The sequence below is a fragment of the Phoxinus phoxinus genome (genome assembly GCF_949152265.1).
Source record: "Phoxinus phoxinus genome assembly, chromosome: 9".
In the NCBI taxonomy this organism is placed as follows: Eukaryota; Metazoa; Chordata; class Actinopteri; order Cypriniformes; family Leuciscidae; genus Phoxinus; species Phoxinus phoxinus.
This window is the reverse complement of record NC_136884.1, coordinates 19,999,668-20,143,846: the sequence shown is the minus strand read 5'-3', so window position 1 is coordinate 20,143,846 and position 144,179 is coordinate 19,999,668. Positions and strand designations below refer to the sequence as shown.

General features: G+C 42.5%; 2 protein-coding genes and 1 long non-coding RNA gene across 3 annotated transcripts; 1 reads left to right on the top strand and 2 right to left on the bottom strand.

Annotated features, from left to right (window-relative positions):
* Positions 1-72,026: 72,026 nt before the first annotated feature.
* On the bottom strand, positions 72,027-74,983 carry LOC307004581 (uncharacterized protein). The gene is made up of 9 exons (XM_079623897.1): positions 74,898-74,983; positions 74,641-74,731; positions 74,300-74,416; positions 74,111-74,186; positions 73,784-74,035; positions 73,310-73,481; positions 73,019-73,167; positions 72,847-72,914; positions 72,027-72,697 (listed from the first exon to the last, which is right to left on the bottom strand). Exons 1-9 carry the CDS (start codon positions 74,930-74,932, stop codon positions 72,680-72,682), a joined length of 978 nt encoding a protein of 325 aa, XP_079480023.1. The 5' UTR covers positions 74,933-74,983; the 3' UTR covers positions 72,027-72,679.
* A 12,461-nt stretch (positions 74,984-87,444) lies between these two features.
* On the bottom strand, positions 87,445-103,564 carry LOC307004184. Its single transcript, XR_013798936.1, has 3 exons — positions 103,437-103,564; positions 100,885-101,001; positions 87,445-88,109 (listed from the first exon to the last, which is right to left on the bottom strand). It is a non-coding gene; the product is annotated as an uncharacterized lncRNA (long non-coding RNA).
* On the top strand, positions 91,124-143,731 carry ptprb (protein tyrosine phosphatase receptor type b). Its single transcript, XM_079623269.1, has 30 exons — positions 91,124-91,605; positions 91,715-92,003; positions 99,028-99,291; positions 100,768-101,031; positions 104,996-105,265; positions 107,109-107,381; positions 107,701-107,967; positions 109,389-109,649; positions 111,577-111,840; positions 112,921-113,184; positions 113,859-114,122; positions 114,270-114,539; positions 116,363-116,626; positions 122,810-123,058; positions 123,463-123,732; positions 124,189-124,467; positions 128,597-128,746; positions 128,866-129,127; positions 130,508-130,614; positions 130,828-130,933; positions 131,023-131,103; positions 131,192-131,273; positions 132,921-133,011; positions 133,842-133,918; positions 137,661-137,795; positions 139,588-139,710; positions 140,222-140,385; positions 140,486-140,621; positions 142,771-142,880; positions 143,211-143,731. Exons 1-29 carry the CDS (start codon positions 91,552-91,554, stop codon positions 142,876-142,878), a joined length of 5,688 nt encoding a protein of 1,895 aa, XP_079479395.1. The 5' UTR covers positions 91,124-91,551; the 3' UTR covers positions 142,879-142,880; positions 143,211-143,731.
* Positions 143,732-144,179: the final 448 nt, after the last annotated feature.

Below are 144,179 nucleotides of genomic sequence, written 5' to 3'. Positions count from 1 at the left end.
CATGAACTGAAATGCAGTGCTTTGTCAACATTACTGCATTTCTGGGTAAACTTGCCAGAGGGTTAAAGACTCTAGCTTGAGGCCGCAGACAAAGGTTCGGTTTGTCAGAAGTGGGATTCGAACCCACGCCTCCAGGGGAGACTGCGACCTGAACGCAGCGCCTTAGACCGCTCGGCCATCCTGACGTGATGGCTGAGGGTGAGCAGTCATTTTGGAGCTACGCCGAATGGCAGGTGACTTGGAAGCTAGTGCTTCACCGCTCACCCTAGCCACAGCACATTCCTCGTTGGCGCAGTTAGGCAGCGCGTCAGTCTCATAATCTGAAGGTCGTGAGTTCGAGCCTCACACGGGGCAGAGTGGTGCTTTTTGATACACGGGAGCGTGTAAATAAGAGAGCTGCTTTCTGTGTTCCCTTTTGTGCGTTGGTCCGTTTCTTCATATGCAATGTAGTTGAAATCCAGTGTTTTTGTAGGACTAATGATGAAAACAAATGCAGTGGCAGTATTTCTCTCAATTTCATGAAATGCCATGACTTGAAATTCCAAGAAAATTGCACGAAAATGCCATAGAATCCCATGCGTTGCACTAAAGTGTTACTTTAAAGTTCATGTCATGCAGGTCAGTGTTACTGTAATGTGTGGTTACTTCTAGCATGAACTGAAATGCAGTGCTTTGTCAACATTACTGCATTTCTGGGTAAACTTGCCAGAGGGTTAAAGACTCTAGCTTGAGGCCGCAGCCAAAGGTTCGGTTTGTCAGAAGTGGGATTCGAACCCACGCCTCCAGGGGAGACTGCGACCTGAACGCAGCGCCTTAGACCGCTCGGCCATCCTGACGTGATGGCTGAGGGTGAGCAGTCATTTTGGAGCTACGCCGAATGGCAGATGACTTGGAAGCTAGTGCTTCACCGCTCACCCTAGCCACAGCACATGCCTCGTTGGCGCAGATAGGCAGCGCGTCAGTCTCATAATCTGAAGGTCGTGAGTTCGAGCCTCACAGGGGGCAGAGTGGTGCTTTTTGATACACGGGAGCGTGTAAATAAGAGAGCTGCTTTCTGTGTTCCCTTTTGTGCGTTGGTCCATTTCTTCATATGCAATGTAGTTGAAATCCAGTGTTTTTGTAGGACTAATGATGAAAACATATGCAGTGGCAGTATTTCTCTCAATTTCATAAAGTGCCATGACTTGAAATTCCAAAAAAATTGCACGAAAATGCCATAGAATCCCATGCGTTGCACTAAAGTGTTACTTTAAAGTTCATGTCATGCAGGTCAGTGTTACTGTAATGTGTGGTTACTTCTAGCATGAACTGAAATGCAGTGCTTTGTCAACATTACTGCATTTCTGGGTAAACTTGCCAGAGGGGTTAAAGACTCTAGCTTGAGGCCGCAGCCAAATGTTCGTTTTGTCAGAAGTGGGATTCGAACCCACGCCTCCAGGGGAGACTGCGACCTGAACGCAGCGCCTTAGACCGCACGGCCATCCTGACGTGATGGCTGAGGGTGAGCAGTCATTTTTGAGCTACGCCGAATGGCAGATGACCTGGAAGCTAGTGCTTCACCGCTCACTCTAGGCACAGCACATGCCTCGTTGGCGCAGTTAGGCAGCGCGTCAGTCTCATAATCTGAAGGTCGTGAGTTCGAGCCTCACACCGGGCAGAGTGGTGCTTTTTGATACACGGGAGCGTTTAAATAAGAGAGCTGCTTTCTGTGTTCCCTTTTGTGCGTTGGTCCGTTTCTTCATATGCAATGTAGTTGAAATCCAGTGTTTTTGTAGGACTAATGATGAAAACAAATGCAGTGGCAGTATTTCTCTCAATTTCATGAAATGCCATGACTTGAAATTCCAAGAAAATTGCACGAAAATGCCATAGAATCCCATGCGTTGCGCTAAAGTGTTACTTTAAAGTTCATGTCATGCAGGTCAGTGTTACTGTAATGTGTGGTTACTTCTAGCATGAACTGAAATGCAGTGCTTTGTCAACATTACTGCATTTCTGGGTAAACTTGCCAGAGGGTTAAAGACTCTAGCTTGAGGCCGCAGCCAAAGGTTCGGTTTGTCAGAAGTGGGATTCGAACCCACGCCTCCAGGGGAGACTGCGACCTGAACGCAGCGCCTTAGACCGCTCGGCCATCCTGACGTGATGGCTGAGGGTGAGCAGTCATTTTGGACCTACGCCGAATGGCAGATGACCTGGAAGCTAGTGCTTCACCGCTCACCCTAGGCACAGCACATGCCTCGTTGGCGCAGTTAGGCAGCGCGTCAGTCTCATAATCTGAAGGTCATGAGTTCGAGCCTCACACGGGGCAGAGTGGTGCTTTTTGATACACGGGAGCGTGTAAATAAGAGAGCTGCTTTCTGTGTTCCCTTTTGTGCGTTGGTCCGTTTCTTCAAATGCAATGTAGTTGAAATCCAGTGGCAGTGGCAATATTTCTCTCAATTTCATGAAATGCCATGACTTGAAATTCCAAGAAAATTGCACGAAAATGCCATAGAATCCCATGCGTTGCACTAAAGTGTTACTTTAAAGTTCATGTCATGCAGGTCAGTGTTACTGTAATGTGTGGTTACTTCTAGCATGAACTGAAATGCAGTGCTTTGTCAACATTACTGCATTTCTGGGTAAACTTGCCAGAGGGTTAAAGACTCTAGCTTGAGGCCGCAGCCAAAGGTTCGGTTTGTCAGAAGTGGGATTCGAACCCACGCCTCCAGGGGAGACTGCGACCTGAACGCAGCGCCTTAGACCGCTCGGCCATCCTGACGTGATGGCTGAGGGTGAGCAGTCATTTTGGAGCTACACCGAATGGCAGATGACCTGGAAGCTAGTGCTTCACCGCTCACCCTAGGCACTGCACATGCCTCGTTGGCGCAGTTAGGCACCGCGTCAGTCTCATATTCTGAAGGTCGTGAGTTCGAGCCTCACACGGGGCAGAGTGGTGCTTTTTGATACACAGGAGCGTGTAAATAAGAGAGCTGCTTTCTGTGTTCCCTTTTGTGCGTTGGTCCGTTTCTTCACATGCAATGTAGTTGAAATCCAGTGTTTTTGTAGGACTAATGATGAAAACAAATGCAGTGGCAGTATTTCTCTCAATTTCATGAAATGCCATGACTTGAAATTCCAAGAAAATTGCACGAAAATGCCATAGAATCCCATGCGTTGCACTAAAGTGTTACTTTAAAGTTCATGTCATGCAGGTCAGTGTTACTGTAATGTGTGGTTACTTCTAGCATGAACTGAAATGCAGTCCTTTGTCAACATTACTGCATTTCTGGGTAAACTTGCCAGAGGGTTAAAGACTCTAGCTTGAGGCCGCAGCCAAAGGTTCGGTTTGTCAGAAGTGGGATTCGAACCCACGCCTCCAGGGGAGACTGCGACCTGAACGCAGCGCCTTAGACCGCTCGGCCATCCTGACGTGATGGCTGAGGGTGAGCAGTCATTTTGGACCTACGCCGAATGGCAGATGACCTGGAAGCTAGTGCTTCACCGCTCACCCTAGGCACAGCACATGCCTCGTTGGCGCAGTTAGGCAGCGCGTCAGTCTCATAATCTGAAGGTCATGAGTTCGAGCCTCACACGGGGCAGAGTGGTGCTTTTTGATACACGGGAGCGTGTAAATAAGAGAGCTGCTTTCTGTGTTCCCTTTTGTGCGTTGGTCCGTTTCTTCAAATGCAATGTAGTTGAAATCCAGTGGCAGTGGCAATATTTCTCTCAATTTCATGAAATGCCATGACTTGAAATTCCAAGAAAATTGCACGAAAATGCCATAGAATCCCATGCGTTGCACTAAAGTGTTACTTTAAAGTTCATGTCATGCAGGTCAGTGTTACTGTAATGTGTGGTTACTTCTAGCATGAACTGAAATGCAGTGCTTTGTCAACATTACTGCATTTCTGGGTAAACTTGCCAGAGGGTTAAAGACTCTAGCTTGAGGCCGCAGCCAAAGGTTCGGTTTGTCAGAAGTGGGATTCGAACCCACGCCTCCAGGGGAGACTGCGACCTGAACGCAGCGCCTTAGACCGCTCGGCCATCCTGACGTGATGGCTGAGGGTGAGCAGTCATTTTGGAGCTACACCGAATGGCAGATGACCTGGAAGCTAGTGCTTCACCGCTCACCCTAGGCACAGCACATGCCTCGTTGGCGCAGTTAGGCACCGCGTCAGTCTCATAATCTGAAGGTCGTGAGTTCGAGCCTCACACGGGGCAGAGTGGTGCTTTTTGATACACAGGAGCGTGTAAATAAGAGAGCTGCTTTCTGTGTTCCCTTTTGTGCGTTGGTCCGTTTCTTCACATGCAATGTAGTTGAAATCCAGTGTTTTTGTAGGACTAATGATGAAAACAAATGCAGTGGCAGTATTTCTCTCAATTTCATGAAATGCCATGACTTGAAATTCCAAGAAAATTGCACGAAAATGCCATAGAATCCCATGCGTTGCACTAAAGTGTTACTTTAAAGTTCATGTCATGCAGGTCAGTGTTACTGTAATGTGTGGTTACTTCTAGCATGAACTGAAATGCAGTCCTTTGTCAACATTACTGCATTTCTGGGTAAACTTGCCAGAGGGTTAAAGACTCTAGCTTGAGGCCGCAGCCAAAGGTTCGGTTTGTCAGAAGTGGGATTCGAACCCACGCCTCCAGGGGAGACTGCGACCTGAACGCAGCGCCTTAGACCGCTCGGCCATCCTGACGTGATGGCTGAGGGTGAGCAGTCATTTTGGAGCTACGCCGAATGGCAGATGACCTGGAAGCTAGTGCTTCACCGCTCACCCTAGGCACAGCACATGCCTCGTTGGCGCAGTTAGGCAGCGCGTCAGTCTCATAATATGAAGGTCGTGAGTTCGAGCCTCACACGGGGCAGAGTGGTGCTTTTTGATACACAGGAGCGTGTAAATAAGAGAGCTGCTTTCTGTGTTCCCTTTTGTGCGTTGGTCCGTTTCTTCACATGCAATGTAGTTGAAATCCAGTGTTTTTGTAGGACTAATGATGAAAACAAATGCAGTGGCAGTATTTCTCTCAATTTCATGAAATGCCATGACTTGAAATTCCAAGAAAATTGCACGAAAATGCCATAGAATCCCATGCGTTGCACTAAAGTGTTACTTTAAAGTTCATGTCATGCATGTCAGTGTTACTGTAATGTGTGGTTACTTCTAGCATGAACTGAAATGCAGTGCTTTGTCAACATTACTGCATTTCTGGGTAAACTTGCCAGAGGGTTAAAGACTCTAGCTTGAGGCCGCAGCCAAAGGTTCGGTTTGTCAGAAGTGGGATTCGAACCCACGCCTCCAGGGGAGACTGCGACCTGAACGCAGCGCCTTAGACCGCTCGGCCATCCTGACGTGATGGCTGAGGGTGAGCAGTCATTTTGGAGCTACGCCGAATGGCAGATGACCTGGAAGCTAGTGCTTCACCGCTCACCCTAGGCACAGCACATGCCTCGTTGGCGCAGTTAGGCAGCGCGTCAGTCTCATAATCTGAAGGTCGTGAGTTCGAGCCTCACACGGGGCAGAGTGGTGCTTTTTGATAAACAGGAGCGTGTAAATAAGAGAGCTGCTTTCTGTGTTCCCTTTTGTGCGTTGGTCCGTTTCTTCACATGCAATGTAGTTGAAATCCAGTGTTTTTGTAGGACTAATGATGAAAACAAATGCAGTGGCAGTATTTCTCTCAATTTCATGAAATGCCATGACTTGAAATTCCAAGAAAATTGCACGAAAATGCCATAGAATCCCATGCGTTGCACTAAAGTGTTACTTTAAAGTTCATGTCATCCAGGTCAGTGTTACTGTAATGTGTGGTTACTTCTAGCATGAACTGAAATGCAGTATTTTGTCAACATTACTGCATTTCTGGGTAAACTTGCCAGAGGGTTAAAGACTCTAGCTTGAGGCCGCAGCCAAAGGTTCGGTTTGTCAGAAGTGGGATTCGAACCCACGCCTCCAGGGGAGACTGCGACCTGAACGCAGCGCCTTAGACCGCTCGGCCATCCTGACGTGATGGCTGAGGGTGAGCAGTCATTTTGGAGCTACGCCGAATGGCAGATGACCTGGAAACTAGTGCTTCACCGCTCACCCTAGGCACAGCACATGCCTCGTTGGTGCAGTTAGGCAGCGCGTCAGTCTCATAATCTGAAGGTCGTGAGTTCGAGCCTCACACGGGGCAGAGTGGTGCTTTTTGATACACGGGAGCGTGTAAATAAGAGAGCTGCTTTCTGTGTTCCCTTTTGTGCGTTGGTCCGTTTCTTCATATGCAATGTAGTTGAAATCCAGTGTTTTTGTAGGACTAATGATGAAAACAAATGCAGTGGCAGTATTTCTCTCAATTTCATGAAATGCCATGACTTGAAATTCCAAGAAAATTGCACGAAAATGCCATAGAATCCCATGCGTTGCACTAAAGTGTTACTTTAAAGTTCATGTCATGCAGGTCAGTGTTACTGTAATGTGTGGTTACTTCTAACATGAACTGAAATGCAGTCCTTTGTCAACATTACTGCATTTCTGGGTAAACTTGCCAGAGGTTTAAAGACTCTAGCTTGAGGCCGCAGCCAAAGTTTCGGTTTGTCAGAAGTGGGATTCGAACCCACGCCTCCAGGGGAGACTGCGACCTGAACGCAACGCCTTAGACCGCTCGGCCATCCTGACGTGATGGCTGAGGGTGAGCAGTCATTTTGGAGCTACGCCGAATGGCAGATGACCTGGAAGCTAGTGCTTCACCGCTCACCCTAGGCACAGCACATGCCTCGTTGGCGCAGTTAGGCAGCGCGTCAGTCTCATAATCTGAAGGTTGTGAGTTCGAGCCTCACACGGGGCAGAGTGGTGCTTTTTGATACACAGGAGCGTGTAAATAAGAGAGCTGCTTTCTGTGTTCCCTTTTGTGCGTTGGTCCGTTTCTTCACATGCAATGTAGTTGAAATCCAGTGTTTTTAGAGGACTAATGATGAAAACAAATGCAGTGGCAGTATTTCTCTCAATTTCATGAAATGCCATGACTTGAAATTCCAAGAAAATTGCACGAAAATGCCATAGAATCCCATGCGTTGCACTAAAGTGTTACTTTAAAGTTCATGTCATGCATGTCAGTGTTACTGTAATGTGTGGTTACTTCTAGCATGAACTGAAATGCAGTGCTTTGTCAACATTACTGCATTTCTGGGTAAACTTGTCAGAGGGTTAAAGACTCTAGCTTGAGGCCGCAGCCAAAGGTTCGGTTTGTCAGAAGTGGGATTCGAACCCACGCCTCCAGGGGAGACTGCGACCTGAACACAGCGCCTTAGACCGCTCGGCCATCCTGACGTGATGGCTGAGGGTGAGCAGTCATTTTGGAGCTACGCCGAATGGCAGATGACCTGGAAGCTAGTGCTTCACCGCTCACCCTAGGCACAGCACATGCCTCGTTGGCGCAGTTAGGCAGCGCGTCAGTCTCATAATCTGAAGGTCGTGAGTTCGAGCCTCACACGGGGCAGAGTGGTGCTTTTTGATACACGGGAGCGTGTAAATAAGAGAGCTGCTTTCTGTGTTCCCTTTTGTGCGTTGGTCCGTTTCTTCACATGCAATGTAGTTGAAATCCAGTGTTTTTGTAGGACTAATGATGAAAACAAATGCAGTGGCAGTATTTCTCTCAATTTCATGAAATGCCATGACTTGAAATTCCAAGAAAATTGCACGAAAATGCCATAGAATCCCATGCGTTGCACTAAAGTGTTACTTTAAAGTTCATGTCATCCAGGTCAGTGTTACTGTAATGTGTGGTTACTTCTAGCATGAACTGAAATGCAGTGCTTTGTCAACATTACTGCATTTCTGGGTAAACTTGCCAGAGGGTTAAAGACTCTAGCTTGAGGCCGCAGCCAAAGGTTCGGTTTGTCAGAAGTGGGATTCGAACCCACGCCTCCAGGGGAGACTGCGACCTGAACGCAGCGCCTTAGACCGCTCGGCCATCCTGACGTGATGGCTGAGGGTGAGCAGTCATTTTGGAGCTACGCCGAATGGCAGATGACCTGGAAGCTAGTGCTTCACCGCTCACCCTAGGCACAGCACATGCCTCGTTGGCGCAGTTAGGCAGCGCGTCAGTCTCATAATCTGAAGGTCGTGAGTTCGAGCCTCACACGGGGCAGAGTGGTGCTTTTTGATAAACAGGAGCGTGTAAATAAGAGAGCTGCTTTCTGTGTTCCCTTTTGTGCGTTGGTCCGTTTCTTCACATGCAATGTAGTTGAAATCCAGTGTTTTTGTAGGACTAATGATGAAAACAAATGCAGTGGCAGTATTTCTCTCAATTTCATGAAATGCCATGACTTGAAATTCCAAGAAAATTGCACGAAAATGCCATAGAATCCCATGCGTTGCACTAAAGTGTTACTTTAAAGTTCATGTCATCCAGGTCAGTGTTACTGTAATGTGTGGTTACTTCTAGCATGAACTGAAATGCAGTATTTTGTCAACATTACTGCATTTCTGGGTAAACTTGCCAGAGGGTTAAAGACTCTAGCTTGAGGCCGCAGCCAAAGGTTCGGTTTGTCAGAAGTGGGATTCGAACCCACGCCTCCAGGGGAGACTGCGACCTGAACGCAGCGCCTTAGACCGCTCGGCCATCCTGACGTGATGGCTGAGGGTGAGCAGTCATTTTGGAGCTACGCCGAATGGCAGATGACCTGGAAGCTAGTGCTTCACCGCTCACCCTAGGCACAGCACATGCCTCGTTGGCGCAGTTAGGCAGCGCGTCAGTCTCATAATCTGAAGGTCGTGAGTTCGAGCCTCACACGGGGCAGAGTGGTGCTTTTTGATACACAGGAGCGTGTAAATAAGAGAGCTGCTTTCTGTGTTCCCTTTTGTGCGTTGGTCCGTTTCTTCACATGCAATGTAGTTGAAATCCAGTGTTTTTGTAGGACTAATGATGAAAACAAATGCAGTGGCAGTATTTCTCTCAATTTCATGAAATGCCATGACTTGAAATTCCAAGAAAATTGCACGAAAATGCCATAGAATCCCATGCGTTGCACTAAAGTGTTACTTTAAAGTTCATGTCATGCAGGTCAGTGTTACTGTAATGTGTGGTTACTTCTAGCATGAACTGAAATGCAGTCCTTTGTCAACATTACTGCATTTCTGGGTAAACTTGCCAGAGGGTTAAAGACTCTAGCTTGAGGCCGCAGCAAAAGGTTCGGTTTGTCAGAAGTGGGATTCGAACCCACGCCTCCAGGGGAGACTGCGACCTGAACGCAGCGCCTTAGACCGCTCGGCCATCCTGACGTGATGGCTGAGGGTGAGCAGTCATTTTGGAGCTACGCCGAATGGCAGATGACCTGGAAGCTAGTGCTTCACCGCTCACCCTAGGCACAGCACATGCCTCGTTGGCGCAGTTAGGCAGCGCGTCAGTCTCATAATCTGAAGGTCGTGAGTTCGAGCCTCACACGGGGCAGAGTGGTGCTTTTTGATACACAGGAGCGTGTAAATAAGAGAGCTGCTTTCTGTGTTCCCTTTTGTGCGTTGGTCCGTTTCTTCACATGCAATGTAGTTGAAATCCAGTGTTTTTGTAGGACTAATGATGAAAACAAATGCAGTGGCAGTATTTCTCTCAATTTCATGAAATGCCATGACTTGAAATTCCAAGAAAATTGCACGAAAATGCCATAGAATCCCATGCGTTGCACTAAAGTGTTACTTTAAAGTTCATGTCATGCATGTCAGTGTTACTGTAATGTGTGGTTACTTCTAGCATGAACTGAAATGCAGTGCTTTGTCAACATTACTGCATTTCTGGGTAAACTTGCCAGAGGGTTAAAGACTCTAGCTTGAGGCCGCAGCCAAAGGTTCGGTTTGTCAGAAGTGGGATTCGAACCCACGCCTCCAGGGGAGACTGCGACCTGAACGCAGCGCCTTAGACCGCTCGGCCATCCTGACGTGATGGCTGAGGGTGAGCAGTCATTTTGGACCTACGCCGAATGGCAGATGACCTGGAAGCTAGTGCTTCACCGCTCACCCTAGGCACAGCACATGCCTCGTTGGCGCAGTTAGGCAGCGCGTCAGTCTCATAATCTGAAGGTCATGAGTTCGAGCCTCACACGGGGCAGAGTGGTGCTTTTTGATACACGGGAGCGTGTAAATAAGAGAGCTGCTTTCTGTGTTCCCTTTTGTGCGTTGGTCCGTTTCTTCAAATGCAATGTAGTTGAAATCCAGTGGCAGTGGCAATATTTCTCTCAATTTCATGAAATGCCATGACTTGAAATTCCAAGAAAATTGCACGAAAATGCCATAGAATCCCATGCGTTGCACTAAAGTGTTACTTTAAAGTTCATGTCATGCAGGTCAGTGTTACTGTAATGTGTGGTTACTTCTAGCATGAACTGAAATGCAGTGCTTTGTCAACATTACTGCATTTCTGGGTAAACTTGCCAGAGGGTTAAAGACTCTAGCTTGAGGCCGCAGCCAAAGGTTCGGTTTGTCAGAAGTGGGATTCGAACCCACGCCTCCAGGGGAGACTGCGACCTGAACGCAGCGCCTTAGACCGCTCGGCCATCCTGACGTGATGGCTGAGGGTGAGCAGTCATTTTGGAGCTACACCGAATGGCAGATGACCTGGAAGCTAGTGCTTCACCGCTCACCCTAGGCACAGCACATGCCTCGTTGGCGCAGTTAGGCAGCGCGTCAGTCTCATAATCTGAAGGTCGTGAGTTCGAGCCTCACACGGGGCAGAGTGGTGCTTTTTGATACACAGGAGCGTGTAAATAAGAGAGCTGCTTTCTGTGTTCCCTTTTGTGCGTTGGTCCGTTTCTTCACATGCAATGTAGTTGAAATCCAGTGTTTTTGTAGGACTAATGATGAAAACAAATGCAGTGGCAGTATTTCTCTCAATTTCATGAAATGCCATGACTTGAAATTCCAAGAAAATTGCACGAAAATGCCATAGAATCCCATGCGTTGCACTAAAGTGTTACTTTAAAGTTCATGTCATGCAGGTCAGTGTTACTGTAATGTGTGGTTACTTCTAGCATGAACTGAAATGCAGTCCTTTGTCAACATTACTGCATTTCTGGGTAAACTTGCCAGAGGGTTAAAGACTCTAGCTTGAGGCCGCAGCCAAAGGTTCGGTTTGTCAGAAGTGGGATTCGAACCCACGCCTCCAGGGGAGACTGCGACCTGAACGCAGCGCCTTAGACCGCTCGGCCATCCTGACGTGATGGCTGAGGGTGAGCAGTCATTTTGGACCTACGCCGAATGGCAGATGACCTGGAAGCTAGTGCTTCACCGCTCACCCTAGGCACAGCACATGCCTCGTTGGCGCAGTTAGGCAGCGCGTCAGTCTCATAATCTGAAGGTCATGAGTTCGAGCCTCACACGGGGCAGAGTGGTGCTTTTTGATACACGGGAGCGTGTAAATAAGAGAGCTGCTTTCTGTGTTCCCTTTTGTGCGTTGGTCCGTTTCTTCAAATGCAATGTAGTTGAAATCCAGTGGCAGTGGCAATATTTCTCTCAATTTCATGAAATGCCATGACTTGAAATTCCAAGAAAATTGCACGAAAATGCCATAGAATCCCATGCGTTGCACTAAAGTGTTACTTTAAAGTTCATGTCATGCAGGTCAGTGTTACTGTAATGTGTGGTTACTTCTAGCATGAACTGAAATGCAGTGCTTTGTCAACATTACTGCATTTCTGGGTAAACTTGCCAGAGGGTTAAAGACTCTAGCTTGAGGCCGCAGCCAAAGGTTCGGTTTGTCAGAAGTGGGATTCGAACCCACGCCTCCAAGGGAGACTGCGACCTGAACGCAGCGCCTTAGACCGCTCGGCCATCCTGACGTGATGGCTGAGGGTGAGCAGTCATTTTGGAGCTACACCGAATGGCAGATGACCTGGAAGCTAGTGCTTCACCGCTCACCCTAGGCACAGCACATGCCTCGTTGGCGCAGTTAGGCACCGCGTCAGTCTCATAATCTGAAGGTCGTGAGTTCGAGCCTCACACGGGGCAGAGTGGTGCTTTTTGATACACAGGAGCGTGTAAATAAGAGAGCTGCTTTCTGTGTTCCCTTTTGTGCGTTGGTCCGTTTCTTCACATGCAATGTAGTTGAAATCCAGTGTTTTTGTAGGACTAATGATGAAAACAAATGCAGTGGCAGTATTTCTCTCAATTTCATGAAATGCCATGACTTGAAATTCCAAGAAAATTGCACGAAAATGCCATAGAATCCCATGCGTTGCACTAAAGTGTTACTTTAAAGTTCATGTCATGCAGGTCAGTGTTACTGTAATGTGTGGTTACTTCTAGCATGAACTGAAATGCAGTCCTTTGTCAACATTACTGCATTTCTGGGTAAACTTGCCAGAGGGTTAAAGACTCTAGCTTGAGGCCGCAGCCAAAGGTTCGGTTTGTCAGAAGTGGGATTCGAACCCACGCCTCCAGGGGAGACTGCGACCTGAACGCAGCGCCTTAGACCGCTCGGCCATCCTGACGTGATGGCTGAGGGTGAGCAGTCATTTTGGAGCTACGCCGAATGGCAGATGACCTGGAAGCTAGTGCTTCACCGCTCACCCTAGGCACAGCACATGCCTCGTTGGCGCAGTTAGGCAGCGCGTCAGTCTCATAATCTGAAGGTCGTGAGTTCGAGCCTCACACGGGGCAGAGTGGTGCTTTTTGATACACAGGAGCGTGTAAATAAGAGAGCTACTTTCTGTGTTCCCTTTTGTGCGTTGGTCCGTTTCTTCACATGCAATGTAGTTGAAATCCAGTGTTTTTGTAGGACTAATGATGAAAACAAATGCAGTGGCAGTATTTCTCTCAATTTCATGAAATGCCATGACTTGAAATTCCAAGAAAATTGCACGAAAATGCCATAGAATCCCATGCGTTGCACTAAAGTGTTACTTTAAAGTTCATGTCATGCAGGTCAGTGTTACTGTAATGTGTGGTTACTTCTAGCATGAACTGAAATGCAGTCCTTTGTCAACATTACTGCATTTCTGGGTAAACTTGCCAGAGGGTTAAAGACTCTAGCTTGAGGCCGCAGCCAAAGGTTCGGTTTGTCAGAAGTGGGATTCGAACCCACGCCTCCAGGGGAGACTGCGACCTGAACGCAGCGCCTTAGACCGCTCGGCCATCCTGACGTGATGGCTGAGGGTGAGCAGTCATTTTGGAGCTACGCCGAATGGCAGATGACCTGGAAGCTAGTGCTTCACCGCTCACCCTAGGCACAGCACATGCCTCGTTGGCGCAGTTAGGCAGCGCGTCAGTCTCATAATCTGAAGGTCGTGAGTTCGAGCCTCACACGGGGCAGAGTGGTGCTTTTTGATACACAGGAGCGTGTAAATAAGAGAGCTGCTTTCTGTGTTCCCTTTTGTGCGTTGGTCCGTTTCTTCACATGCAATGTAGTTGAAATCCAGTGTTTTTGTAGGACTAATGATGAAAACAAATGCAGTGGCAGTATTTCTCTCAATTTCATGAAATGCCATGACTTGAAATTCCAAGAAAATTGCACGAAAATGCCATAGAATCCCATGCGTTGCACTAAAGTGTTACTTTAAAGTTCATGTCATGCATGTCAGTGTTACTGTAATGTGTGGTTACTTCTAGCATGAACTGAAATGCAGTGCTTTGTCAACATTACTGCATTTCTGGGTAAACTTGCCAGAGGGTTAAAGACTCTAGCTTGAGGCCGCAGCCAAAGGTTCGGTTTGTCAGAAGTGGGATTCGAACCCACGCCTCCAGGGGAGACTGCGACCTGAACGCAGCGCCTTAGACCGCTCGGCCATCCTGACGTGATGGCTGAGGGTGAGCAGTCATTTTGGAGCTACGCCGAATGGCAGATGACCTGGAAGCTAGTGCTTCACCGCTCACCCTAGGCACAGCACATGCCTCGTTGGCGCAGTTAGGCAGCGCGTCAGTCTCATAATCTGAAGGTCGTGAGTTCGAGCCTCACACGGGGCAGAGTGGTGCTTTTTGATAAACAGGAGCGTGTAAATAAGAGAGCTGCTTTCTGTGTTCCCTTTTGTGCGTTGGTCCGTTTCTTCACATGCAATGTAGTTGAAATCCAGTGTTTTTGTAGGACTAATGATGAAAACAAATGCAGTGGCAGTATTTCTCTCAATTTCATGAAATGCCATGACTTGAAATTCCAAGAAAATTGCACGAAAATGCCATAGAATCCCATGCGTTGCACTAAAGTGTTACTTTAAAGTTCATGTCATCCAGGTCAGTGTTACTGTAATGTGTGGTTACTTCTAGCATGAACTGAAATGCAGTATTTTGTCAACATTACTGCATTTCTGGGTAAACTTGCCAGAGGGTTAAAGACTCTAGCTTGAGGCCGCAGCCAAAGGTTCGGTTTGTCAGAAGTGGGATTCGAACCCACGCCTCCAGGGGAGACTGCGACCTGAACGCAGCGCCTTAGACCGCTCGGCCATCCTGACGTGATGGCTGAGGGTGAGCAGTCATTTTGGAGCTACGCCGAATGGCAGATGACCTGGAAACTAGTGCTTCACCGCTCACCCTAGGCACAGCACATGCCTCGTTGGTGCAGTTAGGCAGCGCGTCAGTCTCATAATCTGAAGGTCGTGAGTTCGAGCCTCACACGGGGCAGAGTGGTGCTTTTTGATACACGGGAGCGTGTAAATAAGAGAGCTGCTTTCTGTGTTCCCTTTTGTGCGTTGGTCCGTTTCTTCATATGCAATGTAGTTGAAATCCAGTGTTTTTGTAGGACTAATGATGAAAACAAATGCAGTGGCAGTATTTCTCTCAATTTCATGAAATGCCATGACTTGAAATTCCAAGAAAATTGCACGAAAATGCCATAGAATCCCATGCGTTGCACTAAAGTGTTACTTTAAAGTTCATGTCATGCAGGTCAGTGTTACTGTAATGTGTGGTTACTTCTAGCATGAACTGAAATGCAGTGCTTTGTCAACATTACTGCATTTCTGGGTAAACTTGCCAGAGGGTTAAAGACTCTAGCTTGAGGCCGCAGCCAAAGGTTCGGTTTGTCAGAAGTGGGATTCGAACCCACGCCTCCAGGGGAGACTGCGACCTGAACGCAGCGCCTTAGACCGCTCGGCCATCCTGACGTGATGGCTGAGGGTGAGCAGTCATTTTGGAGCTACACCGAATGGCAGATGACCTGGAAGCTAGTGCTTCACCGCTCACCCTAGGCACAGCACATGCCTCGTTGGCGCAGTTAGGCACCGCGTCAGTCTCATAATCTGAAGGTCGTGAGTTCGAGCCTCACACGGGGCAGAGTGGTGCTTTTTGATACACAGGAGCGTGTAAATAAGAGAGCTGCATTCTGTGTTCCCTTTTGTGCGTTGGTCCGTTTCTTCACATGCAATGTAGTTGAAATCCAGTGTTTTTGTAGGACTAATGATGAAAACAAATGCAGTGGCAGTATTTCTCTCAATTTCATGAAATGCCATGACTTGAAATTCCAAGAAAATTGCACGAAAATGCCATAGAATCCCATGCGTTGCACTAAAGTGTTACTTTAAAGTTCATGTCATCCAGGTCAGTGTTACTGTAATGTGTGGTTACTTCTAGCATGAACTGAAATGCAGTGCTTTGTCAACATTACTGCATTTCTGGGTAAACTTGCCAGAGGGTTAAAGACTCTAGCTTGAGGCCGCAGCCAAAGGTTCGGTTTGTCAGAAGTGGGATTCGAACCCACGCCTCCAGGGGAGACTGCGACCTGAACGCAGCGCCTTAGACCGCTCGGCCATCCTGACGTGATGGCTGAGGGTGAGCAGTCATTTTGGAGCTACGCCGAATGGCAGATGACCTGGAAGCTAGTGCTTCACCGCTCACCCTAGGCACAGCACATGCCTCGTTGGCGCAGTTAGGCAGCGCGTCAGTCTCATAATCTGAAGGTCGTGAGTTCGAGCCTCACACGGGGCAGAGTGGTGCTTTTTGATACACAGGAGCGTGTAAATAAGAGAGCTGCTTTCTGTGTTCCCTTTTGTGCGTTGGTCCGTTTCTTCACATGCAATGTAGTTGAAATCCAGTGTTTTTGTAGGACTAATGATGAAAACAAATGCAGTGGCAGTATTTCTCTTAATTTCATGAAATGCCATGACTTGAAATTCCAAGAAAATTGCACGAAAATGCCATAGAATCCCATGCGTTGCACTAAAGTGTTACTTTAAAGTTCATGTCATGCATGTCAGTGTTACTGTAATGTGTGGTTACTTCTAGCATGAACTGAAATGCAGTGCTTTGTCAACATTACTGCATTTCTGGGTAAACTTGCCAGAGGGTTAAAGACTCTAGCTTGAGGCCGCAGCCAAAGGTTCGGTTTGTCAGAAGTGGGATTCGAACCCACGCCTCCAGGGGAGACTGCGACCTGAACGCAGCGCCTTAGACCGCTCGGCCATCCTGACGTGATGGCTGAGGGTGAGCAGTCATTTTGGAGCTACGCCGAATGGCAGATGACCTGGAAGCTAGTGCTTCACCGCTCACCCTAGGCACAGCACATGCCTCGTTGGCGCAGTTAGGCAGCGCGTCAGTCTCATAATCTGAAGGTCGTGAGTTCGAGCCTCACACGGGGCAGAGTGGTGCTTTTTGATACACGGGAGCGTGTAAATAAGAGAGCTGCTTTCTGTGTTCCCTTTTGTGCGTTGGTCCGTTTCTTCAAATGCAATGTAGTTGAAATCCAGTGGCAGTGGCAATATTTCTCTCAATTTCATGAAATGCCATGACTTGAAATTCCAAGAAAATTGCATGAAAATGCCATAGAATCCCATGCGTTGAACTAAAGTGTTACTTTAAAGTTCATGTCATGCAGGTCAGTGTTACTGTAATGTGTGGTTACTTCTAGCATGAACTGAAATGCAGTGCTTTGTCAACATTACTGCATTTCTGGGTAAACTTGCCAGAGGGTTAAAGACTCTAGCTTGAGGCCGCAGCCAAAGGTTCGGTTTGTCAGAAGTGGGATTCGAACCCACGCCTCCAGGGGAGACTGCGACCTGAACGCAGCGCCTTAGACCGCTCGGCCATCCTGACGTGATGGCTGAGGGTGAGCAGTCATTTTGGAGCTACGCCGAATGGCAGATGACCTGGAAACTAGTGCTTCACCGCTCACCCTAGGCACAGCACATGCCTCGTTGGTGCAGTTAGGCAGCGTGTCAGTCTCATAATCTGAAGGTCGTGAGTTCGAGCCTCACACGGGGCAGAGTGGTGCTTTTTGATACACGGGAGCGTGTAAATAAGAGAGCTGCTTTCTGTGTTCCCTTTTGTGCGTTGGTCCGTTTCTTCATATGCAATGTAGTTGAAATCCAGTGTTTTTGTAGGACTAATGATGAAAACAAATGCAGTGGCAGTATTTCTCTCAATTTCATGAAATGCCATGACTTGAAATTCCAAGAAAATTGCACGAAAATGCCATAGAATCCCATGCGTTGCACTAAAGTGTTACTTTAAAGTTCATGTCATGCAGGTCAGTGTTACTGTAATGTGTGGTTACTTCTAACATGAACTGAAATGCAGTCCTTTGTCAACATTACTGCATTTCTGGGTAAACTTGCCAGAGGGTTAAAGACTCTAGCTTGAGGCCGCAGCCAAAGGTTCGGTTTGTCAGAAGTGGGATTCGAACCCACGCCTCCAGGGGGGACTGCGACCTGAACGCAGCGCCTTAGACCGCTCGGCCATCCTGACGTGATGGCTGAGGGTAAGCAGTCATTTTGGAGCTACGCCGAATGGCAGATGACCTGGAAGCTAGTGCTTCACCGCTCACCCTAGGCACAGCACATGCCTCGTTGGCGCAGTTAGGCAGCGCGTCAGTCTCATAATCTGAAGGTCGTGAGTTCGAGCCTCACACGGGGCAGAGTGGTGCTTTTTGATACACAGGAGCGTGTAAATAAGAGAGCTGCTTTCTGTGTTCCCTTTTGTGCGTTGGTCCGTTTCTTCACATGCAATGTAGTTGAAATCCAGTGTTTTTGTAGGACTAATGATGAAAACAAATGCAGTGGCAGTATTTCTCTCAATTTCATGAAATGCCATGACTTGAAATTCCAAGAAAATTGCACGAAAATGCCATAGAATCCCATGCGTTGCACTAAAGTGTTACTTTAAAGTTCATGTCATGCAGGTCAGTGTTACTGTAATGTGTGGTTACTTCTAGCATGAACTGAAATGCAGTCCTTTGTCAACATTACTGCATTTCTGGGTAAACTTGCCAGAGGGTTAAAGACTCTAGCTTGAGGCCGCAGCCAAAGGTTCGGTTTGTCAGAAATGGGATTCGAACCCACGCCTCCAGGGGAGACTGCGACCTGAACGCAGCGCCTTAGACCGCTCGGCCATCCTGACGTGATGGCTGAGGGTGAGCAGTCATTTTGGAGCTACGCCGAATGGCAGATGACCTGGAAGCTAGTGCTTCACCGCTCACCCTAGGCACAGCACATGCCTCGTTGGCGCAGTTAGGCAGCGCGTCAGTCTCATAATCTGAAGGTCGTGAGTTCGAGCCTCACACGGGGCAGAGTGGTGCTTTTTGATACACAGGAGCGTGTAAATAAGAGAGCTGCTTTCTGTGTTCCCTTTTGTGCGTTGGTCCGTTTCTTCACATGCAATGTAGTTGAAATCCAGTGTTTTTGTAGGACTAATGATGAAAACAAATGCAGTGGCAGTATTTCTCTCAATTTCATGAAATGCCATGACTTGAAATTCCAAGAAAATTGCACGAAAATGCCATAGAATCCCATGCGTTGCACTAAAGTGTTACTTTAAAGTTCATGTCATGCATGTCAGTGTTACTGTAATGTGTGGTTACTTCTAGCATGAACTGAAATGCAGTGCTTTGTCAACATTACTGCATTTCTGGGTAAACTTGCCAGAGGGTTAAAGACTCTAGCTTGAGGCCGCAGCCAAAGGTTCGGTTTGTCAGAAGTGGGATTCGAACCCACGCCTCCAGGGGAGACTGCGACCTGAACGCAGCGCCTTAGACCGCTCGGCCATCCTGACTTGATGGCTGAGGGTGAGCAGTCATTTTGGACCTACGCCGAATGGCAGATGACCTGGAAGCTAGTGCTTCACCGCTCACCCTAGGCACAGCACATGCCTCGTTGGCGCAGTTAGGCAGCGCGTCAGTCTCATAATCTGAAGGTCATGAGTTTGAGCCTCACACGGGGCAGAGTGGTGCTTTTTGATACACAGGAGCGTGTAAATAAGAGAGCTGCTTTCTGTGTTCCCTTTTGTGCGTTGGTCCGTTTCTTCAAATGCAATGTAGTTGAAATCCAGTGGCAGTGGCAATATTTCTCTCAATTTCATGAAATGCCATGACTTGAAATTCCAAGAAAATTGCACGAAAATGCCATAGAATCCCATGCGTTGCACTAAAGTGTTACTTTAAAGTTCATGTCATGCAGGTCAGTGTTACTGTAATGTGTGGTTACTTCTAGCATGAACTGAAATGCAGTGCTTTGTCAACATTACTGCATTTCTGGGTAAACTTGCCAGAGGGTTAAAGACTCTAGCTTGAGGCCGCAGCCAGAGGTTCGGTTTGTCAGAAGTGGGATTCGAACCCACGCCTCCAGGGGAGACTGCGACCTGAACGCAGCGCCTTAGACCGCTCGGCCATCCTGACGTGATGGCTGAGGGTGAGCAGTCATTTTGGAGCTACACCGAATGGCAGATGACCTGGAAGCTAGTGCTTCACCGCTCACCCTAGGCACAGCACATGCCTCGTTGGCGCAGTTAGGCACCGCGTCAGTCTCATAATCTGAAGGTCGTGAGTTCGAGCCTCACACGGGGCAGAGTGGTGCTTTTTGATACACAGGAGCGTGTAAATAAGAGAGCTGCTTTCTGTGTTCCCTTTTGTGCGTTGGTCCGTTTCTTCACATGCAATGTAGTTGAAATCCAGTGTTTTTGTAGGACTAATGATGAAAACAAATGCAGTGGCAGTATTTCTCTCAATTTCATGAAATGCCATGACTTGAAATTCCAAGAAAATTGCACGAAAATGCCATAGAATCCCATGCGTTGCACTAAAGTGTTACTTTAAAGTTCATGTCATGCATGTCAGTGTTACTGTAATGTGTGGTTACTTCTAGCATGAACTGAAATGCAGTGCTTTGTCAACATTACTGCATTTCTGGGTAAACTTGCCAGAGGGTTAAAGACTCTAGCTTGAGGCCGCAGCCAAAGGTTCGGTTTGTCAGAAGTGGGATTCGAACCCACGCCTCCAGGGGAGACTGCGACCTGAACGCAGCGCCTTAGACCGCTCGGCCATCCTGACGTGATGGCTGAGGGTGAGCAGTCATTTTGGACCTACGCCGAATGGCAGATGACCTGGAAGCTAGTGCTTCACCGCTCACCCTAGGCACAGCACATGCCTCGTTGGCGCAGTTAGGCAGCGCGTCAGTCTCATAATCTGAAGGTCGTGAGTTCGAGCCTCACACGGGGCAGAGTGGTGCTTTTTGATACACGGGAGCGTGTAAATAAGAGAGCTGCTTTCTGTGTTCCCTTTTGTGCGTTGGTCCGTTTCTTCAAATGCAATGTAGTTGAAATCCAGTGGCAGTGGCAATATTTCTCTCAATTTCATGAAATGCCATGACTTGAAATTCCAAGAAAATTGCACGAAAATGCCATAGAATCCCATGCGTTGCACTAAAGTGTTACTTTAAAGTTCATGTCATGCATGTCAGTGTTACTGTAATGTGTGGTTACTTCTAGCATGAACTGAAATGCAGTGCTTTGTCAACATTACTGCATTTCTGGGTAAACTTGCCAGAGGGTTAAAGACTCTAGCTTGAGGCCGCAGCCAAAGGTTCGGTTTGTCAGAAGTGGGATTCGAACCCACGCCTCCAGGGGAGACTGCGACCTGAACGCAGCGCCTTAGACCGCTCGGCCATCCTGACGTGATGGCTGAGGGTGAGCAGTCATTTTGGACCTACGCCGAATGGCAGATGACCTGGAAGCTAGTGCTTCACCGCTCACCCTAGGCACAGCACATGCCTCGTTGGCGCAGTTAGGCAGCGCGTCAGTCTCATAATCTGAAGGTCATGAGTTCGAGCCTCACACGGGGCAGAGTGGTGCTTTTTGATACACGGGAGCGTGTAAATAAGAGAGCTGCTTTCTGTGTTCCCTTTTGTGCGTTGGTCCGTTTCTTCAAATGCAATGTAGTTGAAATCCAGTGGCAGTGGCAATATTTCTCTCAATTTCATGAAATGCCATGACTTGAAATTCCAAGAAAATTGCACGAAAATGCCATAGAATCCCATGCGTTGCACTAAAGTGTTACTTTAAAGTTCATGTCATGCAGGTCAGTGTTACTGTAATGTGTGGTTACTTCTAGCATGAACTGAAATGCAGTGCTTTGTCAACATTACTGCATTTCTGGGTAAACTTGCCAGAGGGTTAAAGACTCTAGCTTGAGGCCGCAGCCAAAGGTTCGGTTTGTCAGAAGTGGGATTCGAACCCACGCCTCCAGGGGAGACTGCGACCTGAACGCAGCGCCTTAGACCGCTCGGCCATCCTGACGTGATGGCTGAGGGTGAGCAGTCATTTTGGAGCTACGCCGAATGGCAGATGACCTGGAAGCTAGTGCTTCACCGCTCACCCTAGGCACAGCACATGCCTCGTTGGCGCAGTTAGGCAGCGCGTCAGTCTCATAATCTGAAGGTCGTGAGTTCGAGCCTCACACGGGGCAGAGTGGTGCTTTTTGATACACAGGAGCGTGTAAATAAGAGAGCTGCTTTCTGTGTTCCCTTTTGTGCGTTGGTCCGTTTCTTCACATGCAATGTAGTTGAAATCCAGTGTTTTTGTAGGACTAATGATGAAAACAAATGCAGTGGCAATATTTCTCTCAATTTCATGAAATGCCATGACTTGAAATTCCAAGAAAATTGCACGAAAATGCCATAGAATCCCATGCGTTGCACTAAAGTGTTACTTTAAAGTTCATGTCATCCAGGTCAGTGTTACTGTAATGTGTGGTTACTTCTAGCATGAACTGAAATGCAGTGCTTTGTCAACATTACTGCATTTCTGGGTAAACTTGCCAGAGGGTTAAAGACTCTAGCTTGAGGCCGCAGCCAAAGGTTCGGTTTGTCAGAAGTGGGATTCGAACCCACGCCTCCAGGGGAGACTGCGACCTGAACGCAGCGCCTTAGACCGCTCGGCCATCCTGACGTGATGGCTGAGGGTGAGCAGTCATTTTGGAGCTACGCCGAATGGCAGATGACCTGGAAGCTAGTGCTTCACCGCTCACCCTAGGCACAGCACATGCCTCGTTGGCGCAGTTAGGCAGCGCGTCAGTCTCATAATCTGAAGGTCGTGAGTTCGAGCCTCACACGGGGCAGAGTGGTGCTTTTTGATACACAGGAGCGTGTAAATAAGAGAGCTGCTTTCTGTGTTCCCTTTTGTGCGTTGGTCCGTTTCTTCACATGCAATGTAGTTGAAATCCAGTGTTTTTGTAGGACTAATGATGAAAACAAATGCAGTGGCAGTATTTCTCTCAATTTCATGAAATGCCATGACTTGAAATTCCAAGAAAATTGCACGAAAATGCCATAGAATCCCATGCGTTGCACTAAAGTGTTACTTTAAAGTTCATGTCATGCATGTCAGTGTTACTGTAATGTGTGGTTACTTCTAGCATGAACTGAAATGCAGTGCTTTGTCAACATTACTGCATTTCTGGGTAAACTTGCCAGAGGGTTAAAGACTCTAGCTTGAGGCCGCAGCCAAAGGTTCGGTTTGTCAGAAGTGGGATTCGAACCCACGCCTCCAGGGGAGACTGCGACCTGAACGCAGCGCCTTAGACCGCTCGGCCATCCTGACGTGATGGCTGAGGGTGAGCAGTCATTTTGGAGCTACGCCGAATGGCAGATGACCTGGAAGCTAGTGCTTCACCGCTCACCCTAGGCACAGCACATGCCTCGTTGGCGCAGTTAGGCAGCGCGTCAGTCTCATAATCTGAAGGTCGTGAGTTCGAGCCTCACACGGGGCAGAGTGGTGCTTTTTGATACACGGGAGCGTGTAAATAAGAGAGCTGCTTTCTGTGTTCCCTTTTGTGCGTTGGTCCGTTTCTTCAAATGCAATGTAGTTGAAATCCAGTGGCAGTGGCAATATTTCTCTCAATTTCATGAAATGCCATGACTTGAAATTCCAAGAAAATTGCATGAAAATGCCATAGAATCCCATGCGTTGAACTAAAGTGTTACTTTAAAGTTCATGTCATGCAGGTCAGTGTTACTGTAATGTGTGGTTACTTCTAGCATGAACTGAAATGCAGTGCTTTGTCAACATTACTGCATTTCTGGGTAAACTTGCCAGAGGGTTAAAGACTCTAGCTTGAGGCCGCAGCCAAAGGTTCGGTTTGTCAGAAGTGGGATTCGAACCCACGCCTCCAGGGGAGACTGCGACCTGAACGCAGCGCCTTAGACCGCTCGGCCATCCTGACGTGATGGCTGAGGGTGAGCAGTCATTTTGGAGCTACGCCGAATGGCAGATGACCTGGAAACTAGTGCTTCACCGCTCACCCTAGGCACAGCACATGCCTCGTTGGTGCAGTTAGGCAGCGTGTCAGTCTCATAATCTGAAGGTCGTGAGTTCGAGCCTCACACGGGGCAGAGTGGTGCTTTTTGATACACGGGAGCGTGTAAATAAGAGAGCTGCTTTCTGTGTTCCCTTTTGTGCGTTGGTCCGTTTCTTCATATGCAATGTAGTTGAAATCCAGTGTTTTTGTAGGACTAATGATGAAAACAAATGCAGTGGCAGTATTTCTCTCAATTTCATGAAATGCCATGACTTGAAATTCCAAGAAAATTGCACGAAAATGCCATAGAATCCCATGCGTTGCACTAAAGTGTTACTTTAAAGTTCATGTCATGCAGGTCAGTGTTACTGTAATGTGTGGTTACTTCTAACATGAACTGAAATGCAGTCCTTTGTCAACATTACTGCATTTCTGGGTAAACTTGCCAGAGGGTTAAAGACTCTAGCTTGAGGCCGCAGCCAAAGGTTCGGTTTGTCAGAAGTGGGATTCGAACCCACGCCTCCAGGGGAGACTGCGACCTGAACGCAGCGCCTTAGACCGCTCGGCCATCCTGACGTGATGGCTGAGGGTAAGCAGTCATTTTGGAGCTACGCCGAATGGCAGATGACCTGGAAGCTAGTGCTTCACCGCTCACCCTAGGCACAGCACATGCCTCGTTGGCGCAGTTAGGCAGCGCGTCAGTCTCATAATCTGAAGGTCGTGAGTTCGAGCCTCACACGGGGCAGAGTGGTGCTTTTTGATACACAGGAGCGTGTAAATAAGAGAGCTGCTTTCTGTGTTCCCTTTTGTGCGTTGGTCCGTTTCTTCACATGCAATGTAGTTGAAATCCAGTGTTTTTGTAGGACTAATGATGAAAACAAATGCAGTGGCAGTATTTCTCTCAATTTCATGAAATGCCATGACTTGAAATTCCAAGAAAATTGCACGAAAATGCCATAGAATCCCATGCGTTGCACTAAAGTGTTACTTTAAAGTTCATGTCATGCAGGTCAGTGTTACTGTAATGTGTGGTTACTTCTAGCATGAACTGAAATGCAGTCCTTTGTCAACATTACTGCATTTCTGGGTAAACTTGCCAGAGGGTTAAAGACTCTAGCTTGAGGCCGCAGCCAAAGGTTCGGTTTGTCAGAAGTGGGATTCGAACCCACGCCTCCAGGGGAGACTGCGACCTGAACGCAGCGCCTTAGACCGCTCGGCCATCCTGACGTGATGGCTGAGGGTGAGCAGTCATTTTGGAGCTACGCCGAATGGCAGATGACCTGGAAACTAGTGCTTCACCGCTCACCCTAGGCACAGCACATGCCTCGTTGGTGCAGTTAGGCAGCGTGTCAGTCTCATAATCTGAAGGTCGTGAGTTCGAGCCTCACACGGGGCAGAGTGGTGCTTTTTGATACACGGGAGCGTGTAAATAAGAGAGCTGCTTTCTGTGTTCCCTTTTGTGCGTTGGTCCGTTTCTTCATATGCAATGTAGTTGAAATCCAGTGTTTTTGTAGGACTAATGATGAAAACAAATGCAGTGGCAGTATTTCTCTCAATTTCATGAAATGCCATGACTTGAAATTCCAAGAAAATTGCACGAAAATGCCATAGAATCCCATGCGTTGCACTAAAGTGTTACTTTAAAGTTCATGTCATGCAGGTCAGTGTTACTGTAATGTGTGGTTACTTCTAACATGAACTGAAATGCAGTCCTTTGTCAACATTACTGCATTTCTGGGTAAACTTGCCAGAGGGTTAAAGACTCTAGCTTGAGGCCGCAGCCAAAGGTTCGGTTTGTCAGAAGTGGGATTCGAACCCACGCCTCCAGGGGAGACTGCGACCTGAACGCAGCGCCTTAGACCGCTCGGCCATCCTGACGTGATGGCTGAGGGTAAGCAGTCATTTTGGAGCTACGCCGAATGGCAGATGACCTGGAAGCTAGTGCTTCACCGCTCACCCTAGGCACAGCACATGCCTCGTTGGCGCAGTTAGGCAGCGCGTCAGTCTCATAATCTGAAGGTCGTGAGTTCGAGCCTCACACGGGGCAGAGTGGTGCTTTTTGATACACAGGAGCGTGTAAATAAGAGAGCTGCTTTCTGTGTTCCCTTTTGTGCGTTGGTCCGTTTCTTCACATGCAATGTAGTTGAAATCCAGTGTTTTTGTAGGACTAATGATGAAAACAAATGCAGTGGCAGTATTTCTCTCAATTTCATGAAATGCCATGACTTGAAATTCCAAGAAAATTGCACGAAAATGCCATAGAATCCCATGCGTTGCACTAAAGTGTTACTTTAAAGTTCATGTCATGCAGGTCAGTGTTACTGTAATGTGTGGTTACTTCTAGCATGAACTGAAATGCAGTCCTTTGTCAACATTACTGCATTTCTGGGTAAACTTGCCAGAGGGTTAAAGACTCTAGCTTGAGGCCGCAGCCAAAGGTTCGGTTTGTCAGAAGTGGGATTCGAACCCACGCCTCCAGGGGAGACTGCGACCTGAACGCAGCGCCTTAGACCGCTCGGCCATCCTGACGTGATGGCTGAGGGTGAGCAGTCATTTTGGAGCTACGCCGAATGGCAGATGACCTGGAAGCTAGTGCTTCACCGCTCACCCTAGGCACAGCACATGCCTCGTTGGCGCAGTTAGGCAGCGCGTCAGTCTCATAATCTGAAGGTCGTGAGTTCGAGCCTCACACGGGGCAGAGTGGTGCTTTTTGATACACAGGAGCGTGTAAATAAGAGAGCTGCTTTCTGTGTTCCCTTTTGTGCGTTGGTCCGTTTCTTCACATGCAATGTAGTTGAAATCCAGTGTTTTTGTAGGACTAATGATGAAAACAAATGCAGTGGCAGTATTTCTCTCAATTTCATGAAATGCCATGACTTGAAATTCCAAGAAAATTGCACGAAAATGCCATAGAATCCCATGCGTTGCACTAAAGTGTTACTTTAAAGTTCATGTCATGCATGTCAGTGTTACTGTAATGTGTGGTTACTTCTAGCATGAACTGAAATGCAGTGCTTTGTCAACATTACTGCATTTCTGGGTAAACTTGCCAGAGGGTTAAAGACTCTAGCTTGAGGCCGCAGCCAAAGGTTCGGTTTGTCAGAAGTGGGATTCGAACCCACGCCTCCAGGGGAGACTGCGACCTGAACGCAGCGCCTTAGACCGCTCGGCCATCCTGACGTGATGGCTGAGGGTGAGCAGTCATTTTGGACCTACGCCGAATGGCAGATGACCTGGAAGCTAGTGCTTCACCGCTCACCCTAGGCACAGCACATGCCTCGTTGGCGCAGTTAGGCAGCGCGTCAGTCTCATAATCTGAAGGTCATGAGTTCGAGCCTCACACGGGGCAGAGTGGTGATTTTTGATACACGGGAGCGTGTAAATAAGAGAGCTGCTTTCTGTGTTCCCTTTTGTGCGTTGGTCCGTTTCTTCAAATGCAATGTAGTTGAAATCCAGTAGCAGTGGCAATATTTCTCTCAATTTCATGAAATGCCATGACTTGAAATTCCAAGAAAATTGCACGAAAATGCCATAGAATCCCATGCGTTGCACTAAAGTGTTACTTTAAAGTTCATGTCATGCAGGTCAGTGTTACTGTAATGTGTGGTTACTTCTAGCATGAACTGAAATGCAGTGCTTTGTCAACATTACTGCATTTCTGGGTAAACTTGCCAGAGGGTTAAAGACTCTAGCTTGAGGCCGCAGCCAAAGGTTCGGTTTGTCAGAAGTGGGATTCGAACCCACGCCTCCAGGGGAGACTGCGACCTGAACGCAGCGCCTTAGACCGCTCGGCCATCCTGACGTGATGGCTGAGGGTGAGCAGTCATTTTGGAGCTACACCGAATGGCAGATGACCTGGAAGCTAGTGCTTCACCGCTCACCCTAGGCACAGCACATGCCTCGTTGGCGCAGTTAGGCACCGCGTCAGTCTCATAATCTGAAGGTCGTGAGTTCGAGCCTCACACGGGGCAGAGTGGTGCTTTTTGATACACAGGAGCGTGTAAATAAGAGAGCTGCTTTCTGTGTTCCCTTTTGTGCGTTGGTCCGTTTCTTCACATGCAATGTAGTTGAAATCCAGTGTTTTTGTAGGACTAATGATGAAAACAAATGCAGTGGCAGTATTTCTCTCAATTTCATGAAATGCCATGACTTGAAATTCCAAGAAAATTGCACGAAAATGCCATAGAATCCCATGCGTTGCACTAAAGTGTTACTTTAAAGTTCATGTCATCCAGGTCAGTGTTACTGTAATGTGTGGTTACTTCTAGCATGAACTGAAATGCAGTGCTTTGTCAACATTACTGCATTTCTGGGTAAACTTGCCAGAGGGTTAAAGACTCTAGCTTGAGGCCGCAGCCAAAGGTTCGGTTTGTCAGAAGTGGGATTCGAACCCACGCCTCCAGGGGAGACTGCGACCTGAACGCAGCGCCTTAGACCGCTCGGCCACCCTGACGTGATGGCTGAGGGTGAGCAGTCATTTTGGAGCTACGCCGAATGGCAGATGACCTGGAAGCTAGTGCTTCACCGCTCACCCTAGGCACAGCACATGCCTCGTTGGCGCAGTTAGGCAGCGCGTCAGTCTCATAATCTGAAGGTCGTGAGTTCGAGCCTCACACGGGGCAGAGTGGTGCTTTTTGATACACAGGAGCGTGTAAATAAGAGAGCTGCTTTCTGTGTTCCCTTTTGTGCGTTGGTCCGTTTCTTCACATGCAATGTAGTTGAAATCCAGTGTTTTTGTAGGACTAATGATGAAAACAAATGCAGTGGCAGTATTTCTCTCAATTTCATGAAATGCCATGACTTGAAATTCCAAGAAAATTGCACGAAAATGCCATAGAATCCCATGCGTTGCACTAAAGTGTTACTTTAAAGTTCATGTCATGCATGTCAGTGTTACTGTAATGTGTGGTTACTTCTAGCATGAACTGAAATGCAGTGCTTTGTCAACATTACTGCATTTCTGGGTAAACTTGCCAGAGGGTTAAAGACTCTAGCTTGAGGCCGCAGCCAAAGGTTCGGTTTGTCAGAAGTGGGATTCGAACCCACGCCTCCAGGGGAGACTGCGACCTGAACGCAGCGCCTTAGACCGCTCGGCCATCCTGACGTGATGGCTGAGGGTGAGCAGTCATTTTGGACCTACGCCGAATGGCAGATGACCTGGAAGCTAGTGCTTCACCGCTCACCCTAGGCACAGCACATGCCTCGTTGGCGCAGTTAGGCAGCGCGTCAGTCTCATAATCTGAAGGTCGTGAGTTCGAGCCTCACACGGGGCAGAGTGGTGCTTTTTGATACACGGGAGCGTGTAAATAAGAGAGCTGCTTTCTGTGTTCCCTTTTGTGCGTTGGTCCGTTTCTTCAAATGCAATGTAGTTGAAATCCAGTGGCAGTGGCAATATTTCTCTCAATTTCATGAAATGCCATGACTTGAAATTCCAAGAAAATTGCATGAAAATGCCATAGAATCCCATTCGTTGAACTAAAGTGTTACTTTAAAGTTCATGTCATGCAGGTCAGTGTTACTGTAATGTGTGGTTACTTCTAGCATGAACTGAAATGCAGTGCTTTGTCAACATTACTGCATTTCTGGGTAAACTTGCCAGAGGGTTAAAGACTCTAGCTTGAGGCCGCAGCCAAAGGTTCGGTTTGTCAGAAGTGGGATTCGAACCCACGCCTCCAGGGGAGACTGCGACCTGAACGCAGCGCCTTAGACTGCTCGGCCATCCTGACGTGATGGCTGAGGGTGAGCAGTCATTTTGGAGCTACACCGAATGGCAGATGACCTGGAAGCTAGTGCTTCACCGCTCACCCTAGGCACAGCACATGCCTCGTTGGCGCAGTTAGGCACCGCGTCAGTCTCATGATCTGAAGGTCGTGAGTTCGAGCCTCACACGGGGCAGAGTGGTGCTTTTTGATACACAGGAGCGTGTAAATAAGAGAGCTGCTTTCTGTGTTCCCTTTTGTGCGTTGGTCCGTTTCTTCACATGCAATGTAGTTGAAATCCAGTGTTTTTGTAGGACTAATGATGAAAACAAATGCAGTGGCAGTATTTCTCTCAATTTCATGAAATGCCATGACTTGAAATTCCAAGAAAATTGCACGAAAATGCCATAGAATCCCATGCGTTGCACTAAAGTGTTACTTTAAAGTTCATGTCATCCAGGTCAGTGTTACTGTAATGTGTGGTTACTTCTAGCATGAACTGAAATGCAGTGCTTTGTCAACATTACTGCATTTCTGGGTAAACTTGCCAGAGGGTTAAAGACTCTAGCTTGAGGCCGCAGCCAAAGTTTCGGTTTGTCAGAAGTGGGATTCGAACCCACGCCTCCAGGGGAGACTGCGACCTGAACGCAGCGCCTTAGACCGCTCGGCCATCCTGACGTGATGGCTGAGGGTGAGCAGTCATTTTGGAGCTACGCCGAATGGCAGATGACCTGGAAGCTAGTGCTTCACCGCTCACCCTAGGCACAGCACATGCCTCGTTGGCGCAGTTAGGCAGCGCGTCAGTCTCATAATCTGAAGGTCGTGAGTTCGAGCCTCACACGGGGCAGAGTGGTGCTTTTTGATACACAGGAGCGTGTAAATAAGAGAGCTGCTTTCTGTGTTCCCTTTTGTGCGTTGGTCCGTTTCTTCACATGCAATGTAGTTGAAATCCAGTGTTTTTGTAGGACTAATGATGAAAACAAATGCAGTGGCAGTATTTCTCTCAATTTCATGAAATGCCATGACTTGAAATTCCAAGAAAATTGCACGAAAATGCCATAGAATCCCATGCGTTGCACTAAAGTGTTACTTTAAAGTTCATGTCATGCATGTCAGTGTTACTGTAATGTGTGGTTACTTCTAGCATGAACTGAAATGCAGTGCTTTGTCAACATTACTGCATTTCTGGGTAAACTTGTCAGAGGGTTAAAGACTCTAGCTTGAGGCCGCAGCCAAAGGTTCGGTTTGTCAGAAGTGGGATTCGAACCCACGCCTCCAGGGGAGACTGCGACCTGAACACAGCGCCTTAGACCGCTCGGCCATCCTGACGTGATGGCTGAGGGTGAGCAGTCATTTTGGAGCTACGCCGAATGGCAGATGACCTGGAAGCTAGTGCTTCACCGCTCACCCTAGGCACAGCACATGCCTCGTTGGCGCAGTTAGGCAGCGCGTCAGTCTCATAATCTGAAGGTCGTGAGTTCGAGCCTCACACGGGGCAGAGTGGTGCTTTTTGATACACGGGAGCGTGTAAATAAGAGAGCTGCTTTCTGTGTTCCCTTTTGTGCGTTGGTCCGTTTCTTCAAATGCAATGTAGTTGAAATCCAGTGGCAGTGGCAATATTTCTCTCAATTTCATGAAATGCCATGACTTGAAATTCCAAGAAAATTGCACGAAAATGCCATAGAATCCCATGCGTTGCACTAAAGTTCATGTCATGCAGGTCAGTGTTACTGTAATGTGTGGTTACTTCTAGCATGAACTGAAATGCAGTGCTTTGTCAACATTACTGCATTTCTGGGTAAACTTGCCAGAGGGTTAAAGACTCTAGCTTGAGGCCGCAGCCAAAGGTTCGGTTTGTTTCAGAAGTGGGATTCGAACCCACGCCTCCAGGGGAGACTGCGACCTGAACGCAGCGCCTTAGACCGCTCGGCCATCCTGACGTGATGGCTGAGGGTGAGCAGTCATTTTGGAGCTACGCCGAATGGCAGATGACCTGGAAGCTAGTGCTTCACCGCTCACCCTAGGCACAGCACATGCCTCGTTGGCGCAGTTAGGCAGCGCGTCAGTCTCATAATCTGAAGGTCGTGAGTTCGAGCCTCACACGGGGCAGAGTGGTGCTTATTGATACACAGGAGCGTGTAAATAAGAGAGCTGCTTTCTGTGTTCCCTTTTGTGCGTTGGTCCGTTTCTTCACATGCAATGTAGTTGAAATCCAGTGTTTTTGTAGGACTAATGATGAAAACAAATGCAGTGGCAGTATTTCTCTCAATTTCATGAAATGCCATGACTTGAAATTCCAAGAAAATTGCACGAAAATGCCATAGAATCCCATGCGTTGCACTAAAGTGTTACTTTAAAGTTCATGTCATCCAGGTCAGTGTTACTGTAATGTGTGGTTACTTCTAGCATGAACTGAAATGCAGTGCTTTGTCAACATTACTGCATTTCTGGGTAAACTTGCCAGAGGGTTAAAGACTCTAGCTTGAGGCCGCAGCCAAAGGTTCGGTTTGTCAGAAGTGGGATTCGAACCCACGCCTCCAGGGGAGACTGCGACCTGAACGCAGCGCCTTAGACCCGCTCGGCCATCCTGACGTGATGGCTGAGGGTGAGCAGTCATTTTGGAGCTACGCCGAATGGCAGATGACCTGGAAGCTAGTGCTTCACCGCTCACCCTAGGCACAGCACATGCCTCGTTGGCGCAGTTAGGCAGCGCGTCAGTCTCATAATCTGAAGGTCGTGAGTTCGAGCCTCACACGGGGCAGAGTGGTGCTTTTTGATACACGGGAGCGTGTAAATAAGAGAGCTGCTTTCTGTGTTCCCTTTTGTGCGTTGGTCCGTTTCTTCAAATGCAATGTAGTTGAAATCCAGTGGCAGTGGCAATATTTCTCTCAATTTCATGAAATGCCATGACTTGAAATTCCAAGAAAATTGCATGAAAATGCCATAGAATCCCATGCGTTGAACTAAAGTGTTACTTTAAAGTTCATGTCATGCAGGTCAGTGTTACTGTAATGTGTGGTTACTTCTAGCATGAACTGAAATGCAGTGCTTTGTCAACATTACTGCATTTCTGGGTAAACTTGCCAGAGGGTTAAAGACTCTAGCTTGAGGCCGCAGCCAAAGGTTCGGTTTGTCAGAAGTGGGATTCGAACCCACGCCTCCAGGGGAGACTGCGACCTGAACGCAGCGCCTTAGACCGCTCGGCCATCCTGACGTGATGGCTGAGGGTGAGCAGTCATTTTGGAGCTACACCGAATGGCAGATGACCTGGAAGCTAGTGCTTCACCGCTCACCCTAGGCACAGCACATGCCTCGTTGGTGCAGTTAGGCACCGCGTCAGTCTCATAATCTGAAGGTCGTGAGTTCGAGCCTCACACGGGGCAGAGTGGTGCTTTTTGATACACAGGAGCGTGTAAATAAGAGAGCTGCTTTCTGTGTTCCCTTTTGTGCGTTGGTCCGTTTCTTCACATGCAATGTAGTTGAAATCCAGTGTTTTTGTAGGACTAATGATGAAAACAAATGCAGTGGCAGTATTTCTCTCAATTTCATGAAATGCCATGACTTGAAATTCCAAGAAAATTGCACGAAAATGCCATAGAATCCCATGCGTTGCACTAAAGTGTTACTTTAAAGTTCATGTCATCCAGGTCAGTGTTACTGTAATGTGTGGTTACTTCTAGCATGAACTGAAATGCAGTGCTTTGTCAACATTACTGCATTTCTGGGTAAACTTGCCAGAGGGTTAAAGACTCTAGCTTGAGGCCGCAGCCAAAGTTTCGGTTTGTCAGAAGTGGGATTCGAACCCACGCCTCCAGGGGAGACTGCGACCTGAACACAGCGCCTTAGACCGCTCGGCCTTCCTGACGTGATGGCTGATGGTGAGCAGTCATTTTGGAGCTACGCCGAATGGCAGATGACCTGGAAGCTAGTGCTTCACCGCTCACCCTAGGCACAGCACATGCCTCGTTGGCGCAGTTAGGCAGCGCGTCAGTCTCATAATCTGAAGGTCGTGAGTTCGAGCCTCACACGGGGCAGAGTGGTGCTTTTTGATACACAGGAGCGTGTAAATAAGAGAGCTGCTTTCTGTGTTCCCTTTTGTGCGTTGGTCCGTTTCTTCACATGCAATGTAGTTGAAATCCAGTGTTTTTGTAGGACTAATGATGAAAACAAATGCAGTGGCAGTATTTCTCTCAATTTCATGAAATGCCATGACTTGAAATTCCAAGAAAATTGCACGAAAATGCCATAGAATCCCATGCGTTGCACTAAAGTGTTACTTTAAAGTTCATGTCATGCACGTCAGTGTTACTGTAATGTGTGGTTACTTCTAGCATGAACTGAAATGCAGTGCTTTGTCAACATTACTGCATTTCTGGGTAAACTTGTCAGAGGGTTAAAGACTCTAGCTTGAGGCCGCAGCCAAAGGTTCGGTTTGTCAGAAGTGGGATTCGAACCCACGCCTCCAGGGGAGACTGCGACCTGAACGCAGCGCCTTAGACCGCTCGGCCATCCTGACGTGATGGCTGAGGGTGAGCAGTCATTTTGGAGCTACACCGAATGGCAGATGACCTGGAAGCTAGTGCTTCACCGCTCACCCTAGGCACAGCACATGCCTCGTTGGCGCAGTTAGGCACCGCGTCAGTCTCATAATCTGAAGGTCGTGAGTTCGAGCCTCACACGGGGCAGAGTGGTGCTTTTTGATACACAGGAGCGTGTAAATAAGAGAGCTGCATTCTGTGTTCCCTTTTGTGCGTTGGTCCGTTTCTTCACATGCAATGTAGTTGAAATCCAGTGTTTTTGTAGGACTAATGATGAAAACAAATGCAGTGGCAGTATTTCTCTCAATTTCATGAAATGCCATGACTTGAAATTCCAAGAAAATTGCACGAAAATGCCATAGAATCCCATGCGTTGCACTAAAGTGTTACTTTAAAGTTCATGTCATCCAGGTCAGTGTTACTGTAATGTGTGGTTACTTCTAGCATGAACTGAAATGCAGTGCTTTGTCAACATTACTGCATTTCTGGGTAAACTTGCCAGAGGGTTAAAGACTCTAGCTTGAGGCCGCAGCCAAAGGTTCGGTTTGTCAGAAGTGGGATTCGAACCCACGCCTCCAGGGGAGACTGCGACCTGAACGCAGCGCCTTAGACCGCTCGGCCATCCTGACGTGATGGCTGAGGGTGAGCAGTCATTTTGGAGCTACGCCGAATGGCAGATGACCTGGAAGCTAGTGCTTCACCGCTCACCCTAGGCACAGCACATGCCTCGTTGGCGCAGTTAGGCAGCGCGTCAGTCTCATAATCTGAAGGTCGTGAGTTCGAGCCTCACACGGGGCAGAGTGGTGCTTTTTGATACACAGGAGCGTGTAAATAAGAGAGCTGCTTTCTGTGTTCCCTTTTGTGCGTTGGTCCGTTTCTTCACATGCAATGTAGTTGAAATCCAGTGTTTTTGTAGGACTAATGATGAAAACAAATGCAGTGGCAGTATTTCTCTTAATTTCATGAAATGCCATGACTTGAAATTCCAAGAAAATTGCACGAAAATGCCATAGAATCCCATGCGTTGCACTAAAGTGTTACTTTAAAGTTCATGTCATGCATGTCAGTGTTACTGTAATGTGTGGTTACTTCTAGCATGAACTGAAATGCAGTGCTTTGTCAACATTACTGCATTTCTGGGTAAACTTGCCAGAGGGTTAAAGACTCTAGCTTGAGGCCGCAGCCAAAGGTTCGGTTTGTCAGAAGTGGGATTCGAACCCACGCCTCCAGGGGAGACTGCGACCTGAACGCAGCGCCTTAGACCGCTCAGCCATCCTGACGTGATGGCTGAGGGTGAGCAGTCATTTTGGAGCTACGCCGAATGGCAGATGACCTGGAAGCTAGTGCTTCACCGCTCACCCTAGGCACAGCACATGCCTCGTTGGCGCAGTTAGGCAGCGCGTCAGTCTCATAATCTGAAGGTCGTGAGTTCGAGCCTCACACGGGGCAGAGTGGTGCTTTTTGATACACGGGAGCGTGTAAATAAGAGAGCTGCTTTCTGTGTTCCCTTTTGTGCGTTGGTCCGTTTCTTCAAATGCAATGTAGTTGAAATCCAGTGGCAGTGGCAATATTTCTCTCAATTTCATGAAATGCCATGACTTGAAATTCCAAGAAAATTGCATGAAAATGCCATAGAATCCCATGCGTTGAACTAAAGTGTTACTTTAAAGTTCATGTCATGCAGGTCAGTGTTACTGTAATGTGTGGTTACTTCTAGCATGAACTGAAATGCAGTGCTTTGTCAACATTACTGCATTTCTGGGTAAACTTGCCAGAGGGTTAAAGACTCTAGCTTGAGGCCGCAGCCAAAGGTTCGGTTTGTCAGAAGTGGGATTCGAACCCACGCCTCCAGGGGAGACTGCGACCTGAACGCAGCGCCTTAGACCGCTCGGCCATCCTGACGTGATGGCTGAGGGTGAGCAGTCATTTTGGAGCTACGCCGAATGGCAGATGACCTGGAAACTAGTGCTTCACCGCTCACCCTAGGCACAGCACATGCCTCGTTGGTGCAGTTAGGCAGCGTGTCAGTCTCATAATCTGAAGGTCGTGAGTTCGAGCCTCACACGGGGCAGAGTGGTGCTTTTTGATACACGGGAGCGTGTAAATAAGAGAGCTGCTTTCTGTGTTCCCTTTTGTGCGTTGGTCCGTTTCTTCATATGCAATGTAGTTGAAATCCAGTGTTTTTGTAGGACTAATGATGAAAACAAATGCAGTGGCAGTATTTCTCTCAATTTCATGAAATGCCATGACTTGAAATTCCAAGAAAATTGCACGAAAATGCCATAGAATCCCATGCGTTGCACTAAAGTGTTACTTTAAAGTTCATGTCATGCAGGTCAGTGTTACTGTAATGTGTGGTTACTTCTAACATGAACTGAAATGCAGTCCTTTGTCAACATTACTGCATTTCTGGGTAAACTTGCCAGAGGGTTAAAGACTCTAGCTTGAGGCCGCAGCCAAAGGTTCGGTTTGTCAGAAGTGGGATTCGAACCCACGCCTCCAGGGGGGACTGCGACCTGAACGCAGCGCCTTAGACCGCTCGGCCATCCTGACGTGATGGCTGAGGGTAAGCAGTCATTTTGGAGCTACGCCGAATGGCAGATGACCTGGAAGCTAGTGCTTCACCGCTCACCCTAGGCACAGCACATGCCTCGTTGGCGCAGTTAGGCAGCGCGTCAGTCTCATAATCTGAAGGTCGTGAGTTCGAGCCTCACACGGGGCAGAGTGGTGCTTTTTGATACACAGGAGCGTGTAAATAAGAGAGCTGCTTTCTGTGTTCCCTTTTGTGCGTTGGTCCGTTTCTTCACATGCAATGTAGTTGAAATCCAGTGTTTTTGTAGGACTAATGATGAAAACAAATGCAGTGGCAGTATTTCTCTCAATTTCATGAAATGCCATGACTTGAAATTCCAAGAAAATTGCACGAAAATGCCATAGAATCCCATGCGTTGCACTAAAGTGTTACTTTAAAGTTCATGTCATGCAGGTCAGTGTTACTGTAATGTGTGGTTACTTCTAGCATGAACTGAAATGCAGTCCTTTGTCAACATTACTGCATTTCTGGGTAAACTTGCCAGAGGGTTAAAGACTCTAGCTTGAGGCCGCAGCCAAAGGTTCGGTTTGTCAGAAGTGGGATTCGAACCCACGCCTCCAGGGGAGACTGCGACCTGAACGCAGCGCCTTAGACCGCTCGGCCATCCTGACGTGATGGCTGAGGGTGAGCAGTCATTTTGGAGCTACGCCGAATGGCAGATGACCTGGAAGCTAGTGCTTCACCGCTCACCCTAGGCACAGCACATGCCTCGTTGGCGCAGTTAGGCAGCGCGTCAGTCTCATAATCTGAAGGTCGTGAGTTCGAGCCTCACACGGGGCAGAGTGGTGCTTTTTGATACACAGGAGCGTGTAAATAAGAGAGCTGCTTTCTGTGTTCCCTTTTGTGCGTTGGTCCGTTTCTTCACATGCAATGTAGTTGAAATCCAGTGTTTTTGTAGGACTAATGATGAAAACAAATGCAGTGGCAGTATTTCTCTCAATTTCATGAAATGCCATGACTTGAAATTCCAAGAAAATTGCACGAAAATGCCATAGAATCCCATGCGTTGCACTAAAGTGTTACTTTAAAGTTCATGTCTTGCATGTCAGTGTTACTGTAATGTGTGGTTACTTCTAGCATGAACTGAAATGCAGTGCTTTGTCAACATTACTGCATTTCTGGGTAAACTTGCCAGAGGGTTAAAGACTCTAGCTTGAGGCCGCAGCCAAAGGTTCGGTTTGTCAGAAGTGGGATTCGAACCCACGCCTCCAGGGGAGACTGCGACCTGAACGCAGCGCCTTAGACCGCTCGGCCATCCTGACTTGATGGCTGAGGGTGAGCAGTCATTTTGGACCTACGCCGAATGGCAGATGACCTGGAAGCTAGTGCTTCACCGCTCACCCTAGGCACAGCACATGCCTCGTTGGCGCAGTTAGGCAGCGCGTCAGTCTCATAATCTGAAGGTCATGAGTTTGAGCCTCACACGGGGCAGAGTGGTGCTTTTTGATACACAGGAGCGTGTAAATAAGAGAGCTGCTTTCTGTGTTCCCTTTTGTGCGTTGGTCCGTTTCTTCAAATGCAATGTAGTTGAAATCCAGTGGCAGTGGCAATATTTCTCTCAATTTCATGAAATGCCATGACTTGAAATTCCAAGAAAATTGCACGAAAATGCCATAGAATCCCATGCGTTGCACTAAAGTGTTACTTTAAAGTTCATGTCATGCAGGTCAGTGTTACTGTAATGTGTGGTTACTTCTAGCATGAACTGAAATGCAGTGCTTTGTCAACATTACTGCATTTCTGGGTAAACTTGCCAGAGGGTTAAAGACTCTAGCTTGAGGCCGCAGCCAAAGGTTCGGTTTGTCAGAAGTGGGATTCGAACCCACGCCTCCAGGGGAGACTGCGACCTGAACGCAGCGCCTTAGACCCGCTCGGCCATCCTGACGTGATGGCTGAGGGTGAGCAGTCATTTTGGAGCTACGCCGAATGGCAGATGACCTGGAAGCTAGTGCTTCACCGCTCACCCTAGGCACAGCACATGCCTCGTTGGCGCAGTTAGGCAGCGCGTCAGTCTCATAATCTGAAGGTCGTGAGTTCGAGCCTCACACGGGGCAGAGTGGTGCTTTTTGATACACGGGAGCGTGTAAATGAGAGAGCTGCTTTCTGTGTTCCCTTTTGTGCGTTGGTCCGTTTCTTCAAATGCAATGTAGTTGAAATCCAGTGGCAGTGGCAATATTTCTCTCAATTTCATGAAATGCCATGACTTGAAATTCCAAGAAAATTGCATGAAAATGCCATAGAATCCCATGCGTTGAACTAAAGTGTTACTTTAAAGTTCATGTCATGCAGGTCAGTGTTACTGTAATGTGTGGTTACTTCTAGCATGAACTGAAATGCAGTGCTTTGTCAACATTACTGCATTTCTGGGTAAACTTGCCAGAGGGTTAAAGACTCTAGCTTGAGGCCGCAGCCAAAGGTTCGGTTTGTCAGAAGTGGGATTCGAACCCACGCCTCCAGGGGAGACTGCGACCTGAACGCAGCGCCTTAGACCGCTCGGCCATCCTGACGTGATGGCTGAGGGTGAGCAGTCATTTTGGAGCTACACCGAATGGCAGATGACCTGGAAGCTAGTGCTTCACCGCTCACCCTAGGCACAGCACATGCCTCGTTGGCGCAGTTAGGCACCGCGTCAGTCTCATAATCTGAAGGTCGTGAGTTCGAGCCTCACACGGGGCAGAGTGGTGCTTTTTGATACACAGGAGCGTGTAAATAAGAGAGCTGCTTTCTGTGTTCCCTTTTGTGCGTTGGTCCGTTTCTTCACATGCAATGTAGTTGAAATCCAGTGTTTTTGTAGGACTAATGATGAAAACAAATGCAGTGGCAGTATTTCTCTCAATTTCATGAAATGCCATGACTTGAAATTCCAAGAAAATTGCACGAAAATGCCATAGAATCCCATGCGTTGCACTAAAGTGTTACTTTAAAGTTCATGTCATGCATGTCAGTGTTACTGTAATGTGTGGTTACTTCTAGCATGAACTGAAATGCAGTGCTTTGTCAACATTACTGCATTTCTGGGTAAACTTGCCAGAGGGTTAAAGACTCTAGCTTGAGGCCGCAGCAAAAGGTTCGGTTTGTCAGAAGTGGGATTCGAACCCACGCCTCCAGGGGAGACTGCGACCTGAACGCAGCGCCTTAGACCGCTCGGCCATCCTGACGTGATGGCTGAGGGTGAGCAGTCATTTTGGAGCTACGCCGAATGGCAGATGACCTGGAAGCTAGTGCTTCACCGCTCACCCTAGGCACAGCACATGCCTCGTTGGCGCAGTTAGGCAGCGCGTCAGTCTCATAATCTGAAGGTCGTGAGTTCGAGCCTCACACGGGGCAGAGTGGTGCTTTTTGATACACAGGAGCGTGTAAATAAGAGAGCTGCTTTCTGTGTTCCCTTTTGTGCGTTGGTCCGTTTCTTCACATGCAATGTAGTTGAAATCCAGTGTTTTTGTAGGACTAATGATGAAAACAAATGCAGTGGCAGTATTTCTCTCAATTTCATGAAATGCCATGACTTGAAATTCCAAGAAAATTGCACGAAAATGCCATAGAATCCCATGCGTTGCACTAAAGTGTTACTTTAAAGTTCATGTCATCCAGGTCAGTGTTACTGTAATGTGTGGTTACTTCTAGCATGAACTGAAATGCAGTGCTTTGTCAACATTACTGCATTTCTGGGTAAACTTGCCAGAGGGTTAAAGACTCTAGCTTGAGGCCGCAGCCAAAGTTTCGGTTTGTCAGAAGTGGGATTCGAACCCACGCCTCCAGGGGAGACTGCGACCTGAACGCAGCGCCTTAGACCGCTCGGCCATCCTGACGTGATGGCTGAGGGTGAGCAGTCATTTTGGAGCTACGCCGAATGGCAGATGACCTGGAAGCTAGTGCTTCACCGCTCACCCTAGGCACAGCACATGCCTCGTTGGCGCAGTTAGGCAGCGCGTCAGTCTCATAATCTGAAGGTTGTGAGTTCGAGCCTCACACGGGGCAGAGTGGTGCTTTTTGATACACAGGAGCGTGTAAATAAGAGAGCTGCTTTCTGTGTTCCCTTTTGTGCGTTGGTCCGTTTCTTCACATGCAATGTAGTTGAAATCCAGTGTTTTTGTAGGACTAATGATGAAAACAAATGCAGTGGCAGTATTTCTCTCAATTTCATGAAATGCCATGACTTGAAATTCCAAGAAAATTGCACGAAAATGCCATAGAATCCCATGCGTTGCACTAAAGTGTTACTTTAAAGTTCATGTCATGCATGTCAGTGTTACTGTAATGTGTGGTTACTTCTAGCATGAACTGAAATGCAGTGCTTTGTCAACATTACTGCATTTCTGGGTAAACTTGTCAGAGGGTTAAAGACTCTAGCTTGAGGCCGCAGCCAAAGGTTCGGTTTGTCAGAAGTGGGATTCGAACCCACGCCTCCAGGGGAGACTGCGACCTGAACACAGCGCCTTAGACCGCTCGGCCATCCTGACGTGATGGCTGAGGGTGAGCAGTCATTTTGGAGCTACGCCGAATGGCAGATGACCTGGAAGCTAGTGCTTCACCGCTCACCCTAGGCACAGCACATGCCTCGTTGGCGCAGTTAGGCAGCGCGTCAGTCTCATAATCTGAAGGTCGTGAGTTCGAGCCTCACACGGGGCAGAGTGGTGCTTTTTGATACACGGGAGCGTGTAAATAAGAGAGCTGCTTTCTGTGTTCCCTTTTGTGCGTTGGTCCGTTTCTTCAAATGCAATGTAGTTGAAATCCAGTGGCAGTGGCAATATTTCTCTCAATTTCATGAAATGCCATGACTTGAAATTCCAAGAAAATTGCACGAAAATGCCATAGAATCCCATGCGTTGCACTAAAGTTCATGTCATGCAGGTCAGTGTTACTGTAATGTGTGGTTACTTCTAGCATGAACTGAAATGCAGTGCTTTGTCAACATTACTGCATTTCTGGGTAAACTTGCCAGAGGGTTAAAGACTCTAGCTTGAGGCCGCAGCCAAAGGTTCGGTTTGTCAGAAGTGTGATTCGAACCCACGCCTCCAGGGGAGACTGCGACCTGAACGCAGCGCCTTAGACCGCTCGGCCATCCTGACGTGATGGCTGAGGGTGAGCAGTCATTTTGGAGCTACGCCGAATGGCAGATGACCTGGAAGCTAGTGCTTCACCGCTCACCCTAGGTACAGCACATGCCTCGTTGGCGCAGTTAGGCAGCGCGTCAGTCTCATAATCTGAAGGTCGTGAGTTCGAGCCTCACACGGGGCAGAGTGGTGCTTTTTGATACACAGGAGCGTGTAAATAAGAGAGCTGCTTTCTGTGTTCCCTTTTGTGCGTTGGTCCGTTTCTTCACATGCAATGTAGTTGAAATCCAGTGTTTTTGTAGGACTAATGATGAAAACAAATGCAGTGGCAGTATTTCTCTCAATTTCATGAAATGCCATGACTTGAAATTCCAAGAAAATTGCACGAAAATGCCATAGAATCCCATGCGTTGCACTAAAGTGTTACTTTAAAGTTCATGTCATCCAGGTCAGTGTTACTGTAATGTGTGGTTACTTCTAGCATGAACTGAAATGCAGTGCTTTGTCAACATTACTGCATTTCTGGGTAAACTTGCCAGAGGGTTAAAGACTCTAGCTTGAGGCCGCAGCCAAAGGTTCGGTTTGTCAGAAGTGGGATTCGAACCCACGCCTCCAGGGGAGACTGCGACCTGAACGCAGCGCCTTAGACCCGCTCGGCCATCCTGACGTGATGGCTGAGGGTGAGCAGTCATTTTGGAGCTACGCCGAATGGCAGATGACCTGGAAGCTAGTGCTTCACCGCTCACCCTAGGCACAGCACATGCCTCGTTGGCGCAGTTAGGCAGCGCGTCAGTCTCATAATCTGAAGGTCGTGAGTTCGAGCCTCACACGGGGCAGAGTGGTGCTTTTTGATACACGGGAGCGTGTAAATGAGAGAGCTGCTTTCTGTGTTCCCTTTTGTGCGTTGGTCCGTTTCTTCAAATGCAATGTAGTTGAAATCCAGTGGCAGTGGCAATATTTCTCTCAATTTCATGAAATGCCATGACTTGAAATTCCAAGAAAATTGCATGAAAATGCCATAGAATCCCATGCGTTGAACTAAAGTGTTACTTTAAAGTTCATGTCATGCAGGTCAGTGTTACTGTAATGTGTGGTTACTTCTAGCATGAACTGAAATGCAGTGCTTTGTCAACATTACTGCATTTCTGGGTAAACTTGCCAGAGGGTTAAAGACTCTAGCTTGAGGCCGCAGCCAAAGGTTCGGTTTGTCAGAAGTGGGATTCGAACCCACGCCTCCAGGGGAGACTGCGACCTGAACGCAGCGCCTTAGACCGCTCGGCCATCCTGACGTGATGGCTGAGGGTGAGCAGTCATTTTGGAGCTACACCGAATGGCAGATGACCTGGAAGCTAGTGCTTCACCGCTCACCCTAGGCACAGCACATGCCTCGTTGGCGCAGTTAGGCACCGCGTCAGTCTCATAATCTGAAGGTCGTGAGTTCGAGCCTCACACGGGGCAGAGTGGTGCTTTTTGATACACAGGAGCGTGTAAATAAGAGAGCTGCTTTCTGTGTTCCCTTTTGTGCGTTGGTCCGTTTCTTCACATGCAATGTAGTTGAAATCCAGTGTTTTTGTAGGACTAATGATGAAAACAAATGCAGTGGCAGTATTTCTCTCAATTTCATGAAATGCCATGACTTGAAATTCCAAGAAAATTGCACGAAAATGCCATAGAATCCCATGCGTTGCACTAAAGTGTTACTTTAAAGTTCATGTCATCCAGGTCAGTGTTACTGTAATGTGTGGTTACTTCTAGCATGAACTGAAATGCAGTGCTTTGTCAACATTACTGCATTTCTGGGTAAACTTGCCAGAGGGTTAAAGACTCTAGCTTGAGGCCGCAGCCAAAGTTTCGGTTTGTCAGAAGTGGGATTCGAACCCACGCCTCCAGGGGAGACTGCGACCTGAACGCAGCGCCTTAGACCGCTCGGCCATCCTGACGTGATGGCTGAGGGTGAGCAGTCATTTTGGAGCTACGCCGAATGGCAGATGACCTGGAAGCTAGTGCTTCACCGCTCACCCTAGGCACAGCACATGCCTCGTTGGCGCAGTTAGGCAGCGCGTCAGTCTCATAATCTGAAGGTCGTGAGTTCGAGCCTCACACGGGGCAGAGTGGTGCTTTTTGATACACAGGAGCGTGTAAATAAGAGAGCTGCTTTCTGTGTTCCCTTTTGTGCGTTGGTCCGTTTCTTCACATGCAATGTAGTTGAAATCCAGTGTTTTTGTAGGACTAATGATGAAAACAAATGCAGTGGCAGTATTTCTCTCAATTTCATGAAATGCCATGACTTGAAATTCCAAGAAAATTGCACGAAAATGCCATAGAATCCCATGCGTTGCACTAAAGTGTTACTTTAAAGTTCATGTCATGCATGTCAGTGTTACTGTAATGTGTGGTTACTTCTAGCATGAACTGAAATGCAGTGCTTTGTCAACATTACTGCATTTCTGGGTAAACTTGTCAGAGGGTTAAAGACTCTAGCTTGAGGCCGCAGCCAAAGGTTCGGTTTGTCAGAAGTGGGATTCGAACCCACGCCTCCAGGGGAGACTGCGACCTGAACACAGCGCCTTAGACCGCTCGGCCATCCTGACGTGATGGCTGAGGGTGAGCAGTCATTTTGGAGCTACGCCGAATGGCAGATGACCTGGAAGCTAGTGCTTCACCGCTCACCCTAGGCACAGCACATGCCTCGTTGGCGCAGTTAGGCAGCGCGTCAGTCTCATAATCTGAAGGTCGTGAGTTCGAGCCTCACACGGGGCAGAGTGGTGCTTTTTGATACACGGGAGCGTGTAAATAAGAGAGCTGCTTTCTGTGTTCCCTTTTGTGCGTTGGTCCGTTTCTTCAAATGCAATGTAGTTGAAATCCAGTGGCAGTGGCAATATTTCTCTCAATTTCATGAAATGCCATGACTTGAAATTCCAAGAAAATTGCACGAAAATGCCATAGAATCCCATGCGTTGCACTAAAGTTCATGTCATGCAGGTCAGTGTTACTGTAATGTGTGGTTACTTCTAGCATGAACTGAAATGCAGTGCTTTGTCAACATTACTGCATTTCTGGGTAAACTTGCCAGAGGGTTAAAGACTCTAGCTTGAGGCCGCAGCAAAAGGTTCGGTTTGTCAGAAGTGGGATTCGAACCCACGCCTCCAGGGGAGACTGCGACCTGAACGCAGCGCCTTAGACCGCTCGGCCATCCTGACGTGATGGCTGAGGGTGAGCAGTCATTTTGGAGCTACGCCGAATGGCAGATGACCTGGAAGCTAGTGCTTCACCGCTCACCCTAGGCACAGCACATGCCTCGTTGGCGCAGTTAGGCAGCGCGTCAGTCTCATAATCTGAAGGTCGTGAGTTCGAGCCTCACACGGGGCAGAGTGGTGCTTTTTGATACACAGGAGCGTGTAAATAAGAGAGCTGCTTTCTGTGTTCCCTTTTGTGCGTTGGTCCGTTTCTTCACATGCAATGTAGTTGAAATCCAGTGTTTTTGTAGGACTAATGATGAAAACAAATGCAGTGGCAGTATTTCTCTCAATTTCATGAAATGCCATGACTTGAAATTCCAAGAAAATTGCACGAAAATGCCATAGAATCCCATGCGTTGCACTAAAGTGTTACTTTAAAGTTCATGTCATGCAGGTCAGTGTTACTGTAATGTGTGGTTACTTCTAGCATGAACTGAAATGCAGTGCTTTGTCAACATTACTGCATTTCTGGGTAAACTTGCCAGAGGGTTAAAGACTCTAGCTTGAGGCCGCAGCCAAAGGTTCGGTTTGTCAGAAGTGGGATTCGAACCCACGCCTCCAAGGGAGACTGCGAGCTGAACGCAGCGCCTTAGACCGCTCGGCCATCCTGACGTGATGGCTGAGGGTGAGCAGTCATTTTGGAGCTACACCGAATGGCAGATGACCTGGAAGCTAGTGCTTCACCGCTCACCCTAGGCACAGCACATGCCTCGTTGGCGCAGTTAGGCAGCGCGTCAGTCTCATAATCTGAAGGTCGTGAGTTCGAGCCTCACACGGGGCAGAGTGGTGCTTTTTGATACACAGGAGCGTGTAAATAAGAGAGCTGCTTTCTGTGTTCCCTTTTGTGCGTTGGTCCGTTTCTTCACATGCAATGTAGTTGAAATCCAGTGTTTTTGTAGGACTAATGATGAAAACAAATGCAGTGGCAGTATTTCTCTCAATTTCATGAAATGCCATGACTTGAAATTCCAAGAAAATTGCACGAAAATGCCATAGAATCCCATGCGTTGCACTAAAGTGTTACTTTAAAGTTCATGTCATGCAGGTCAGTGTTACTGTAATGTGTGGTTACTTCTAGCATGAACTGAAATGCAGTGCTTTGTCAACATTACTGCATTTCTGGGTAAACTTGCCAGAGGGTTAAAGACTCTAGCTTGAGGCCGCAGCCAAAGGTTCGGTTTGTCAGAAGTGGGATTCGAACCCACGCCTCCAGGGGAGACTGCGACCTGAACGCAGCGCCTTAGACCGCTCGGCCATCCTGACGTGATGGCTGAGGGTGAGCAGTCATTTTGGAGCTACACCGAATGGCAGATGACCTGGAAGCTAGTGCTTCACCGCTCACCCTAGGCACAGCACATGCCTCGTTGGCGCAGTTAGGCAGCGCGTCAGTCTCATAATCTGAAGGTCGTGAGTTCGAGCCTCACACGGGGCAGAGTGGTGCTTTTTGATAAACAGGAGCGTGTAAATAAGAGAGCTGCTTTCTGTGTTCCCTTTTGTGCGTTGGTCCGTTTCTTCACATGCAATGTAGTTGAAATCCAGTGTTTTTGTAGGACTAATGATGAAAACAAATGCAGTGGCAGTATTTCTCTCAATTTCATGAAATGCCATGACTTGAAATTCCAAGAAAATTGCACGAAAATGCCATAGAATCCCATGCGTTGCACTAAAGTGTTACTTTAAAGTTCATGTCATCCAGGTCAGTGTTACTGTAATGTGTGGTTACTTCTAGCATGAACTGAAATGCAGTATTTTGTCAACATTACTGCATTTCTGGGTAAACTTGCCAGAGGGTTAAAGACTCTAGCTTGAGGCCGCAGCCAAAGGTTCGGTTTGTCAGAAGTGGGATTCGAACCCACGCCTCCAGGGGAGACTGCGACCTGAACGCAGCGCCTTAGACCGCTCGGCCATCCTGACGTGATGGCTGAGGGTGAGCAGTCATTTTGGAGCTACGCCGAATGGCAGATGACCTGGAAACTAGTGCTTCACCGCTCACCCTAGGCACAGCACATGCCTCGTTGGTGCAGTTAGGCAGCGCGTCAGTCTCATAATCTGAAGGTCGTGAGTTCGAGCCTCACACGGGGCAGAGTGGTGCTTTTTGATACACGGGAGCGTGTAAATAAGAGAGCTGCTTTCTGTGTTCCCTTTTGTGCGTTGGTCCGTTTCTTCATATGCAATGTAGTTGAAATCCAGTGTTTTTGTAGGACTAATGATGAAAACAAATGCAGTGGCAGTATTTCTCTCAATTTCATGAAATGCCATGACTTGAAATTCCAAGAAAATTGCACGAAAATGCCATAGAATCCCATGCGTTGCACTAAAGTGTTACTTTAAAGTTCATGTCATGCAGGTCAGTGTTACTGTAATGTGTGGTTACTTCTAGCATGAACTGAAATGCAGTGCTTTGTCAACATTACTGCATTTCTGGGTAAACTTGCCAGAGGGTTAAAGACTCTAGCTTGAGGCCGCAGCCAAAGGTTCGGTTTGTCAGAAGTGGGATTCGAACCCACGCCTCCAGGGGAGACTGCGACCTGAACGCAGCGCCTTAGACCGCTCGGCCATCCTGACGTGATGGCTGAGGGTGAGCAGTCATTTTGGAGCTACACCGAATGGCAGATGACCTGGAAGCTAGTGCTTCACCGCTCACCCTAGGCACAGCACATGCCTCGTTGGCGCAGTTAGGCACCGCGTCAGTCTCATAATCTGAAGGTCGTGAGTTCGAGCCTCACACGGGGCAGAGTGGTGCTTTTTGATACACAGGAGCGTGTAAATAAGAGAGCTGCATTCTGTGTTCCCTTTTGTGCGTTGGTCCGTTTCTTCACATGCAATGTAGTTGAAATCCAGTGTTTTTGTAGGACTAATGATGAAAACAAATGCAGTGGCAGTATTTCTCTCAATTTCATGAAATGCCATGACTTGAAATTCCAAGAAAATTGCACGAAAATGCCATAGAATCCCATGCGTTGCACTAAAGTGTTACTTTAAAGTTCATGTCATCCAGGTCAGTGTTACTGTAATGTGTGGTTACTTCTAGCATGAACTGAAATGCAGTGCTTTGTCAACATTACTGCATTTCTGGGTAAACTTGCCAGAGGGTTAAAGACTCTAGCTTGAGGCCGCAGCCAAAGGTTCGGTTTGTCAGAAGTGGGATTCGAACCCACGCCTCCAGGGGAGACTGCGACCTGAACGCAGCGCCTTAGACCGCTCGGCCATCCTGACGTGATGGCTGAGGGTGAGCAGTCATTTTGGAGCTACGCCGAATGGCAGATGACCTGGAAGCTAGTGCTTCACCGCTCACCCTAGGCACAGCACATGCCTCGTTGGCGCAGTTAGGCAGCGCGTCAGTCTCATAATCTGAAGGTCGTGAGTTCGAGCCTCACACGGGGCAGAGTGGTGCTTTTTGATACACAGGAGCGTGTAAATAAGAGAGCTGCTTTCTGTGTTCCCTTTTGTGCGTTGGTCCGTTTCTTCACATGCAATGTAGTTGAAATCCAGTGTTTTTGTAGGACTAATGATGAAAACAAATGCAGTGGCAGTATTTCTCTTAATTTCATGAAATGCCATGACTTGAAATTCCAAGAAAATTGCACGAAAATGCCATAGAATCCCATGCGTTGCACTAAAGTGTTACTTTAAAGTTCATGTCATGCATGTCAGTGTTACTGTAATGTGTGGTTACTTCTAGCATGAACTGAAATGCAGTGCTTTGTCAACATTACTGCATTTCTGGGTAAACTTGCCAGAGGGTTAAAGACTCTAGCTTGAGGCCGCAGCCAAAGGTTCGGTTTGTCAGAAGTGGGATTCGAACCCACGCCTCCAGGGGAGACTGCGACCTGAACGCAGCGCCTTAGACCGCTCGGCCATCCTGACGTGATGGCTGAGGGTGAGCAGTCATTTTGGAGCTACGCCGAATGGCAGATGACCTGGAAGCTAGTGCTTCACCGCTCACCCTAGGCACAGCACATGCCTCGTTGGCGCAGTTAGGCAGCGCGTCAGTCTCATAATCTGAAGGTCGTGAGTTCGAGCCTCACACGGGGCAGAGTGGTGCTTTTTGATACACGGGAGCGTGTAAATAAGAGAGCTGCTTTTTGTGTTCCCTTTTGTGCGTTGGTCCGTTTCTTCAAATGCAATGTAGTTGAAATCCAGTGGCAGTGGCAATATTTCTCTCAATTTCATGAAATGCCATGACTTGAAATTCCAAGAAAATTGCATGAAAATGCCATAGAATCCCATGCGTTGAACTAAAGTGTTACTTTAAAGTTCATGTCATGCAGGTCAGTGTTACTGTAATGTGTGGTTACTTCTAGCATGAACTGAAATGCAGTGCTTTGTCAACATTACTGCATTTCTGGGTAAACTTGCCAGAGGGTTAAAGACTCTAGCTTGAGGCCGCAGCCAAAGGTTCGGTTTGTCAGAAGTGGGATTCGAACCCACGCCTCCAGGGGAGACTGCGACCTGAACGCAGCGCCTTAGACCGCTCGGCCATCCTGACGTGATGGCTGAGGGTGAGCAGTCATTTTGGAGCTACGCCGAATGGCAGATGACCTGGAAACTAGTGCTTCACCGCTCACCCTAGGCACAGCACATGCCTCGTTGGTGCAGTTAGGCAGCGTGTCAGTCTCATAATCTGAAGGTCGTGAGTTCGAGCCTCACACGGGGCAGAGTGGTGCTTTTTGATACACGGGAGCGTGTAAATAAGAGAGCTGCTTTCTGTGTTCCCTTTTGTGCGTTGGTCCGTTTCTTCATATGCAATGTAGTTGAAATCCAGTGTTTTTGTAGGACTAATGATGAAAACAAATGCAGTGGCAGTATTTCTCTCAATTTCATGAAATGCCATGACTTGAAATTCCAAGAAAATTGCACGAAAATGCCATAGAATCCCATGCGTTGCACTAAAGTGTTACTTTAAAGTTCATGTCATGCAGGTCAGTGTTACTGTAATGTGTGGTTACTTCTAACATGAACTGAAATGCAGTCCTTTGTCAACATTACTGCATTTCTGGGTAAACTTGCCAGAGGGTTAAAGACTCTAGCTTGAGGCCGCAGCCAAAGGTTCGGTTTGTCAGAAGTGGGATTCGAACCCACGCCTCCAGGGGGGACTGCGACCTGAACGCAGCGCCTTAGACCGCTCGGCCATCCTGACGTGATGGCTGAGGGTAAGCAGTCATTTTGGAGCTACGCCGAATGGCAGATGACCTGGAAGCTAGTGCTTCACCGCTCACCCTAGGCACAGCACATGCCTCGTTGGCGCAGTTAGGCAGCGCGTCAGTCTCATAATCTGAAGGTCGTGAGTTCGAGCCTCACACGGGGCAGAGTGGTGCTTTTTGATACACAGGAGCGTGTAAATAAGAGAGCTGCTTTCTGTGTTCCCTTTTGTGCGTTGGTCCGTTTCTTCACATGCAATGTAGTTGAAATCCAGTGTTTTTGTAGGACTAATGATGAAAACAAATGCAGTGGCAGTATTTCTCTCAATTTCATGAAATGCCATGACTTGAAATTCCAAGAAAATTGCACGAAAATGCCATAGAATCCCATGCGTTGCACTAAAGTGTTACTTTAAAGTTCATGTCATGCAGGTCAGTGTTACTGTAATGTGTGGTTACTTCTAGCATGAACTGAAATGCAGTCCTTTGTCAACATTACTGCATTTCTGGGTAAACTTGCCAGAGGGTTAAAGACTCTAGCTTGAGGCCGCAGCCAAAGGTTCGGTTTGTCAGAAGTGGGATTCGAACCCACGCCTCCAGGGGAGACTGCGACCTGAACGCAGCGCCTTAGACCGCTCGGCCATCCTGACGTGATGGCTGAGGGTGAGCAGTCATTTTGGAGCTACGCCGAATGGCAGATGACCTGGAAGCTAGTGCTTCACCGCTCACCCTAGGCACAGCACATGCCTCGTTGGCGCAGTTAGGCAGCGCGTCAGTCTCATAATCTGAAGGTCGTGAGTTCGAGCCTCACACGGGGCAGAGTGGTGCTTTTTGATACACAGGAGCGTGTAAATAAGAGAGCTGCTTTCTGTGTTCCCTTTTGTGCGTTGGTCCGTTTCTTCACATGCAATGTAGTTGAAATCCAGTGTTTTTGTAGGACTAATGATGAAAACAAATGCAGTGGCAGTATTTCTCTCAATTTCATGAAATGCCATGACTTGAAATTCCAAGAAAATTGCACGAAAATGCCATAGAATCCCATGCGTTGCACTAAAGTGTTACTTTAAAGTTCATGTCATGCATGTCAGTGTTACTGTAATGTGTGGTTACTTCTAGCATGAACTGAAATGCAGTGCTTTGTCAACATTACTGCATTTCTGGGTAAACTTGCCAGAGGGTTAAAGACTCTAGCTTGAGGCCGCAGCCAAAGGTTTGGTTTGTCAGAAGTGGGATTCGAACCCACGCCTCCAGGGGAGACTGCGACCTGAACGCAGCGCCTTAGACCGCTTGGCCATCCTGACTTGATGGCTGAGGGTGAGCAGTCATTTTGGAGCTACGCCGAATGGCAGATGACCTGGAAGCTAGTGCTTCACCGCTCACCCTAGGCACAGCACATGCCTCGTTGGCGCAGTTAGGCAGCGCGTCAGTCTCATAATCTGAAGGTCGTGAGTTCGAGCCTCACACGGGGCAGAGTGGTGCTTTTTGATACACAGGAGCGTGTAAATAAGAGAGCTGCTTTCTGTGTTCCCTTTTGTGCGTTGGTCCGTTTCTTCACATGCAATGTAGTTGAAATCCAGTGTTTTTGTAGGACTAATGATGAAAACAAATGCAGTGGCAGTATTTCTCTCAATTTCATGAAATGCCATGACTTGAAATTCCAAGAAAATTGCACGAAAATGCCATAGAATCCCATGCGTTGCACTAAAGTGTTACTTTAAAGTTCATGTCATGCATGTCAGTGTTACTGTAATGTGTGGTTACTTCTAGCATGAACTGAAATGCAGTGCTTTGTCAACATTACTGCATTTCTGGGTAAACTTGTCAGAGGGTTAAAGACTCTAGCTTGAGGCCGCAGCCAAAGGTTCGGTTTGTCAGAAGTGGGATTCGAACCCACACCTCCAGGGGAGACTGCGACCTGAACACAGCGCCTTAGACCGCTCGGCCATCCTGACGTGATGGCTGAGGGTGAGCAGTCATTTTGGAGCTACGCCGAATGGCAGATGACCTGGAAGCTAGTGCTTCACCGCTCACCCTAGGCACAGCACATGCCTCGTTGGCGCAGTTAGGCAGCGCGTCAGTCTCATAATCTGAAGGTCGTGAGTTCGAGCCTCACACGGGGCAGAGTGGTGCTTTTTGATACACGGGAGCGTGTAAATAAGAGAGCTGCTTTCTGTGTTCCCTTTTGTGCGTTGGTCCGTTTCTTCAAATGCAATGTAGTTGAAATCCAGTGGCAGTGGCAATATTTCTCTCAATTTCATGAAATGCCATGACTTGAAATTCCAAGAAAATTGCACGAAAATGCCATAGAATCCCATGCGTTGCACTAAAGTTCATGTCATGCAGGTCAGTGTTACTGTAATGTGTGGTTACTTCTAGCATGAACTGAAATGCAGTGCTTTGTCAACATTACTGCATTTCTGGGTAAACTTGCCAGAGGGTTAAAGACTCTAGCTTGAGGCCGCAGCCAAAGGTTCGGTTTGTCAGAAGTGTGATTCGAACCCACGCCTCCAGGGGAGACTGCGACCTGAACGCAGCGCCTTAGACCGCTCGGCCATCCTGACGTGATGGCTGAGGGTGAGCAGTCATTTTGGAGCTACGCCGAATGGCAGATGACCTGGAAGCTAGTGCTTCACCGCTCACCCTAGGCACAGCACATGCCTCGTTGGCGCAGTTAGGCAGCGCGTCAGTCTCATAATCTGAAGGTCGTGAGTTCGAGCCTCACACGGGGCAGAGTGGTGCTTTTTGATACACAGGAGCGTGTAAATAAGAGAGCTGCTTTCTGTGTTCCCTTTTGTGCGTTGGTCCGTTTCTTCACATGCAATGTAGTTGAAATCCAGTGTTTTTGTAGGACTAATGATGAAAACAAATGCAGTGGCAGTATTTCTCTCAATTTCATGAAATGCCATGACTTGAAATTCCAAGAAAATTGCACGAAAATGCCATAGAATCCCATGCGTTGCACTAAAGTGTTACTTTAAAGTTCATGTCATCCAGGTCAGTGTTACTGTAATGTGTGGTTACTTCTAGCATGAACTGAAATGCAGTGCTTTGTCAACATTACTGCATTTCTGGGTAAACTTGCCAGAGGGTTAAAGACTCTAGCTTGAGGCCGCAGCCAAAGGTTCGGTTTGTCAGAAGTGGGATTCGAACCCACGCCTCCAGGGGAGACTGCGACCTGAACGCAGCGCCTTAGACCGCTCGGCCATCCTGACGTGATGGCTGAGGGTGAGCAGTCATTTTGGAGCTACGCCGAATGGCAGATGACCTGGAAGCTAGTGCTTCACCGCTCACCCTAGGCACAGCACATGCCTCGTTGGCGCAGTTAGGCAGCGCGTCAGTCTCATAATCTGAAGGTCGTGAGTTCGAGCCTCACACGGGGCAGAGTGGTGCTTTTTGATACACAGGAGCGTGTAAATAAGAGAGCTTGCTTTCTGTGTTCCCTTTTGTGCGTTGGTCCGTTTCTTCACATGCAATGTAGTTGAAATCCAGTGTTTTTGTAGGACTAATGATGAAAACAAATGCAGTGGCAGTATTTCTCTCAATTTCATGAAATGCCATGACTTGAAATTCCAAGAAAATTGCACGAAAATGCCATAGAATCCCATGCGTTGCACTAAAGTGTTACTTTAAAGTTCATGTCATGCAGGTCAGTGTTACTGTAATGTGTGGTTACTTCTAGCATGAACTGAAATGCAGTGCTTTGTCAACATTACTGCATTTCTGGGTAAACTTGCCAGAGGGTTAAAGACTCTAGCTTGAGGCCGCAGCCAAAGGTTCGGTTTGTCAGAAGTGGGATTCGAACCCACGCCTCCAGGGGAGACTGCGACCTGAACGCAGCGCCTTAGACCGCTCGGCCATCCTGACGTGATGGCTGAGGGTGAGCAGTCATTTTGGAGCTACGCCGAATGGCAGATAACCTGGAAGCTAGTGGTTCACCGCTCACCCTAGGCACAGCACATGCCTCGTTGGCGCAGTTAGGCAGCGCGTCAGTCTCATAATCTGAAGGTCGTGAGTTCGAGCCTCACACGGGGCAGAGTGGTGCTTTTTGATACACGGGAGCGTGTAAATAAGAGAGCTGCTTTCTGTGTTCCCTTTTGTGCGTTGGTCCGTTTCTTCATATGCAATATAGTTGAAATCCAGTGTTTTTGTAGGACTAATGATGAAAACAAATGCAGTGGCAGTATTTCTCTCAATTTCATGAAATGCCATGACTTGAAATTCCAAGAAAATTGCACGAAAATGCCATAGAATCCCATGCGTTGCACTAAAGTGTTACTTTAAAGTTCATGTCATGCAGGTCAGTGTTACTGTAATGTGTGGTTACTTCTAGCATGAACTGAAATGCAGTGCTTTGTCAACATTACTGCATTTCTGGGTAAACTTGCCAGAGGGTTAAAGACTCTAGCTTGAGGCCGCAGCCAAAGGTTCGGTTTGTCAGAAGTGGGATTCGAACCCACGCCTCCAGGGGAGACTGCGACCTGAACGCAGAGCCTTAGACCGCTCGGCCATCCTGACGTGATGGCTGAGGGTGAGCAGTCATTTTGGAACTACGCCGAATGGCAGATGACCTGGAAGCTAGTGCTTCACCGCTCACCCTAGGCACAGCACATGTCTCGTTGGCGCAGTTAGGCAGCGCGTCAGTCTCATAATCTGAAGGTCGTGAGTTCGAGCCTCACACGGGGCAGAGTGGTGCTTTTTGATACACAGGAGCGTGTAAATAAGAGAGCTGCTTTCTGTGTTCCCTTTTGTGCGTTGGTCCGTTTCTTCACATGCAATGTAGTTGAAATCCAGTGTTTTTGTAGGACTAATGATGAAAACAAATGCAGTGGCAGTATTTCTCTCAATTTCATGAAATGCCATGACTTGAAATTCCAAGAAAATTGCACGAAAATGCCATAGAATGCCATGCGTTGCACTAAAGTGTTACTTTAAAGTTCATGTCATGCATGTCAGTGTTACTGTAATGTGTGGTTACTTCTAGCATGAACTGAAATGCAGTGCTTTGTCAACATTACTGCATTTCTGGGTAAACTTGCCAGAGGGTTAAAGACTCTAGCTTGAGGCAGCAGCCTAAGGTTCGGTTTGTCAGAAGTGAGATTCGAACCCACGCCTCCAGGGGAGACTGCGACCTGAACGCAGCGCCTTAGACCGCTCAGCCATCCTGACGTGATGGCTGAGGGTGAGCAGTCATTATGGAGCTACGCCGAATGGCAGATGACCTGGAAGCTAGTGCTTCACCGCTCACCCTAGGCACAGCACATGCCTCGTTGGCGCAGTTAGGCAGCGCGTCAGTCTCATAATCTGAAGGTCGTGAGTTCGAGCCTCACACGGGGCAGAGTGGTGCTTTTTGATACACGGGAGCGTGTAAATAAGAGAGCTGCTTTCTGTGTTCCCTTTTGTGCGTTGGTCCGTTTCTTCAAATGCAATGTAGTTGAAATCCAGTGGCAGTGGCAATATTTCTCTCAATTTCATGAAATGCCATGACTTGAAATTCCAAGAAAATTGCACGAAAATGCCATAGAATCCCATGCGTTGCACTAAAGTGTTACTTTAAAGTTCATGTCATGCAGGTCAGTGTTACTGTAATGTGTGGTTACTTCTAGCATGAACTGAAATGCAGTGCTTTGTCAACATTACTGCATTTCTGGGTAAACTTGCCAGAGGGTTAAAGACTCTAGCTTGAGGCCGCAGCCAAAGGTTCGGTTTGTCAGAAGTGGGATTCGAACCCACGCCTCCAGAGGAGACTGCAACCTGAATGCAGCGCCTTAGACCGCTCGGTCATCCTGACGTGATAGCTGAGGGTGAGCAGTCATTTTGGAGCTACGCCGAATGGCAGATGACCTGGAAGCTAGTGCTTCACCACTCACCCTAGGCACAGCACATGCCTCGTTGGTGCAGTTAGGCAGCACGTCAGTCTCATAATTTGAAGGTCGTGAGTTCGAGCCTCACACGGGGCAGAGTGTTGCTTTTTGATACTCGGGAGCGTGTAAATAAGAGAGATGCTTTCTGTGTTCCCTTTTGTGCGTTGGTCCGTTTCTTCATATGCAATGTAGTTGAAATCCAGTGTTTTTGTAGGACTAATGTTGAACAAATGCAGTGGCAGTGTTTCTTTCATATGCATGTATTATGTGTCAGTGTTGTTACAGTGTTTTGTTGAGGCTAATGTAATTATTGTATTCTAACGGCATGTCTTGTCAATGCTAATGTAATGTTTTACATGACATTCCTTGAATCTTATGTCATGGCACTCCACCCCATGCCGCGAAACCCATGACATTTCATTCCACGAAACTTACAAGAATCCTCGCCACGAAATTCTACTGCATCCCCAAAACTTCAGTCCATGACATCACAGTCAAACTCCAAGAATCACAGTGCACCCCACAAACAGAAAACATGAATGCCCTCTCATAAACAAGTTCTTCTTCCGGTAAACATCATAGCATGGTATTCCATGAAATTCCGTTGAATCCCATTCGATAAACATGTCCAATTTCATGAAATGCCATGACTTGAAATTCCAAGAAAATTGCACGAAAATGCCATAGAATCCCATGCGTTGCACTAAAGTGTTGCTTTAAAGTTCATGTCTTGCAGGTCAGTGTTACTGTAATGTGTGGTTACTTCTAGCATGAACTGAAATGCAGTGCTTTGTCAACATTATTGCATTTCTGGGTAAACTTGCCAGAGGGTTAAAGACTAGTTAAAGAGGGTTAAAGACTAGCTTGAGGCCGCAGCCAAAAGTTAGGTTTGTCAGAAGTGGGATTCGAACCCTGGCCTCCAGGGGAGACTGCGACCTGAACGCCAGCTGCCGAAGGATAGTCCGACAATGTGGGGCAGATGTTGAACAATGTTGAACAATGTTGAAGGCCACAGCCAATCACGTCGACGCGCTATAACATTTGCAGCCAATCAGAGAGCGCCAGATCATTTTCGACATTTGACCAATCAGAGTACAAGGAAATGTCGATGGCACGTTTACACTTATCACCGCTAGGTGGAGTCAGGAAGCTAGCCAAGTGTCAATCAAGTTGCCGAACTGAGCCGAAGGTGTACGAAGTAATGACATAATCCTCGGGGGCGTGTCAGAGGTCAAAAAAGTTCAGTAGACGTTTTTGCATCACTGGCACGGAGGTCAGAAAGCATAATTTTAACGGAGGTAAACGGTATTTTCGGACAACAAGTAAGAACGCATAATATAATTGTATATTTAAATATGTTGTTTGTGCTTTTTTAAAGAATCATTTTTATTAATGCTAGTTTTGTCCAAAACGATTTAACTAAAAGAGAAAATGTCTGGCAAAAAATCCCACAAAGCAATGTCGGACGCTGACTGGATTTCAAGGCTAAAAAAGTTTGCCAGCACAGGAGTTTGGCCATCAAATGAGGGTAACAGGCCAGCTCCTCGACAGAAAAAGTGGCATGACGTGTATCAAAGGGTGAGTGTGCTTGTCACCTTTGTATGACAGAATAAGTCAGGAATAATCGAATTGACGACGGGCCGTTGAATTATTAGAAAAATAATGCGCACCCGAGGTTATTTAATTATTTTTTAATTTCTTTCGTTTTAATTAATTCAATGATTCATGTAATAATTATAATCCTAATCATTCAATTCAATGTCATGATTATTTTTAGATATTTATTTAGATAACGTTGCAGGTATTTGAGATTTATGTCAGTCTATTAAAAAAAAAAAAACATTAAAGAATTTCTTTTGCACTGGGAGATTCAAAGATTTGAGACAGTGGGGTGTGACGGGGCGCATAGCTACCGTCACGGCAGCGATACGCTACCTATGCCAGTTCACAAAGACTGAGTGCAAATGTTGCCTTTATTTGTTTGTCTAGCGTGTTAATGTGTTCTGTTAATCTTCATACTGTTTCAATTCATACTGCCATTAACTTAGCCTTTCATCTAAACTCCCACAGAAATCCCGTAGAATTCGTGCACACTTAACATCTAATGCTACGGTGATTTATATGCTATAGCTACTACTATCAATACATATTTTACTGTTTAAAACCATGCCATTTACTTCACAAACTTATCCAGTTACAATAACAACGCAACACTTGTTTTTGTTAATTATGTATCAGTTTATTTAGTTTTAAAGGAACATAGCTTTAACATACCCTCTTTGTGTCTAACTGGTGACTCCTCTGTTTGTTGGTGTAAAGGAATTTTTGCCACAATGCTGGGGTTTAAATGATGCTGTGACATTTTGAGTTATTATTTTTTTTAGCTGTTAATATGAATTGTGGCTTTGCCAAATGTTAGCTGGGACCATATAATTAATATTATGTATTTTCTAGATTAATAGATGTAGCATTTTGGCTGTTTTTAAGCATTTATGGCCTATTCATTTGAGACACCCCTGTATTGTAATATTGTGTTGGTATGTGCCAATTTCAGGGGTGCCTTCATGCCTATAAAGACGAATATCTTCACTCTCTCAGGAGGGCAGGTGGTGAGAGGACATAAGTTTGTCAATGCTCTCTATAGTGGCTTGTGTGAAGGTCAATTTCTAAGCAACTACAACATTGTGATTGTTTTTGGCTCTCATGTCAATTTACTTTATTTACTAAATAGTATGTTTGTTTTTTTTGTTTTGTTTTTTTGTTAATTTGTATTGCCTTTCTTTGGCCTTAATTGGAATAAATACATTTTATTCCATCTGTTCCAACTACTTCTCCTGAGTGTTTACATCTGCTCATGACAACTCAGTCACGTCTACCCACAACATGGGGGTGGGGATGTTGAGTGAATGGAAGGTGTGAAATGTTCTTCTCTTGTTCTTTTAAAGAAGGATACAAATTTTACTCACTCTTTCTCTCTAATTTTACAGTTTGTATCTCCCCTTTAAAGAACATGAATAAAAATAAATACGACACACGTCCTGGAAAATGACAATAAATTATTTTGCCATTCCTGATTAGTCAGAAATACATGCATTGTGTTACATGTGTCATAATGTTGACAGATTGAAAGATGTCCGATGCAGTCTCGCGGCCAGACGACCTAGCTTGCAGCGGTCCTAAAGTATTTTTATTTTTTTCAAATAATTTACTGAACTAATTCTTCTCGTTCAAAAATGATTGTAGCCTATGTATTTTGTGGTTATTTTAAGCAGGCCACAGCCTCTAGTGGACAAGCACCAAGGGTTGTGGAACAGCAGTCTGCCGCTACTGGACCAGCACAGGAGGTCGTGAAACAGAGTCCGCATCAGCTCCCACCCCAGCCTACTTCATCTGTTCTACAGTAACTTCATCAAGTTTGTCAAAGGTAATACAATTTTCCATTTTAAAAAGAATTGCAATTTTAATATACGTTTTAAAGCATAAAAGTCTAAGTTCAGTGGAATTTAATGAAGCACAGGAAGTAAAAGGCTGAGAAGTTGGCTGGTATGTTTTTACACCTACACCTTTCTTCTCTGGGTTCTGCTCTTGGATTCTCCTCTTTCTCTCTAATTGGGCTTTGCCATTATGGGTTAAAGGACACTCACGCCCTTCATGGCATCTCTCTTGATCTTTTTCAACGGGCTATTAAAGCTACGTCTTTCATTCTGTATCTCTATCATGGTAACTACATGTGTACGTAGTATGTAACTACAGTGTAAGTACACATTGGTACATAGTATCTACAGCTGTGTTATTAGTGTAACTACAGGTATGTAACAACCCACGTAATGGTATGTGTAAGTAAAAATGTGTAACAGGACATTACACATTACAGAAGACCACAGGTGGATTGCCAGCAGGCTTTTTTAAAATGGGGCCCAAGGGAAAACCAGAGCTTCGAGATAACCTACAGCTCTGGTATTACCCACCTCAGCCAGCACTTATATACAATCAGGCTCCAGCTCCAGACAGATTTTTTTTGTCATGCTCTGTTGCTGTGGATGCCGTACAAGCTGTGGAGGGTCAAGGTTCTCTGTCCCAATCCGGCCTGCGGACAGCATCAGCTGACAGGAGGTGGTCTGCACAAAAGGGGACGGCAGGTTCTGGACATCGACAGGATGTACAACATGGTCACAGAAACCCTCATCTGTACCAAGTGCAAAGCCTTGCATGTGTCCTGGAGTCAGACTGTCCTGCAACAGCTGGATCTGGGCCATCGCTCTGAGTTTCGGGTCATCCTCACACGGAATTAAGTACACTTTCATTCCACATCCAGATTAGCCCATCATCACAAATATTTGCAAATACTTTACAAATCAAATATGTAAAATATATAAAAGTGTGGATTTTGCTTTTCCTAAGGTATGCCTGTGATATGAGGGTCATTCGGCTCTTGCGCGAACGTGGCCTAGGAAACAGTCCCACGCGGGTCATAAAACAGCTGCGTGAGAACCACAGCGAAGAGTGGCTCCAGCGTCTGGCCCGGTACACCACCAAATGTGTCGACTTCCTCAAAGGACCCGGGGTGTTGCCATTAAAAGTCCAGGAACCCCCAGAGCCTACAGTGGTGCCAAGCTGCAAGTGGCTGCTCACCGTTTACAGCCAAGACATCCTGACCAGGCTGGATGAAATCCATGCTAGGATAACATCCACCTATGGCTCTGTCTTGAAGATGGATTCCACTAAAAAGGTTAGTGGTGGATTTTTGTTAATTTATTCTATATTATATCACAGCATGGCATTCTATCTGTATTATACATGGTGTGTTGTGAAGAGTTGGTCAAAATCCCTTGTCTCTTCAGTATATATATATATCCTTTTGAATGCGCTCTCTGAGATCGATTGCTCCTGTCTGCCTCGCTGTGACTGCTGCTGCTGTGAGTTTGTTTGCTGCGTCTAAGCCTCGTATTAGCTTCGTATTTCTTTCTGTTTTGAACCATCATTTATTATAAATTCTAGTTGTTTATACTACTAAATACAGCTTACTCAACATCTCAGATTAACCTGACATTGCTAGCTTCCGTTATTGTCAGCACAACACGCTAACTCGCTAGCCTTTTAACGCACCACCCGTGCGCTCAGTTATTTATTTTTCTCTCGCGCGCCCGCGCCTTTGAGTTCATAAAAGCCCAGGTGAGTAAGAATCAGTCAACAAACACGGTGAGTAATGTCTTCTCCTGTTATTGTCACCTGCACTTCATGTCACATGTTTACCATAGCCTTCTCTGTCGGCAATATAGGATTTATATGTGATAAATGCAAGGAGACAGTCAGGCTGACAGAGAAGATTTCAGAACTAGAGACACGCATCCAAACTTTAATCGAGAATAGTAAGAAGAGTGCTAGAGCTTTAGATACTATTTTGGATGCGCCTAGCCTAGTTAACTCTTTACATGAGTCGGTTCCGGCTGAAGTAGAGCCCGTGCAGCAGGGCAGATGGGTGACAGTGAGAGATCGCTCTAGTCGCGGATTAAAAAAACACTTTTCCGTTCCGATAACAAATCGGTTTGCCCCGCTCAGTGAAACACCCACTGAGAATTATTCTGATTGTGCCCTAGTTATTGGCGATTCTATTACACAGAACGTGAAAATAGAGACACCAGCCACCATAGTCACATGTTTGCCGGGAGCCAGAGCGCCTGACATCAAAGCAAATTTGAAAGTGCTGGCTAATGCTAAACGTAAATTCTCTAAGATTATTATTCACGTCGGCACTAATGATGTTCGACTCCGCCAGTCGGAGATCACCAAAATTAATATTAAAGAGGTGTGTGAACTTGCAAGTACGATGTCAAGCACTGTAATTTGCTCTGGCCCCCTTCCTGTTCGCCGGAGTGATGAGATAGTTAGTAGATTGTGTTCACTCAATGGCTGGCTGTCTGGGTGGTGTCCACGAAATAATATAGAATTCATAGACAATTGGAAAAGTTTTTGGGGCAAACCTGACCTGTTGAAAAGAGATGGTATTCATCCCTCCTGGGATGGTGCTGCTCTTCTCTCTAGTAATTTGGCTCATAGTCTTAGAGATAAAACATGACAATCTGGGCCTCAGGTCAGGAAGCAGACAGACTGGCTTAACCGACCGTCTGCTAGCGGCCTCACGTCACCAAGGTCAGATAAATCCCATCACATAGAGCCTCTTTCACCTAGATATCATCATATAGAGACTGTGTCTGTTCCCCGAACTTGGAAATCCAAAATACGTTCAAACCCATCTAAGGTTAAAAATTTAATTAATCTTCAACAAATAAAAAACAGATATAATACAAATGAGCAAAAGCTTGGGTTGCTGAATATTCGATCTCTTACTTCAAAAGCGCTAATAGTTAATGATATGATTACAGATTATAACCTAGATGTGCTGTGTTTAACAGAAACCTGGCTAAAACCAAACGATTACATTGCTTTAAATGAGTCAACCCCACAAGATTACGGTTATAAACATGAACCTCGTCTGAAACGCAAAGGAGGAGGTGTTGCTGTAATTTATAGTAATATTTTCAAAACCACTAAGAAATCTAGTTGTAACAAGACGACAAGACATGCCAAAGTGGCTGGGAGTGTGAGACCCACTGCAGCAAGGAGCAATTAAAGACATTTGAAGATGAATTTTGGCAAAATGGTTGAAAAATCACATACAATAACTAAAAATATGATTATCACTTTCGACCAATAGGTGGCGCAGTTACGAAACTGATGTGATGTGGTCAGAGTGAAGTGACAATGACACATACAAAGTTTGGTGTCAATATGTCAAGGCATTGCAGATATAAAGCCTGAATAGTCATTTTGGCATCATGCCTCAACTTTGCCACTGCGGTATACGAAAACGGTTTTGTCTATCGACACGAAATCCATAACTTTTACTCGGCACAGTCTGGAGATGACACGATCCGATTTTGGTGAAAATCGGACGTTCGGTCTAGGAGGAGTTCGAAAAAGTAGGTTTTAAAAGAAAATAAAGATGGCGGACAGGAACTTTGATTGACTATGGCAAAATTGGTATCTATGTTTTCAGCATAACCCAAGGAATCTATTGAGATCAGTGTCATTACTATAGGCAAATTTATTCAAAAGTTATTAGCATTTTTGGAAATTTCATTATAACTTTTGACCAAAAGGTGGCGCTGTCTCATAAATTTTTGAGTACTTTTAGGGCGTTGTACTGATGACCCATACTGAGTTTCGTAACGATACGTTCATGCGTTCATAAAATACAGCATTTTAGCACATAATTCAAAATGGCCGACAGCCAAAATGGCCGATATGGGAAAATTGGATATCAGTCGACTCAGCACGATGCCCTGAATCTAACGAGACCACTTTTGTGATTTTTGGACAAACCGTTCAGAAGTTATAAGCAAAAATATAAATTCTTCATATCTCCGGACCAGTAGGTGGCGCTGCGCCGAAACGCAGCATGTAGCCTCAGGTCATGCTTGTGATGACATGTACCAAATTTGGTCTGAATCCGATAAAGCGTTGTGGAGATACGGCCTTACGTCTGTTTTTGCAAGCGCTACGTAAAATTTATTTGCGCGGTATTCGAGAACGGTAATTCGAATCAACTTGAATTCCATAACTTTTTGTCGTCATGGTCTGGAGTTGATCTGGTTCAATTTTCGTGAAATTCGGAGCAACGGCCTAGGAGGAGTTCGAAAAAGTAGGTTTTTTGGAAAATTCAAAATGGCGGGAAAACTATTATGACGGAAAATGACGTCATAGGGTGCAATCGAATCGTCGTGAGCTCAGGAATCAGAGGAAAAAAGAATTTTGTTGATAGGCCTTACGGTTCAAAAGTTATTAGCATACAATTTCTGAAACTTTGGACAGGTGGTGGCGCTAGAGGGAATGAGTTAGAAACACCAAAATTGGTGTATTTGATGTTGGGAATGTCCTCTGTCAGAATGTCAAACCAAAACAACTTTCCCGCATACGCTTCTATGGGCTGCCATAGACGCCCAGTCGGAAGAAAAAGAAGAAGAAGCGGGGCCAAGCGCAAGCAAGACGACAAGACATGCCAAAGTGGCTGGGAGTGTGAGACCCACTGCAGCAAGGAGCAATTAAAGACATTTGAAGATGAATTTTGGCAAAATGGTTGAAAAATCACATACAATAACTAAAAATATGATTATCACTTTCGACCAATAGGTGGCGCAGTTACGAAACTGATGTGATGTGGTCAGAGTGAAGTGACAATGACACATACAAAGTTTGGTGTCAATATGTCAAGGCATTGCAGATATAAAGCCTGAATAGTCATTTTGGCATCATGCCTCAACTTTGCCACTGCGGTATACGAAAACGGTTTTGTCTATCGACACGAAATCCATAACTTTTACTCGGCACAGTCTGGAGATGACACGATCCGATTTTGGTGAAAATCGGACGTTCGGTCTAGGAGGAGTTCGAAAAAGTAGGTTTTAAAAGAAAATAAAGATGGCGGACAGGAACTTTGATTGACTATGGCAAAATTGGTATCTATGTTTTCAGCATAACCCAAGGAATCTATTGAGATCAGTGTCATTACTATAGGCAAATTTATTCAAAAGTTATTAGCATTTTTGGAAATTTCATTATAACTTTTGACCAAAAGGTGGCGCTGTCTCATAAATTTTTGAGTACTTTTAGGGCGTTGTACTGATGACCCATACTGAGTTTCGTAACGATACGTTCATGCGTTCATAAAATACAGCATTTTAGCACATAATTCAAAATGGCCGACAGCCAAAATGGCCGATATGGGAAAATTGGATATCAGTCGACTCAGCACGATGCCCTGAATCTAACGAGACCACTTTTGTGATTTTTGGACAAACCGTTCAGAAGTTATAAGCAAAAATATAAATTCTTCATATCTCCGGACCAGTAGGTGGCGCTGCGCCGAAACGCAGCATGTAGCCTCAGGTCATGCTTGTGATGACATGTACCAAATTTGGTCTGAATCCGATAAAGCGTTGTGGAGATACGGCCTTACGTCTGTTTTTGCAAGCGCTACGTAAAATTTATTTGCGCGGTATTCGAGAACGGTAATTCGAATCAACTTGAATTCCATAACTTTTTGTCGTCATGGTCTGGAGTTGATCTGGTTCAATTTTCGTGAAATTCGGAGCAACGGCCTAGGAGGAGTTCGAAAAAGTAGGTTTTTTGGAAAATTCAAAATGGCGGGAAAACTATTATGACGGAAAATGACGTCATAGGGTGCAATCGAATCGTCGTGAGCTCAGGAATCAGAGGAAAAAAGAATTTTGTTGATAGGCCTTACGGTTCAAAAGTTATTAGCATACAATTTCTGAAACTTTGGACAGGTGGTGGCGCTAGAGGGAATGAGTTAGAAACACCAAAATTGGTGTATTTGATGTTGGGAATGTCCTCTGTCAGAATGTCAAACCAAAACAACTTTCCCGCATACGCTTCTATGGGCTGCCATAGACGCCCAGTCGGAAGAAAAAGAAGAAGAAGAAGAACCGGAACAGATACAATAGGTGCCCGCACCTTCAGTGCTTGGCCCCTAAATATAATTCTTTTGAAGTGTTGGTGCTTAATGTAAAAATATATAGTGTAACCGATAAATCACGTTTGAAAATTCTGCTGGCTACTGTCTACAGGCCACCAGGGCACCATACAGACTTTATCAAAGAATTTGCGGACTTTCTATCAGAATTAGTATTGGCTGCAGATAAAGTACTAATTGTTGGTGACTTTAATATACACATAGATAATGAAAAAGATGCATTGGGATTGGCATTTAAAGACATTATAAACTCAATTGGAGTTAGACAACACGTGTCAGGACCGACTCATTGTCGTAATCATACTCTAGATCTAATACTATCACATGGAATAGATGTTGATGCCGTTGAAATACTGCAGCAGAGCGATGACATCTCAGATCACTATCTAGTCTCGTGTAAATTACATTTAGCCAAGGCTGCAAAGCCGACTCCGTGTTATAAATATGTTAGACCGATCACTTCTGCCACTAAAGATTGCTTTATCAATAATCTTCCTAATCAGTTTCATCATCTTAGCATCCCGGATAGCTTAGAAGAACTTGATATTGCAACAGAAACTTTTAACTCTCTCTTTTCCAGCACTTTAGACACAGTTGCTCCGCTGCGCTTAAAGAAGATTAAAGAACATAGTCCAACACCGTGGCACAACGAGCACACTCAGGCCCTTAAGAGAGCAGCCAGAAAAATGGAGCGCAACTGGAAGAAAACAAAACTAGAGGTGTTTCGGATTTCATGGAAGGAGAGCTCGATTGCTTACAGAGAGGCCTTAAAAGCTGCTAGATCTGCTTATTTTTCAACCCTATTAGAAGAAAATAAACATAATCCTAGGTATTTATTTGAAACAGTGGCTAAACTAACGAAAAAGAAAGCTTCAAGCCCAGAAGTTTCCAAGCAACACAGCAGTAATGACTTTATGAACTTCTTCACTTATAAGATCGATAATATCAGGGACAAAATTATAACTATGCAACCGTCGAATACAGTATCGCATCAGGAAGTGCATTGTAGTCTCCCTGAGGGAAAATTTGATTCATTCATTGCTATAGGAGAGGAAGAATTTTGCAAACTCGTCAAATCATCTAAATCGACAACGTGCATGTTAGACCCTATACCGACTAAGCTGCTGAAAGAGATGCTTCCAGATGTCATAGATCCTCTTCTTAATATCATTAATTCATCTTTGTCTCTAGGATACGTACCAAAAACCTTTAAGCTAGCTATGATTAAACCGCTTGTTAAAAAACAGCAACTTGATCCTACAAAACTAGTCAATTACAGGCCGATCTCTAATCTGCCATTTCTGTCAAAGATATTAGAAAAAGCAGTATCCTCACAACTGTGTTCTTTTCTTGAAAGAAATGATATCTGCGAGGATTTTCAGTCCGGATTTAGACCGTACCATAGTACCGAGACAGCTCTCGTTAGAGTCACAAATGATTTGCTCTTATCATCCGATCGTGGTTGTATCTCTCTATTAGTATTACTGGATCTTAGTGCTGCATTTGACACCATTGACCACAACATCCTTTTAAATAGACTCGAACATTATGTTGGCATAAGTGGAATTGCACTAGCATGGTTTAAATCATACTTATCTGACCGTTATCAGTTTGTAGCAGTAAATGAAGAGATGTCTTATCAATCACAAGTTCAGTATGGCGTACCACAAGGCTCAGTACTAGGACCGCTGCTGTTCACTCTGTATATGCTACCATTAGGAGATATCATTAGGAAACATGGAATTAGCTTTCACTGTTATGCCGACGATACTCAGCTGTATATTTCTTCAAAACCTAACGAAACCTACCAATTCACAAAATTAACGGAATGCATAGCTGATATAAAAAATTGGATGACTAGTAATTTCCTACTACTAAATTCAGAAAAAACAGAGATTCTAATTATTGGACAAAAAACTTCCACACGTAATAACCTAGAGTACTGTCTAACACTTGATGGCTGCTCTGTTAAGTCTTCGTCGTCGGTTAGGAACCTGGGTGTGCTCTTTGATACCAATCTTTCATTTGAAAGTCATGTGTCTAGTATCTGTAAAACCGCTTTCTTCCATCTTAAAAATATATCTAAATTACGTCATATGCTCTCAATGAATAATGCAGAACAATTAGTTCATGCGTTTATGACCTCAAGGCTAGATTATTGTAATGCTCTACTGGGTGGTTGCCCTGCACGCTTAACAAACAAACTACAGCTAGTTCAAAACGCAGCAGCTCGAGTTCTTACTAGAACCAGGAAGTATGACCATATTAGCCCCGTTCTGTCAACACTGCATTGGCTGCCTATTAAACATCGTATAAATTTTAAAATATTGCTGATCACTTACAAAGCACTAAATGGTTTAGCTCCGCAGTACTTGAGCGAGCTCTTAACGCATTATAGTCCTTCACGTCTACTGCGATCTCAAAATTCCGGCCAGTTAATAATACCTAGAATATCAAAATCGACTGCTGGCGGTAGATCATTTTCCTACTTAGCACCAAAACTTTGGAACAGTCTTCCTAACATTGTCCGGGAAGCAGACACACTCTGTCAGTTCAAATCTAGACTAAAAACACATCTCTTCGGCCTAGCATACACATAACACATTATAGACTTATAATTAGGCTGCATAGTTTAGAACAGCCGGGACTGGGAACACTTCCCGTAATCCTGATGTACTTGGTACATCATAAGAAGGATGGCGTCTACGCTAATATTAGTCTCTCTGTCTATCCCGAGGTTTACTGCTGTCCACCGGAACCAGGCCGTATCCAGATCTGATGAAGGACCAGCGCCAGGACACGACGACGCCGCTGACCTGAAGTGTCAACCAGTCTCTCCTCCTCTCCACTCCGACTCCAACCAACCGGAACTGGACAAATACTCTGATCCATTCTGAACTTTATACACTGTTCACTCATTGGCCAGAGGAGAACTGGCCCCCGACTGAGCCTGGGTTCTCCCAAGGTTTTTTTCTCCCTTCTGTCACCTGATGGAGTTTTGGTTCCTTGCCGCTGTTGCCTTACCTTCTGGCTTGCTTAGTTGGGGACATTTAATATTCAATTATTTTCAATTTTTTTTTGTATTTTCATGTTATAACTGTGAAGCTGCTTTGATACAATCTGTATTGTAAAAAGCGCTATATAAATAAAGATGACTTGACTTGACTTGACTTTTGGGTAACTGGATTGATAATACGGAGCTCAAGCTCTCTTCAGCCTTGATGTGATGTTATTTGGTGGTGTTCTGTGTGGGTGTGTGTTTGACTTTCTACGTAGGTCCTGACCATTTGGGACAACAACACACAGACGCATAGGAGCCCTTCTCTAACCTGCGAGGTCACCACAGACCTAAATCTAAGGATTGCTCCGACGAGGCGAGTGAAAATTATCTATACTACGGAGAGAATAGAGGTTCGCTGTTTGTTTAAAACAGCAAAAGTGAAACGTGCTCTGTGGGGGCCCCACTGGGCAATACTGGTTTAAGACACCACCCCAGCAGAGGACGTCCCTGGATTGTGAGTCCAGTGGCACCGCAAACCTGCTCAATCTCTTCCATATCAGATAGGGGTACCCCGAAGTTAGTGATTCAGGCAGGTACGGAACAAGATGTTAGTTAGATCAATAAAATAAAAATAGTAAAATATAGGGTTGTTTGCCAGGGATGCATCAGGAACGGTCCCAAACAAATACAATATATATAGGGTGACCCAAATTGGCATAGACCAGTATATGTGACTTGGGAAGTGAAACATACTTTGTGGTTTCATTGTGTAGAAGTCTCACTATTGTTGCTAAACGTATTTTTCCGCCAAATTTATTGTATTTGCTGCTAAATCTTTTTCTGTGGTTGTTTTTCATCTGTGACCAATAAGAATGACTGATAAAGAAAATAGTCCTGACCAAATGGAAGAGAGCGAACGCTGTAAACAGCTCTGCTCTGACGAGCTCAAATCAAAGAAATACGCACAGCTCATTAAGAAAATGGTCAGTCAGGGTTTTGATTCTGATTGGAAAATCACACAGCAGTTAGACTGGCTGCAAACGAAAAAAGAAGCTGATAAAGTCATATTTTTATCCGTGTTTGCCTATTCATGGATTTGTAAGATGGGTGGTATACCAGTAACCGCTGAAAAAGCAATCCCTAACATGATTAATGGGTGGTCAAGCTTGATCGCTCAACGTGATAGGATGACAAAAATGATCGGACAAGAAGTAGGGTGTGATCTGTGTAGTTTGACCATGAAGGAACTAGAAGCTGATGTTTTGGTTTCAAAAGATAAGCTTGGGGCTTGGCTGAAACTGCCAGTGTGACTCAATATGAGTGGAAATTTTTAATGTCTAAATTCCCTGATGTATGGGCAAAAGACAACTATAAAATTATTTTTATATTGAAAATGTATGTAATTTCTGTCAAAGGTGCCTTAAGCTGGGCTAGAGTTAAAAGATAAAGTAGATAAAGTTGAGAATGTTTAGTATGAGAAAGCAGTGTACCAGTCCTGAAGGCCTCAGTCTCTCTCTCATTCAATGTCAGAAAGCTGTTATCTTAGCCTGTCGTGACAATAAGCTATTTATAGTAAAGCACAGTGTTTCAGTTAAAAATTATAGACACAGAGATGTTAAAATAAATCATGTTAAATTAAATCATTGCCATTCAGAGGGCAATTTGTACTTAAATATTTTAGATTGCAAAACTGAATGACTTTAAAGAAGTCTTTAAAATAATAATGTAGACCTTAAATGACAGAAGTGACATTTTTTGTTTTACCTGTTATTTTAGAACCAGTAACGTATTTGTCTGATCTTAGCCGCCACCATGACACAGGACCGATGACCATGGCTATAGATGTACACTGAATAGACGGATGTGAATAAAGTTCACTGTGATTTTGTTGATTCGGACAGGTCTAACAGATTTGAGTGATTAAATACTGTTGTTATTAACCTGTCTCCCTTAAAGGCCATGTTGCAGGTTAAACACCACTTTCGATTAGTGGGTACATAAAGCAGTCAAGATATGTATATAAAGTTAAAAATGTCTCCAAAATGGTGTTAAAGTCCAGTTTTTGTAGTTTTTGGTTAGTAACGGTTATTTTTCACGGAATTCGGCGATGACGTCACATGAGGTAGACGTGGTGGGAGGTAGCCTCAGCCTTTCTCAGCTACTAGAACTAGCTCTAGCTCTGACTATGGCGTCTAACTGGGATGAGGAAGAGGTGGCAAGACCCACAGTTAACATTTATGATGGCCCACAGCCATATAATTTCGAACCGTTGAGACGTGAGAGGGCGAATGACGAAATACCGAGAGCCGATGGCCGTCAAAGACAAATAAATGCATGGTCAGAGGAGAATGACTGGAGAGTTGGTGGAGTGTCCTGGTGAGATGCCATTTAGAAACGCAGCAATGACCGCTGGAGCTAGTAGTCTATGAACAGCAGAGCATACAATAACAACTTTTTTTTTACTGTCAGTGAATAGCATCGAGTGAAAGTCAACGTTTTCTTTATATCTAGTGACAGTGATTATGTCGTTGGCTCAGATAACGTTACGTACCCTAAACTTAGTCAGAAGATCTATAAATAGAAGGCATATTATGCTAGCTATGGGCTAGCTTGACAGTCCCACCTGTGAACCCCCTAGTGTTTATTTCTAAACTTTTACCTCTTTCTCCGGTGAAAATGTTGTTTGCAAACGTAGCCGACGCCGAGTAGGCTGGTCATGTCTTCAGTGTGATTATTGTTGATAGTGCTGACTAGTTTTCCTCGTGATTGATTGTCATTGACACCGTCAGGCTTACCGGGAGAGGGAGTGAGTAGTAAGCGTCTGTGTCGCTGTGTTTGGCAGGTGTCTGTGTGGGCGGTGTCGTCCCATGGAAACTGTGGTGGAGAGCTTGTGTTGTAGGGAGGTGAGCGCGTTTTGGTCGCTGGTCGAGGACCTCACCCCGCGGCCAACAGATGTAACGTGCCTAACGCAGCATCCTGGATTTGAGGCATGCTGCCTTAATCCGTTTGTGCTACACATAGCATACTCACACTTTAGGCAGGATCATGGTCCCCTTCAAGCCAGCACGCACAAGTATGTTCATGGTTTATGTTTATGTTTACTTTACCAATCTTTTTACACTGAGTCCTTTGAACAACAGCTATAGGTGACAGGAGATGTGTTGCATACACAATAAACATGCATAAGAGACAGGCTTAAAATGACATTTCCAACCTACTTACAGAGTTTTAAACTTGAGAATCTTTCCTACTTATCCCTAGGCAATACCGGTACACTGCGTACAGACAGGCTATACGCTGGGCTTATGGAGTTTTAGGCAGGAGTATAAGGAAGCCTCTACCCTCTTGCGTGGTTTCAACCATCAGACAACAATATCAAAGTGGTGACCAGACCTATCAGGGCTTTCAATGGCCACGTTTGGATGACAATGAATAAAAATAATTGCTTATTCTGTTGTAATTGCCCTTAAAATGTTATAAAGTACACAGAACACATGAATTTTGATAAGAAAAAAACTGTTTATTGGCATTGCTTGTAATGGTTACTGAACATTTAAACATTTACTGAACAAGGACAAAAATTACTGAACAAAGACACAGGTTGGAAGTAAACAAATCTATAAAAAAAATGGTTAGGCACAAAACATACAAGAAACACTGATGAAGGGCTAGACCTGAAACGTTTGCACATTGGTCTTACCTGAGGGTCAACTGATGGTTCTCTTTCACACACTCACACTATTTCATGCATGCATATGCAGTGATACATGCAAAAGCACATCAAGCAGAAACACAGTGAGCCCAGACAACACACACACACACTATTTCATGCATGCATATGCAGTGATACATGCAAAGGCACATCAAGCAGAAACACAGTGAGCCCAGACAACACACACACACACACACACACACACACTCACACACACACACACTATTTCATGCATGCATATGCAGTGATACATGCAAAGGCACATCAAGCAGAAACACAGTGAGCCCAGACAACACACACACACACACACACACACACTATTTCATGCATGCATATGCAGTGATACATGCAAAGGCACATCAAGCAGAAACACAGTGAGCCCAGACAACACACACACACACACTCACACACACACTATTTCATGCATGTATATGCAGTGATACATGCAAAGGCACATCAAGCAGAAACACAGTGAGCCCAGTCAACACACACACACACACACACTCTCACACACACACACTATTTCATGCATGGAGACAACATCACACACAGAGGTTGACAAGGCACCGGTAAAATGATTGTTAAATTATTTTGAATTACATACAACAAATTTCATGCAAATAACAGACAGAGGAGCAGACATGCAGCATGCAGGACCCCTTGAATGGGGTACAGCGACAATCATTGCCACTTACAAAGACGGAAAAAAGTAATGATTTTGTACAAAGTAAAACCAAAGCAACAGCACATAAAGAAAAAACAAAACATGCAGCATGCAGGAAACCACCACCAAATGAGATGACAGGGACAGAAGGAAAGAAGATAACTAACAACTAAAATAAATACTTACAACTAAATCATTGGACTTGTCTGTGAAAAAAAAGAAAAGAAAAGTGAAATTAGGTTCTCTTGTAGCGTGACTGCCGGGCTAGGTAGAGGCTGACGGCCTCCTCCTTAGGAACCTGTTCGAAGGATTTGGCGATGGGGGCGGGTGCTTCGGAGGACAAATTGGCGCTAACCTCTCGAAGAGCTGCAGGTGAATCGGTGTAGCTTTCCCGAAGGGCCTTCATTAATGTTGCTGCATAACCTACAGACATAATATTAATAATACTGTATAAATATCATTGCCACTGATCGCAGATGTCTCGTGCGCCATCTCAAAATATGATAGAACTGCATGACACTGCTTACCGTATGAGGCTGCCTCTTTGATGGGGCGCACCACATGGGCACCTTTTCTGAAGCGCGGATACCGCACGCAGTACTTCTCCGTCCCATCACTTCTCCGTGCTGTCTCGCGGTTGGCATTGTGGTTGTAATGCAGCGCTGCTAAGAGAAGCCTACAAAATAACACATTTGAGAAAATTTTTGAAACTTGGTGTATGTATGACAAAATACTACAATAGGCATGATAATAGGTACTATATTATTACTATAAAAGGCATGATAATTGGCAGTATTATTCCATTGGATAGCACTGACCTGCTATACATCCCAAGGTATGAAAACCCTGTGTGCTTGGGCGCGAAGTGCAAGATGAGGGAGTGGTAAGCCTCAAGGGAGAAGGTCTGGTGCTGTGGAGACAGCTGTCGAACATCTTTTAGTAAGGCAGTCCTCATGATTATGTTCTCCAACTTTACTGCTGCCAATGAGCCTGCAAAGACGTAGGCAGGGAGGCAGACAGACACACAGATGGAAAACGTACAAATAGACAAGAAGATAGATAGACAAAATTTCTTTTTTTAATGGAAACATGAAATTGTCCTGCATATGAATTATAGCAAACATAAACAGTAAACAGAATGTTATGAGATTGCCAGGGAATGAAAAAATAATTTAATTTAAAATAATTTAATCACAAAGGTCACATGACAAAGCATCCAGACAATCACTCAGACAGCAAATATAACAAAAACTGTAGAGCGTGCATAATACCACATACTGCATGTACTGTACCTGGGTCCAGCCACTCTTTGTTGCACTGATCCCCGTCTAGAAGGCCATGGGCACAACTGGAGAAGGCAGGGGTGTCATGGTCATGGATGTCCTGGATGTGGTTGACTAAACTTTTCCATTTGGCCTCCATGACCGCTGGGTTGCCGTCTGGGGTTGAGGCTGCAGTCCAATAGAGGTGATTCACTATAGCAGGCCTCCACAACTGTAGTTGGTCACACTCTTTTGAAGCTGCATCCAATGCCTTCCCCAGACCTTTTTTAGAACAAATGGTATTAATTGATATGCACTAACAAAAACTGCTTCAAGGTTCCAACAAGGGATACATACTTTTGGCAATGTGCCACACATCAAAATAATGTCGTGTCCCTTCAGGGCTCAGCTCCTCTCTCACCCATTTGGCAACCTAAGGCGAAATAAACAAACTTTTGTGAATGATTGAACTGTGTGGACCACAAACATCCAGCTTCAGTGTAATTCCGATATTTACATTCTATACTGCATTTTTATTGTAAATACCTGGCGATGACGGTCCGTGATCAGCGTTGCCAAATGCAGGTCCTTTCCCCTCAGCAGGCCAACACTGCGCTTGAGCCCTTCAAGCTCACACCATGAGCTGTTGGGGACCTCTGAGCTCTGCAACATGACATAACAGTGTAAGTGTAGAATGCTGGTGTTGATGAAGGAGGCGTGAATGAACCGACGCGTTGCTGGTCCAGGCATTATGATACAGTACTCTAGTTAGGCAATACACAATAAAGCTCTATGCATCATTGTACTAGTGGAAAGATGTTATATTAAGATACAATCAGTTTACCAAATTGCAGAGTTATTTCTTTGTCTAATAACATCAGGTTTACCTGAACAAGCTGAACATCCACCACCTTGTTCACTCTGTCCTCTATCAGAGAGTAGGATCCATACTTCGCGCAGTGCCCAGGAGAATCTGACCTGGAATTAATTACAAATTTGAATTATGTTTCAAGTTTTTAATAACCAAGGTCTGTAAAGACAATCCACTATGCCATCTGCAAATGCCAACTAAAGCCACCCTACATGATAACAAATAACAAAATCAAAACGTGCAACTGGTCTATGAGCTCTCACACTGGTTTACCTGCAGTCACCAGCAAGAACTAGCCCGCCATCCATTGCCCGTAGGTCACTAAAAATTTTTGCTTGATCGTTTTGCCAGGCCTGAACGATTACAGGGATGGTGTAGCGGCGCTGATGGCGAAAGAAACTGCTCGCACTGATGCACTGCAGGCCAAACAGAGTCAACATTCTTAATGTCTGGGTGGCCAAACATCCAGTGAAATGAATGGCCCCACTTAACAGGAGGTTGCAGGTCGGCATGTTCCTGTGGAGCATTGGCTGGTTTTGCCAGAAACGGTGGTAGCCACATGATGCACAGACCTAGATATGTAAAAAAAAAAAAAAAGAGTAATCAACAGTATATCAGGATTCAATATAGATTAAGTACTGTACATTACTGGTCAAAGGTTTCATGTTTTCAATGAAACACACATGACCAATACAGTATAACACTCAAATATGATGCCATCACAAACCAACAGACTAAAGCCAGCCTGGTACATACATTGTAAATTAACTGGCAAGACAGTCAGAGCTATCAGATTGTAATTATATATTCTGATTTTCTAATCAGATGGCCTGCTGCGTAAAGAAAACCGTACCTGCTTGATCTTAACAAAAGTTCCTTCCTGCTGCATGATGCTACTATCTGACCTCTCACAACAGGCCGGACAGATGACAAAAAGGCCCATTAGCTCCTCTTGGCAAACAATGAATTTGTCAATGCCACTACAACAACAAAAAATTATTTTATTAATTTGGGGGGTCATTCAAACTACAGTAAACAAAAAAAATTGCATTCAAAATGGTCTATGTTGGTTTTAAATTATCTCACTTGTGGTGGGGGTCACATGTGTAAGGTGGCTCCTCATCAAACAAGTCCTCCTCATCCTCCTCATGCATCGGCTCTTCGGGCACCCACGATGAGTCACTGATGACAGAGGCATCATCATCAACTTCCTCTGTCTGTTCAGGACTAGCGAGGGGAGTGGAGGTTTGTGGGCTGAATGATGTCTGTGTGCCCACGCTGACCATCTTGGGCTTCAGGTTAACCTGCACAGCTGTGGAGAGGCAGTTAACATACCCAAACATGTGACAGTCATGGCATTAATTTAATCAATGTGTATGGAAATGTCCTGCTTGCATAGATACTGGCAATGTTTTAGACAGAATATCTACCCCTTAAAATACCCAAGATTTACCGCGAGACCATCGGGGGGGCTTCAAATAACACTGTGTCCCAGCGTCAGAAGTGGAGGAGGGCAAGGGCTGATCCCCAGTATCGACACTCTCCACAGTGTCTACACTGTCCACTGTCTCCTGCTGTGAGGCGTCTGTCAAAATCTTATGAAAACAAATACAAAAAAGGGTCAGCGAAATACAAGGGTGTAGTGGTGAAATAAGAGGTGGGTACACTATGAATACTTAGAACAGTGATTCGCAACCAAGGGTACACGAGCACATTGCAGGGGTACATGGAAACATTTAATCATTTATTTTCAACTTGGAAGTACTGCAAATTATTTACTTATCATCTTTGAAATTCCAAGACGATAATAAAATATTCCCAGTCATTTCATAAGTCCATCAATAAAATGGGACGTGTGTGCTACAACTAGTTTCCCAGTGGAAACAATAACCTATGGCACAGCTGTACCAAAATCAAAACAGTGTGAGTGGGTGAGAAAAAGGCTAAGAGGGTTCACAAGAGAAAAAAGGTTGGGAACCACTGACTTAGATTACAGTACAGTGGACCCTGATATGCGCTACTCAATGTTTTAAAAAATACATAAAATACATTCAGAACATATTTGATGATGTTGAAGGTTACTGTTAAATGTTTACACCAATACTAGTGGTAATAAATGTCTAGAGTACATGTGGTGCATAAACTCTATGAGGTAGTGAATTTACTGAGAGGTAGCTAAACTCTGAAGTGAGAAGTGGATAAACTGTTTATGACATTTCAGAGGTGGGCAAACTGCGTTTACTTGCGTTTAGCCTCCACTAACGTTACAGCCCTGGCGACACGGTCAAATATATGTGAAAGAGAACCGTAGCAGTCTAACAAAATGCAAACACACTATTGTGAAAGCCGCTTGATGATCATCACCACTGATCCAAACACTAGCCATGAAGCTTTCATGGCGACATGGACATTTACTTCAGGGCAATTTTGTTTTGGCTCATAATTCGTGAATAACGAAATATGCTCTTCTAATATCAGAGTGATCATGCTTGTAGTGGAGGCTGTCAAAGGGAACACGGTATGCAAAATACACACAGAGCTAGCTAACACGCAGCTTGTAAACATTAACGTTAGCATGATGCTTACCGTGGCAATATCTCGCTTGCGGCAGACGGTGTCTCTCGACCTCGGGACAGGGCAAGCAGAGAGGTTTGCATTCACAGACGGCACGGCGGTAGGAATTAATTTAGCCATCCTCTCACTCTTTAAACCAAGTGAGACCATCTTGGCATCCCCTGAGTGGTAATCCTCCTCCTTGAAATGCGCGCTGCATATTCTCGAGTAGGCGGTGACAGAGCTAGCTGAAAAATCTGCCCGCCTAATCTTGACAAATTGCACCCAGCTTCGGAAGATCCCTTTGTCCTTGGGGAAACAATGGACCCTATGTCCAGTTTTGCTGGAGTTCTTGCACCCGCCACAAACACAGTAATAAACCATTTTGTCTATTTATTATCTAACGTTACTCTTTCTCTAAGCTATCTGTTATGCTATGCTATGCTATCTCTCACTATCTATCTATCTATGCTATGCTATCTCTCACTATCTATCTATGCTATCTCTTACTATCTATCTATGTTATGCTATGATATCTATCTATCTATATCCATATATTTACTTATTTATCTGACTCTTTCACTAGCTGCTAAGATACTCTCACTACTTGTCTCACTCTCCCTCAATGGTATCAAGGCGGGCCGCGGGCTTTCGTCAAAAGCGAGTACCTCAAGTGACGTCATGCAATGCATTGTGGGAGAAATAAGAATCCTCGCTAACCTGTTGCTAACCACTATATCACCACCTACTTTTCCTTAGTATATTTCTTTTTTGTAATACCCTACAACGTTAAATACAACGGATAACGGTTTAAATGTTTATTACCAACTAGAACATTGCCAAAAAAAAAAAAAAAAAAAACCTGCAACATGGCCTTTAACACTATTAGGCAGTCCAGATGGAGGGGACTCTTGAATGTGCCTTTCCTAAGCTCCAGAGAACAGCTGAGTTCTGTTGAAGAACACTGATTGTGTGATGGGAAAGAGCGGTCACCAGTGTGTACGAGTGGCTACTCAATGACGAGTAGATCTTCCTGGCCAGGGGACAACTTAACGCAGGGGGTCACGAAGCAAACACTGGGCATCTCCGGATGGAGGTGTTATATGTGAGAAAGGTATGAGAGTTGAGCGCTGATTACTGGAGGCCACCGGGGTCAGCAGAGCATTGAGAGGTGAGATGCGCTGAGGAGTTACGGCAGTCTGACCCAGAAAATGTGAATCCCTCTATACCAATCACGAGAAAACCGCATTAACTGTATGGCTTGTTTTCAATTGTGACAAGTGTCTGCAACTATGCCAGGGGACAGCACCCTGATGGAAATTATAGATAAAGAGCTAATGGGAAATGTGCTTTCAAGAGCCAGCTTGTCATTATTTGTTGGAGAGACAGTAGAGGAATATATGGAAGAAGCCTGGGAGGATTTGGTGGCTGCATCAGAGGATTTAGTCCTGCGAATTGTTCATTATGTGTGGTATGTTGTTGGAGCGTTTTTTTTGGGTTGGCTCTTCTATGTTTTTGTGTGTGAATGTGTGTTCGTTTCTTCTTCTCATATATTTGCAGGTCTTCTTGCAGTAAGTTGAATCCTGTTAAGGAGGAAAGCAGACTGATAAAGCTGACGAACCGCCTGAGCGATAAACTGAGGAAGAACAACATTGATGCCCTGTTGTGAGTGGAAGGTGGGAGAGCCTTTGAATAGGGACTGGAATTTTTAGTTTCCACATAGGTCTAAAACGGGGGACTGAAGGGTTGGTCAAAATCCCTTGTCTCTTCAGTTTATACAAAGCGTCAGTCTGCGGGAAGGACAAGAGCGCACAAGTGTTTTTTTCTTAATATTCAGTTCTCTTGTTGTTCAGTGTATTATTTTCCAGAAAGTAGGGCTATTTTTGATTCTGTGGTTATTTGTAAATTTTTACCTTCAAACAAATCTGTATTTTAATTAGACGCGTGACTACTTTAAATAACAGCCGCGTCTGAAAAGTATTGCAGTTTAAATTTTATAGCACTTAAGTGTAGCTGTCCAACAGGCAGTTTCGATTTCTCCCATTTTCGGATTATTTGCTTTGCTTGTGTTAATTGCTTGGAGAAACAGCTGTCCTCACTCAGGCGTTTGAAAGCACTATATTTCTGTAGTGTGCGCGCTGTCGCGGAAGCGGTTCAGCTCTCCTCGTGTGAAGACCGACTTGGGTAAAGACCATCGACTCTACCTGCGCGACTCCACCGAGCAAGAACACCTACAAGGCACTTAAGTATCCTCTTCTCCCTCTTCCTTTCACACTGGTATAGTATTTCCCTTACTCAATATGTGCTTTCAATACATTCCTGTTGTCTCTCGACGACGCTCTCTCATCACGCACAGAAGGCAGTGCAATACTGCTAATCTGCGTCACATTCTCTCATCCTCACATACACCTCTCTCTCTTTCTGTGGGTCTATGGAATTGTCAGTCAGCAGTCAACAAAGCTGATTTCATTCCAGCCTTTGCATCTCATTCTACTTTTTAGGCTTGACTGAGACCTGGATTCGTCCAGAAGACTCAGCAACCCCTGCTGCTCTCTCAAACAACTTCTCTTTCTCACACACTCCTCGCCAGACTGGGAGGGGTGGTTGCACAGGTCTTTTCATTTCTAACAATTTGAAATACTCAACCCTCTCCTCTCTATGCAATAACTACTCATTTGAATATCATGCTATTACACTTACAACTCCCAAAAAGATCCATGTTGTAGTCATATATCGCCCCCCAGGTCAACTGGGAGGCTTTGTAGAGGAGCTGGATGTGCTGCTGTCTTCCTTCCCTGAGCATGGCACCCCACTTGTAGTCTTTGGTGATTTCAACATTCATCTAGAGAAGCCGAATGCAACAGACTTCATCTCTCTCCTAGCCTCATTCGATCTCAAACGGCTCATCACCACGGGTACTCACAAATCAGGCAACCAACTGGACCTGGTATACACACGCAACTGCATCACGGACAACATTTTGGTGAAACCTCTCCATGTTTCTGATCATTTCCTCATTACTTTCAATCTACAACTCTCTACCCATGCTCCATGCACTTGACATAGTGTTTGTCCGGTGCTGAGATTTGTATGGGTCTACAACTCTCTACCCATGCTCCACCAACCCCCCTACCAGTTACTTTCAGACGAAACCTGCGCTCACTCTCTCCCTCCCATCTTTCCTCTGCTGTGTCTTCTTCTCTCCCCTCACCCTCACAATTCTCATCTCTGGATGTTAATACCGCAACAGATACTTTATGCTCCACTTTAACTTCTTCTTTAGACAATATCTGCCCTCTCTCCTCCAGGCCAGCACACACTACTCCCTCTAACCCCTGGTTATCTGAGGTTCTTCGTGAACACCGGACCAAACTCAGGGCAACAGAGAGGAAATGGCGCAAATCAAAAGACACAACTGACCTTAGTATGCATCAATATCTGCTCTCTTCCTATTCTGCTGATGTTCATGCTGCAAAATCTTATTTCCACAACAAGATCAACAGCACCGCTAACACACGAACACTTTTCAAGACATTCAACTCTCTCCTCTGTCCACCTCCACCACCACCCACCTCCAACAAAACAACAACTATCAGCAGTCAGTTCTCATCTCCACACACACATGAACCCAGTCCAACCCCTCCCACTCCCAAAAACCTTCTCTCCTCCTTCTTTCCACTAACCGAGGAAGAAGTATCTAAACTTCTCCTCTCCAGTCATCCCACCACCTGCCCTCTAGATCCCATCCCCTCACACCTTCTACAAGCCATCTCTCCCACACTTCTACCAGCACTCACACACATCATCAACTCATCCCTCCACACTGGCACTTTTCCTACAGCATTCAAGCAGGCTCGGGTAACTCCACTGCTTAAGAAACCGACATTAAACACATCACTCTTAGAAAATGATAGACCTGTCTCTCTCCTACCATTCATTGCAAATACACTTGAACGAGTTGCCTTCAACCAAGTATCATCTTTCCTCTCTCTGACCAACCAACTAGATGTAAACCAATCTGGCTTCAAGAAAGGGCATTCAACCGAAACTGCATTGCTGTCAGTCACTGAAGCCCTACGGATCGCCAAAGCTGCCTCCAGATCATCAGTTCTCATTCTCCTGGATCTGTCTGCTGCCTTCGACACTGTGAATCATCAGATTCTCCTGTCCACCCTCTCATCACTGGGCATCTCAGGAACTCCTCTCCACTGGTTTGAGTCCTATCTCACAGGTAAGTCCTTCAGGGTCGCATGGAGAGGTATCCAAACCACATCAACTGACTACAGGGGTTCCTCAGGGTTCAGTTCTTGGACTGCTCCTTTTCTCCATTTACACCACATCACTGGGACCCATCATACAGGCACATGGCTTCTCTTACCACTGCTATGCTGATGACACCCAGCTCTACCTCTCATTTCAACCTGATGATCCCACAGTAGCTGCACGTATCTCAAGCTGCCTGGCGGACATCTCGGCATGGATGAAGGAACATCACCTGCAGCTCAACCTGGCAAAGACTGAGCTTCTCGTCCTCCCTGCCAATCCGTCTCTACAGCACGACTTCACTATCCAGCTAGATTCAACTTTAATCAGCCCATCAAGTTCGGTCAGAAACCTTGGAGTAACATTTGATAAGCATCTGACCTTCACAGACCACATCACAAAGACAGCTCGATCATGCAGGTTTGCACTGCACAACATCAGGAAGATCAGGCCTTTCCTAACTGAGCATGCAACACAACTTCTCGCCCAGGCCTTGGTTATCTCTAGGCTTGATTACTGCAATGCTCTTCTGGCTGGTCTTCCATCATGTGCAACTAAACCTCTACAAATGATCCAGAATGCTGCAGCCCGTCTTGTCTTCAACTAGCCCAAAAGGGCCCACGTCACTCCTCTGTTTATCTCTCTGCACTAGCTACCACTCGCTGCTCGCATCAAGTTCAAGGCATTGACGCTGGCTTACAGATCGACCACAGGCTCAGCTCCCTCTTACTTTCACTCGCTCCTACGAGTCTACATCCCTACCAGAAGCCTGCGATCGGTCAATGAGCGACGGCTCGTGGTACCATCACAGAGAGCTACAAAATCACTCTCCAGGACATTCTCATTCACGGTTCCATGGTGGTAGAATGATCTCCATACCCTCGTCCGGAATGCAGATTCCCTAACTGCATTCAAAAGACAACTGAAAACTCATCTCTTCCGTGAGCACTTGACATATATAAAAAAAAAAAAAAAAAAAAAAAAAAAACCTCTTCCTTTAATCCTCCCTTGTTTGGCTTATGCTACTCTGAGCAATGCCTGAACTTTGTATTTTGAGCACTTCTTGCGTTATTTTTGCCTCTTCACGATGACTCGCTTGCTGTAGTCCTCAGTTGTAAGTCGCTTTGGATAAAAGCGTCTGCTAAATGACTAAATGTAAAATGTAAATATATATATATTTCTATATCCTTTTGAATGCATACATTACTTTTATACAAATCAATAATCAAATATATGCATTCCAGTGTTTGTATTAAATGTATTCTTTCATGCCTATTTTCTCTAGAGAGCAAACGCCAGTTATCTGCCTTTCTTCCTGAGGAGTAAATGTTTTATCGCTATGTTTTGGGTAACTGGATTGATAATACGGAACACTGGTGTTCAGTGTGGGTGTGCGTTTGACTTTCTACATAGGTCCTGACCATTTGGGACAACAACACACAGACGTATAGGAGCCCTTCTCTAACCTGCGAGGTCACCACAGACCTAAATCTAAGGATCGACGACAACTATCCTGACTAATGGCGATAGGCACCTATATCTGCTCACATGTGTAAAATTGTTTAGGTTTTTATGTTTTCTTAGTCAATCAGATGTATGATGATGCTATGCTTGCCCTTGCAAAATGGTATAGTTCGCTTACGACCTCCTCGTGAGACTTTGACGCTCGCTCTACCGATGAAACTGCAAACTATTCTTCAGTAAATTTTTTGATTGAACTTCACGACTCCTGGTCTTCTTTCATCATATCTGGTCTCGGGTCTTTTAACTGTTACCCCCTAACAGTTGTTTAATTACATTTTGTTATGATTGTGTGCAGACCATATACTATATAGGAAGTTTATTAATAACAGAAAAGGGAAAACAAAACCCACGATGGGGGAAAACAAGACAGGTAAGGAAAATAAGACTGACAACACTAAACTAAGACTTGGTAGATAACTATACAAAACAAATAGTATATACAGAGTCAGAACACTTCTTCTAAACAAGACAATCACGGACAAGGTACTCACGAGTGTGACACAGAATTTCACAACGTCAAATAATGAACCAGCACAGGACAGCAAACACAAGGGGATTAAATAGGGAGAAACTAATAATGACAACAGGTGACACAGATGAAACAATAATGACTAACGAGGAGAACAAGGGGGCGGGGTAAAGTGACGAGACAACGCAAGCACATGGCCCAAACAAAAGGCCATGTGCTTGCACACAAAACATGGCTCTGTCATGATCCTGCCTCAAGACTAGAGAAAATCAAGGACACGAGGGCAGAATTATGACACATTTACAGCATGCTTCATATCATGTCTATTACAGATCACCAAGAAGCTGGCTGGGACGGCGAGGGGAACGGGGATCTGGCTTACCTCTGTTGGCAACGAGTTTGGTCAAGTGCTCATAAGTGTCCTGACAGCTCAGGAAGGAGCAGGACTGGATATGATGGTAGATGGTCTGGTGAAACGGTACCAGAAGGCTGGTGTGGATCCACCTGCTGTGTTGTATGTGGACTGTGGCTGCTGCACTGATATGGGCGAGACAAAGCTGAAAACCCGATTCAAAGGTTGGCCATGGTTCGCTTGGACATCTGGCATTTTATGCACAGGATTGCCTTGGGGTTTACAACTGATGCCCATCAGCTGTATCCCATCTTCATGTCACGGCTGTCAGCGTGCATTTTTGAGTGGGATGTGGCTGATGTTTCTAAGCTTCGCAAAGCAAAGAGAGAGAGCTGTTGATGTCCCAGGGTTGGCCTGCGCTGACAGATGAAGATGTCAGCAAGCATCTTACCAGGCAGGAGCTGGCTCTCCATTGCCGGAGGAGGACCCATGGAGAGGAGACTACCATCCTTCTCCTTGAGCGGCTGTTTACAGAGCTCCTGAGCAGCAAGTGCAATGTCTCCCTGGGTGTTCCTCTCTTGGACCGAGAAAGGATGGAGCACATCTGGAGTGTCCAGAAGAAGCATGTTAAATGCATTCAAGACTCCCCTGGTCTTGTGCTTTATACAGAGATGGGGAGCTTAACCAAGGGAGGCGTGCTTCTGAAGACCTATAGATGTGCCAGGGGCTCCACTTCTCTCGAGTCCTTTCATTTACACCTGAACCGTTTCATCCCAGGTATGTCTTTGTCACACACACTGTGCATGTGTAAAGATTGAGCATTAAGTGTCTTTGTGTGTTTCACCCCCTAAACACTGTTGTGTCTATTTACAGGGACCAGTGCGAACAGTCTGAATTTTCAGATTTATCTGCTGGAGGGTCTACACCGGTGGAACCAGGACCGGGAGGCTGCTTCCCTGTCATCGGAGTCATCAGCTTTGCGCAGCTACACAGGAGAACTTGTGCACTGTGTTAACAGCAATTATGAAAAGCTGTTTGGCAGGAAAGTGGTCCCCACATTTTGTCCCCCTGCATGTTACACCGGTGAGAGAATTTGTTATTGTTAATAAACTTGCAATTTCTGTGTAATTTCAGTTCATATATTAGATGTAACCCAATGTAGTCTACTGTATCATATTTTATATGCACATTTCTAAAGGCCTCTAAATGATCAATATTATCAAAACTTTTCTGGAAACATGCCCTCTATCGTCTGATTGATAGTCCATATTTTTAGCAAGTAAAAGACCTTTTATTATAATTGTACAAACTTCCACCTTGAGCTTGTGATTCACATGTCTTTCTGCTGTCAATTCTTTATTGATTTTTAGAAAGTAATTGTTAGAATAACTGTTATATTGTTGAACATTTACTGGACTGAAGTAACCTAGGTTTACTTGATGAAAAAAAACGTGTGACATTTAAATATGATCATCGGGCTTTTGTCAAACATTTTACAAAATGGTGTTTCATTTCTGTTTGTTTATTGCGTTTATTTTTAGGTGAGCTCATTGGAGTGCAGTATCTGTTCAAGCAGACTGGTCAGGCACTGCAGGACATGAATCCAGACTCTGAGCAGACAGCAGAGCTCATTGAGGACCTCAGTGTGGAGGAGCGAGATGAAGATGAGGGCTTCTGTGACATCAGTGAGGATCACACCATTGCAGATCCGGAGGCTGTTCTGTCACCACCCTCCTCCACACTGACACTGGGTTCTTCCAACCTGGTCACCAGCAGTGCCACATCCTCTTCACTGGTCCCTGACCCCACACATGACCTCACACAGTCTCCTTCATCACCTGGACCCTCAGGGACTGCTGTCACACCTGTTCCCTCTGAAACTTCTGTTTCAACTCTCCCTTCAGAGCCAGAGGATGCTGGTCGGGATGATGGTGATGATGATGATGGACACAAGGTAAATACCACTCCTTTGTGCGTCTTTCAAATCAAGTAGAATAGTTCAAACAGTGATGAATTAACATCCAGTGCTTTAACTACAGACATTCCACATATTTTAAATGTAAAAGTACAGTCTTAAGTCATTAGTAAGCTGCAAATACGGTTCAAGTCAAGTCAGCTTTATTTCTATAGTGCTTTGTACGATACAGATTGTGTCAAAGCAGTTTTATGGTGATAAACAGAATCAATTATGGAATTATGCATTAAACAGATATAAAATAAATAGTAATAATTTGATTGTGTGTTCTTTAATAGGCTGTTGACTACCAAAATGTCCCGGGTTATCAACATGTAGACCAGCTGGCAGAATATCTGGTGGAGCTCCGGGCCCACACAGCCCTCAGCCTGACCAACCAGGAAGCCAACACCATAATTGCTCTTTGGCAGAACCTGCATGACCGGAACAAGGAACGGGTAGTGTATGTTTCTCGACCCCAGAAGAGACTGTTGAGTGGACGCTTCAGAGTACCAAAGAAGCCCACTCACCCTGGAGTAGAGCGCACCACCAGATGTGTGCTGGGTGCAGGCAGTGCACCTGCTCAGTGGCCTGACTGTTGCCGTCTGGTGGAGACCATGTTCATCAGGCTTTGCACTATCCACCCAAGCCCAAAAAGAAAAGGCAAAGGAACCCTGTCAAGATGGTCTCTGATCCTGCAAGAGTATCACAGGATAAGGCAGCTTGTACTGGGCAACAGCTTGGTGATGGGAGGAACATCAATGCAGCTGGTGGAGGTTAACCAGAACACCCTGATTCAGTGGTACAACAACAGACAGAAAAAGCAGGAGCTGTCTGTGCTGCTTCAGGGCATTCAGTTGCCTCAGCCCCTCCCTGAAGCTCATGAGCCTCTCCAGGTTGCCAAACGTCTACGGACTGAGCCAGAACAACCAGGGGAGCAGCACCAGTACAAGCTACCAGAGAGCACAGCTGGTCAGGTAAAGCAGAGGCAGACTTCCTTTCGGCAACCCCCTCTCAGACCCAAGGAACCAGCGCAGAGTTAGATGTTGGCTACACCTTCAGCACCTGGAGCATCACTACAGATGGGACCGACTCCAAGTATAATTATACAGGCAGCACCAGGTTTCCAGGGTGTGCCAATGTTTTAGGCTGCGCCAATGTTCCAGGGAGTGCAAATGGTCCATGGAATCCCGATGGTACAAGGAGTCCAGATGGTCCAAGGAATGCCAATGATGCAGCCACTGTTACAGCCTACAGTGGTGCAGGGCACCAGCTCACAGCCTGCTGCACCATCTGCCAATACAGGAGCCATGCCCAAGAGACCCTACAGGAGAACTGTAGAGGCGAACACTTGTAAAAAATGCGGGCTTTTTAAAACAAGTGCAACAGGACATAGCCAGTACAGGGGCAGGGTGTACTGTCCACAGACTGAGACTGTTACTAAAGAAGTGTGGTTAGAAGTAATGCGAAAAAACATTTCCAAATAATGTATATATTTGTATGTACAGTAATATAACATTGTATATAGTGTGAACAGTTGTAATACCTGTGTTAAATGGTATTAAACATTTAAAAAAAATGTTTTATACATTTTAAATTTGTATTACCTTTCATTTAACTTATTTATTTTTAAAACATGTTATTTAACATTTTATTTAATATTCATTACTGTTCTGTTGGCATAATTGTAAAATAAAAACAAATTGGCAAGTGATTGTTTTTTTTTTACTTTCAAATAACATTTCATCAGTATACTGCAACATAACATTTGTATATAAAAAGATAATTTGTACATTTTGTTATTCTTGTGACAGACATTTTTCAGCATATTAGTTACTATTTAATGGGTTACATTTTTTCATTACTAATATCAGATTTGCAAGCGTCTTGTTTAAATTAACCTAAAAAATGCTTTATCAGATCAATAATAACACAACTACTAAATAACACATTGTTACATTGGTAATTATACATTTTATGAAATAATAAAACAAAAAACACAAATAAATTACATGTATATTTTATTAACACTGGAACAGTATGCAGTCAAAAATAATTTGCTTATTTACTTTTACTTTAATATAACACAATATTTTATCAGTATACTGCACCATAACATTTGTATATAAATAAATAATTTGTACATTTTGTTATTCTTTTGACAGACATTTTTCAGCATTTTAGTTACTATTTAATAAATAACATTATTTTTCATGAGAATATAAAAAAAACACAACAAACAAATTACATATGTATATTGTATTAACACTGGAACAGTATGCATTCAAAAAGAATGGCTATTTAATTAATTAATAAATATTACAAAAAGTTGTCTTTAGCTGGATTCAAAACCCACGTCTTGTTGATCACCTGCAATAGAAAACAGTGTAATATAAATGTGTGATTTTACCACACAAAGAAATCGGAAATTGTATCAAGACCTATGCTAAGGAAGGCATATCTCTGAACGTCACAGTTCACCCTTTCTTTTCTTCATTTTTTCTTTCTCTTCTTCCCCTTCTCCTTTTCTTTCTTCCCCCTTTTCTTCCCTTCTTCCCCACCTTTGTTGGACTATTGTTCCCCAGCTTAGATTGCACGGCTAACACAAAGAGCCATGAAAATTATGGGAGTCAAGCAGTATCCCACACTTCAGGCTCTTTTTGACAAAACAATTATTAGACAGGCTCAGAAAGTTATTTCAAACCCTACCCATGTCCTTCACCCTGAGTACCAGATTATTGCCTCAGGCAGACGAGTCTCTCAGTGCAGGCTCAACCGCTTTAAAGGATTAGTTCACCTCAAAAAGAAAATCGTCTTGTGCTGGTCTGTGACACGCCAAGCGTTACGTAATCACATTGGAAAGGTCACGGGTCATGTCATCTGTTATTTGTACAAGTTATACAAGTTATTTGTCTGTGTACAAAAAGGTAGGGAAGGCGAAAAATTAATCTAATTTTATCCTCCAACTTCAAAATTGTCCGACATCTTTGTTTTAGTTTATTATTATAATTTATTTATTTTTTGTGATTTTCCAACGTGACGACATAATACGTAGCGCATCTCAGAGATGGTACAAGATGGACATTTGTGGTTAAAAAGTATATATATATACATATATATATATTTTTAAATGACCGATCGTTTCGCTAGATAAGACCCTATTCCTCAGCTGGGATCGTGCAGAGCCCTTTGAAGCACTTCACTTGCGTGAGGTAAAAGTGCGCAAGCAAATTATCTACAGGACTAGTCGGATTCCACCATATCTTTAAGTACATAATGATAATCTTTTACATTGTAATCCTTTTAATTTTAATATTTGGCATGTTTGTGTGCTGCTGTACATACCTGTGTCTTTAATAAGCAGATTGTGCGTGCGTTGAGGACCCGCCTATAGGCGCACATTACTAACGCGCTCTTTAAATAACAAAACAAATATTGCACCATTGACTTTAGATCAGGTTTCAGTTGGTCAATGGGGCAGACTATTTCTGTCACCTCAAAATAGCCACGCGCCAACAATGCGCCTGAACACACCTCGTTTTCAGACCAGCATGCCCATGGACACACAAATATGGCAAGCCAAGAGGTTCAGAATTACGCTATAGATTAACCGCGTTTACAGCCAAACTCAGTCAAATACAACGTTTTAATGAATGGAGAATGATCGCGTCGGTTGAAGGTCGCAGGAGAAAAAAAAATACCCGAAAAAAATCCTGTTTTTTGATAAAAGGAAACTTTTCTAATTTCTGTTTAGTTATTTTTTTTTAACTTACTGAGCCACGCCTACTGATTTCCACAGCCAGTAAGTTTGAATTACTGGCTGTGGAAATCAGTAGGCGTGGCTCATTATACTATAAGCAAAATGCCGTAAATTAACGCGCAGCCAAAACGGCATTTTTTACGCCGTCATATGGCGAGATGAACGGCGTAAAAAGCGGCGCTTTCCATGCACACTAAAACGCCGTCGAATACGGCGTCATTGATGTATTTCACATGTTTTTTACGCCGTTTGTACTTACAATGGTGTATTTTGCGGCGTCAAATATGGTTTAACTGACAAGATTATGTTAAATAAAAAGTGTCTGTGACGCATTTTTCCATCTTAAAAATATATCTAAATTATGCTATATGCTCTCATTGAGAAATGCGGAACAATTACTTAATGCGTTCATGACCTCAAGGCTAGATTATTGTAATGCTCTACTGGGTGGTTGCCCTACACGCTTAATAAACAAACTACAGCTAGTTAAAAACGCAGCAGATCGAGTTCTTACCAGAAACAGGAAGTATGACCATATTAGCACCGTTCTGTCAACACTGACAGAGGCTGCCTATTAAACATTTTATACATTTTTGGCTTTAGCTCCGCAGTACTTGAGCGAGCTCTTAACGCATTATAGTCCTTCACGTCTATTGCAATATCAAAATTCCGACCAGTTAATAATACCTAGAATATCAAAATCGACTGCTGGCAGTAGATCCTTTTCCTATTTAGCACCAAAACTTTGGAACAGTCTTCCTACCATTGTCCGGGAAGCAGACACACTCTGTCAGTTCAAAGCTAGATTAAAGACACATCTCTTTGACCTAGCATTCACATAATACATTATAGACTTCTATAAAAACTCTAAACTCTCGTTTAAAGTCTGTTTAGAGAGAACGGTGTCGTCTTAGTGGCCTCTAATTTAATAACTAATGATCATTGCGACGGAAGTGAATCAATCAAAACTAACTTCAGCTGGAAAATATCTTTATTCAAGAACCGCTATAAAGCCAAAACAATCTTTTACCTTAAATTATACGTTTATTACTGTAAAGCCGATTTGAAACAATCTATATTGTTAAAAGCGCTACTGTATATAAATGAAGATGACTTGACTTGTAAGATAGGGTCCTTAGTGTTTGTATTTCTTTGCTCTTAGAAACCAAAGGGAAATTCCTACACATACAATTCACCTCTGCAACGACGTTTTATTTTATTATGACTTTAGGGTTAGGGTGGATCTTTCATATGAATTTAAAGAGTGCTGATCTGGTATGGTCTTGACTCCGTCTCACCCTGCCTTGGTCTTGTCTTGGTCTCGACACACTCTGGTCTTGATCTTGACTTGGTCTCGGTTTAGGTGGTCTTGACTACAACACTACCAGGGTCATTTATATTTTAATTATATTGTTAACTATATTGTAAATATTATAAAAAAAATACAAAATTACAAAATACTTTTCATTTATTTAATCCTACTAATAGAAGAATCTTTACAAGCCTATTATTAGATGAGTTTTCTCTTCAACACAGCCTTCTGCAGGAGCAATGAGGACACAGGAAGGAAGTGGGGCTGGGATGTATTGAGTGTTCATGGAGCCCAAAGTCATTGACATCTATTGTTCAAGCAAAAGTTCCAATTCACAGGCATTTATTACCTAAAAAGCTTTCAGTGGAGGGTGTATGCTGAAGAAATGCATTTTCTGTCACATTTTTATGAACTAGTCTAGTAAAGTTAGGGTATTTTAGGCAACAACAACAAAAATCGGACAGACTGTACAACGCGTCTTCTCTGGACTACCAAAAACAAAGCTTCTGTAGACTTTTGATTGAGGATATCCTTTGGAGACATAATTGTTTTCCTTTACACATTCCTGATTGTTGTGGGCTAATGAGTGAAAGTGAGCAGTTCCCACAGAGGTTCTCCAGACTGGATTTTGCAGAAAAGTACTTTAAAAGAACTCCTGGATTATACACCAAGGAATTATGTGACTTTTCCAACTGGATTTCTGTGTATTAAACAAAAACATCTACAAACCAACAATAACAATGTTGGGAAGCAAAGCCATTCATGTAGCCATTTGGGTAGCATGTGGAATATTGGTAAGTCTAACTAAATTAAACTTGATTTCTTACAAAAATACTTTTCTGTATGACTTCTGTATGCTATTTTATCACCCCAGTAAAACAAATGTCCAACTTTTGTTTTCAGAGTACCATGGTGGCAGACACATGGGAATGTAGCATCAAAGTTGTGAAAGCTATTTCTACCACAGACTCCATACGCATCATGCTGGATAACGAAGATGTGAAATGCAAATACACGGTTTCTGTCAGGGAGAGACACAATTCCTCAAAAGATTGTCATCAATACCAGGAACATTTCTCACATTTTGAATGCAAAACTGAGAATTTAGATCCTGGAACATGGCATCACCTGGAAATAAAGGCAAAGTTGGGTGAAAACCAACAGACTCAACACAATGTCTCCCTGCCAACTAGTAAGAATCCTGCTTCTTTCCATAATTTTCAGTCTGAGAGTCAAGAATCACTATTATTGATTTTCACTGAATAAACCTCTAAACAGTAATTATTAAACTTGCGTGTGTAACTCCAGACATGAATGATTTCTCAAATCATGTTCTTTATTGAGAAGATGGGTGATGTTTTTTCCCTATGTGATAATAATTATGAGTGATTAACTAAAGAGATAAAACAAAAACAAAGCACTGGTGACTTTAAAGGAAAGGCCATTAAATCGGAAAACTGAATAATCCAAACATCATGATCCATACTCAAATACAGCCACGGACCATACTTTCTTCTACTTTTCTTGATTGTAACTATAGAAATTAAATACAGCTGTAATTACATGCAGGTATTTTAAAATATAAGTACAATGTAAAAATATATATGAACACAATAAGTGCTACAATATAATAATAATATTAGTACATAGTAGTTAAAGACACTTATAAAGTAATAATGTGTTGAACTTTCAATATTTAATAAGTTTTTTATTACGGTTAACTCATATTGTTTGTATATTGTTTGTTTAATGCTAATATATAAATTAAAAAAGGGAGATGAATTTAACAAAAATATGTATACATAAAGTTTATTTGTATACTGTATGTTTAGCTATTTTGCATCCATGTTTGTTGAAAGATGAGATGTATCATGTGCATTTTTATTACAGAGATACATTATATAGAAAACAAAACTGTTGAATACAGATCCACAATATTTTAGTTGAGAAGTAAAATAAATAAAAAGTAGAGTAGAATAAGGATTGCTTTATGTTATTATACGGATTTATAAAAAAATATATATATAACTACATCATATAATATTGTGTGAAATCTGTCACACTCCATGGTGTCCAATCTATTGGGTACACATGCACATGTATGAGGTGTGGTAGATTCTGAGATGATTCAGACACATACTTAAAGGGTTAGTTCATCCAAAAATGAAAATAATGTCATTAATGACTCACCCTCATGTCGTTCTAAGCCCGTAAGACCTCCGTTCATCTTCGGAACACAGTTTAAGATATTTTAGATTTAGTCCGAGAGCTTTCTGTCCCTCCATTGAAACTGTATATACAGTATACTGTCGATGTCCATAAAGGTAATTAAAAACATCATCAAAGTAGTCCATGTGACATCAGTGGGTTAGTTAGAAGTTTTTGAAGCATCGAAAATACTTTTTGGTCCAAAAATAACACAAAATAAGACTTTATTCAGCATTGTATTCTCTCCCGGGTCTGTTGTCAATCCTTCACAGTTACGCTGCTGGCGTAAGACGCTGATGACGTGTTATCTGGTTCGCCCGAGCTTCATTTATAGACTGAGGGAAACGCACACTGTAAAAGTGTCTCATCCGCGACATGCACATTTACGCACCATTAAAAAAATGATATCCATGCAAACAATGTAGAATAGCTTGAATATAGCGTGCGTCTCCCTCAGACTGTAAACGAAGCTCGGGCGCACCAGATAACACGTCATCAGCGTCTTACGTCAGCAGCGTCACTGCGGAGTCCTGAACGCAGATTGACAACAGACCCGGGAGAGAATACAATGCTGAATAAAGTCTTATTTTGTGTTTTTTTTGGACCAAAAAGTATTTTCGATGCTTCAAAAACTTCTAACTAACCCACTGATGTCACATGGACTACTTTGATGATGTTTTTAATTACCTTTATGGACATCGACAGTATACAGTTTCAATGGACGGACAGAAAGCTCTCTGACTAAATCTAAAATATCTTAAACTGTGTTCCGAAGATGAACGGAGGTCTTACGGGCTTAGAACGACATGAGGGTGAGTCATTAATGACATTATTTTCATTTTTGGGTGAACTAACCCTTTAACTGACTTTGACCAAAGTGTTTGAAACATTTAGGTTTCAAAAGCATAAAATTTTTATTCCTGCACGGAAAATTAATTTTAGTTATGATTAATTTAGAAAAATCCATTACAGATGTCATTGTACTACATTGTACTACATTGTAAAAATATCCTGTAAGTTTCAAAACTTAAAACTTCCTCGTTAGTCCAAAAACAGCTTTTCACCAGTTTGCCTGCCCATTCAGCCTTAGGGTGCTTTTACACCTCCCCCATTTAGTTCGGTTGAATCGCACTAGAGTTCGTTGTCCCCCTTGGTGTGGTTCATTTGGGCAGGTGTGAATGCAGCAATTGCACTCGGGTGCGCACCAAAAGCGGACCAAACAAACGAACTCTGGAGCGGTTTGTTTGCGATGAGAACGTGATCCGACCTTGAACAGACCCAACTGCCAATAGAACTGTGCATTTTTGGGCTAAACCAAAACCCTTTTTAGCAACATTAATGCACTGCCTGGAAGACTCTCCAACCCTGCAGTCATCCCTATGACACAGCCAGCCAGTTCATCCGGCACTCAAGACCTTGTCTCTATTGTAGCTCATGATTGATCATGACACATCATTGTGATATGTCCCAATGTTCACATGGAGAACATCATCCCCTGGTTCTGAAGAAGTCAATGTCGATGCCGATGTCTTCCTGGGGCACCATGGCTCATTAAACACAATCCTGTCCTGTCTGGTTCTAACATCTAATTGACCTTTAACCTGCAATAACTCCTGACTGTCTCCATTAAATTCCATCGATTACCGGTCCGACAATCTTCCCAAAGCTGGTCTTCCGAAGCTTATACAACCTCATTGAGATACGCAGTGTTGGGGAGTAACTAGTTACATGTAACGGAATAACAGGAATTACAAAATAAATGTAACTGTAATATGTTACATTTACTGAGAATTTTTTTTTAAAATGACAGATACTTATGAAAATTAACGATTACAAAGGTGGTTACATCTGAATATTTTCTGTTTTTATTAACAAGACTGAAGACTTGAGACAGCAGGGAGAGTGAAGTGTGAACCACAGTTCAACAGTAGAGCAGGGCAGACGACAGACCAAGAAAGAGCGATGTGCTCAAACACAAAACAAACATAGAAACATGAAACCACGATAACACAGACAAGGCTGCCAGGGCAGAACCCTGACAACGAGTGGAAGATTGCCTTTGTAACACCTACACCCCAAGTCTCTGTATTGGACCCAAGAAGCCACCCACACCTTTCAGTGCCTGAAACGAGCCATCAAATACTGCTACTCTCTTAGTTAATCCTGATCAATCTTTTGTGGTTCATGTGGATGCTTCTACAACTTGCATGGGGGCCGTCTTGTCTCAGCAGCAGGGTAAACCTTCCTTCCCAACTCCATCCATGCACCTTCTTCTCCAAAAAACTCTACATAGTGGAGCAAAATTATGCCATTGGCCACCACTGATCACTGAAATGGAGAGTATCTCTGAGAAGCCATTGACCCCAGACAGGCAAGATGGGCCCTCTTCTTCACACAGTTTGAGTTCTCCATCTTTATGCATTCTCTCATCCAGGGATGACAAATGTGAAAGCCGTCTCTACTCTCCAGAAGAAATTCCAGAGAATCCTGAAACCATCTTGCCACTTAATGTTGTCCGTCAGTCCCATTCATTGGTCCCTGGATGGTAGACTCGCTGTAGCCTCCACCACGAGCCTGCTTCGCCAAGGTCCCCCTGCCAACCGTACTTAGGTTCCTACATCCCAACGCTCTATATGTTTTTCCAACCTTTCCCGGATACAAACAGTACACTCACATTAAGCTGAATGTACTATATAGCAAATCTCAACTGATTGTTACATCATCGAAAAATATAAACTGTATTATCGCCCAGTGATCTATTAAGTTTCATATATAGTACTGTATATCCTACTTTACCTGAGTATATACAGTATACTCACAATATGCACTATATAGAAAATCTTGGCTGGAGATATATGTTGCATATAAATTTGTATACGTTATCCACATACATACAGAATACTCACATTGAGTGATATATAGTATGTAAAATACAGTATCTCAACTGCTTGATTGCTTGTATTGACACAAAATGTAAATTCCTGTACATTATTGCCCACCTCTAATCTGCTAAATGCGACTATAATGCATGAATATATTAAGATGCTATAAACAGTAACATCACGATTTTCTGTGAAGCTGCCTTTTGTGAATTGTGAAACACAAACACAAAGCAGACTAGTGAGTAGATGAGTTTACCTGCCCCCGGCAACCTCTGTAGTCCCATTTAGCAACTTATTAACTACCTCCTTTTTCAAGACAAGTAAAAGCTATTTAAAAAAAAAATCTCAAGGGTGTATTACCAACTATCTCATAACCAATTCGTACGAATTTGTACGAGTGATTAAAAGGTGGCTAATTCGTGCGAATTCGTACGAGTGAGGTTGTATGAATTCGCACGATTTGTACAATTTGTCTAAACAAATTTTAGGGGCGGGGTCAGGGGTAGGTCATTCGAATTTGGCAACTCATAAAATATGTACGATTTAGCAAAAATCATACAAATTCAATACAAATTTATGAATTAGCCACCTCGTAAAATTCGTACGAATTAGCCACCTCGTAAAATTCGTACGAATTGCCGTGAGATCGGGTTGGTATTACTGATATATTTTGTCATAGAATAAAATGTGTTAGCCACAGACCTTATTTCAGACATTTAAGTAAAAATCCATTGACTTCAGGAAGATGGAGCAAGAAGAGCTAAATGTTAACTCGGCATTACAAAATACTTCATCCCTGCAGCACTCTAAACCTCTGAAGTAAAGTAACCCTGCTCTAGAGCAGGTAATGTTTGGAGAATAAATTGCTATTGTATCCAGGCATGTTGCATAATCTGCTTTCTGAAATATCTCCCAGGTTAAAACACCACACCATTAAATCTAGCCAAGAAAGGCTCTCTAAAATGACTTGGGACATTTATCTCCATTGACCCATTGGAGAAATTCAGTAGTCCATAAAAACTGTTGCAGTAAAAAAATAAAGAAATAAAAGGATTTTGTTACACAGAGACTGTGCATCAACGGAATGTAATTAATACACCTTTGCACTTTAAATCTAGTAAACAACTAAACCAATAATGAACAATAATATATTGGACATTTCACTCATGCTATGTTCAAGAACTTTAAACTGTGTTTACACAGATTATGTAAATATAGAGCTATATGTGCTGAGGAAATCCAAATGGCTAAGTGTCAAATGCTTCTCTAAATATGAGGAAAGGTTGGATTGCGCTGATAATGTACTGTTGTATACGTGTCTGGGCTAAATTCCAAAACAGGAGTTTGACTGTTGGTCAGTTCTTTCAGACTGTTCTCCCCTCCCATCCGGTTTATTGTTCTTTTGTTCTAATATATACAAAGACTCATTAGCTCTCAGAGGTCAGTCTGATTACAGTGACACTTATATAATGTACAGTGGCCCTCAAATTTATTTGGACTCTTAGGCTATACTTATCATTGCAATTGAGAACAAAATATCAAAGTAAGTGAGTAAAAATATGTACAAACTAAAGTGTTATTGTCACATTAAGTAATAGACAAAGGACCAGATTTACTGACAGATTTCACCAACACAAGCCCTTTTTGGTGTTAAAATATTACTGTCAGGATATACCAAAGACACACAGTGAGAAAATCTGTGGACAGTGTTTTTTTGAAGGGCTGACCTTATTGCAAATGCATTTGTAGGAGTTTCCATTTCAGAAGTAAAATGTTTGGGAGAAGAGTATTTAAATGAAACACGCATGGTGAATTACTAAGGTTTCCACTAGTCAATTTGCTGGTATTTGTGCCATTATTTACTGCCCAAAAAAGTCTTAAACCATACGCTACTTTGCTCTTGGTAGATTGCGTTGGTCATTATGGAAATGAACCGGCTGTGTTTGTGTTCTTTAATTTGCGCATCGTCAGTAGATTACCCGCAGAACTTTCCCTTCCCATCTGCACTTTTTGCCCTGTTTAGTAAATCTGTCTGGCTTAGAAACTTGAAGTTCTGGGGAAAACAGAATTTAGGTCCAAATATGTTGCTGTAAATCTGCATAAATATCTCCAGGCATACTAGACAGAAGCTCCTTTTGTACAGATTTCCATGAAGGTCGGGGTGTTATTTTCAATTTCTATTTTAGCTATTTAATAGCTATTCTATTTAGCTTTATTTAGTCTTGAACAATGACTCTTAAAATGGCTGTATGGGTATGTGATCATGTAAAAATCTATGATACACCCACAGTTCTCAAGGAGAAAGAGAGTGAAAAAAGTCATTAGAAAAGGTCACCTGAATGTGACCTTCAACCTTAATGGTTTCTTATCCTGTTCTCTCACAATACCCTTTCAACAACACCTCATCAGGAAGAGCTTTCTTTAAAAAAGCAAAGAGCAGCGCTATCGTGTTTTCACATATAGGTTGTTAGACATTCCGCTGCTTTCACTGAGAATAATTCACAGCAGGACCCACTGAGTCCACACCTTTCCTTTCTGCGTAACAGAGTTCTTACAGAGAGCTCTACCATATTAGAAGGACTGTTATGATAATGTCTGTCTGAGGCTACAAAGCTGACCAAAGAGACCACAAACTAATATTGTGTTTATTTGGTATGAGGACCCTATTTAGCTGTGTGAATGCAAGATTTAAAGTATAAATTTACATTACATTTAATCATTTAGCGGACGCTTTTATCCAAAGCGACTACAAATGAGGAGAGCAATAGAAGCAATCAAACCAACAATAGAACAGCAAATATGCAAGTGCCATGACCAGTCCCAGTTAGTCCAGCACAGTAGACATAGCAAGTTAAAAAAAATATATATATAGAATAAATAAAATAAATATAAAAAATGTATATATATTGCTTCACTTCATTGCGATAAGTTTAAACGTGTCTTATTTCTCTCTCTCTCTTTATACACACACACACACACACACACACACACACACACACACACACTGCATGACCAGTCCCTGTCTACCACAGACAGATTGAGAAATTGAAATGCAATTAATTATAATTATGCATTTTATTGGTTTTTCTACACGGTTGACAGTATTTTTACATGTCTTTTGGTTAGGACCTTCGGCAGTGGAAAATATCTGGGTTTCTGGGGGTGTGAACAGCCTGGAAGTTTCATGGCAGCCTGGTCCAGGCAAAACAGAGGGATATCGAATCATGCTCATAGACAGCAATGGCATGGGTTCAATCTGGAATGCAACGGTTGCAAGCACGACCACATCTTATACAATAAAAGGGCTTATTTCTGGACGACTCTACAACATCACTATCATTACAGAGGTTGGAGAGCTACAGAATACAGCATCTAGACAAGCACAAACAGGTATTTTGTATTGGATCATCAATTAAATAACATATGAACACATTTGTGTGAAAATGCAGATGCTGTGCTCATATATCTGTGCCTGTATGAATTCCTCTGCTGTATTTTAAGCAGATATGTTAACACCCTTTCCTGTTTTGAGCACTGAAAGGTCACCTTTGTCCACTTGTGTAAAGCCACATTATGTCATGCTGTCTCAATCATAAGACATGTTGCATGAATTATAAATTCCTAAATTTAGTGAATCTGTGTGGCGTGTTATTTGACTAAGGCTATGTTCCCACTGTCAGTCCAATTCTGAATATTTGTGTATTCAATTGAAATCCGATCGAAAATTATTGACTGTCCACAATGTGTATTGCAACTTTTCAGATTCGATTTGTGTGTCCATGCCGCTCTTTTGTTTTCTGAAATATCTGCATTGTTTTCTATGGCAATGACATATTGCGTTGGTAGGTATATGCCAAAAAAAAAAAAAACAACAACCGCAAAATGGAGAGACTTGTACAGGGGTGCGTTTTCCAAAAGCATTGTTAGCCAACTATGTTCGCAAGTTCCGCCATTATCAGCATAGTTCAACGAGCCGGTGTTTCCCGAAACCATCGTTCCCATGAACATTAGCAAACACAGCATCGCAAAATTGTGTGGTTGGAACCTCAGCTCTCGACCTGTGGTTAGAAGCATAGTTTCTAGTTTACATGACATGTGGACTTAATAAATCCTGATCTTGAGCCAAATAAGCAAGCTGACATTCAGTACAATCTGTGTCTTTTATTTAGAATACATACAAATGTAATTTACGTCTTTTAGTTTGTCAAGAGATTTTAAAAAAAAAACTAAGCTTTTTTTTATTTTATTTTATTGAGTATTACACTAGCACATCTTAGTTAGGGTACCTTTTTGTTCCTGGTCTCTTTCTAAAAAAAAATTTTTGTTTGTGCGTCTAATGCCGTCAGGTTGTTGTACTACGTATTTTTGATTATAATAATACCAATTAATTTGAAGAATATATAAAAGAAGAACTGAAATAAAGTGTTACAATACAGATATCAAATATTAGGAAACGATCGCATCAGTTCTTCAATAAATGTTGAGTAAATTCTCCTATGATTGTAAAACGTGAGACATATTAACCTTTTGTGTGTTCCTCAAAAGAAAGTCATACAGGTTTAAAATGACATGAGGGTGTGTAAAGGATGACAATAACAATAGGGTGTGTAGAAATAGAAATACAAATGAAGACTAAAACATACTGATAGACTACAATACATTTTTAACTATAATTAATTGCAAAACTGAAACTAAACTGACAAAGAGACTTGGTAAAATAACTAAATTATTTGAAATCGAAACAAAATAAAAACCTAAAACTAAAATAACAATGACAAACTTTTTTGTACTTTAAACATAAGGCATTTTAACATCTTGTTTATGATTAATGTGACTGATCTCTCTCCTCTACCTCTTTCTGTACAGTACCAGCTGCAGTCTCTAACCTCCGAGTGGGGAACAATGGCAACCAGACCACCCTCAGGGTTCTGTGGGATAAAGCCTTTGGTGATGTGGACAGTTACCTTGTCAGTCTGACATTACCTGGTTCAAACTCTATTGAGAAAGCCCTGTCCCCTGATAGTACAGATGTGATGTTTGACGATCTGAGTCTTGGAAAGACCTACCAGGTGTCAGTCAGCACCAGGAGTGGAACACTTTCTAATAAGACATGGATCACAGGAAAAACTGGTTAGTACAAGTTGATGGATAAATCAGTTCACTTCATGCTGTACATTCTCTAAGGCACACTTCTTCAATAAAGTGATTTATTAATTCATAAATATCATTACATTTTTGGGGAGGCACACTGCATAGGGGAAGTTGTGGTATATCTTGTGCTGGCTGGCTTTAATTCATTTAATATTTTTTTTCAGTATTAGTAAGTTAGTGTGGTGAATGTATAAATTTTTGCCGATCCAATCACAAGTGGACAACGCTATATACGGGTGTAAAAAAGGTCTAAAACGTTTTGAGCTTGTCCACTTGACAACTTCCAGAGGTACTTCCAGATTGCTTTCATAGTGTAGACACATTTGATGAACCAAAAACAATAGTCCAGACTTCTAACATGCACTTTTAAAATGTTCAGACTGGTCAAGCAGCTTTAAGAGCAGACTCCTTTTCTTTTTTAGATTGAAAGAACTGAAAAAGCCCTTTCATATACATGCATACAACTTATGAAGGTGCTGCCATCTTTGACGTGGATATCTTCGTTTCGTTTCTTCTGTTCAATCGTCAATGTCAAAACACCCTGGAGAGCTGCTTTTACATATTAATCACATTTACATATTCATCATCCCAGCAGTGAGGACATGATTGGGATGTTCGCTAACAGAATACTGCTGCTATTTAAAAAAAAGATTGTTTTACACCTAAACAAAGAACAAAGAAGAACTTTGCTGTGAGTACATTGGGCTTGTGCTGTGACAAAATCAGAGTGACCTGCCCATAGGCCCTCTCATTGAATCAGGACAGAAGGGGTCGGAAGGGAACAAAACAGACTTGAAACACAAGGGGCCTATCATACATCCGGCACGACGCAAGTGATTTTTGCTAGTTTCAGCCCGACACAGTTATCATTTTCATCTGAAACTTAAAACGAGGTGTGTTCAAGCGCATTGTTGGTGCGTTGCTATTTTGTGGCAACTGAAATAGACTGCGTTTACTAACACATTACTAACTTGCTCTTTAAATAACAAAAAAAAATATTGCGCCATTGACTAGACCAGGTTTTTGTTGGTCAATGGCGCAATCTTTTTTTTGTTATTTAAAGAGCACGTTAGTAATGTGTGCGCCTATAGGCGGTTCCACAACGCGCGTACACTTTGTCCCGTAGATTGTCTAGGACATCTGTTTCCTTGCTAGAGACGCGTTCAGTTTTTCCGCTTACAAATTCAGCCATGTTAATAGCGAATCTGCCATGGCGTGAGCGCAACTGGCTTTTAAAGGGAATGGGAGATTCCCTCTGATTGTTTTTTTTTGTAGCACGTTATGCCCTAAAACACACCCATTACTCATTAAGAGAATAGGGACAACCCTTTTAGACCATGTGCTGGGTGCGCCAACCATTTTCCCTCTCTTTAAACTAGCAAAAGTGGATTCGGACAAGTCCTAAGTGCACTTGCGCCGTGCTTTCGACCATACGCTTAGATCGTTAAAATAGGGCCCAAGGTGTAAATCAAAATGTGTCTAAATGTGTTTATTATCTACTTATGATCTGGTCGACAACAACGCATCTTAATACAGGGCGTAAGAGGTGTCAAAAGTATTCACATTCATTACTCAAGTAGAAGTACAGATACTAGGGTTTAAAATGACTTCTGTAGAAGTTGAAGTATCAACTCAAGCTTTTTACTCAAGTAAAAGTGTAAAAGTACATGGTTTCAAAACTACTTAAAGTATAAAAGTAAAAGTAATGCTTAGTAAAAGCTTAGACCGCGCCAAAGGGGCCTATAGTGCACCCCACCTCCTCAAAAAAAAAAAAATTCTAAGGCCATAATGACTATAATGTTTTATATATTAAAATGTAAAAGTTGAAAAACTTGTGAGGCACTAGGCTATAGCTGTATAACAGGATATTGCCATCTTTGTGGGGATATTTTGACACTATAATGGTTGCGCGCACACACACACTCTCTCTCTCCCACACACACTCTCTCTCTCTCTCACACACACACGCACGCACTCTCTCTCTCTCTCTCTCTCTCACACACACACACTCTCTCTTCTTCTCTCTTTCTTCTCTCTCACACACACACTCTCTCTCCTCTCTCTCTCACACACACACACACTCTCTCTCTTCTCTCTCACACACACACACTCTCTCTCTCTCTCTCTCTCTCTCTCACACACACACACACACACACACACACTCAGTCTCCCTCTCACACACACTCGCTCTCTCACACACGCACACACTCTCTCTCACCTCTCGCGCACGCACACACACACTAACGATTATGTTTGCCACTTATCCCGCGATTGTCACACAGTAGCCTAGGCAATATTGTAAAAACGGCTGTCCCCAAAGCAATATTTGACGCGATTTGCCCCGTATTCTTGAGCACAAAACTGTTGATTTCTCCCTCGCTTACCGCATCTACAGTAGGTTTCCTTCGGAGGAGTTTTGCCGCTTCGCACAAACCAAATGTAACTACAGCGCGCCGCGCGGACAGCCTCTCACAAGTTAGAAAGAAAACACAAAGCCAATCAGTTTAGCGATGTGTGTTCAGGAGGCGGGACTCAGATCTATTGTAGTATAATTGGCCATTTTTTGAACGACGACAAGCCAGAATGAAAACAAGCGGGAATGAAAACAAGCAGAAATGAAATAGGAGTAACGAGGCTATTTTTAAAATGTAAGGAGTAGAAAGTACAGATAATTGCGTGAAAATGTAAGGAGTAGAAGTAAAAAGTCGGCTGAAAAATAATTACTCAAGTAAAGTATAGATACCCAAAATTTCTACTTAAGTAATGTAACGAAGTATTTGTACTTCGTTACTTGACACCTCTGCAGGGTCTGTGTGGTGAGCGAACAAAGTCAAGTGCAGGAATTTTAAGACCCCTAAACACTGTTCTTAGAGAAAGCAAAAGCCCTAATCTTAAAATGTCACCCAAAGAGAAGCTAAAGCTCTTCAAGCACTCTCAAATGAGAATTTAAAAAAATCACAACTCCAAACAAAGGGGAAGTGTTTCCTCCCCTCTCTTTCTGCCCGACTCTCCAGCCTTCCATTTAACAAATAATTTAAACTAATTCCCCTTTCTTTCTTTCTTTCTTTCTTTCTTTCTTTCTTTCTTTCTTTCTTTCTTTCTTTCTTTCTTTCTTTCTTTCTTTCTTTCTTTCTTTCTTTCTTTCTACGGAACGTACAGACGACAACATTGTCAAAATGATCGTCATTCACACAAATCCGCAAAAATGACTAAAAACGCTGTATTAGTCAGCCAGGCCAATAGTTGCCGATGGCACTTTGTAAAGAAACACTATGCGCCTATTCTGAACACATAATAAGCATGCGCGTGACGTCACCATTTTCACAAATTTGCATTTTTGTAGTTTACACAGAAACGATAATGGTATCGTTTTCAAAAAGTTTAATTTTTTGATACCCATTTTGAAAAGTTTGCATTCCCAGATAGCAAACTGACATCGAATCAATGTGGAAACAACGTTTCTCGTGACATTGAAACAACATCGTTTTGCTCATCGAATTAACGTTGAATCAACGTCAGACACGCCATTCAACCACATTTCAATGTTGAATCGATGTTTTATTTTCGGTGTAATAACGTTCTGATTGAACGTAACTGTTGATTCAACGTTGAAATTTGATTGATGATTGATACTAACCTTTACAACTAAAAATCAACGTGGAATCGACATCGGTCTGCTATCTGGGTTTTCAGGCCCCCGAAACACTATTGTCCTGTAAATTGATGCATAAAAGGCATAAATGCATAAAAGGTTTCTAGTTGTGAACAGTGTTGCCCGTAAGGATTTTTTTAAAGGCCTCTTTAATATAATTAATACAATTATTTAATTATACAGATTGTATTTTATTATGTTTATTATTATTATATAATTATACTAACTATGTATTATATGGTTTCTAGTTAGATTTTATCATTTGTATTGAACATTGTTTTTCCCTATTAGAACCAGGGAAGGTGTCAGATCTGGTGATGGAGAATCTGTCGGATCGTGGCTTGCTAAAGATCACCTGGACACTTCCTCCCGGAGAATGGGAGCACATCCGTGTGGTGCTGTCAAATGGAAGTGAAATCCTGGTGAACCAAACTGTGGAAAGAATGGCAAATGAAATACTTTTGTCAGGGTTACATCTGCAGCCTGGCAGAGTGTACAGCATGGCAGTCAGTGTAGAGAATGGCGACCTGGCTAATACTGTCTATTACCAGGGGGAAATAGGTAACCATTTGTCAATACTCTCAATAACTATAAATGATCTAAAATACAAGCAGGAGAAGACACATTAAACCTGTTTTAAAATTGCTTACTATTCATTATAATTAATTTGAATATTTTATGCATGCCTCTCAAAACACCTGAACTTCAGGACTAAGTCTCAAATCCCGTTCACACCAAGACGGTGCAATATTCACATATAATTTGTCTGTTTAGATCAATACAAAAGAAATCGCTAAATAAATGAAAATGCTAATTTACTCTCTGTCAGAAGGTGCCAATTTTAGAAAAACTATATTTGTTTTCTGTCAAAATGATTGAAAGCACTTTGAAATATCCATCGTTTTAGTTAATGATAACTTGCCTTGATTAACGCAGCACATATTTATTACTGCAGAAATGTTTAACATGTCAATATTGCTGCGGAAAGATCCATCTGAGCTTTTGGGGTTATTCATGGTCCATTGAAAGTAATTTGTTAATGCTTTTACACTTAACTTTCCTTTTGATGTTTGATTGTTGAGGGGAATAACATTATTGTATCTAGTATTTGAAAAGGCTTATGATCATTGTATTTGTAACCGAGAATTATAACTAACATGCGAACAAGATCAATGACAGTTGATCAAATAACTCTTATTAATTGCGGAAAGCATCATGGGGTGTAGGAAAAAGTTGGATAGATTGGCCAGAAAAAACCGAAACAGAATCAACCAAAAATTTTATGATGAAAATTTGTCTTGGTTGAACAGGCTTTTAGGCTGTGTTTGAAACATACTAGCATACTGTATACTGCGCAGACTATATGGTTTATTGTTTTAAAACAACAATAAATATGTATGTTATGCTTTTGTTCTGTCACGTGAACTCATCACATAAAATAAACACATTTTTGCATTTTTAGTAAAATTTTGGGTAAAAATGTATAAACTTTTGGCAGTCTGAAAAGTTTTTTAAAGAGATATTAAAATAATATTCTGGGTACAGTTGTTAAGTACAGTCAACAGGATGAAATCTGGGTTACTGGAAAGTACTCACAAAATAAAAAAAGATATATACAATTTAATGGGGACCAAGCGTTAAAAATTCAAATATAAACAAGCATGATTTTAGTGTGACTCACTAACCTTTTTCTGGGTAAACTGATATCGAATTTTACAATGGACCCTTTCACATTTCACATTTCACAGAAGCGGAAGTCGTCATATTTGGCTAAACCTTAGTGGTGAACTATATCAAATTAAATTTCAGATTTGCTCCAATAGCAAAAGAAAAAAATCCATGATGTTTCCACGACTTTCCAAAAGAGGGAAAAATATAGAGAGATTGATTGCAGCAGTCAGAAGACGGAGGGAAGTCAACTTTTCCAGCACTCCCTCAGCCGTTGTATTAGAAACACCCTCGCAGAAGCGTGCATTTGTTTGTTTTTTTGTAATTTACTGCCAAGGTAATATAACACAAAGAATAGCATTATAAATCTTTTTTATTAGTATTATTAAAATATGAAAAACGTTACTATATTTGTGATGTTGATTACTGTGTAAACGCATCATCACAGTCCTTGAAAAAGGTCCATGACAACGTGACAAGGTAAACCCTAAAAACTGTAATTGATTTAATGGAAGAATATATTTAAGTGGTTTTATAACATTATAATCTTAACTGCTTTATTGTAAATTCTTAAAAACTGGCCCATGCACCTCATGCAACCTCAATTTTTGACATTTTTAAAATAATACTGCCTGAAAGAAATTTAGAGTGACTGTGTGCTATTCCTAACACTATTTCCAATTGTATGTTGGGTTATGTAACATCTTTCTTTTGTTGTTGGTCTTTTTCTTTTCAGGTCTTCCACCAGTATCTGAACTGCACATTCGTCACTCAGATGAGACCTCCATAAGCGCTCTGTGGACTCATGCCTCTGGCTCATCATCCCGTAATGGCTACGTCATTCAGCTTTTCCAAAGCAACACGTCTACAGTTATTCAGACACGCACCTTGAGCCGTGATATGAGAGAGTGCACCTTTAATGTCCTCACTCCTGGTCGCCTGTACGACATTACTGTAACCACCATCACACGGAACATTCATAGTTCTGCTACACTAAAGGGAAGAACATGTAAGGTTCTCTCGCCATTTTCCAAGAAAGATTACTCGTTTAATACTAGAAGTGATAACCGTGTTTACCGTCTGCTGAAACTGATGATTTTCTAGTTTTTTCTTCTTTGGAAAATTGTGTTAAGACATTTTCCAGGTTTTCTTGTCTGTACAAAAAATCTAAAAAGCTTTATGCATTATGAACTAACATCAATTGAAAAACGAATTAACAAAAATATTAAATTTCAATGCATTAACAAATGTTAACAAACTGTAATTATATTATTAAAGGAGATGATATATTTTAAAAATCTAATTGTAATCAAATTTTGTGTTCTCAGTGCCTTTAAAGGTAAACCACCTGCAACTAAGTAACAAGGGGAATACAGACAGTCTGAATGCAAGCTGGGAGAAACCACTCGGGGATCTGGATTTCTACCACTTGCTGCTGTTACGGGTCGAACAGACGGTGCACAACATTTCTGTTTCAGCAAACACAACCTCCACCCTGCTCCCATTCCTCAGACCCGGCGCTTTACACAAGTTGGTGGTTACCACAGTCAGCGGATCACAGACCTCCAAACTAGCCGAGGCTGAATGCCGCACAGGTACAATTCCGTGTGAAAGTATGTAAAAACCAGTTAAACCTGGTTTGAAATAAACATTACTCAAAATAATGCAAGTGTTTAAAAGCGTACAAAAAACCAGGTACACACTTTCCATGGTTAAAATGCACTCCATAAGCTATAATGCAGGACTGGACTGTTGAGGCATTTGTTGATGCCTATTCTACATTATATTGAGATTCAAATGCATTCATAAACATTTTTTAATTAGTTGTGTATTATTAAAAATAATTATTACCATATTATATATTGTTATTTATGTATTAACCCATAAAACAAAAACATATATTTTCATATATTATGTTATATGAGTTGTTTCAGAAGATGCAAAATATGTATTATGTCAAATAAATTGCTAATGTAGATTTTAAAATGGATTCATGCATAAATATCCTGATACATTTTTTGACCATCTTTTTTTCAACTAACTATTTTCCCACATTCAATTCACAACACCATCCGCGCAAAACTTTTCAGAGTTAAATACAAAGGGGATTTGTGGAATTTCAGGAAGCTCTGCATAAAAGGAGCAGGTCGTTTTAAACACATCCTGCCGGGCTCAAATGCTCTTTCTATTTTCAGCCAGTGTTTAATGAACTCTTGTGAAGTGACCCAAACAATGGAAGACAGTTGCACAATCTACAGCAGCTAGACACAATATATTTGCGACACATGAAAAAATTCTGTACAAACATTTCAGTTTATTCAACATGTAATTGTCACATGCACACTCGCGTTTGGAATGTTCCGAGTTGGATTTGCCTGTGCATATGGATTTTCAGTTTACCGGAGATACCTACCTGCATTTCTGTTTATGGAAGTTTCAAGTTTGAAGTATGGATTGAAGTTCGTGTTGACTGTTTATTAGAAAAGATGGTAACCTATCACTGGCTTTGATTAGATCGATCCAAGTCTATGTTGTTTAAGTTTGCTAAAGGCTGTTTTAACACTTACCTGTTGACTCACCTCAAACTACTTGGGCCCTATCATACACATGCCGCAATGCGGCGCCAGGCAAGTGTGTTTTGCTAGTTTCAGCCCGACACAGTTATCTTTTTCATGTCCTGCGCCATGTTGTTTAAATAGCACACGTACACTCTGCTTATTACACACACAGGGGCCAAATATTAAAAATAAAAGGATTACAATGTAAAAGATTTGTAAGCCGCGCTCAATCGAACCAATGGGGTCAGTCGATCAGCGGGGAAGGTTTCTTACGTGTTCCGTCTTTTCTCATGGCAAAGTATTTTGGGTTAAATGCAATACATTTCTCATATGTATTTACTCGTTATTTCATCTGACTCCATAAATGAAAGGTTTTGATCATATCTATGCATCAACAGGGTCAGCTATGAGTTTATTTCTCTAAATGTATATATTTATTATCTCTCTGTGGTTTTTAGTGCCAGCTGCTGTTTCTGACATCACCATCACTAACAGTGGTCCAGCCTTTCTGAATGTGTCGTGGAAGGCAGCAGAAGGAGATGTGGACAATTACATGGTGGTGTTAAAGGACCAGGAGAAGATCGTACACACACACACTGCATCTAAAGCAACCACAGAGTGTGTGTTCAGAAGCCTGGTTTCCGGCCGACTGTACACCATCTCCATCACCACACACAGCGGCAGTTACAAGAACCAAACGTTTATACAGGAGAGAACACGTAAGAAATTATTTCATTGTATTATCCAACCCGGTCTCATGAAATGCATCTCTATAGCAAGCATTGTATTTATCGTGCAATTTATATGTGAATATAATTTATGTGCATATGATATGCAGTATTAATCTTAAGAAAATATGTGAATTTAAAATTTTCAATCATGAATTAAATCTCAAAGTTGATTTTTGTTCTTACCAGTTGAACTTTACAAATGTATTATTATTAGTATTAGTATTAGTAATGTATATTAGTATTAGTATCAATTACTAAGTATTATTATTAACTTTAATCTACTGAGAACTAAAAATAGTTCATTTGATAAATGTAGGCCCGGTTTCACAGACAGGGCTTAGATTAAGCCAGGAGATTTAGTTCAATTAGGACATTTAAGTATTTTTTATAAATGTGCCTTAGAAAAAAAAAATTACTGGTGTGCATCTTGAGACAAAACAATATGGCACTGATATATTTTAAGATATGCCAGTGCAAGTTTCTTTCAGTTAAAAACAGCTCAAACATGCATTTCAGTCTGTGAAACCGGGGGTTAATATCAAAGCATTATTAAGGACACACTATCCAAAAACACAAACAATAAAACAGACAAATACCAAAAAAAATAAAAAATTCAGACAGTGTCCTCAATATCACATAGTTATTTACATATAAGCAGCCTCATTCCATCATTATATGCTACGTTGAGTTTCTGCATGCTGCTCTTTCTGTAACACTGCCAAAAATGGGAAGTATAGGGGTACAATATGAGCTAAAAAGTGTGGTCTTCACAGATCCTGAGCAAATACTAAATTTACGAATCAGCATATTAGCTTGTGCATACTTCATACTACACATACTTCATACGACACAGTCTGTAAATGTCCCTATCATCAGACGGGTCATCAGTTATTGTCACGCGTGGCTGCAGTAAAATAGCTCATGAAGAAAAAAGTCATTAATATAATCCACAGGAGAAGCGCAGGGGAAACCGCAACCCCGTTACATAGCCGCTACGTTTACACGTGGACGGCTTTTTTCCAAAATCTCAACTCTGGTCGGAGTTTTTAGAAAGAATCGTTTTCAGAGGAGAATTCTCCGTTTGCGTGTAAACGAAGGGCACAACCGAAGGGAAATGGGGGCCTATAGCAACTGATTAAGCAAGACTGTCACACAGAAAACAGTGAGGACTGAACTGAAACTGTGCATAACCCTGACAGTTATATAATGTCCTAAGTATTAAGCCTCATCACATACTTTAAGGACAATACCAGACAGAGAGAAGTCAGGAAATGATGACTTCCTGTCCTCCCTACTCCTAATCATAATATTTACATTGTACATACAATTTTGCATTGTATTTAATGTCAAAGTCTGAGTCTGGTTAAGGTTTTAGGAGGTTTCAGTTAAGATTGTTTATCTATTTATTTTAATGAACAACTTTAATGTTAACCAGAGTATAGTGTTGCAGATTTATTCATAAGAAGCGCATGTAAAATGTACTTACTCGAATAAGAACTGAGTAATATTAATTAACTACATGTACTTAATATATTACGGTAGTATATTCCGGTATATTCCCAGGGACAGCAGATGTAAATTAGCTGTTTGCTAACTCCGCTGTTAGGTGCAATTACTCTATTGTTTATTTTTACAGGGACAATGCGCAATTAAGAGTAAAGTAAAAAAAGTAAATAAAGTAAAGTAAAGTTAGGGTTTCGCTTAGGGTTAGTTACTTGTAATTATGCATAATTTACTGTTATTACTATAGAAAGTTAATGTAGTAATGTGTAACTTCGTCACCTTAAAATGAAGTGTTACCCATTTAATTACCAGAAATTAATTCATATTTACATTAAAGATGTAATGTTTTTTTTTATGGTATTATAATTTTTGAAAATATGAAAATAATGAAATAGCATTTTAACTCTTTCAGAGCCATCCACGGTCCAGAAGCCCACCGCCATCCACTCAGCCAGAGATGACTTTCTGAAGGTTTACTGGAATCATGCCTCTGGGGATTACGACTATTATGAAGTGGCGATCGAGTATAACAACACACGTCTTCAAAGTCAGAAGCTCAAAAAGACACAAAGTGAGTGTCTGTTCAGTGATTTGGTTCCAGGACGTCTCTACACCGTGACCATCAGCACTTGGAGTGGGCAGTACAACTCTACAATCTCTATACATGGCCGAACATGTGAGTGACAGTATGTTTTAGTATCTCTTCGCCATGTTATAAGGAAACAAGTATTGATGTTGTTGCAACCTCTCATTAAAAATCTAAAAAAATTACTGTAGAGAGAACGGTGTCGTCTTAGCGGGCCCTAATTTAATAAAAAATTATCCTTTTGACGAAAGTGAATCAATCAAAACTTTAGCTGGAAAATAACATTATTCAAGAACCACTATAAAGCCAAAACAATCTCTGTTACCTTAAATTATACGTTTATCTCTGTAAAGCAGCTTTGAAACAATCTACATTGTTAAAAGCGCTATGTAAATGAAGATGACTTGACTTGACTTGACTGATCACAAAGCACTGTCATGTCATGTCATCACCACTTAACTTTCGATTCAATATCAAATTAAAGTTTTTTTTTGATATACCAAATTATTTGCATCTATCACCTCAATTAATTTGACCTCTAATGTACCACATCTTCACAAAAACTTTTATATATTGATGGATCTTAGTGTTAATGCCTCTACTGGTGAATTCAAAATAAAAATAACTAAAACTTCAGAAACACTTATCAAGCTTTATTTTTTATCAAACATCATTTAATTAAGAACCAGAGTATGGTTTTGCAGACTTATCTGTGTGAAGCACATGTACAAGGCGCTGCCATCCTGTTTAAAATGACTCCAAACCTGAAATGAGCTTATAATGGCAGAGTTACAACATTTAATTATTGGAAATGAATTATACAAAATCTAACTTAATGGACTAGATAATGTTTATGAAAACAGCTTTCAATACAAGATATTTAGAAAAACCGGCAGTATGTTAAGAATTAAGAAAAGAGTCAATGTGAAATTTGAAAGGCGAGTTAAAAACAATTTCCATATTAAATCGCTTTTCAGCGGGTGGAAGGGTGGAAAACAAAAAACCTTTGAAGTTGAGAAAATCAAACTTGCAGTGTGATTTTATTGTGACACATTTTGATTTTCAATTTTTGACCCTGATAAATGACATTATTTTTCACTTTCTAGTATGAGAAATAAAAAACAGTGGACTACAATAACATTAATCTTATTTCACTCTTGTGTTCTTCAGTCCCGGGTGCTGTGGGTAATTTGTCCCTGACGGAGTGTGGAAGCAGTTTTTTGAGGGTGAACTGGACGTCTGCTCCAGGAGATGTCGATAATTATGAGGTTCAGATTCTCTTCAATGACACGCAGGTGTCACCAGCTGTGCATCTGAACAGCACAGTTAGGGAACACCTGTTCTCTACGCTCACACCAGGCCGGCTCTACAAGATGGTGCTGTCTACCCACAGCGGGTCATACCAGCGTGCCGAGATCCTTGAGGGCCGCACAGGTACTGCAAGATTTTTATTGATCATGTACAACTGCTTGAACGTAATCTCAAAATGTAAAAATGTTTTGCTCCAAAATCAAAAGAAAGGTTTAGAAATTATTATTTTTCCATAAGGAAGAATATTTGTTTTGAATTTGCATTGTGATATAATTGTCATGGATTCAAGTATACTCATGGTAGTATTTGTTGCCCTGCCTTAAATGTATGCTTATTTAAATCATTGTAATACAGTTTTTGTTTCTGTAATACAGTAATACTGTGGGTGTTACAGTGAAGGCACATGTTTTCGTTTTATTTTATTTTTTTTATAATTCTTATAAAGAATAAGAATTGTCCATTTTGATTTCATTGTGACTTTAAATGTCCTATTACCTTTGAAGTGTGAAACATTACTTTTGATTATTTCTTTAGTTAAACTTTCTTTATAAAAAAACTAAAATTTTGATGAAATAATTTTGTTTGACTTAAAAGTGGAGCAAAAAAAAATTATCTGAACATATTTTTGTGAGATTCAGCATTAAAAAAAAAAAATCACAGATTTTACACATTATATACACTCAACTAGGTGTTGAACCTGATGGGATTTGAGTCAAGACATATCATTATCATCATCACCACAGTTGTATATCCTTTGTGTAACAGCTGCATTGTTTTTTTGCCATCATACCACCCAGTGCCCAGTCAGGTTCAGAGTGTCCGTCTGAGCGCTGGCACCGTAGACGGCAGTCTCAGAGCCTCTTGGTCTTCTGGTGATGGAGACATGGACTTCTACTCAGTGTACCTGTTTCAGGAGACACATGTCAAGGACACCAAACAAGTCCCAAAACACATCACACAGACAGAATTTCACAACCTAGAACCTGGTCAACTTTATTCAGTTACCGTGCAGTCGGTCAGTGGAACTCAGACGAACAACAGCACAACTAGTGGCAGAACCGGTGAGAAACACACATATAAATGGTGGTTTACATGTCAGAACTTCTAGTGGAAAGACAACACTTCATGAATTTGATTAATTAAATGATATTGTCAAGTGCTTGAAACCAGAAACTACAGTCTAATGTGTGTGTGTGCGTGTGTTTCAGACCCCTCCGCAGTCACCGGCCTGCGGGCAGATAATGAACTCAGCACACACAGTCTGTTGGTGAGCTGGACGGCAGCTGAGGGTATTACTGATGGATACAGTCTCCAGTTACTAGATGACAGTGACAGAGTGATTGCCAATTCCTCTGTGCCCAACGCTAACAACAGCTGCCTGTTTAAGAATTTAACGCCTGGAAGGTGGTACAAAGCACACGTTCAGACAATCAGTGGCACTGCCAAAAGCAAGGATGTCACCACTAAGGGACAAACACGTAAGGCGCCTTTTGTGTGTTTAAAGTAACATAAAATCAACATTTACCCAGTTTACTTCATTTTTATTTGCTTTAGTAGTATTTTCACAAGTGGTAGTAATATGTTCACTCTTAGTAAGTTATGCAAATGAAAAGTTAAATAGTATTATGAAAGGTAGCTACTGCAAATTAAAAGGTATTATCTGTAGTAAAAAGGATGCTTTGTGATTTAGTATAGAAACAATTAAAACATATATTTTGTGCATATTTTATCACTGGACATGGTTTTTATCCATAGTATTTTTTTGTTGCTATGTAAGATGCTATGTCTGTGCAATGTGAAAATGTAATAACTTGCACCAAGTTAATTCCACAGATAAAACCAAACCATAGCATTTGAAGCACTGATATTAAAATTCCTAGGACCACATTTACTAACAGCTTGCACTAAATATCTTTTGGGATTAAAAAAAAATAATGTCAGAGTTTATTAAAAAATACACAGTGGAAAAATAGCACTAAAAAGGCGTGGACAGAGTTATTTTTGCGGCTGGCCTTCTGCATCTGTTGAAGTTTCCCTTTCAGAAGCAAAATTTGTGGGAGGAGAGTATTAAAATGAGCCACGCAAGGTGATTTACTAAGGCTTGCGCTAGTCAATTTACTTGTATTAAACCAGTCGTAATTTGCGCTGCTGTTGGTAGTTTGTGTTGGTCATTATGGAAATGATCCGGCTGCCTCTGTGTTCTTTAATTTGCATATCGTCAGCAGATCACGCACAGAAACATCATGTGCAATTAAACCTCTACAAATGATCCAGAATGCTGCAGCCCGTCTTGTCTTCAACGAGCCCAAAAGGGCCCACGTCACTCCTCTGTTCATCTCTCTGCACTGGCTACCACTCGCTGCTCGCATCAAGTTCAAGGCATTGACGCTTGCTTACAGATCGACCACAGGCTCAGCTCCCTCCTACTTTCACTCGCTCCTACGAGTCTACATCCCTACCAGAAGCCTGCGATCGGTCAATGAGCGACGACTCGTGGTACCATCACAGAGAGCCACAAAATCACTCTCCAGAACATTCTCATTCACGGTTCCTTGCTGGTGGAATGATCTCCCTACCCTCATCCGGAATGCAGAATCCCTGACCACATTCAAAAGACAACTGAAAACTCATCTCTTCCGTGAGCACTTGACCTAAAAAAAAAAAAACTAAAAAAAAAAAAAAAAAAAAAAACCTCTCCTTTACCCTCCTTTGTTTTGGCTTATGCTACTCTGAGCAATTCCAGAACTTTGTATTTTGAGCACTTCTTGCGTTATTTTTGCTTCTTCACAATGACTCGCTTGTTGTAGTCCTCAGTTGTAAGTCGCTTTGGATAAAGGCGTCTGCTAAATGACTAAATGTAAATGTAAACTCCTAGCTGCGCTTTTTTGGTTTTGCGCTCTCATGCTAATATGTCCCGTTTAGTAAATCTGTCCCATATACTTATAAGCAGACATTTATTATTATTGACGGTGAACGGCTGATATTAAAATATTTTTTTTCATTTTGTGTAAATACATAAAAAAAACTTAAAATTCAATAATTTTTAAATCCTAGAAACAATTATATAAACGGAAGTGTATTGAAATGCATGTGTTTTTAAAGATTACTTTTAACTGAGTGTTACATGACAGCAAATGTAATCTAAATGTAACTAAATGAAAATCGAGCATGTAAAATTGATAATAATACACACACAACACAAATATATAAATAGAAACTAACAGAGAAAAAGAGATTCCAATTCTTTACCGATCAATGATGACAAGACAGTTTAGAAAACCTGTTCTCCAAATCTCCTCAGGTCCAGCAGCAGTGACCGGACTACACATATGCTCCAACACAAGCATCGAGCTTTCATTCTGCTGGGCTGCAGCAGAGGGCCGGGTGGACGGGTATGATCTTGATCTGTACGATCAGGACAAGACCCTGCAGTCTCACAAGAAACTGGGAAAAGATGCTCTGAACTGGTCCTTCACACAACTGTTGCCAGGAATGCTTTATAAGATGATGATCCTCAGTCGGAGTGGGAAGCTGAGCAGTCAGTCATCTATATGGGCGCGTACAGGTGAATACTGAAGATCTTCTCAATATTAATGAATTATGAATGTTTCCTAGTTAAAATGCTTCGCAACATTTCCCTGCTCTCCCCAAAAAACACTCTGTCACTCTCCATAGGTGTCAGAAACTTTATTAAGAATCAATACTTGTCCCATGGATTAGATTTTTTAGGGACATTTTTTACCTTCATTATAGCACAAGTTTAGCACTTCAGTCGTTATAACCCCATAAATGGATCAAATATATTATTAGACTATTACAAGAACTAAAATTAGAACTAAAATATATTTCTTTAACAAATGTAAAACTTAATACCAATAGGAGCTTGCAAAAGAATGAAAACAACTTAAACTGTAAATGTGTGCTAACATATGTATGAAAATGTCTCGGGTTACACATGTAACCCTGTTCCCTGAGAGGAGAACAAGACGCCGCGTCATGATATTGATGCTTATGGGAATGCCACTGCAGGAGTCGGTGTCTGAAGTATGTGTCTATACGTGCCAATCTGATTGGCCAAATGTATGGACCTCATGACACAACAGTGCGTAACCAAGTCCATAAATAGACACCAGAAACATGCGTCGACAGATTTAATTGTCTGAAACTTACCACCAGAAGATATTAATTCTGCCACGTGGAAACTGAACAATTCATGTAGATTAAATACTTAAATTCAAAGAAATCAATTGTCATCGTCAACCTTGACACGGGTCTCATCAGAATCAGAATCAGCTTTATTGGCAATGTTTGCAGAGACAAACTAGGAATTTTACTTGGTAACAACAACAAGGCTCTCAAATTACAACACTCATTGACTGCAAGTCAACAACACTTACTTGACATAGAAACACAGAGTAGGAAATGTATGTTAAAAACAGAATACTAGTATATTTAGTGCTGACAATACAGTGAAGATTACAAAGTGCAGGAGGGGGATAGTGCAATATCAGTATTGTATTGGAATTTTAAGTAAAGTAAAATAGAGCAGTGCAGGTCTGTACAATGATAATATATTAATTAGTGCATTCAATAGAAAGATTGAAGTTTGCATGAGGTAGATGAATAGAATAATATTGGTTGACTATGTCCAGTACAAGGGTAAGGGCAGTTTCTGAGTATTCATCAAAGTGACTGCTTGGGGATAGAAGCTGACTTTGTATCGGGTGGTTTTGGCATACAGTGCCTTATATCGTCTACCAGAAGGGAGAAGGTTGAAAAGTTTGTGACCAGGATGAGAGGGATCTGCAGAGATTTTTACTACCCTTTTCCTGAACCTGGACCGGTGCAGGTCCTTGATGGAGGGAAGGTCAGCTCCAATGATCCTCTCCGCAGCCCTTATTTTTCCGTTGCAGTCTGGCCCTGTCCCGTTTGGTGGCTGACCCAAACCAGACAGTGATGGAGGTGCAGATGACAGACTGAATGATGGCTGAATAGAATATGATCAGCAGCTCCTTTGACAGGTTAAACTTCCTTAGCTGTCTTAGGAAGTATAACCTCTGCTGCGCCTTTTTTTGGACACAGTCAATGTGGGTAGACCACTTTAGGTCCCGTGAGATGGTAGCCCAGGAACCTAAAGGAGTCCCCAGAGGACACTGTGTCATTCTGGATGGTGAGTGGAGGGAGTGATGGGGGCCTTCTCCTAAAATCCACTGTCATCTCCACAGTCTTCTTGGGATTTAACTCCACATGGTTTTGACTGCACCATTGGACAAGCTGCTCCACCTCCTGTCTGTAGGCAGACTCATCCCCGTCCCGGATCAAACCTATGATAGTTGTGTCATCAGCAAACTTCAAGAGTTTCACAGACGGGTCCTTTGAGGTGCAGTCATTGGTATAGAGGGAAAAGAGCAGTGGGGAGAGGACACACCCCTGAGGAGCGCCGGTGCTGGTGGACCAGAGTTTGGATGAAATGCTCCCCAATCTGACCTGCTGCTGCCTATCGCTCAGAAAACTGGTGATCCACTGGCAGGTGGAGGCAGGCACTGAGAACTGGGTGAGCTTCTGATGTAGGAGTTCAGGTATGATGGTGTTAAACGCTGAGGAGAAGTCCACAAACAGGATCCTAGCATACGTCCCTGGGAAGTCGAGGTGGTGCAGTATGTATTGCCCCCCGATGTTAACAGCATCATCTGCAGACCTGTTTGTCCTGTAGGCAAACTGCAGGGGGTCCAGCTGGGGGCCTGTAATGTCCTTCAGATGGCCCAAAACCAGTCTCTCAAAAGATTTCATGACCACGGATGTGAAGGCGACAGGCCTGTAGTCATTTAGTCCAGTGATGGAGGGTTTTTTGGGGATTGGAATGATGGTGGACCGTTTAAAACAGGAGGGCACTTCACACAACTCCAGAGAGCGGTTGAAAATCTGCGTGAAAATTGGTGCCAGCTGGTCCGCACAGGCACGCAGGCAGGATGGAGAAACGCCGTCAGGGCCGGGGGCCTTTTTGGGCTTTTGCTTCTGGAACAGCCTGCACACATCATTCTCACAGATTTTCAACACAGGTGGGGGAAGGGGGTGGATTGCTGGGGAAAAACCTTTTGTGCATGAGTGGTGTGATAATGGGTGCCTTTCAAACCTACAGTAAAAGTCATTCAGGTCATTAGCCAGACTGAGATTTTCTGCTGGGTGATGGGATTGGCTCTTGTAATCTGTGATCTGTTTCAGTCCCTTCCAAACTGATGCAGGGTCGTTGGCTAAGAGGCTATTTTTTAGTTTCTGACTGTAGCTAGTCTTGGCTACCTTGATCTCCTTCGTCAGATTGTTCCTGGCCTGCCTATATAGATCCCGGTCCCCACTACTGTAGGCTTCCTCTTTCGCCTGGCGCAACTTCCTAAGATTAGGATTGAACCAAGGTTTGCTGTTATTATATGTCAAGTCAAGTCAAGTCAAGAATATTTGTATAGCGCTTTTCACAATACAGATTGTATCAAAGCAGCTTCACAGTATTAAAATAAAATAATAATAAAACGTCCATGTTTGGTAATGCTAATCAATAGTAATATTGATTGATTCATTAAATTGAATATCCCCAACTGAGCAAGCCAAAGGCAACAGTGGCAAGGAAACGAAAAAAAACTCCATCAGGTGACCCAATGGTGACCTAAAACTCCATCAGGTGACCTAATGGAGAAAAAAAAAAACCTTGGGAGAACCCAGGCTCAGTCGGGGGCCAGTTCTCCTCTGGCGGTTATGAACTAGAGGCCGGATTTAACTGTAAGATTAAAACATTTATATGAATGCCTGGTTAAAGAGATGCGTCTTTAATCTAGTTTTGAACTGGGAGAGCGAGTCTGAGCAACGAACAGTATCAGGAAGGCTATTCCAGAGTTTTGGAGCTAAATGTGAGAATGCTCTCCCTCCTTTAGTGGACTTAGATATCCTAGGTATAACCAAAAGCCTCGAATTTAGCGATCTTAAAGAGCGCGATGGATTATAGGACGATAGAAGATCCGTTAAATAGACTGGAGCTAAGCCGTTTAGGGCTTTATAAGTCAGTAAGATCGGTGTTATATGATCATATTTTCTTGATCTGGTAAGAACTCTAGCGGCTGCATTTTGGACTAACTGTAGCTTGTTTATTGAGGATGCAGGACAACCAGCTAATAGAGCATTACAGTAATCTAGTCTCGAGGTCATGAATGCATGAACTAACTTTTCTGCATCAGAAACTGATAGCATATTACGTAGCTTAGCAATGTTTCTAAGGTGGAAAAATGCCGTTTTTGTAACATAATATGAAATATGATTTTTAAAAGACAGGTCGCAGTCTAGTATGACACCCAGGTCTTTTACTGTAGAGGATAAAGTAGCAGGACATCCTACTATGTTAAAGTTGTATTGTGAGAGGTTTTGTGGGCGGTTTTTTGAACCGATGAGTAGTACCTCCGTCTTGTCTGGATTTAATAGAAGAAAATTACGCGTCATCCAATCTTTTATATCTTTAACAATTTTTATAATTTAGCGTTTTCATCCGGCCGTGATGAAATATATAATTGAGTGTCATCAGCATAACAATGGAAACTAATTCCATGTTTCCTTATAATATTTCCAAGTGGCAGCATATATATTGAGAATAATAGAGGGCCTAGCACAGATCCCTGCGGCACTCCATAGTTTACTGAAGATATGATAGATTTTTTTCCATTTAAATAGACAAAATGGTAGCGGTCAGATAAGTATGATCTAAACCAGCTTAATGCTTGTCCTTGAACGCCAGTATAATTTTGTAGTCGATCTAAGAGTATTGTGTGATCTATAGTATCGAACGCAGCACTAAGATCAAGTAAAACTAGTATTGAGATACAGCCTTGGTCCGAATCTAAAAGTAAATCATTAGTGATTTTAACGAGCACAGTTTCAGTGCTATGGTGCGGCCTGAATCCTGACTGAAACTTTTCATAGATGTCATTTTCTTGCAAAAAAGAGCTCAGTTGAGCGGACACAACTTTTTCTAATATTTTAGACATAAATGGAAGATTTGAAATGGGTCTATAATTTGCTAGATTATGTGGGTCTAATTGTGGTATGTGCAAAATGTCTTGGTTTGTACACAGGTGTCCTCACAAAAACTGATATAAGATGTTACAATATCAGTGAAATCGTTGAGGTCTGTAGCTGCAGCTTCAAAAACTCTCCAGTCAGGAGGGTTTCCCGGGATCAACGCGCTGTGTGAAAGGGGCTCTTATCACTTATTCTCCTTACTCCTTTTGAGGGGGTACTTCTACCATACTAAAACTGAATCTTCAATTGGAACTACTGCCACCAGTTTTGACCGTGTCTTTTCCATCTTGCTGTCCTAAATCTAATTTGCACTTTTTGGGGGGCATATCTAAGCTCATGTTGAACCTGCTTCCTCGAGCCCCTCCACTGCTGACAGCAAGCCAAATGCGCTTAAACTTAGTAGCTTAAAGATTATATGGGCAAAGGAACTCGTGAAATTGCTAATCTTTGCCCCCGAAAGCAAATCTGAGAAAAACTTCCTGTGTTCTGGCAAGATCTCGATGTGAAAGTAGGGGTCTTATAGATCTATCATAACAAACCAATCCTCAGATTGTTTTTGTGACACTGTGAGCTTGAGAGTGAGCATCTTGAATGTCAGTGTTGGAAAGCTAAAGCTTGTTGAGGTGGAGATGGGACAGAGAGTGACTGTGCAGCGCACTCAATTTATTCATACACTTCAAAAATAAAAATATATCACGAGTGCTTTTCAGCTGAAACTCAAACACCTCCTTATGGAGGGGGTGCTCTCATGGACTGGGGCCCAAAGGAGTAATGACTGCTATTTTTGGCTGCTCTAGTGGAGAAGAAACACCTCAGGTCAGTCCTCCCCCTGGTCTGTACGGATCTCCCAGCCCCTTTCTTTACGTGGGGGAGCTCAAAAAGCCACTCTCTCTTTTTGCTCCTATCTTTTATCTTTCCTGAAGCTATGCCCCACTCGAGCACAGCTGCAGGAGACTGCCGGCTCATGGACCCGGTAAGGGATTATCTTCCTGAATGCCACAAATTAACATTTTACCTCCTGATACCTAGCAACGACCATATTTACAGTGTTGACAAACAGGCCTCTTTCTGGTCCAAGCAAACTTCAAGATCAAGAACGGGGTCCTCTGAGTCAGCAGAAAGAGCCAGAGATAGGATATATCCATCTCAAAATCTCCTTCTACATGCATTGAGAAGAGACCCAAGCGGGATCAGACCTTGCAAACATGGAATCTCTCGCAATGCTGACAGAGGGCTGACCTAGCATGCTCCTCTCGCATATACATCACACACATACAGTATGGTGAGAGTTGTCATGTGTAATATAATGAGGACAGGGAGTCACACACATCCTAAATCTCGACCCTGACATGATGGCAGCATTTCTGTTGTTGTTCTGGCATCTAATTATGGACTTGGTGATGCACTACGCTGTGTCGTGGCGTTTATTCGTTTGGCTAATCAGATTGGCGCGTTTAGACAGGCATTCCTATAGTGTCAACATCACGGCTTCAAGTTCCACTCGAAAGGTAACTTATTTTTTAGTTACAAACAAACTAAAATCTAAATCCACTCTAAACTAAAATAACTAAAACTAAACTGAAATTCTAAATATACAACAAAATATTTTTTTCATCTACCAATTTACAAAACTGGAACAGGCTTTTGTTTAAATGTTGGACAAAGCTTATTTGTTTATTTGTTTCCCCAGCTCCTGCCTCAGTCATAGATATGCATGTTGAGAATCAGGGTCAAATGGACAGTCTTCTTCTGAGCTGGACACGTGGCCCTGGAGCACTTACTGGATATTCAGTCTCTGTAGATGGCTTTGAACACCGTTTGGGTCCAGAGAGGACTCAGGTGGTCTTCCACAGACTAGTGGCTGGTCGGCTTTATCCTGCTACGATTCAGACCTGGAGTGAAAATCTGAGCAACACTACGACTGCAGTAGGGCGCACAGGTCAGTGCTACTGCAAGTCAGAAAGCCCCAAATTAACGTTTCACATTATCACTTATCTAATGCAATAGTGATGGGCCAATTTCATTTAGATTTTTAAATATTACTTGATTTAAAACAGTATGCAACCATTTCTTCTGTGCTGAAATTTTTTTTAGTGAATAATGACTTGAACTTGGATCTGATCCTCCCTTAAAGACTTGAAATATAGTGACCAAGTCATATTAATGAAACTTTAATGACACTTTTATAACATAATCATGCGTATACTGATTTGTGACCTTTTTGGAGCTCAGAAACACTTAGCTTTCATCAAATAAAGCAGCTTGAACATTTTGCTAAAAACCAAAGCACAAGCAATGCACAACAGGTTTGAAAGCTAAATTACTCCTATTATATCAAAACAGTTCCTGCACCACCATCATCAATGTCCGTCAGCAGCTCTACCAGATCAGCGGAGATAAAGTGGCATGTCCCATATACAGGAGACTATGATGATTTTGAAGTGACGTGGTTTCCTCAGGACACACTTCAGTTTTCTGGTAATCATTCCACTCAGCGTATCCTGGAAGGACTTCATCCAGGCCGGCTCTATAATATCAGCCTTCGGACTGTCAGTGGGATGACAGACAGTCCTGTGACCTACAGCAGTCCTGTTTACCAAACTGTCAGAACCCGTGAGTGTTTATCCAGTTTAATATCATACAGTATTTAAACAAATAAAATAAAAAACTTCAAAGTTAAGCATGTGATTAACCTGATGAAAGAAAACAATCTGTTCTTTCTGGGATCAACTTCCAGCCCTAGTATATGGGTCGTAGAGCTGAGAAGGTTCGAGTGTTAATTAAAAATGGATATAAAATGTGAACAGAAAAGTGTGGGTGAGTTCTGGATTGTACATTGAGGTTTTAGATAAACAAACATTTAGTGAAAAAGCCAACAATATTTGTGGTTAAGTGCTTGCAGAAGATATCTTCAGATACTTCTTATGGTCTCAGCAGTTCGGGTGGAGGAGCTGAGAGGGTGAAGGTTTTGGAGAGTGAATCTGTTTTGCTAACAAACTCAAATATTCAACTTTGTAAATTGATTTAGATACGTCAAGAGATTTATAAGATATTGATTTTTCTCTACAGCTCCACATTCAACTCCAAGCTTCCACTGTTTCCCCTTAAGCTCCACCTCTGTCTCCTGTTCCTGGATACCTCCAGAGTCCGATTATGACTCTTATGTTGTGGAATGCCGCAAACAGGGCTCCAGGACACCGGTGTACACTTACACACTGGGACACGACGTTCTTTCGCAGCATTTTGACAGGCTGGAACCCTTCAGAAACTACACCCTTTACATCACAGTGATGTCTGGAGAAAAGCAGAGTTCAACCACAAAAAACAGCGTTATCACTATGATTGACAGTAAGTGATAGTAGAACACAATCTTGCTCATACCAACTCTCATGGATGACTTTTGGACACTTTGATGCATATTACATGTGATCTCAACATGGCAGGCCACTTAGTGTAAAATTAAACAGCTTTGTCTAGAACACAGATTTAAATGAAAGAATTGCGAGTTAAGACTGGAATACACTAAACTTTTGCACAGATTTCTACCTTGATTTGCAGTCTAGACGAGTCAATGCTAGTTGCCTAAGGTCAGAGCCAGTTTGCAGGTTTTGGACAGTCAGAGTTGACAGATTTCACAGAAAATCGCAGACTTTGATTTTTTACTTGAAGACTATGATTCTGTCCAGTCAAGGGATATCAAATACGTTTGACATTTTGAGTCGTTTTAGAACACAATTCCCTAGTTTCACACAAGGTGTAAGCTTTGTCTCTGACTAAAATGCATGTTTGGGCAGTTTTAACTGAAAGCAACTTGTACTGACAGATTGGCATGGTTGGCGACTGTAATGACAAGACAAGGAATAAACTGAAACTGAGGGATTAAATACACAAGGACAAACAAAAGAGCTAATGAGTTAATTTATTAGACACACCTGAATAAAATAGACAAATCAATCAGAAACCATAGACACAAACAGCCAAAATAATGAGATAAAGTATTTTGTGTTAAACAAGTTGTTTTTGAAATAAAGCTGCTTTTAATTTTCATGAATAACTTATTATTGCAGTATTCTGACATTTAGACTGTTCATAATTTTAATTATAGGCCTACAATTAATTGTATGATTGACCTAAATGTTTTTAAACATTTGTTTAAATGTTTTTTGTTGGCAGATTGCAAACTATCTAGTGCATTACCACCATCATCTGGGCCCGGTTTTTCAAAAGTAATCCACTAGGATTTTGGATAACGGATTGGATCAAATCTTGAAAATGGGTTTTTCAAAAGAAAAAACGGATTACATAATCGGATTAGATCACGTAATCCAATCTTGGTTTTGATCCAGATCAAACCTTTAGTTTGGGTTTTTCAGAACTTTTTTGTAGGATTTGGATCACTTTGATCCAAAAAATCTGGATTAAACTGATCCCATCAGAAGGGTGGATTCAGTGTGGATTTCATGCCCAAAATGTAATGAAAACTTTAAAGATGTATCAAATAATACTATATTTGGATCATGCAGTATCTTACAAGATATCCTATTTATTCATAAGGTTTTAATTGTATTTGTTCATCCGTCAGGCTACAGTGATTAGGTAGGCTTTAACGTATTCAGCCTTTCAGTATATGCCTACAGCAAAGTAGAAAGAGTTTGGCCTCATAAAATAATCCCCCAAACAGCTGTCAAAATTGACCAAAAACAATACATTTTATTCTGTCACTAATTGATATATATATATTCATCACAATCAAAAATATTTTTGTTTTTAGAATATTTATTAGTGATGCATGCAATGATTACAGAATAACCAAAAAAATGCAATGAATGGCAATCACTGATTTTTTAAATCCAAAACAAATCCAAATCAGAAATAGTGTTTAACTATTGCGTCCCTCGTTGCACGTCCTGTTTGCTCGTTCTGGCAGAATGCAGGAGGTTGGTTAGGGTCTCCAAGGGGCTCAGGTGCATCATTGTCAGCACAGAGAGGGACATTGCGCTTAGTAGCGATGTTGTGCAGGACAATACAGGCAAGGGTTGTGTTGCATGCTTTCTGTGGTTCCGCTCTCAGGGAGTTAAGGCATGCAAAGCAACCTCTTAAGAACTCCATTAAGTCTTTTTTTTTTTAAATTCAATACATCTATATTTTAAACTTGTTATAAATATCCTCAATGTACAGTGTTTGTGTTGTAGGTCTCAGATGAGCGGACTGTTTTTTTTTTATTTTATTTTTTTATTTCAAATAAAAATAAACTTATATTGACCCCACACTGGCTATTCTACTTGTTGCTCTTTACATATCTATAGTTCTACATTGTGATTTCCTATCCTGTTTGAGCAGTGGTTATCCAGATTTGGTGATCCTGAAAAGTTCCTATCCGGATCAGATTGATCCAATCCGATGTTGCTTTAAAAAACTGGCTCAAAAGTAAACTGGATTACGTGATCACGGATCGCAAAAAAAAGAATTACTAAATCCGGATCAATTTTATCCGGATTAAACCTTTTGAAAAACCGGGCCCTGGAGATTAGGATCAGATACTTTTCTACCATGACTCCCCTACCACCCCCCAGACACCTCAAATTATTGCGGACCATGGAGATGGAAGACGATACATTATAAAATATGTGTTCTGTTAATTTTATATCCTTTCTTTATATTCCTATTCTGTTCTTATCTAATGTTATCCATATGTATTCCATTATATTCTTTTAAATTAATATTTTTCAGATATTCTAATATTTCTAAGTTACTTTCTTTCTTAAGATTTAACAAATATTTAAATGATTTAGTGTGATATCCTATCATCCTAATTCCATCTATCTATTTTGGATTGAAATTAAATTATTTATTTAATTATATTTACTTCAATTAAAAAAAAGCATGTTCTACTTTTTCATTTACTCCACATTCTTCACATAAATGTGTTGGATGCAGTGTACTATTTAAACCTGTAAGTCCTATTTCGAGTCTTGATATTAAACACTCTTCTCTCCTATTACATCCTGGGCCCGGTTTTTCAAAAGGTTTAATCCGGATAAAATTTATCCGGATTTAGTAATCCTTTTTTTGCGATCCGTGATCATGTAATCCAGTTTACTTTTGAGCCAGTTTTTTAAAGCAACATCGGATTGGATCAATCTGATCCGGATAGGAACTTTTCAGGATCACCAAATCTGGATAACCAGTACTCAAACAGGATAGGAAATCACAATGTAGAACTATAGATATGTAAAGAGCAACAAGTAGAATAGCCAGTGTGGGGTCAATATAAGTTTATTTTTATTTGAAATGAAAACACAAAAAAAAAAAACCCACCCCATCCTCTTCCAGCTCCGCTCATCTGAGACAACACAAACACTGTACATTGAGGATATTTATAACAAGTTTCAAATATAGATGTATTGAAATAAATTAAAAAAAGACTTAATGGAGTTCTTAAGAGGTTGCTTTGCATGCCTTAACTCCCTGAGAGCGGAACCACAGAAAGCATGCAACACAACCCTTGCCTGTATTGTCCTGCACAACATCGCTACTAAGCGCAATGTCCCTCTCTGTGCTGACAATGATGCACCTGAGCCCCTTGGAGACCCTAACCAACCTCCTGCATTCTGCCAGAACGAGCAAACAGGACGTGCAACAAGGGATGCAATAGTTAAACACTATTTCTGTTTTGGATTTCAAAAATCAGTGATTGCCATTCTTTGCATTTTTTTGGTTATTCTGTAATCATTGCATGCATCACTAATAAATATTCTAAAAACAAAAATATTTTTGATTGTGATGAATATATATATCAATTAGTGACAGAATAAAATGTATTGTTTTTGGTCAATTTTGACAGCTGTTTGGGGGATTATTTTATGAGGCCAAACTCTTTCTACTTTGCTGTAGGCCTATACTGAAAGGCTGAATATGTTAAAGCCTACCTAATCACTGTAGCCTGACGGATGAACAAATAAAATTAAAACTTTATGAATAAATAGGATATCTTGTAAGATACTGCATGATCCAAATATAGTATTATTTGATACATTTCTAAAGTTTTCATTACATTTTGGGCATGAAATCCACGCTGAATCCACCCTTCTGATGGGATCAGTTTAATCCAGATTTTTTGGATCAAAGTGATCCAAATCCTACAAAAAAGTTCTGAAAAACCCAAACTAAAGGTTTGATCCGGATCAAAACCAAGATTGGATTACGTGATCTAATCCGGTTATGTAATCCGTTTTTTCTTTTGAAAAACCCATTTTCAAGATTTGATCCAATCCCTTATCCAAAATCCTAGTGGATTACTTTTGAAAAACCGGGCCCAGAACTCCATCTTTTCCCCACTTGTGATAGGATTGTGTAAAGATGTCTGCCTTTTTTGTCTTGTAGATTGATAAGTGCAGAGTTAGAGTCAGAATAAAAAAGCACACAAGTTGGCAAAATGCTACAACAGAATCTCAGCACGTTCATATTTATTTTTCAGGGCCCCCCGTCCCACCGGTGACAGTACGGGTCAGTGAGCGGTCCGAGGTCATCACCCATTTCACCATCTTGTTTCATTTCAACTGCAGCTGGTTCAGTGATGCTAATGGCGCCATTCGTTTCTTCTCAGTAATCGTCACAGAGTCAAATGGTACCAGTCATTTTAATTTCAATATTCCCTGAATTTGAATTTATGCAATTTATTAATTATCCATGATTATGTCTAAATGTAAGAAACCAGATCCAGTCTCATTTAAATTTCATTTACAGGTGTTGATAATGTCCTGCCGGAGCAGAGACATCCTCTGCCATCTTATCTGGACTACAGACAAAACCACTCCATCAAAACATATCAGACGGGCTACTTCCACAGCCTGTGTGCAGAGGGATCTGACAGCAAGATGCGTGTTTTTGAGATAAACCTTGGAGCAGGGATGAAACGTTTGGGGGGAGCTTGCAAATGGGATCCAGAATCTATCCAGCATGGAACGCATCTTTGTGACGGGCCGCTCAAGCCTAGAACATCATATCGGTACTGTTGAATTGTTTAATGATGTGTTGTAGTTTTTGCCTTACATTTAAGATTGTAAACTATAAAGTGCTTATTAATCTCGTCTTCAAATGTGTTTTAGTACAAATAACTGTATCTTTGCTTTAAAAATTGTACAATGTAGAGTAACAAGTTTGTCATTTAGCATTTAAATGGCTAATTTTTTGTGAATATAACTCCTGAACTGTCTCCATTAACTCACCAGCATACTTTCATTCTTCTGTGGAACACCAGAAAAGATGTTTAGCAGAATGTTCGTGGTGCTATTTTTCCTAGAGTGAAAGTGAATGGTTGTGGGTCCTGTCAAATAAAAAAAAAATGACCAAAAAGTTATATAATTGACATTTGTCCCCATTCACATTCCGTCCTACTGGTGTCTCGCTGCCTTACTGTGCTGTGAGTTAACATCAATGCCACAAATTAGTAAAACACTTGGCCGTTAGTTAAATTGAGTTAATGCCTAAATAATATATTTTAATAATTATACATAATATAAAACAATTTTATAGTATTTTACCGTATTAATATAATTTAATTAAAATTTGTAATTGTAAAATTCATCTAAATATTATTGTCTCTCTATATTTTTATGTTATAATCAAGTAATAATTAATTAAAAATGGTAAAAACTAGAACCAGCGTAAAATAAACATTAAAGCAGAAAGAAAGTTGCAATCTGCATCTCTCGTTCAAACCCACTCGCTCAAGTCATCTTCGCATTGGATTTTGGGAAATAGTGCTTCGGCGAGTGTACATCGGATCAGAGTCCATTGTAGGCATAAACGAGTGAACGAATGTAGGGAATGAAGTTGTTTGCTCATTCAGACATCTCTACAAAATGGCCGACACCCGATATAGTGTACTATATTGTGGATAGAGAGTAGTTTCGGACACAGCTCTTGTGTTTCCTGTGTTCATTGTCTGGTATTGTCTTTTGTTGTTGTTTTTTGTCGATGTTCTCAGTTCTGCTACATGGTTTTCTCATGTTAGGTTTATTTTGGTTGTTATTATTAATATTTAAGTAAAGTTTACTTGCACTTGGGATCCTGCCTTGACTCATCTCTGAGAGCACTCAGCGTTTTACCCGAACAAGTGGAATTCTATTCAAATGACTACATTTCGCTAAGCAAATTGCAGTAGTAAATGTGACTGATATCACAAATGTGACCTTAAGAGCAGCCTGAACATTCTACTTAACATCTCCTTTAATGCTCCACAGAAGAAAGAAAGTCACTGGTCTTGAACAACATGAGGGTGGGTTAATGATGACAGAATTCAAATTTTTAACTAATTGTTTAAGTTTCAATTCAGGCTGGTTTAAGATCATGTAATTCTAAATGTATTCACACTTTACTGTCTCAGATTAAGTGTTCGTGCCTTCACTCAACTGTTTGATGAAGAAAACAGAGAATTTGCACATCCCCTTTACACCGACACTTACCTCTCCCTCCCACTATTAACTCTATCAGGTAAGACACTGTTATCTTTATTTACATATGTGCTTTTTAGTGTTTAGAATCGACAGCACAGTTGAGTTGAGGGTTGCTGAGAAAAGAACATGACACAGGCCAGACTCATACCAGGTTCCCATGTGCACTACCATTGTGTCAACAACTCCAATTTTGTATTTTTTTTTTTTTTTAAATAGTGACATTTTTGTCATTTATGTTTTTGTCACTCAGCGCCACGAAATGGCTTCACAGGAGGAATCACGGCTGCTACATTTCTAGTCGCTATGGTGCTTGCTGTGACTGCCTTACTGATTTACAGAAAGAGGGCTCACAAAATGTGAGTACACACACACACACACACACACTTGTTTTAACCCATCGTGTTTGTTACTGTGGTGATGAGTATTTGTGTCTGTGTGTTTTAAGAGCTGTGCAGGAAAGTCCAGTGACGAAAATGTGCATGTGGAAGGCCTTGCCTACCTCACAGATGTGCTCAGGCATAAGGAGGTAGCAAAACACTTAATTTCTGTTTATATTAATGATTTATTATAATAAGCATTAATGTAATTGATTATAAATTGTTTCTATGTACTAGCCCAGTCCAAGCAGCCCACTTTGAGTCCCATCTTGCTAAACTGCAAGCGGATTCCAGTTACCTTCTATCTGAAGAGTTTGAGGTAATGCACTGCATATAATCAAAAACTAAATATTAAAGTCTATCAAAGCAGTAATGGTACAATAGCAGACTTGGCTTTTGGCTTGCTTAGTTGGGGACATAAAAATGTATATTTAATTTAATATTCAACAGTAATATTGATCTGCCTGCATTGACACCATTATATGAGAACTGAACTGAGCTGTAATTTACAACAAAAATTAAGCATCAATGAAATTACTTAAGCTGGACTGTGGCGCTATTTTCTTCTGGAAACAAACTTTGTTGCATTATTTTCCTGTTATCTCTGTAAAGCTGCTTTGAAACAATCTGTATTGTAAAAAGCGCTGTAAGTGCTTGAAAGCCTAGTCAAGTCATCATCGTTCCACTTTAATCTAAATTATTTATTAGCAAATAAGCTGAAATGTACAGCCAACTTAGAATTATTGTTAAATATGAGCAAAGGCGGCTGTGCAAATAAATCTGCATTGTTTATCCTTTTTATCTTTCATTTAAAAAAAAAAAATCACAAAATTCTAACCTTTCATTGAAGTAAAACAATTGAAACTTACATTATGAAATAAATGTTTTTCTCCAATGCATGTTGGCCACAAATATTGGCACCCCTAGAGATTCTTATGAGTAAAATATATCTGAAGTATATTCCCATTCATATTTAAGTTTGTTTTATTATTATTGTCCACCCATGACTTCCTGTTCCAAAGGAGTATAAATATGAGGAAACACAAAGGTCAAATTCCCTTAATCATTCATTCATCACAATGAGTAAAACCAAAGAATATAGTTCTGATGTGCAGCAAAATATTATTGAGCTTCGCTGTAAGAAAATAGCTAAAGCATTGAAAATCCCATTTCTACTGTCAGGGCAATAATTAAGTAGTTCTAAATCCAATCAACTAAAGATGTTACAAATCTGCCTGGAAGAGGACTTGTCTGTATCCTCCTAATGCACGATGGGTCACCGCTGATACATATCTGATAAGATCATATCATGGATTCTTGCAAATACCAACAGATAAAGAATCAAAACCTGAGCACTTTTGCTAGAAATCTTATAATGGGCCTTGGTTGGATCTTCCATCAAATCCACAACAAACATCAAAATCAACACAAAAATGTCACTGAGTACAAAAAGAAGCTTCTGCCATGACCGTCCCAGTTCCCCTGACCTGAACCCTATAGAAAATGAGTGGGGTGAACTGAAGAGAAAACCCACCAACATGGAGCTGGAAATCTGAAGGATCTGGAGAGATTTTCTATGAAGGAATGGTCTCTGATCTCTTGTCAGATGTTCTCCAAAACTCATCAGGCATTATAGAAGAAGGCTCAGAGCGGTTATCTTGGGGAAAGGACGTTGCAATAATTGGGTGCCAATAATTGTGGCCAACGTGAACTAGAGAGAAAAAAAATTCAGAATGAGATTTCCCCACATTCTTAATTTTTTTATTTCAATGATAGGTTCGAATTTTGTGATTTTTTTTTTTTTTTAAAGAAAGATCAAAAGAATAAACAATGTAGATTAATTTTCAAAGCCCCATTTGATCATATTTAACAAGGGAGCCAATAATTATTGAGTTGACTGTATATATTATTTGGATGTGTTTTGCATCACCCAATGTTCACCATACCTTTACCCAATGTTAAAAAGGGCCTAAAGGAGGTGGGACGGACCCAAACTCAGAGTGCTGCACGTCTACTTGGGAACCGAAGCAAAAATCGATACAACAATATACTTCCCTGTAAGTAGAGACATATGACATCGTCATAAAATGACAATCACATTGACTTGCCATGATATCACATTTTTCACACTGATGTAGTATAGGCCTTAAAATCGTTTATATCAGTATTTGGGCTGGTTGGACGCGAGGTGGTCCTATGGGGGTCATTTTCGCTGTGCAGTTGCCTACACAATAACCCAAAACATCTTTATTACAAATTGTGAATTTTATTTATTATTTATTGTAGCTAAAATTTCAAAGGAAAATGTCAAAATTAATCAAAATAAATGATAAAATATAAAATATTAAATATATAAAAATTATTACCGGTAAATGTATTAATCATTTATTAAGTCAAGTCAAGTCATCTTCATTTATATAGCGCTTTTAACAATGTAGATTGTTTCAAAGCGGCTTTACAGTAACCAACAGATAATTTAAGGTAACAGATTGTTTTGTCTTTATAGCGGTTCTTGAATAAAGATATTTTCCAGCTAAAGTTAGTTTTAGTTTAAAGTTAGTTAGTCTTTTAGTATTAAATGTATTAAAATGAAATGTATACACACGTCACTTCACAACATTTGATTCACAACACAAGGCTATTAAATACAATATTATATTTATATAGGAACTATTGTTGTTAAGTTTCATTAAAACTTTGCACCTTTCAAATTTGTTATTATTATTTAATACCGGTATCATCCTTCATACGAGTATAACCGCTAGCGTATACTGTGGCAAGCCTTGAGTATATTTCGTAGTTCTTTACTATGTGTGCTCAAATTAAACAAGAACTAGCGGTAATTTAACCTCTCTTCTCATTAACCACCTTAATGATTAATTGGCAGACGACTCAACACGTGTAAGACTGTCTTGCTTGAAGGACGACCCCTGCTCAGACTACATCAATGCTAACTACATACCTGTGAGTTGACTTATGTTTTTCATTTGATAGTTCATTGGCTAAAAACTGTGTGGAATCACGAGTTGTGTGGTTTAGGATTTAAAGGTGGAGGTTCATGGAGGTTATGGATTTTATACTAATACCTACTGTAGCAGTGACTAGTTTTAATGTTTTTGAAAGAAATCTCTGATGCTGCATTTATTTGATCAAAAATACAGACAAAATATGTATTATATGTATATGTTATATGTATATTTTCTATTTTAACATACTTTAAAATATAATTTATTAATGTGATGCAAAGCTGACTTTTCATCAGCCATTACCCCAGTCTTCAGTGTCACATGATCCTTCAGAAATCACTCTAATACACTGTAAAAAAATATTTTCATGATTTGTTATCACAACTTTTTATCTTTTGTCAAATCAACTTCGATAACTAATGTGTGAAGATAACATACTATTTTGAGTTTCTGTTTATTACAGTTTTTTTCAATTGCTTAAGCACAATTTTGAAAACAGGGCCCGGTTTTTCAAAACCCTTCACACAATTAGCACAACACTACACCAAAGTAGCACAACACCTCAGATCATTTGCAAAATGAAACACTTTTGTCAAAACTATACAGTGTCTTATAAAAACCTTATTTTGTTGTCATAACATAAACACAACCATCATATGGTCTGACTCAGTTTGAATCAGTTTAACACTCCTGTGCTCAACCTAAAACACTTTTAGCATTTACACAGAAAGTGTAAAAATAAATTCACCAACACCACATGACACCAATTGTGCAGACTGATGAAAATAATTTATTTTCATGTACTCAAGTCAGTCAATACTGAACAAATATTCATAAAACATTTTCCAGTTTTCATATATTATTACTGAACATACCATTGTACTCTAAGCTTACAGTAATACTGTAACAAATTACATATCCAGTTCAGTACCGAAAAAAAAACTAAAAAAAAAAAACTAAACATCTCTCCGCCTAGCTGGATCTGGCCACAGGGCTTCGTCAACATCACAGGCTATATTTTCATTTGCAAGGCAACGTGGGAAGAATCTTTTTGAGTGACGAATCCACCCTTGTATGGATGCTGGTTCAATTTGATCACATGCTTCCTCCATAGCTTGAATGAGGGGCATCTGGACATAGGGCCGGAGATCATAAACCTTCCACCGCCATGTTGAGAAGAACTCCTCGATGGGGTTCAGGAAGGGGGAGTATGGTGGTAGGTATTGAACTGTGAATTGTGGGTGTTGTTGAAACCAGTTTTGAACCAGAGCAGAACGATGGAAAGCTACATTGTCCCAGATGACAATGTATTGCATCTGGTCCCTTTGGTTTGCTGCTGTGATGATATTGTGTAATCTGTCTAAAAATGTAAGAATGAGTTCAGTGTTGTAAGGACCCAAGTTGGCATGGCGGTGGAGGACCCCATTCTGTGTAATGGCAGCACAAAGGGTAATGTTACCCCCACGTTGCCCTGGTACATTGACAATAGCCCTGTGGCCGATGATGTTTCTTCCCCTTCTTCGTACTGTTGTCAGGTTAAATCCAGCCTCATCAATGTAAATAAACTCATGTGGGACTTCCTCCGCATCCATTTGCAAAACTCTCTGAAATACAGCAAAAGATCACATTGTGTAGATCAGTATACTGTAGGTCTGCTATACAGTAAAATTACATGTACAGTAAAAAGGTTATGTGTGCAGTACACAATACTACAGTCAGTGAACAAAACGTACCACCACATATTCACGCCGCAGGACTTTCACCCTGTCTGAATTTCTTTCAAATGGCACTTTATACAGTTGTTTCATCACAACTTGGTGTTTTTTAAGGATACGGGCTATTGTTGACAGAGAGACCTGTTGGACATTATTGAAAATTAGGTGATCATTGACAATATGGGCTTGAATTTCTCGAAGTCTGATTGCATTATTGGCCAAAACGAGGTTTATGATCTCTCTCTCTTGCTCCTGTGTGAATATGGGGCCCCTTCCTCCTTGGTGTTCACGACGTTCAATCCTATGTTGGCCAAACAAAATACACAGCTTACTGTAAAATGATACACACAGGAATATATACAGTACCAAAATATAGAGTACATATACAGTACTGTTGATATAGTACATGCAGTAAGCAATGGATTTTCTGTTGACTGAAGAGAAGTTTCTCACCTGTGCTCTTGACGAAATGTCCGAACTATTGATGCCACTGTGTACCTGCTTAGGTTAGGCTGTACTCTCAATCCAGCCTCCCTCAGTGTTAGTCCGTGGTTTATTACATGGTCCACAATTGTAGCACGAATTTCATTACAGAGATTTGGTTGTCTTCTTCTTTGTGCATGTCCTACCCCTCCTCCAGGTCTTCCTCTCCCTCTTCCTCTTCCTCTCCCTCTCCCTCTCCCTCTCCCTCTTCCTCTTCCTCTTCCTTGGCCTCTTCCTCTTCCTCTTCCTTGGCCTCTTCCTCCACCTGGTACTCTCTGGATTCCCCCTCTCATCCGCACTCTCCCTCTTCCTCTGACACCATCCATTTTTGTTGAAGACAGGTGAACTTACCTGTTGCCTTTTTATAGTGCTTTAACCTGATTGGTGTGTCTACAATTAAGCACCAGTGTGTGTGCACACCTGGTGCCTGTGTTTAACCAATTGGTTCATGGGTGTGCTCATTTGAAAGCCTTTGCTTTGAAATTGCAAGGAAATGACATCATGATAAATTTCTGTGTCAAATGCATACAAGTGTTTTGCAAAATGTTTTTGCAAAAAGTGTGAAGCTGACAATGTGCTTACAGTTGTGCAAATCTAGGCCGGTGTTTTGCTCCTTGAGTGTAAAGTTTTGCTAATTGTGGGAAAGTTCTAATTTTAGTGTGTAAGCAATTGAAAAAAACTGTAAACCATTCTTCTTCATTGTATTAACTCAAAAATTTTAAGGAAACATGGTAACTTGCTTTTTTAAGTTAAAAACGTGCATTTTTTTTTACAGTGTATGCTGATTTATTATCGATGTTGGAAACAGTTATGCAGCTTAATATGTTTGTATAACCTGTGATACTTTTTTTCAGGATTCTTTGATAAATAAAAGGTTTTTTTTTTTTTTTTTTTTTAAGAACAGCATTTATTTTAAATATATATTTTTGTAGCAATATACACTACTCTTGGAATCAGTACTTTTTTTCTGATAAACTGATAAAAAGTGACAGTGAATACTTGTATTGTTAGACCACAGCATTTTGAATAAATGCTGTTACTTTTTCTTTTAATATTAAGCAACACAACTGTATCCAACATTATCTAGGCTATAAATGAGACAGATGACATATCTTCTTTTTTTTTTACATTTCTATCATTAGATATTTGAGTTGAAACAATACTTTTTGAAAGTGTAATTCGTAGACAAGGCCTTAAAGAATCCATCTGTTTGTATCCTTCATTTCACGGGAAATGACGGGGTATATTTCGAGGCCGCATTTGATGGAGCCTTTGAGATTGGCATCTCATGCCGCGGTGATGCAATCGGCCTTTGAAGGATGCAACCTCTGAATTGGGACGTAGCAAATGTCAGCTTCTGGACCTTCAGCAAGCGCTCTATGTGAAATTGTCTCTACTGTATCTATTGTTTGTTTGATTTTTACTAACAATTTCTTAAAAAAAATAAAAAAAAAAAAATATTTGTACCGTTCATGAACCTCAAAGCAGTCAACGGTCCTTTTTGTTCACAGGCTCAAAAGTATTTCTGTATCTGTTTAACAGGGATACAATTTCAGATGGGAGTATATTGCCACACAAGGGCCTCTCCCAGGTACCAAGGATGATTTCTGGCGTATGGTGTGGGAACAAAATGTTCACAGCCTTGTAATGGTAACCCAGTGTGTGGAGAGAGGCATGGTAAGTTTGTTTTTGTTTGTTTGTTTACTTTTATTGTACCCCTTAGCAGAAACTAGTTTTACAGCAGGGAGGTAACAGACATACAGATAATGCATAGCACACAACCCTAGTGAAAAAAACCTATACCAAAATGTATTTTAAATACATTTATTTCATACCAGGTGTACTACAAATCTATTTACTTATTTACTGACATGTCGCTTGAGACTTATATCTAAATATTATAATTAAACTTTATTTGGAGCACTTTATGCGCTATGCACATTTCTTAATATTAAGCCTAAAAAGTGTGTTTCATATCACTATTGGTAAGGACGAAGCAGAGAGAGAATCCACATGCAAGCACTACTTTAATAATAATAATACAAACAGGTAATCCAGGGCAAACAAAGAAACTCAGGACAGGAACATGGTACAGGACAGGAAATTACATGAAAATGTCCACACAAGACAAGGGGAACACAAGACAGGAATTATGACAGATAGTATGATCACTATGTAATATCAGTCTTTAAATGCAAGATATTTAAAGTGTACCTAAAGTATACTTGCTATAGTTTCACTTTAGCACAATCAAATATACTTAATTATATCTTTAGTTGGACCTCAGCACTACTTCCAGATAATTAAAGTCCATTGAGTATTTTGCAGACTTTAATATAAATACCCTGCAATTATCAATTTAATTTAACAAAAGTACATACTTAATTACATTGTAACGCGGTTTGTTGATAAGGGAAGAAGGAGGCGGAAACCGGCGAACGTTCAAACACTTTAATCATGTAAAATAAACAAAACACAAAACGAAACGAAAGTAAAAGCGGCAGCCCCTCACGACGACTGCCGTACACACATAAACAAAACATAACATAAATGCCCAGACCTGGTCCTCTCTCGTCCTTCACTGTCATCGCTCCTCCTTGTATGCTTCCGTAGCTCCCAGTGAGATGGGTGACACTCATTATCAAATGCCATTGTGTGATTGCCTTGTGTCAATCTCTGACGGCTCTATGCCTCGCCCTGCTTGTCACATACACAAATATGTAAATGTATGTGTAGTATACTTATACTTTTGGTATATTTATTTTTACTTGCAAAATTAACAACGTTAGAGTAACTGTTCTAAAATCATTAAAATTCATAGGCATTTTTGGCCCTGGGACTATATTAGATTTCTTCCATTTTCTTGGGAGTTTTGGTACCTTGAGAGAAAAATATGGTGAAAATTTCCACATGGCTGTTCAGCACCGGTCTTTAACACCTTGCCTTCTTTTTTTATCAGGAGCTGGACTTTTCTTTACATCTATATTTTCTGTAAAAGACATTTAACCATATGAAGCTCAAAATGTTCACAATTACTAGATCTTGTCCTCTGTTTAAATCAAACCTTAAACATTCAATTAATCAGCAAAAGTAATATCCTAGTTAAAACCATCCAATTTCATCTTATTGTTATCCTTTCTCTCAATACTTACCAATGTTTTAATTTTCATTCTCATTCTATATGATCTTCGATCCTATTTTTAACCTATCCTTCCTCATTTCTTATTTCAATATTTTACTGATCTCTCTCAATGTGTGTCCATCTGAAAACCTTTTTTTGCAAAACCAGTCCAGTCTTTGTAATCAAAACACCCCTGTATGGTCAGTGAACTGTCGTCCGTCCAAACTTGGACTCTTATTTTCTTAACTTTCTCTCTATCCAGCACTGGCTTATAGTAAAGATGCTTATAGTACTATTTTTCTAATGATGTGTACTCACGTCATACTTTTGTGAATGTGTATGATTCAGGTGAAGTGTGATCGCTACTGGCCAATTGACAGTGAGCCTTTGTATTATGGTGACGTTGTGGTGCAACTGCTTTCTGAGAAGGTCCTCCCAGAATGGACCATTCGGGACTTCAAAATATCATGTGTAAGTGTTAAATAAGTGGATATATTATACAACAGAAATACAATTATTCATTATTTTTTCAAAAATAAATTGCAAAAAAATTAAAATTATTCACTATGATCAAAACATTTTTTTTGTACTGGTTGTAAATATTTACTATTGTAATTATGTGTGATGTAAAGTACAGTTGGACATATTGTACATCAACGTATACAAAGTATATACATCATAATTTATGCTGATTTAAATAATATAATATTTGCATGACTGTATGACAGTTATGACAATGAAAATATGAGGAAATGTGCTGAAATGCAAATTAATGTTGTGGTCCTTCTTAATGCAAAATAGAATTTGGACATTTCTTTGCAAGATTCAGCAGTTTGGGAAACCTCTTTGGGAAAGTAATTTTGTAATTTGCAATTTAGATGCAAATTTAGACCCTTTTTAACCATGTATGAGGAAAGAAAATTGCATGACCGAATGACTATAAAATAGCAACAAGCAGTAGTTCTGAAATCTTTTTTTTCAGGAGGGTCAGTTGAGATACCCCAGGATGGTGCGTCAGTTTCATTACACCATTTGGCCAGATCATGGAGTACCGGAGACAACCCAATCGCTCATTCAGTTTGTGCGCACAGTCAGAGATTACATTGACAGGACAACCAGTCCTGGAGTCACTGCAGTACACTGCAGGTATCTGTGTGTCACCTCCTAAAAAAAACGTCAAAAGACATTTCAGAGTGTTCACACTCAAAATCATATTTACAATATATATTTTTTTTCTTTCTCTCAGCGCTGGTGTGGGCCGAACTGGTACTTTCATTGTGCTGGATCGTGTTTTAAAGCAGCTAGACAGGAACTGCACAGTGGACATTTACGGCTGTGTGTTTGATCTACGTCTGCATCGCTCATACATGGTACAAACTGAGGTATGAGTCTGTCGCGATATCAACAACATTTACAAATGGCAACACTGGAGCTGAATTGATTCATTTTGAAGGGTTGAGCCAAACCCATCTGTCACAGGACAGATCACAGTCTACAGGCCCATTCACACCAAGAACAATAACTATGAAGATATTAGCGTCCACACCAACAGACGATAATGTTATGTTGGTGTCTGCTGCTGTAAATGCACAAACTTTTTAAACACTGATTGGTGGATTCTGGTTGGCTATCAATTAATTTATTGTTCATCAGCTGGAAAACAAAACTTTCTTTGTGGAAAGAAGCTGTTCCTGAGTCTATTTGTCCTGGTCCTGATTGACCTGTAGTGCCTGCCAGAGGGCAGCAGGTCAAACAGAGGGTAGGCAGGATGGGAGCAGTCTTTGATGATTGCCTTAGCTCTGCTGAGGCAGCAGGATGAATGGATGTCCTCCAGGGAGGGGAGGGTGCAACCGATGATCCTCTGTGCATTGTTGACCACTCTCTGGAGCTTCTTAAGTTCTGCCTCAGTGCAGTGGGAGAACCACACTGTAATGCAGTACGTCAGGATGCTCTCAACCATGTAGCGGTATAAGGTCACTAGCAGCTCCTTCCTGACGTTGTTTTCCTGAGCACTTTCAGGAAGTGCAGGCATTGCTGTGCCTTTTTAAAGACAGCTGTGGTGTTCCCTGTCCAGTAGAGGTCGGCAGAGATCATGATGCCCAAGAAGGTGAAGGTGTGGACCCTCTCCACACAGTCTCCGTTGATGTAGAGGGGACTCAGATCTGGCCTGTGCTTTCTGAAGTCCAGAATTATCTCCTTGGTTTTTGCTGTGTTCAGGGCCAGGTTGTTAGCCACACACCACTTGGACAATTCCAAGACCTCTTCTCTATATGCTGACTCGTCTCCCTCAGAGATCAGCCCCACCACCGTGGTGTCGTCAGCAAACATCAGTATGTTGTTGCTGGTGTGGATGGGTCTGCAGACGGCGGTGTAGAGGATGTAGAGCAGTGGGCTCAGCAAGGTTGGAGGAAAGGTTGGGTCCAAGTTTTACGGACTGGGGTCTGTTAGTGAGAAAGGCTTTGATCCAAGAGCAGGTAAGTGGGTGGAGTCCCATATCAGACGGTTTGCTGACCAGGATGATGGGAATGATTGTGTTGAAGGCTGAGCTATAGTCAATGAAGAGCATCCTGACATAGCTTTCTCTGTGCTCTAAGTGGCTCAGCGCGTGTGTAGGGGGATGGCTATGGCATCCTCAGTCAGTTTATTTGCTCTGTAAGCAAATTGGTGGGGGTCGAAAGAGGGAGGAAGGCAGTCTTTCATTTTGATCCAAGACCAACCGTTCCAGGCACTTGGTGATAATGGGTGTTAAGTGCCACTGGGCGGTAGTCATTTAGGCTGGAAGTATTTGATTTTTTGGGTACAGGAATGATGGTGGCCGACTTCAGACAGGCTGGGATAGTAGCCTGTGTCAGGGAGAGGTTGAAGATGTTAGTAAAGACATGTGAAAGCTGGTCAGGACAGGCCCTAAGTACTTTCCCAAGAACACCATCGGGTCCAGCTGCTTTCCTGGGATTCACCCTGCTGAGCATCTTTTTCATCCAGGTCCTGGTGTTCAAAAACACTCCACTCAGTGTGTGTGAAACAATCCTTTAACTGAGAAAGAGCATCCTCTGGCCAGGTGGTAATCGTCTTTGTCAGTGGGGTTGTGCTTCTTATGAGAGGTTTGTATGTAGTTCAAATGTAGTAGCTACTTACAGTTATCTTTTTTTATATATATAGTTTTACATTTTATAAAACTGTTGCACTAAAGTTGTAAAGTTGTTTAAATTACCATAAACATTGCTCTACCCTGTTCATATGGAATTGCTTTTTATTTGAGCTGGCCTTAAAAAAGGTATTAAAAATACTTCCATTTGATTTTAAAAACCCTGCAGATACCCTGGTTATATTTGTAGTGTGGACTTCCCTTTTCTCATTGAATTGGAACGATTATTAAAACTTTATTGTTATTGTTATAGTCATTGTCTTTGGTGTGAACAGGCCTTAAGACGTGTAGTTACTTACTGTAGTTACTGTATTGCCTCTGTAGTTTGAATTAAATGTGTGAAATGGTTTATAAGCACCCTAATATTATGGGCTTGTCTTCTGCAGTGTCAGTATGCTTATATCCATCAGTGTGTGCGGGATGTTTTGAGGGCTCGTAAACTTTGCTGTGAACGAAATAACCCTCTTTTCCCCATCTACAACAACTTATTATAAACGTAAGTATTGTATGTGCCTGTGTTTCACTTATACATTATACGGATGCAGTTTTACAGCAAAAAAAGCATAAAATCTAAATAGCTAGATGAGTTTCAATCCCACTCCTCCAGTCACTTAAATAAAACAATCTTCCATTTAGTTGCAACACCCACTTCCAATCAATTCTCAAAGGACAAAATCTAGACACATGCTTTTTTTTTACTTGTGTCTATAGCCATAGTAATAAAGGGGAGGGAAGAACATTTTTTATGTCTGTTTTTTTATGAACATGTCCTGTTCTTATGTTTGTGTGTATCTGAAAATTCCATGTGTATTTTTTTCTTCCACAGAGTTTGGATCAGGAAGACTTTTCCCCTTATTGAACAAGAACAGTAGAGAAGCTTTTGTATTTCATCAATAGTTTTAATAGCTGTGCAAAACAAAGATATATGCTTTATTTTTATAAAAAAATGTCATGACATTCTGTACTGCACACTGTAATTATTTATGTGTTATGCTCATTTTGTTTATTAGATCGTATTTAGACTACTGGCACTTTCTGGAATTTCAGTATTGATTTTCTTAAATGGGTCAATGACGTGACATGTCAATTCTGGTGTCCAAAGCATATTCATAATATTAAAAATATATGCATTTTGTAATACACTACATTAAATGACTTGACTTCCCCCTCTTAATTAATCATGTGAGTATTCATTATAAATAATTAATCTTTAAGGAACTATTGAGCTCAAAAGTCCCAAAATGTCATTCTGGGTAACTGTCCCAGCTTAAAATCTGAATACAAAAATATGACAGAAATGTAAAAAATATATACATATGAATAAAAGTATTTAAAATCTACCTGGGCAAAATTTGTGTTTATGTTTTCAATGATACCTACAAATACAGTGAAACTATGCTTGTTTACATTTTTATGACATAAAGTAATAAATAGTCATAAAGGAAAGGTCCAAATTGTGATTTATCTAATGTCATTTCTGGATAACAGACATCAATGACCATTTTGGACCATAATGCATTTTGGTATGTCATGTACAACACGATCTCATGAAAATGCGTATCTATAGCACAAATTTATTTATTGTGCAATTTATAGCTACGCAAAAAATAATAATGATACGCATATGATACACACTGTAAACCCCTTGGGCAGGATTAGTGGTGTGGAGTATGTGCATATTACATGCCGCAGGGGTCACCAAACTCGGTCCTGGAGGGCCGCTGTCCTGCAGAGTTTAGCTCCAACACACCTGCCTGAAAGTTTCTAGTATGCCTAGTGAGCCCTTAATTAGCTG

Bases quoted from the DNA above. Each gene is read 5' to 3' on its own strand.
- LOC307004581 (XM_079623897.1), bottom strand. From the start codon at position 74,932: ATGGATGGCGGGCTAGTTCTTGCTGGTGACTGCAG. The intron at 74,187-74,299 runs GTATTTACAATA...ATTTCGCCTTAG, and splicing joins TCACGGACCGTCATCGCCAG to GTTGCCAAATGGGTGAGAGA. The intron at 73,168-73,309 runs GTCAGTGCTATC...GTTATTTTGTAG, and splicing joins TACCTTGGGATGTATAGCAG to GCTTCTCTTAGCAGCGCTGC.
- ptprb (XM_079623269.1), top strand. From the start codon at position 91,552: ATGTTGGGAAGCAAAGCCATTCATGTAGCCATTTGGGTAGCATGTGGA. The intron at 91,606-91,714 runs GTAAGTCTAACT...TTTTGTTTTCAG, and splicing joins GGGTAGCATGTGGAATATTG to AGTACCATGGTGGCAGACAC. The intron at 111,841-112,920 runs GTGAGTGACAGT...TGTGTTCTTCAG, and splicing joins CTCTATACATGGCCGAACAT to TCCCGGGTGCTGTGGGTAAT.